This window comes from Falco rusticolus, chromosome 1, assembly GCF_015220075.1.
Source record: "Falco rusticolus isolate bFalRus1 chromosome 1, bFalRus1.pri, whole genome shotgun sequence".
NCBI classification, from domain to species: domain Eukaryota; kingdom Metazoa; phylum Chordata; class Aves; order Falconiformes; family Falconidae; genus Falco; species Falco rusticolus.
The window spans coordinates 21,410,789-21,546,716 of NC_051187.1; the positions used below are offsets into that span (position 1 = coordinate 21,410,789).

The 135,928-nt window shown below is 54.3% G+C and overlaps 8 protein-coding genes across 17 annotated transcripts in view; 5 read left to right on the forward strand and 3 right to left on the reverse strand.

Moving 5' to 3' along the window:
• The first annotated feature begins 1,321 nt into the window (after window positions 1-1,321).
• On the forward strand, window positions 1,322-9,415 carry RHBDD2 (rhomboid domain containing 2). Its single transcript, XM_037375004.1, has 4 exons — window positions 1,322-1,481; window positions 2,590-2,984; window positions 3,370-3,520; window positions 5,726-9,415. The coding sequence occupies exons 1-4, from the start codon at window positions 1,345-1,347 to the stop codon at window positions 6,156-6,158; spliced, it is 1,116 nt and encodes a 371-aa protein (XP_037230901.1). The 5' UTR covers window positions 1,322-1,344; the 3' UTR covers window positions 6,159-9,415.
• A 2,352-nt stretch (window positions 9,416-11,767) lies between these two features.
• Window positions 11,768-43,039, forward strand: LOC119142258 (NADPH--cytochrome P450 reductase). Of its 5 annotated transcripts, none has more exons than XM_037375006.1 (17): window positions 11,789-11,880; window positions 14,170-14,305; window positions 24,847-25,039; window positions 32,404-32,452; window positions 33,317-33,445; window positions 34,068-34,217; window positions 35,093-35,217; window positions 36,162-36,251; window positions 36,728-36,826; window positions 37,478-37,594; window positions 38,407-38,525; window positions 39,680-39,861; window positions 40,024-40,173; window positions 40,714-40,981; window positions 41,405-41,550; window positions 41,822-41,907; window positions 42,114-43,039. In XM_037375006.1, the coding sequence occupies exons 3-17, from the start codon at window positions 24,861-24,863 to the stop codon at window positions 42,256-42,258; spliced, it is 2,034 nt and encodes a 677-aa protein (XP_037230903.1). In that variant the 5' UTR covers window positions 11,789-11,880; window positions 14,170-14,305; window positions 24,847-24,860; the 3' UTR covers window positions 42,259-43,039. The 5 variants fall into 5 exon arrangements, with proteins under 5 accessions (XP_037230907.1, XP_037230903.1, XP_037230905.1 ...); XM_037375008.1 differs by having other exon boundaries at window positions 11,829-11,880; window positions 14,167-14,305; XM_037375010.1 differs by lacking the exon at window positions 14,170-14,305 and having other exon boundaries at window positions 11,768-11,880.
• Window positions 43,040-43,501: 462 nt separating this feature from the next.
• TMEM120A (transmembrane protein 120A) lies at window positions 43,502-52,152 on the reverse strand. The gene is made up of 12 exons (XM_037375011.1): window positions 52,020-52,152; window positions 49,510-49,628; window positions 48,877-48,993; window positions 48,314-48,373; window positions 47,487-47,582; window positions 47,093-47,182; window positions 46,615-46,680; window positions 46,177-46,238; window positions 45,827-45,919; window positions 45,043-45,107; window positions 44,363-44,431; window positions 43,502-44,275 (listed from the first exon to the last, which is right to left on the reverse strand). The coding sequence occupies exons 1-12, from the start codon at window positions 52,092-52,094 to the stop codon at window positions 44,162-44,164; spliced, it is 1,026 nt and encodes a 341-aa protein (XP_037230908.1). The 5' UTR covers window positions 52,095-52,152; the 3' UTR covers window positions 43,502-44,161.
• Window positions 52,153-52,263: 111 nt separating this feature from the next.
• STYXL1 (serine/threonine/tyrosine interacting like 1) lies at window positions 52,264-63,707 on the reverse strand. 4 transcript variants are annotated; one of them, XM_037375015.1, is made up of 9 exons: window positions 63,496-63,685; window positions 62,341-62,402; window positions 61,743-61,869; window positions 61,359-61,415; window positions 60,276-60,421; window positions 58,750-58,898; window positions 57,613-57,707; window positions 55,466-55,575; window positions 52,264-53,253 (listed from the first exon to the last, which is right to left on the reverse strand). In XM_037375015.1, exons 1-9 carry the CDS (start codon window positions 63,596-63,598, stop codon window positions 53,122-53,124), a joined length of 981 nt encoding a protein of 326 aa, XP_037230912.1. In that variant the 5' UTR covers window positions 63,599-63,685; the 3' UTR covers window positions 52,264-53,121. The 4 variants fall into 4 exon arrangements, with proteins under 4 accessions (XP_037230912.1, XP_037230913.1, XP_037230910.1 ...); XM_037375016.1 differs by having other exon boundaries at window positions 58,750-58,895; window positions 63,496-63,684; XM_037375013.1 differs by lacking the exons at window positions 52,264-53,253; window positions 55,466-55,575; window positions 57,613-57,707 and adding an exon at window positions 57,714-58,347 and having other exon boundaries at window positions 63,496-63,707.
• Window positions 63,708-63,782: 75 nt separating this feature from the next.
• MDH2 (malate dehydrogenase 2) lies at window positions 63,783-72,800 on the forward strand. The gene is made up of 9 exons (XM_037375012.1): window positions 63,783-63,915; window positions 65,540-65,708; window positions 66,485-66,568; window positions 67,541-67,650; window positions 68,169-68,294; window positions 68,963-69,040; window positions 70,797-70,896; window positions 71,323-71,474; window positions 72,490-72,800. The coding sequence occupies exons 1-9, from the start codon at window positions 63,853-63,855 to the stop codon at window positions 72,619-72,621; spliced, it is 1,014 nt and encodes a 337-aa protein (XP_037230909.1). The 5' UTR covers window positions 63,783-63,852; the 3' UTR covers window positions 72,622-72,800.
• Window positions 72,801-81,982: 9,182 nt separating this feature from the next.
• On the forward strand, window positions 81,983-110,882 carry SRRM3 (serine/arginine repetitive matrix 3). 2 transcript variants are annotated; one of them, XM_037375017.1, is made up of 15 exons: window positions 81,983-82,032; window positions 90,214-90,469; window positions 93,592-93,693; window positions 97,740-97,874; window positions 97,994-98,074; window positions 98,467-98,496; window positions 98,892-98,960; window positions 99,256-99,291; window positions 100,044-100,094; window positions 100,195-100,302; window positions 100,969-101,140; window positions 106,818-107,146; window positions 108,089-108,316; window positions 108,571-108,708; window positions 110,551-110,882. In XM_037375017.1, exons 2-15 carry the CDS (start codon window positions 90,246-90,248, stop codon window positions 110,765-110,767), a joined length of 1,920 nt encoding a protein of 639 aa, XP_037230914.1. In that variant the 5' UTR covers window positions 81,983-82,032; window positions 90,214-90,245; the 3' UTR covers window positions 110,768-110,882. The 2 variants fall into 2 exon arrangements, with proteins under 2 accessions (XP_037230914.1, XP_037230915.1); XM_037375018.1 differs by having other exon boundaries at window positions 100,198-100,302.
• A 4,022-nt stretch (window positions 110,883-114,904) lies between these two features.
• Window positions 114,905-116,984, forward strand: HSPB1 (heat shock protein family B (small) member 1). The gene is made up of 3 exons (XM_037375019.1): window positions 114,905-115,438; window positions 116,359-116,422; window positions 116,641-116,984. The coding sequence occupies exons 1-3, from the start codon at window positions 115,078-115,080 to the stop codon at window positions 116,798-116,800; spliced, it is 585 nt and encodes a 194-aa protein (XP_037230916.1). The 5' UTR covers window positions 114,905-115,077; the 3' UTR covers window positions 116,801-116,984.
• A 2,545-nt stretch (window positions 116,985-119,529) lies between these two features.
• YWHAG (tyrosine 3-monooxygenase/tryptophan 5-monooxygenase activation protein gamma) overlaps window positions 119,530-135,928 on the reverse strand; it is a 24,025-nt gene continuing 7,626 nt past the window's right edge. The window contains exons 2-3 of one of the 2 annotated variants that reach the window (XR_005102204.1): window positions 121,537-123,084; window positions 119,530-120,775 (exon numbers count right to left, since the gene is read on the reverse strand). Coding sequence is in view for 1 of the 2 variants with exons in the window: in XM_037375021.1 (XP_037230918.1) it covers window positions 122,428-123,084 (657 nt within the window). In the remaining variant the exon portion in view is untranslated. Of the gene's footprint in view, window positions 123,085-135,928 lie in introns of both variants that reach the window. The other variant, XM_037375021.1, reaches the window with a different exon arrangement.

Genomic DNA, 135,928 nt, shown 5'->3' on the forward strand with positions numbered 1-135,928 from the left:
ATTTCTGCTTGAAAAATGTCAACTCTTCCAGCTGCAACATCTTCTCCCGCACCATTAGCCTTCCCATGTCTGCAGCAAACTGGGACCTCTGACAAAGGCTGCCTTTGCAATGCGCAGTCAGGATTAGGGCGGATCCCAAACAATGCTCTGTAGGCCAGGGCAAGCAAGGTAGGGGTATCTTTTGCTGTGCATAGAGCCTCTCAGTGCCTTTACATTCCTCAGGGGTTGAAGGATCCTCATAAATGTAAAAAGGCATGAATTGACATAAAGAAACAAGCTCACATGTCTCTTTGCCCTCTGATAGATCTGTGCTGTGCTCTCCCATTGGTCCCAATCAAAAACTTTGAAGCTGGGATGGGAAAAAGATGTCAGCTCCTAAACCCTGTGCTCAGCCCCCTCAGCTGGAAGAGATCCCAGCTGCTTCAAAGTCTTTCCCCACTTTGTAAAATCAGAGGGAGTGTGGGAAGGTGTGCTGCTTCTGGTTCTTCCTGTGCAGATGAGACCTCATGGTTCTCTCATTAGATGTGAACCAGTGGCCAGCAACTGGGGTCTTGTCTGGAGGAGGAGCTGGTGGCAGGGTAGCTTTTCTGCCATGTTGCTGTTCCACTCGCTGCTGGGGGCCTCCCAAAATCCCACTGCCCTTGGAGCAAAGCCTCTTTTCTCCCTGCTTCTCGCTGCTTATCTGTATGTCCCTTTCCTCACACAGGGGTTTCTCAGGGTAAGGTGTTTCCATAGCAGAGCACTCCTCCATCTGCCACTTCCCTTCAGGCAGTGGTTCGTTCAGCCAGTGCATGCATGACACCGTAGACAAACAGCAGTTGATGCCATTTCAGCCGGTTTAGCCTGGTTTGTAACACACTGACATGGAGGAGGCCTGTCTTCGGGCAACCCCTCCATCTGCACCAGCGTGGGTGGGCAGACACAGCTCTGGCACGGGTGCTCCTCCCCACCTTCATCTGCCACACTTGAAGGGAAATTCTCGGCCCTTCCAAGCAGCCTAACACCGTGACATGGCAGCAGGGAGAGGACGGGGGGTACAGCTCGGCAGGGCCTCCCGTGCCCTGGGGAGGCTGTGCATGGCGGTGGGACGGCGGTAACCCAGCCTGGGGCAGGCTCCCAGCAATAGCTCACATCTCTCACCGGGGATAGATTTCCCTTCTGGAAAGGGAAACAATAAGAATAATTTAAAAAAAAATTTAAAAAGGAGCGGAATAAACCCCCAAACCCCGCCCGCCCGTCTCCATGGTACCGGGGGCGCCGCAGCGCCTCGCGTTGCCACGGCAACGGTCCAGGCCTTCCGCCGGCGGCCGGAAGTGGGGCTGCGCGCGGCAGCATGGCGGCGGGATGGGGGCGCCCGCCGGCTGCCACCGCTCTCACGCTGCTGCTCTCGCTCGGCGCCTCTGCGCCCGGGCTGCTGCGGGGAGCGCCTGCCGGCCGCCCCGCCGGCCCGCTGCGGCCTGCCGCTCTGCGTGCGGGGGAAGGTGAGCGGGCGCGGCCGGGGGGAGCAGCTGCGGCCTCCTCGGCCCTTCCGCCTCCCCGGCCCCTGGTGCCGCCGTCGGTCCCGCAGCCCAGGCCTCACCGAGCCTTGGTGGCTGCCTCTCCCGGCCTCCCCCTTGGCCTGCCCTGAACCCCTTGGACCCCCTGCTCTGCCCCCAGGTCTGGGCGCTTCCTCAAGTCCCTCACAGAGCCTGCTGCTTGGTCCGTGGCCCTCCTCTGCAGGCCTTCCCCGCGACCCGCACTGTGTGCTCTGCTCCCACTCCCTTGGCACTTCCCCCGGCTTGCGCTGAGCCTGCTGGGCGTCCACCTCAGCACCCCTCTACCAGGCTGCTCCTGCCTTGGCACCCATCTCTAGCCCTCGACACCATGCAGAGTGGGTGTACACTGCTGGGAGCTTGAGGGATTTGCTTTCCTCAGTCCTTCTGGTATTCCCAGAACGATTTTTATCACGCTTCTAATTCCCATTTTTCTGCTTTTGCCCTGTGCAGTGATTTCTTTTAGCAGGCAGATGCTCTAAGCGGGGCAGTCAGGCTGCACCGGGTTGTGCTCTCAACTGCTATTTTTCTGGCTGAGGACTGAGGGTGGTGGGAGGAAGGTGGATCATTTTGCCTCAGGCCTCACCAAGTGCCCAGGAGAACAGCTCACCAGAGGGCCTGGGAGCACCTCTGAGGTCTGAGAACCTCCAGGCATTTTTTTGTGAGAAAAGTCAGCTTTCTAGCAGTTCAAGAAGTGTTTCTCTTAAGCAAAATCATAGTTACCATAACAGTTAATTTTTGCGTCTCTTGCCTTCTCTTTTGATGAGACTGTGATTTACTACAGATACTGTTGCTTTTTCTAGGCAGCTTTCCAGGAAGCAGCAAGTCAGTCCATATGTCTGCGATACCCAGGATAGCGCTTGTTTTAACTCTGGTTATTTACGCCTAGTTTTAGAGGCCTCAAGTTCCTTCTCTCCTACACCAGGGTAGAAATGAAAGCTATTAATTAATCCTGTAGGCTTACTCTTTCTGTGCTCAAGCAGGTCACTGTAGTGGTTTAAAACAAATTCATTGCTGCCTTCCACCTTTCTGATGTGCTGGTGTGCTCAGTTCACAGGTTAGTTACCTACATCTTTGTCTATGAAGACCTGATATCCTTGACCTGTGGTGCCGTTCTCATCTGGTATTTTGCTGGCAGCTTTGAGAAGAATGTTGGCACTGTGAAGCACTGCTTCCTCACCATTGCATTTGCTGTCCTCTCTGGCCTCCTGTATCTCTTACTCGAGACTGTTGCCTCGAGGGTGTCAGAGGTAGAAGATGCCAAAGGATTCATGCCTGTAGCTTTTGCTACATTGGGTGTGTCCACCACTCGCTCACGGATGAAGAGGACTCTCTTTTTGGGGGTTAGAGTTCCAGTGGTGCTGGTGCCGTGGGTTATGCTCTCTGTAGCATGGTTTATACCCCACTCTTCTCTCTTGAGTAACCTGTGTGGGCTCCTAGCTGGGGAAGCCTGTATCCTTTCCAAGTGCAAAGCCCTGAACCAGAGTGGGATTGCTGGCCCGCAATGGGGAGGGTATGCTGTGGTTGTCATTGCCAAGATGCAGTGGCTTTATGGTGTTTCCTGGGCCCTTGCTCTCCTTTAAACTCTCACTGGCTTTGCTGGTCCTCATCACACCAGTTCTGCGTTTGTTTTTTACCTCAGACTTCTACTTACCCTGTGGCTTTAGTGTGCATAGAGAACACAGAGCTGAGGAGGGTGGTGGTCTGTAAAGGTGGTGCTGGTTAGAACTGGGAGAATTCTCCAGGGAAAATGATTTGACTGGAGCGGGGTTGTGTGTGGCTGCATGAAATGAATGTGTTTTGACTGCAGTTCTCCTTAACATGCTGCTGACTTCAGATGGTCTTGGCTACTGTGTCTGCTTGGATTTTCCAGAGTCAGTGGGTGCTAAGCTGGACCAAGTATTCCCTTTCAGTCTACTAAAGAGGATACCAGGGCTGAAATATATCCCAGGGTCCCTAGCAGAGAGAAGAGTCTTCAAAAGCAGCAAGTAAGTACAGGAGTTCGTGTGAAAGATCTTGTAGGGGAATTTTGAGGTGTAAGTGAAGGCATTACATCACATGTAAAAGCTATATTGTGCTTGTGGCTTCATATCCTGGGTGTCAGGGGGAACATACTGACCCGTTGATGTTACGCTAGTGACATTACTGTGACTAATACTTTATCACACATTAACTCAACCAGGTCTTCCAGTGAAAGCTAAATTGAGGTGAAAGACCTCTCATTTGCTGCAATGGCAGTGTGTACACATGCGAAGTATGACAGCTTAGCTGACATGAAAGTTAGTTTTGTGCAATTCTGCTCTAACATTAGGACTTAGGGCATTTGTTTCTGGCTGTGTGGCTCCCTGGGGCATGATCTTTATCTTTCTTTGCCCCACCTCACCTCCCAGGAATGCTGTGAAGTGAGTTGTGTCCAAATCTATGTAGGAGCAGAGCATTATAAATTAAAGATGTCACAAAGTTCAATGTAGACCCTTCAATACATGTTTTCAGTAAAGGCAAGATTGCTTTACCAAAAAGAAGCCTTGGGGCCCTTGGCTGACGTTCAGGAATAGTTTTAAGTTTGTGTGTATCACAAGCCGTGAGAACTCACTTGTATTCTAAAAAGCTTGGGAATGTAGGTCAAATTTTTCCCTATTCATTTCAGTTTCACAGAGGAAGGATAATTTTCTCTTAAGGGTTAAACCCTATGTATTGTTTAAGCCATCAGCTCACTGTAAAGCGTTCTTTGAAGTGGAAGCATTCCCAAGTGTTTGCATCTGCCCTCACCCATGAGGAAACCATAAAACAAACCCTTGCCTGCAGCAGGAGTGTGCCCCAGACCCATTAGGGCACTCAAACATGTGAGTGCTTGCCAGGGAGGCCAGGCAGATCCAGCAGCATTTGTGCTTTTACTCTCTCCCTTCTGTGCAAGTGCTGCTTTTGGGAGTAGGGACTGTCTCGCTGCATGCTGAACCTGTGTCTGCATCAGTCTAATGCTTCTGCTGATGACTGTTGCACACAGCGTCTCAGCTCTGTGTCTAAACCTGCTTTCTTTAGGTGAGGTGACGTAAATAGACTGTTCTGGCTCAAAGGTATTTACATAAACATTTGACTATCAATCAGGGTGTGGGAAGGTGTTTCTAGGATGTTTCCATTTCTGCAGTTAAATTTGCATGTCTCTGTGTCTTACACACAAGTTCTGTATGTGCTGCTGGGGCTTAATTTTTATTGTTTTGATTCTTATTCCCAACCAAGAGCTCTTGATGGTTTGGGTTTTCTTTATTTATTTTTTTCAAATTTTCATAAAATTTTCATAACATAAGGCGTCAACTTGCTACCGGACAGGAGACATTTCTAGAACATCCAGGCTTTGGTATCATGTTTGTGCCCACAAATAAAATAAAAAAAAATCCAAACCAAAACAAAAATCAAACCAAACAACAGACCCACACCCTGAATAAAAGAAAAAATCCAAGCCCAAAAACCCCAGCATGAGCCAGTTTCTTATTCTTGCTGGGGACCTGGCAGTTATGGTCTTCATGAATATTGTCTTGGTTCTCAGCGCTCATCTTAGGGTTGTGCGTGGGCTGAGCAGTACTCCTGAAGTCCCAGAGGCTTTGGCTTCTAGGCAGATTGCCTCTCTCTTGATGTGTTTCGGTGGGATGAGTCATGCCTTCTGTTGGCAAAGGCTGTTTCTAGACCTTGCTTCTGCATGTTTAATTTTACTTGTAACTTCCCTCCTTTCCCTTTTCACTCTACAACCTGGGCTCTTACTTACACCAAAGGCCTTTATGGCTTCTTAACAAATGACACTTGGCAGCTATGACTTCTCCTGATGAATAACTTAACAGATGTGTCATTCAGGGGAAGGCAGGGAGGATGCGTATGGAAATCAAAAAGCACATTGTCGCTTGGCTTGCGTATTCCTTGCACAAAGAGACCGGGGCCAAGAACCGCGTTTGTTCAGTTGGTGGGGAATTGGTGTGGGTTGGAAGAGTGGGAACATCTGTCCTGGGAGGCCAGTAAACCTATTTTTACTCAAGTGCTGCTTATATTAAGAGCTTCTCCTGCTGTAGTGAATCTCTCTGATGGATTGCAGTGACCTTTCTGAGCACTGGTCAGGAGGAAATCTACCCCCAGGGCACTTCCAGCCCTCATTAGAGGATGCCAGTTCTGAACACAGTGTAACCTTCTGTTCTCTTCCTGCCCAGGATTAACCCCACACCAGGCGCCTACCCCACTCAAAGCTACTACTGCTCTTCGCCTCCGACTCTTCCTACTTCCCAGATGCAGCACCCCAATGTGCAGAGCCAGGGGTTTCAACATATCTGCCCTCCAGGATATGGCCATGTTCTGGGGCACAAGGGATCTCAGCATGGCCATAGTGCAGGACACAGCCTCACTTCTTCCCCCCACCAAGCCGGAGGTGCCTTCGGAGAGCATTATGTGCAGACCCATGCTGGAACCTCGCCCGGACAGTGCTGCCAGCTGGGCATGTTCTCTCCCCCGCAGCATGTGTGCCCCACTGATCCACAGACGCCTGCAGGCGTGGGCCCCCTGGCTGGCATTCAGCAAGCATCAGGGTATCCAGCAGCCACAGCGCCTCCTGTTTCAGCTGAATTTTCAAGAGTGCAGGTGTACTGATCCTCCAGAAAGCAGCAGGACTCTCACATTGTGGCAGGATCACTGCGTGACGCTTACTCGTCAGTGCATTGCTGGCATCTTTGTTGTATCTGGGGTGACTAGAGGAATGGGTTGGTAGCTCCAGTGAAGCCATTCCACTGTTCCCTGCTACAGGCTGCTTTAACTGTATTTCATTTATAATTTTTATATATTTTTTTACTTTTTGATATTGCTGGGGGATGGGGACTGTATCACTTGTGTGCTTCTTGTCTTTTTGGGGTCTTTTTTCATTGCTGTATTTAGCAGCTGCCTTTTTCCACACTGTCACTGGAGTTACAGCGCATCAGCTCCCCAACTCAAGCTAGGAACCTAATTATCAAAACACTGGACTGATCTGGGGTTTAACTAGGGTGCAGCAGTAAGGACATGTCCCAGCTGCACTGAGGCTCTTAGCTCCTATCTTGTTTACAGGTGTGATGTAGCTAGGACACCAAATAGGCAGAAATTGTGGAAGCCTTAGTTTATAACTTAATATTTGAGTGGAGGAGGACAGATATCTTCTACTAGTGACCTCTCCACTAAGAGTGTGCCTTGAAGGGGGCTTGTTAAACCAGGGCTGGGGCAAGAGGACAGAATACAGAACACCCTTTTCTGCCCGCCAAAACGCAGCTCTAAAACGCTGAAGGTCCTTCTTAGCTGTAGTCTGTGCATGCATCAACATGTTGCCTTCGTTTTCTGCTAGCACGGTGCTAGCTCAGCCTGTGTTGCCAGTGCTTGTCGATAAGGCAACCTCAGATGCATGTGAAGTAGTGGGAGATGCTTCAGTAAGGGATTTTGGCCATTTGTGGAGCGAATGTATAGAGACCCAAGGAGCTGGGAGGGACCTTAACAGTGGGTTAGAAGAAATAACTGGAATGTAGCAATGCCATTGGGGGTGTTCGCACTGCTCAGCTTTAGATGTCTCACCCACCAATGTTAGCACAATCTCTCTCTGTTGTCTGCAGAGCTGGTGGAAAGGTGTGTGGGAGAGGGGAGTTTTCAGCAAGGGATTTAGAGCAGGATGCAGTGTTTGGTGCCTGTGGCAGTAACAAAGGAGTTTGGTTAAGTCGCTGGGACTTGAGCTTTATTTCCAGCTGTGTAGCTGCTTTACTGTGCCATGCCCCGGAGGAATCTGCTGTCTCTGTGTCTGTAAATCAGCCAGGATCTCAACTATCACCTTTGACTCTTTGCTTAGAGTTTTGTTGTGCTCCAAAAAAGTAGTGCTACATGAAGCAGAAAGTGCCATTTACTGCTCACAGAGATGTTCTTACAGCGCCTAACCTGTCCCCCAGAAACCGCGATATCCTCAGGGCTCTTTGATGCTATCAGTGAGTGGAGGTCATAGGCACCGTTCAGAGCTGCATGCACCAAAGCATGTACTTGCCTCTTTCTTTTTTTCCCTCTTCAGTGTCTGAAGAAGCCCCGTGTTGCCCTATAGCCACTTCCTTCTCCAGCAGCCCTTCTGGGATGGCTGCCACAGTTACGTGTGGCCTCGCAGGGGCTTGCTTTGGGGGAAGACCAAAGTGAATGCTGAGGACTTGGACCTCAGATGCACATTGGTAAGAAGCTCTGCTTGCAAAGGTCGGCACACCTGGGCAGGGGCTTTCTGCGGGAGGATGCAGCAGTTTGGGAAAACCAGCCTGGAGTTGGTGGCCCGCTCTGTCTCATCCCTGAGTGTTTTGCTCCTCCATGGGATCCCAAAAGGACTTGACTTCATGGTCCTTTTTTTCCTGCTGAAAGCAATTGCGTTGTTAGGTGGTTAGTGTGGAGCAAGAACAGAATAAGGTGCTTGTTTATAAAAAGTAAAAACTTAAAAGTGTGATTTTAATACCAAGAAAGAAATGCAAGAGATGACATTGAAATGTTGATACTCTACTCTCATTTGTGCCTTGATTTTCCTCCTTGTGAGAGCCTCACCTGTAAACCTAGGAATTTGTTCACTGTTTTCTCCAGAAATGTGCAGAATGGTGATGAAGACTAGTAGCAATTGCAGATGTTGTATACCTGCAAATTTTAAGCGTGAAAGACAAAGTACTAAGTCTCCAGGTTTGCTTTCAAGCTGGAGTGTGCTCCTTGGGATGGTGGGTTAGGCACTAGCTGTGGGGCAGGTTGGTGACAAAGGATGTGCACCGGGGATGAGTGGTACTGCACACTGGAAAATGCTTGTGGGGCTGGAATCTGGTTATTTTCCTTTCTGAATTTATCGGTTGATCTAGTAAGAGAACTACTCTCCCTGCAGAGCCTCTAAAGGGATGGCGTGTTTCCAGTGAGTAGTTTCATGGCTTTACAGTGATAAAGGAAGCCCTGGGCTGTAAGAGTCATTGTAGTGTGGCTGCTGGCAGCGAGACCAGCCCCAAGCCTGCCTGGTGTGGGGGGCAGACAGCCCACCTCTTTCCAGGAGGGGCTGTTTTGGCAGTGAGGGACATGCCCCTGTGCAAGGAGCAGGTACCAGCCACTAACCTTTCCACGCTGGGACAAGGCAACCGCCACAGCTTTCCAGGTGAGCCCTGGGGATGGGATGTGGCAGGATGGGCACAAACTCACAGTTTGGGTTTTTTTTCCTTCTGCTCCCAACTCTTTGGTGAGTTTATTGGTGACCTTGGCAGGTCAGTGGGTCTCTCTGACCTCTACAGCTTCCACCGTGTCGCCAGGGCTGTTCCAATCCCAGCTGCATGACTGCCTCGGCACCTGCCTGTCACTTGCAGCGTGTTGTACCAGTCTTCAGTGGCCTTCAGACAGGCGTTTGCAAAGATTTTTTTTTCCTAGTGAAATCTGTTCCCTGCCTTTCCTGTAGGCAGCTGTTTCACAGTGAAATGCTTTTGTATAAACCAGCTGAGGTCCTTCTGTGGAGTCCAAGCAAGTTCCCGTTCCCCAGGGTTTGTGGCAAACTGGGAACTCCTTGCCCAGGGAAGGGAAGTTGCTGGGAGGGAGGGAGGGAAGAAGTTGGGATGAGGCATTTGCAAACGTTGTGTCCAAGGCTGAAAAGAGGAATTACATTTGTAAGAGAGTGAGGTAAAAATCACCAGCTCATTGGGCTTTGGCATTTGCCTAACTAAGCTCACAGCAACATCACTGATCACCCGTTGCAGTACCAGATCATTTCCTTGGAGGGGAGATAGAGAATTAAAGTTCCTAAAGCGGGTAGGAGGGGAAAAAATAACAAAGAAAAAAATCCTTAACCAATAAACCCCCACTTCAGGCTGGGATGGCTTGCTCCTGGGGACCGTGCTGCCCCTGAAGGTTTGCTATTCTGTGCCTCTGGCGCATTCCCAGTAAAACTGCCACTTCTTTCAGCATCAGGATTGCATCTGCTCTGGAGGCAACGAGACAGGAAAGCCCCTTGGGTTGTCCCGTATCCTCAGGGGTCACTGCAGAGTGACAAGTGTCTGGGGACAAGCACTGGGAGCTGAGCCGGCTGTTCCCCCATGCTCGGGGTAGCGGTCGTGCTACGGGAAGGATGATTTGGGAGAACCCAGCTCCGTCCCCTCTTGTGCACCCCCCATGGTGCAAGGGAAAAAGAGTCGGGGGTGTGTGAGGAAAGCAGAACTGGCTTGAATCTGCATCACTGCTCCATCTGGGAGCAACAGGGTCCTGCAGCACGGGGAGACCTGGCAGGAGGCATTGATGCTGGAAGAAAACCAGGTCTGTGTTTCTTTGCTTTCCTGTCACTCATTTGTGGCAAAGCATGCGCTTGCAGCCGGGTACCCTGCGCTGGGGGCTGGGTTACCTGCACCAGGGCCAGGGTGCGGCCAAACATCACCTCCAGGTCCCACTGGGTCCCAGATTGTTTGCTGGCACTGTGGAGGCTCCACGGCCAAAAGCTCGGCCCTGGGGATGGAGGAGACTGGCCAGGGGTGAGCCCAACATGCCTGGTGGCAGGTGGGAGAGAGATGTGTAGAAACAGAGCACTGACTGGATGGGACCCTGCAGGCTGGCCAGGCTCTGCTTCCCCATCCCCCTGGGGTGTTCAGGTTGCATGTGATGAGATGCCACCCCCTTCCCTAACGGGAACAGCACGGGATGGGCTGTGCCACAATGCCTATCCCTGCTCCAGGCACCTGATGGGTTGAGGATGACCCCAAGCCATCAGCCAGCTCTGTTCTGCCGTCCCCTTGGGGCTGGTGTGGGTGCATCCCGGCCACTGCAATGTTTAACCTGTGGCCATTCACCCTGCGGGGGATGGTCACGGACTGGAGTCACCCTGAGGAGCCTCTACCCTGGGGAGCCCCTGCAGGGCTGGTCCCGGAGCCAATGTGGGTGACAGTGGTGCCTGGGTGGCCACGCACCCCTGAGCCCTTTGCTCAGATGCCGTTGTAAAAGGGGGTGTCCCCGCAGCCCTGGGCATTGCTGCCCCACAGTGGGTGCTTCTGGGGTCCGTGCCCCCTCTTGGACCCTTGGGTGCCTGCCCCTCAGCTGGCGCAGACTTTGCACCTTCCCCAAGGGTTTTATTGACTCTGAAGCCAGCGTCAATACGGCGATAGTGGCAGGACTGTGACCTCGGTTGTGCCAGCATATGCTCAGGCCGAGGGAGGGAACCAGCCCCTGGGTGACCCCAGCACGATGCCGGGGGCTGGGCCCTGGCAGTGGGGCTGCTCGGTGGGGTCAGGGCAAGCTGTGGCCAAGCTGGGCTCAGCAGAGTCATGACCCAGGTTCAGAAAGAAAGGTGAGGGGAAGGCACCGCTCCCTCCGTGCCACCGGGAGCCGGGGTGTGAAACGCTCTCCACCAGCATCACTGGGGATGTTTCTGGAGCTGCCTGTGCAATGCGGGGGTGGCAGCAGGGTGAGTGTTTAGAGAAAGGCACCCCAAAGCATCCGAACCCCCTTGCTGTGGGTAAATCAGGAGCATTTGCTTGCCCTGGCTGCAGGCTGGCCAGGCAGAGCAGCCCCTCAGCCCCCCAGGAGGGCTGGTGGTGACCCACCGATGGGTGCCAGCCTCTGCACAGGGACCCCCGTGGGCCCTGCTCCGGGCAGCAGGGGGCTGGGGTCCTGCGGTGCTGCTGAGGGCACCCAGGCACTGGGCACAGCTGCAGCTGGGGGGCCTGGGGGGCCTGGCCCAGACAGGGCCTGTGCCTAAGGCTGCTTCGCACCCTGACCCTGCTGTGACCCCTAACCTGACCCCAAAACTGACCCCAGCCTTGCCCTTGCTATAACCCCAAACCTGACCCCAGTCCTGACCCCAAACCCAGATGCCACCTTGACCCAATGCTGGCCCCAATCCTCACCACCCCCCCCCCCAGCTACAATGCCGGCCCTAACCCTGACCCCACACCTTGACCCCTGCCCCACTGTGACCTCTGACCCCTAGCCCTCTGAGCACTGACCCCTACCCTTGACCACACTGCACCCTAATGCTAACCGCCCCCGCACCCCCACCCTACCCTGCGTTCCGACCCCTGACAGCTCCCTGAGCCCGATCCCTGACACCCACCTTGACCTTTGACCCCAGCACCCCGACCCCTCGCCCTCCCCGCTGCTCCCTGTCCCTTTAAGACCCCCCTACACCTGGCGCCGTGGGGCCGTACCAACCGCGCCGCCGCGAAGGGGGGGATCCCTACCGGCTGGCGCGCCCGCAGCCCATTGGCGGGCGGGGGGGGGGCGGAGCGTTTCTCCCCCCGCTCCTGTGCCCGCGTGGTGCGGTCCTCCCTACGTGCCGGCCGCGCCGGGGCTGCGGGGCGCCGTTGCCGGGGTCGAACGGGCCGGGCCGGTGGGTGACGGGGCCGGGGCTCCCTGGGCTGGGGCCGTCGGGGCAGCGGGGCCCGGGGTGGGTCCCCTGTGGCGGGTCCCCTGTGGCGGGGGCGGCCGGGCCGGGACAGCGGGGCCCTTTCTGGCGGAGCGGAGAGGGCCGGCATCCCTCGGAGCGGGGCTGGATGGTGGGCCCCCGTTATGGGGGGGGCTGGTGTGACTGGGCCTCTGTTATGGGGGGGGCTGGTGTGACTGGGCCTCTGTTATGGGGGGGGCTGGTGTGACTGGGCCTCTGTTATGGGGGGGGCTGGTGTGACTGGGGTCCTGTGGTGGGGGAGATTGGGATGGTTAGGGTCTCTTGTATGGGGGATGGCGTGAGTGGGCCCCTTTAACTGGGGGGGACTGGTGTGACTAGGGTCACCTGCATGGGGGGGCTGGCCCCCCCCCTTACTGGGGGAACTGGTGTGGCTAGGGTTTCCTGGGGAGACTGGTGTGTCTAGGGTTTCCTGTATGGGGGGCTGGCATGGGTGGGCTTCTCCTTATTGGGGGGCTGGCGTGACTAGAGTCCCCTTTATGGGGGGCTGGCATGGGTGGGCCCCCTGTTATTGGGGGGACTGGTGTGACTAGAGTCCCCTTTATGGGGGGCTGGCATGGGTGGGCCCCCTGTTATTTGGGGGGTGGGGGTGCCCCTCTAATGCCTGGCTCCCTGGGTCTGTGGGGCAGGGGGCTAGCCAGCACCCAGGCGGCAGGGTCCCCTGCCTTGGGGCAGAGGAGGGGGTGTGAGGCAGGGTGGGCAGCTGGGGAAGGGGGTGCTCCAGGGTGCTGCCCCCCCTGCCTCGCTTCCACTGCACTCAGGGGCTGCTTGTGCTTACCCCATCCCAGGCTGCTGCTGGTTAAAACCTTTCAATTAACTTCTTTTTCTGGCACTTCTCTGCAGAACGTTTTTCACGGCATCTGACTGATGCCTTTGCTGCACGCTGGGCTGGTTTGCTGTTGTTCTGCCTCTTGCTCTTTATAAACCTCTGGGATGTTGAAAGACTGTTTGCCCCTGTCTTTTCCTGATGGTATTGCTTTGCAAAGTGAAATCGTTGCCTTAGGGAATGTCCCTGTTGAAGGAAATAATGGAAAACCCCCTCTCTTGGAATATTAAAGCTGGAGAGGGGGTGAATATACCTGGATCATGATGCTGGGAGTTAGTCATCGGTGTGGAATTGATTCTTAGGAAGTTGACTGACTTGCAGGAGTAAGCACAGCTGGTGCACCTTGGGGTGTGCTTTGGTCTGCCAGTGTTTAGACCATGGGTTAGCTCTCAGAGCGTGAGAAGGAATAGTAGTGCTTAGTGGAATGCATATAGAGCAGAAGGATTGCAGAGGTTTTCTGCCTGATCTGAGCAAGTCTGGAAAACTGGAATGAGTTTATACTTCTACAGCTTTTTTAAAAAGCAGAAACATGATATCCAGTTGAGAAGCACAGGGAAGGATCAGGTCTCTGTTTTTAAATCCTGAAAGTGAACCAGTGCTAGTGTTGGTGGGGGCATCCTTTCTTCCATACTGCTTTATCCTTTGTGTGGACTGTAGTGAGCGGCTGCATGATTTAATAATTTTTTTTTTGCCAGCTGGCAGAGCTGCGCTTAGTGGGGTGCGTTGATGCACACATCCCTTTTGCTAGATGAAGGGGAATGTGCTTTCTTCCAATGTTTTTGTAGCTCTGTGAGAAATCCTGATTTCTGTTGTGCACATGCAAAGCAAACTTGCAGATTAATCTGCTGCAGGTGAGGAAACTGGTGTTTTGTCACAGAAGGGCTGGTGAACCAGATCCCTCCTGGAAAACCTGATGTTGTCCCAGTACAGCTCTTGGTTTTCCTTTGGATGCATCTTGTGCTGGTTGATTGCCCTGAAACGGGCTGTGCATGGCACAGTGTGTGGGTTGAGAGAGTCCTCTGTGTTGCACGTGGATGCGATGGTGCACGAGAACTGTATTTGCAAAACACTTTTCTGTAAAGCAGGACAGAAACAGGGAGGTTACTGGTGCTACAGGGCAAAAAAACCCAACTGACGCAACTGAACACTTTCTCTTCATCTTCTAACAAGGAGAGTAAGATGAAGTGTGGGCAGGAAGGAGGAGTGTCACACCACTAACCCTCTGTTAATTAGTCCTGATCTAATTGTGACGGAGTAAAATCTCTTGCTTTGTCATCGCTTTGTAGGCGCCTCCTGTTCAGTCCATAATCTATCGGGTGGTGCCTTCTGGGTAGCCATGGTTGAGCAAGTAAGTGCCTTCAGCAACTTTTATTTTGTTTCTTCCAAAGCAGCTGGAGGAGTTTGACGGGGCCATACGACCAAAACTCCTTGTCTTGTTTTGAGGGAGGCTCTCCCCGTGGCTCGCCACCCTTTGTGCTGGAGCTCACAGGCCCCATCAGTGCTTGTTTGCAGAACCGTAGGTGCAAGGTAACCTCTTGAGCATCGCAGGTTGTGGAGCATCTGTGGGGGCAGCTGGGTTTGGGGAGGGTGGCTGGGAGCTGGGAGCAATGGTTTCTTTACCCAGTTCACCCACATTGAAAGCGGCATGTGGAACTGTGTCTGGAGTGAAATTCCATTTGATCTTTACTCTCTCCTTTGGCTGTTGCAACACAGCCAAAATACCATGTTCTCTCGATCCTGGAGGACTAGGGAAAAGGGTTCCCTGCTCACGTCTTTGATCCTGCTATCTCCTCCCCATCCCTCTGCTCTGGTATAAAAGAAAGCCACCCAGCCGTTACCTTTGCTGACACTGAACTTTGTTCTGTTTCGTGACATGGGCTCTCCTACCTCTAAAAACACAACCTGTAGAACTTGCATAAGTTGCTTTCCCAATGTGATCATTTGATCCGAGTGGTGAGATTACTTTATACTATTGTTGAGAGTGAGTCACAAGCCCTGCAGTGACAGGTGCACCTCTGCCAAGATTGGTTTTTTATAGAGTTTGAAGTTTCATATATCAGAACAAATAATTACAGGCTGCTTGTAATCTCTTGCTGCTTCTCCCGAAGTAAACATTCAAGTCAATTGTGTGCTGCTGATCATTTATGGAATCCAGAAAGAGCGGAAGAGGAGTGCTTGTATCTCTAGTGGCTTCTTTAGGGCCACAAGTCCCAAGAGTGGCCAAGTTTGATCTGCGGTGGCAGATTATTGTAGTGTTCTTGGTTAGTTATCAGCCACTTCTGGGCCTCTAGTTATTCTTTTGCGAGGAATGAGGTAGAGTTATTGACTAACTTTCCATTCTCCCTGTAAGGAGTAGGAGATGGGGAGGCTGGAGTTAAAGATGGGGTTGGATTTTTCTCCTTGGAAAATCTGGCTCAGCAGTGCATGGGCAATTCTGTAGGGAGTTGGTAGGTCTGTCTTTGTGGCACTGGCAAGTATGCTGGATCTTGCTGCATGGTTGCTTGTGAAATGCATCTATTGACTTGCTTTCACGGGTCATTGCTAGCATCTCTCTGTTCTAGCTAACTCCAAGCATTGGAGGAGCAAGCTGGTAAAAAGCCTGCAAGGATTGTGCAAGCCCTGGTTGTGAAACAGGGCTGTATGCATAACTGCTGGAGGTAAGAGGAGCAGCTTGTGCTCTGAAGGGGAAAAAAAAAATATCCCGTGTCAAGTACCTTCTGTTTATGTTGACCGTAGTGGGGTGGGAGTGCTGTTTTTGCAACTGGGGATCAGCCTTTCAGCCTGTGACCTTGCTTATTCCCTGCCTGACTTGTCTGTTGTCCTGTGGCCCGTGGCCCTTTTTGACATGGGGACACCTGCTTTGGGTATGGGATTGATTTCTGAGGTGTGCTGGTGCACGTGACTGTGTGTGGTTGCAGGGGGCTGGGCTGGGTAGTTGCCTGTATTTCACAAACGTTCGGTAACATGAAATAGAGCTCAGATAATCTTACCTGTAACAGCCTGGGAGGTTTGTAGGGTGACTTCACACACTCCTAACAGGGCAGCCAGATGTGAAACCTGGATCTGGGACCAGGAGGACAGATCCCTGGCTGAGTTCCCACGGGATGTAAGGATCATGCAGTAACACCTCCTTCCTGTACAGCAACATAGGAGACACGCTGAAGTCATGTCTGAAAAGCTCTTGCATCCTCAGAGGAAAGCTACCTTATAAATACAAAATGTCCTGGTTCCATCCAAACAGTGCTTGGTTTTCCTTAAAAAAATCCCCCAAACACTATTTTGACTGGAGGCCTTTACAGTTCTTAAACCTTTGCAAGATCTATTTAATCGTGTCCCTCTGATGCTCTTCCAGCTGTTGGTTTCAAAGGAAACCTCCCAAATGAGAACAGCCGTGAGTGGGTTTTTCTCTCCAAACTCCTCCTTGTGGAAGAGGTCAAAATCCGTGGCTACCAACCCTGTCCGCAGGGCTCCCCTCCCTGTAGTGCTGCAGGCAAAATCACAGCTTGTCACACCAACCCTCAACAAAAGCAGGCGGGGGTAAGCAAACAGCCTGTTTGGAGGAACTGAACTTTCAGCTGTGGCAGCGTTGGGTGCAACACTTGCAGAACAACACTTGCAGAAGAGGCTGCTGAAAAAAATACCATATTCCCCTCTTGATGTTAAAAAAACCCCATTTTCAGCAGGACCTGAACCATGCAAAATGCATGCCTGAATGGGTTGCTCCTAAGATTTTGCAGCATTGCCCTCTGAGCAGTTGATGTGACTGCATAGTGCCTGTGATAATTAGCGATGGGGTGGTCTACAACCCATACAGATTTGTCCTGGCTCCTGCATATGGGTGGTGTTGAGACCCCTGTTCCTCCATTCAAACGACGCTCTGAATTTGTTCCTCCCAGTCCCAGGGAGGAACAGTATTAGTTAGCAAGGGGGTTCGGTTTACCCATTGTTCTCAGGTTTTATTTATCCTGTTAATCCTGAAGTGCTTTTTTTTTCCTGTACTGGCTCATGTTAATCTGCGTGAAGGAAGGTGTTCGGGTGCCTAAGCTGGTGAGATGCCACACATCCTTGTTTAAAGTTTGAGAGATGGGCTTTTATCTGGTGAAAGGAAATGTGCAAATGTAGTTATTCTGGGTTGCTTTCTTTTCAGACAGCTCGGCAAGTTTGAATTCATTTTTGTGTTGGATAACTCCTTAAGTCCTTTTGATTTAGTGTACTGGGCTCCCTGCACAGCTCCCCCTGCCCCCCCCCCCCCCTTGGTATATCCATAGGGTAGAGTTGCTTTCTGCTTCAGTAAAACTGTTCCTCGGTTCTCTTCCTTGCTTTTACAACTGCGCTGCTGGCCTTGAATAAGACCCACTGACCAGGAAAAAAATCCAAGTGTGACAGTGAAAGTTCAAATATGCAGTATTTCAAGCTTCAGACTGACTGATGCATGCTCAGCATCTGCCTCGTGCCTAAAATAGATGTTCTGCCAATGTCTGAGCTGGTGTGTCAAGGCCTGGTTAGAAGAGACCTTGCAAGAGTAATTTGTTCTGTTTCACAAAAAAAACAGCTTCTGTGTTTCTTACCCCTGCTTGAGGTGCTGCTGCAGCCGAGTTCTGTGTTCACGTGGGGATTTCTGAGCTGGTGGAAGCATTGGAGGCCCATGGAGAGGCAACTTTTCTAGTGTTCAAGAGAGACTGCTGCTTTCCACCCTTCTTCATTGAGCTGGGGGTGGTGGTTAATGGGAAGTTGTGGTGGGAATACTTGTTTTTTAAATATGTGGGAAGAAAGTGATGCAGAAGTGCTAGGCATGGTGAGCTGTCATGTGTAGTGAAAGCTGAACCTCGCTGTTGCAGGCACTGGTGGAAGTCAGTCCTGGATCACTGCTCACTGTTGCCCTGGCGAGGAAGGCACACCTTTGGCCCTCGCTGGGTGCAGTCGCTGCCCTGTTTCACAGCGAGCACCAACTTGGGGGGTTAAAACAAGGCTGATGGGGCGAGGAAGCCATGAGGCTTCCCCCCCCACTTTCCTTCCCCAGGAGCCCACCTGCAGGATGAGCCCCCCGCCCCCCCCCCCCCCCCGGAGCAGGGAGCCCAGGCATGGCCACTTGTCTGGTTGGATCAAAAGCTTCTTGTTGATGGGAAATGCAATCTGTGCAGAGAAAAGGCTAATCCGAGGGCTGCTGAAGGGGTAATGTTAAATAACCTGGATCTGAGTGCCTGTGTTGATGGTCTGCTTTTGTTTTGGAAAGGACCACTTTTCTTGCCAGGTCTCCTTTTACTATAAAGGAAAGGAAAAAGCTAATTTGAGGCTTGCTGAGACTGGCACAGGCTGATGTAAACAGAATTTCTTATTCTAATCGGTTGCATTCATACCCAAAGAGGAATGAGAGGCCATCTGGTTTTGCCCCAAGGGTCTCCTGGCCTAATACCACACACTAGCACATCAGAAAGCCCTCGCTGCGGTGGGATTCTGCGGTGGGATTCGTAAGAGACCGGGCAGAAATGTCATCTCCACCACAGCCCTGCTTTCCTTCTGCAGTTGCCTCTCCTCCTTCCTTGTGGGCTTCTGTCTGTGGGGCTTCTCTTCCTGACACATGCTGGTAACCCTCCTGTCTTGTATCTTTAGTGGGTGAAAGAAGGAAACCCTTTGCTGGTCACAAGACTGCATTCCTCTTTGTAAGCAAGTCTTTTCCTTCTCCTGCACTGCCACTGCTGTGTGGAGCAACAGGGGCTCGCTTCAGCTTCCTTCTGGTGCTGCCGTCTGTGTGAGCTCTCGACCAGCTTTGCAGATGCCATGGGAATAGGGTCCTGCGAGAAGGTTGCTGAGTGGTTTTTTGTGGTTTTTTTTTTTTTTTTTGTTCCTCCTAGGTGTTTCAGTTAAGTTAGCTTCTATTCAGTCTTCCCATTTTGCTGTTGTTTCTAAAGCTCAGGCTGCAGCTTGGTGCTGTACAAAGAGAAGGAGCTTCCCTTTGCTCTGGCTGCTCATCTCTGTTGTGTGTCTCCCCTCTATCCTGAAGCTGTCTTCTGGGGCTGTGCCATGATGCCAGTGGAAATAATTGATCTCAGCTTTAAAACCGGGCTTTTTGAAGGCTTCTTCTGGAAGCCAGTCGTGCCCCTGATTTGTGCTGTGCCGTGGTCCTGTGCAAGAATGGTCAGCACAGGAAAGGGGGATGCCTAGGGCAGGCAAGGCATGTGGTGGGAAGGGTGGTCTAGTCATGCGCACCCACCTGCACCTAGGGACTCCGGCTCTGGCACACCTCGTGGTAACGCTGACGTCCCCAGCCACGCAGGGCTTCCAGCACTAGAAATCGTGACAGCTGTGGTTCCGCTTTGTTCACTAATGCAATGCATGTGCTGAGTCAGTGGCATGAGGGTCATCATCATGTGGCTGCCGAGAGCAAGAAGAGTGCTCTGCCAAGTCAGCTCTACCAGTCCTGTCCCCTTCCCCAGTGGGGCTTTTACTGGGAGTCTGGAGTGATCCAGTCTGAAAGAACCGGTGGCTTTTTGAGTGTGCGTCGCGTTTAGATGCGGTGGTGACTTGTGTGGATTCCTGTTGACAAGAAACTGGAAAGCCGTCCTTTGGTGAGTGTTGTTAGTGGAGATCGGTTAGTGGAGAGGGGCTGGGCACTGCAGGGCTTGTGCTGGCAGTGGGAGGGTACGGCCGAGGCACAAGGCAAGCTCTTGCTGCGGGCACGGTTTGACTTCAGCCACCTGACGTCCCTGCTAGCATTCCGCTGAGACAGCCTGGACCTTGCTGCGGGCTGGGGAAGGCTTGGCTGCCTGCGCCCTGCTGAGCTCCCTTTGAATGGTGCCTGGCACTGGTGTGGGTGCTGGGCAGAGGGTGACTAATGGCACTGTGTGCATTTATGTCACTCAGTTCCTCCTTTGACTCTGGTCGTCACAGATTTATTTTGCACGTACTGCAAAATAGAGCTGCTGCTGGCAGCTCCCGAGTTTATCTGCAGGTGTCCAAAGGGTGCTGATGCTGCTCAGTTCCCATTGGGAAAACTGTTTCAGTAATCTCTGGGGCACAGGAGATGGGGGTGCAGCCTCTGTGCTGCCCCGTGCCAGGGCACGCAGCGCACGTAGGGCACAGCAGGACTCGTGCCTATCACCACACGGGTGTGCAGGGATTGTGGGGAGCCCTCTCTGCTGTCTTCAGTTGAACACGGGGGCTTCTTGGTACTACTGGCTGTGATCAGCTGGCCGGCTGGAGCCCGGGGATCGGTTACTGGAGGTGGGAGCAGTGAGCAGCCCCGAGCTGCGCTTGGTCAGCAGCCTTCCTTCTCCTTTCCCTTTCACGTGAGCAGGGCTGATGCTGTGGGTCACGGCATGCTTGTGATGGCACAGGCCAGAGGAGAGTCAAGCACAGAGCTTGGTCACTTGTTTTTGGGGCAAGAGTTGCAGGCTGCAGTCCTGGTCTGGGACCGGGAAGTCAAATTGTCCTGAGACACTTGAAACACATCACAGACGTTACACAAAAAAAATCCACCTCCTTCAAGCTCACAAAGAGCCAAATTCCTGCCCAAATCACCAACTTGGCTTCAGAGCCAAGGCTTTTTGGTCATACTAGAAGATAGTACAATGTGACTTGCAGAAACATCCCTATATTTGCAGAAAGGGAGACCTCCCAGCCACATTTCATGACCGTGGTGTTGTGTTCCAGCCTGCTTTCAGGGGCATCTGCTGCATCATCTGTTGATGCGGTCAGCTGTGTGCAAGAGAGGGGGAGGAATAGATCTTTTGGGTCTCGTGCTGACTACATGGCTTTTAGGGCACTCCCTGTGCTGTCATGTCTGTTCTAATACTATTTTTATTTATATTTTAGTATTTGTAACCGTGTGACCTGATAGCACTTTTAGGCTATATGGAAATCATGGGGGATTTGAGGATGCCTGGTACTAGCTCCCAGTTCTTTGCTTCAAAGATGGGCATGAAAATTAGGAATACAATTTTTCTTTTTTTTACTCTAAGAAGGAAGTGCATCTGTTGGGTAGCATGGAGATGTGCAGCGAGGATCCCCGGTGACTGACTGATTGTGAGCTGCCATGTATCAAATAAATTCACCTGTTTAGAAGCTGCATTCAGAGGCTGGAAAGCTGTGCTAAAGTACAGCATTGCTTGATTGCAATCTTTCAAATTGTTGTGACTTTTCTGTGTGACGTAGATGCCTCACATCTCAGCTGAGACTGAATGCTTTACACCAGATACAGTGTGCATAAGCAAGGATCTAGGAACTGGAGCCATGATTAAAAAGAAAAAAAGGTGTGTGTGTGGAAATGGAAGTCTGTCTTACCTTGATTTGAAGATATAATAAACATTTGGGATAAAATAACTAACCTTGAAACTGGTGTCGGGGGAAATTCTGCATCCAATTTCTTTTCCCCTTTAAAAGTCTGGCCTGATTCTATTGGTGTCCTTCCAGAGACCGCAGGATTTCCAGGATAACTAAGTTCCAAGTAAGAGTCAGGTTTATTTTCACTGGATGTTAGGACAGGACATGTATTTGAAAATGAATTGCTGTAAACTTCTGGGAAATAATAGTTATGACCAAAGAGTGAGATTGAGGAACAATCTTCCTGTGCTAGGTGGAGTTAAATAAAGTTTCTGAGTTATGACAGCCCTTTATGTAAAGAAGCGTGAGGTCTAATTCCACATCTTTGCCTTTCTCTTGCTACACCTAAGCAAACCTTTTCCTGAGGGTGGGGATGGTGAAGGGAAAGCAAAAAGAAAGCCCTGTAGCTAGGATATAGGACTTGAGTCTAAATGTCCAGGACCAGATAGAGCCCAACATCAAAATTAAAGCAGTTCTTGAGTCGTAGGTTCCATTGCTAGAGAATGACTGTTTCCTTCCAGGATTAGAGGTCAGTATATAGCCTTTATGCTATGGAGAGTTGTGAATGAAGAGAGGAGACCAAACCAGGATTCTGGTCCATGCACCAGATGCGTAAGCCTCCAGAAATAACTCTTCCCTCTGGCTGTGGGGAGTGAGCGGGTGGTCTGGCAGCAGCTGTAGGTTCCCCTTTGAAGTGCTGGAGAGCTGCAGTGTGGTGAAGGCCAGGAGATGGTATGGCTTCCTCCCCCGTGTCTGTCCACGCGGCGTTCCTGGGAGCTTCCTTCCTGAGGGTGCCTCTCTCCAAGGCATTGCTACCTGCGAGAGCAGACCGCCTCGGGAGGCTTGAAAAAGCAAAACCCATCGTGGCTGCTGCTTGTCCCCTCCGCTCTGTGTGGCCAGAAGCTGTGCTGTTTTGGGCACAGCGATGGATTTCTGCTGGCCCTCGCCTTGCTGATGAGCTCATGAACTCATTCTCTTGCCTTGTGTAAGGGCAGCTGGCTGATATCCCTGTCTGAGCTATCTGGAGCTGGGAGGGGAATTGCTGTGGGGCCAGGTGCATGCAGCTTGTACGCATTCCACCCCAGGCTGGTGGCCGCTCACCAGAGACGTGCCTGGCTTTGAAACTCCTCTCCCTGTGCGCTTTGTTACAAGGGATGCTGCTGTGCTCTGTGCAAGGAGGCTTTCTTAGGGCTCAGCTGCTGCAAGTGCTGGATTTGGTGCTCGGATGGGAAAGGGTGCAGCTCCTGCCCAAAAATCAGCTTAGCATGGTCTCTATGAGCCTTGGATTTTGGCGTTTGTTTTTTTTCTTCCCCATGGTTTGTCATAGCCTTATGTGCCATAGGAAAGTGCTTGTCAAGGAAAGTGAGTGAAAGACAAGCTGAGGATAAACTTAGTGATGTGACCATTCCCTGGCTACCTTCATGTAATTTGGGCAATGGAAGCTGGCACTGAAAAAAAAACAAAAAACAAACCCAACAAACCAGCACCTTGCAGTGTTGGAGGTGTTGATCCCGGCCACCTATTGCCTGTGTTTGGGCACTGCTGCCTCCATCTCTTTGCAGAAGAGTTGGGGCTGTGCTGTGCGTGAGGGGAAGCATTGCGCAGCAGCCCTCGGGTTCTTTGCCCTGCCACGTAACGAGCAATTCAAATGATGAGCAAGACTACGAGAACCAAAACTGCGTGAGGGAATGGGTTGCCTGGCAGTTTCTGACTGGGATCTTCCTACAGATGAGGTGCATTGGCTGTGAGGGGAAGAGCTTGCAATTAAAACTTCTGGGGTTTCATCAGGAATGAAGACAATAAACCAGCAGCATTTTTCCTCCCACCAGTGCCTGCCCTTGGGCTCAGCTGCCAGACCACCTCCTCGGTGATTTACTGGAACCCAGTAAGGAGGAGGAGAGAGCCCCTGCCAGCAGCTTTGCCTTGTTGGCAAATAAGCTCCAGTTGTGGAAGCTTTAACTAACAGTTTAGTCTACAGTTAGACAGAAATAACACCCAGCTCTTGCTTGGCTCTGAGATCTAGTGATGGAAAGCCTGTCTGCAAGGAGTGAGGACAGGGTGACCTGCCTGATGGAAAGGAATGGGCAGGTTGCTTGCCTGCAGTCACACCACTCATGTTTTTCTTCCAGCTCCTCACTTAGTGTCATCTCGGGGAACCTTGTGGGAAGCTTTGCAGTACAGTCACTTGCCAAGTTCTCCACCGAATTAAACTTTTTGTGGGGTTGAGAACCTGCTGGGTTGCAAAAGTACCCAGGAGCTCACCCATGATTGCTGCCAGGTGGCTGTGGACTTCTCCCTATGCTCTGCAGGGCTGCCTTTTGTAGCTGGTGGTCTCTGGCAGAGTACTTCATGTTCTCCCAAGCTGTGCTTTTCCTTTGTAGGGGTAACGACAAGGAGTTCTTTGCTGAAGACCATACCTGGTCACCCTTGTTAGTGCTCCCTGACCATCACCTCCCCTTTTCTTCCCAGCTCCTGAATGTGTTAGCATAACCTTAAACTTTAGTCAGTTTTATTTCTCAGCCCAGGTGCAGCCTGGAGTTTGCAGCTTCTCTTCCAGCCCCCTGGAAAGCTGTCTGGGGGCTTTTCTCTGGCAGGCACAGGTTTGCTGAACAGATTAACTCTCCCCTCACAGCTCAGCCATGGGACATGTCCTTTCTCTCCGGTGGCACCCTCACGGCTCTGAGTCACTTTTCTGTGTGCAAGTTCAAATGTTCCTGGCCTCTTGGTTTGGCAGGATGCCCAAGTACAAGAAGAGAGTCACTTTGCCCTTACAAATCAAGTTTTCAGTTAATTATCTGTTTACTTGGATGGAGCGTGTCCTTGTGTGTTGGGAAGATAATCTTGTGATGTGGACTAGGGTCAGAGGAGTTCGGAGCTTTGGCAGAGCAGCAGGAGGGAGGGAGTGATGGGTGGCTCCCCAGGGGAAGGACAGGGGACGTACGGCTAGTCGGGTGCTTGAAGACTGGGTGCTCATCCTTGAGCTACCGTGGACTGTGGGTATGGCCGTGGGCAAGTCACAAGTCACTTAAACTCTGCCTTGGCAAGTGGAAAGGAGTAATTCAAGAAGGTGGAAGTTAAACCAGGGAGGATAGCGGAGGGGACTGGGAAGCTAGAGGCCTGAAAAGGGGTGAATAGTAAATCCAATCTGCACGTGGAGGTGGGCAGTAAATCAGAGCATTCAGCATTTGTGTTGTAACGACCTGAGGGATGCTCACGGAAGTACCATGCCACAGTCCTGCCCTGTGGTTTATAAGCACAGCAGTAGGTCTGGGGCATTGTATCATCCTGTGGAAAGGAGGGAGAAAGCCCCAGATGTGTGGGGTGATTGAGAGAGTGAGGTCTTTCCCCACTAATGGCTGTGTGGTGAGTAAGGGCTTTAGTAAAGGCTGGCCATGAGTCCCTGGTGAATTTCTCTGGGCTGTTAGTAGGAGCCAGGTTGGGCTCCCTGGCTGGAACGTGGGGCTGCTCCAATAGTGCTGGCAGAGGGAGAGCAGAAATCACCGCTGATGATGGATCAGCGTGGATGCAATGGGAATGGAAAAGCTTGGTGGGCCAGTGAGATACCTCAGGATGCAAAAGGATCTCACATTATTGTGATGCAAAGCCTCTGTTTCCAAAGAGTTGTTGGGCTGCCTTGTGCTTGTAAGACTAAATGCATAGTGAAAAAGCATAGTCTGGACGGCTCTTAATGCTCTTTGGTCTTCTGTGGCACTGTGTGACTGCTGGTGTTCATTTTTCTTTGCTTACAGTGCCTCTGACCATCATGGGGGGTGCTGGCATGGAACAAAACATCTCCCCTGCCAACAGCCCTGCGCAGCAAGACTCGCTCTTCAGCATGATGGACGTGTTTCTCATCTCGCTCATCACCGGGCTTTTTACGTACTGGTTCTTCTTCCGCAAGAAAAAAGAGGAAGTCCCAGACCTCCCCAAAATGCAATCAGTGTAAGTAACAACTCTCAGGCAGCACGGGGTGAGTGTAGCTTTGTGTCTTGCTTACGGTAGGTCCTTGGAGGTTTTGCAGGAGGCTCAGTCGGATTGTAGGAGGTCTGCAGGCGAGGGGACTTGGTCCCAAAGTGCATTTCCCTCCCCTCACGTTTCTCGTGAGCTGTGTGTTCACTTCACAATGCAGAAATCCCCATGGAAGATCCAGGCTGCAGTTCTGCCTTATCCCACGGTGTGGCCCAAATCAGCAATTTGGAGTTTCCCAAGCGAGGCAGAAAAGCCTCTGGCTGTACTTCAAAACTCTTAAGGATTGCTTTGGCTGTTCTATGTGTTTTCTGATAAAAGTCATATTTAGATAAATCTGAGGAAAGGTGGACTTGCTTCTAAGCAGATTTCTTATCACAAATCTTACCTACTTTTAGCTATGAAGAAAAGAAATAGTTTTGGGGAGCTGGGAGGTAGTTCCTGGGCATGAGCTGCGTGGCAGCTCTTGTGAGACTTGCTTGGCTTTGATGCCAGGTTACTGCAGCAGCAGCAGACTAGGTTTGGAGAGGGAGAAGTCCTTCTTCCACCCTGTCTTCTGCAGAGGGTTTAGGGCCAGGAGCGAGCCCTGTTGGTGGAGATCTGTGTGCATTTAGTTCCTTATCTCTGTCACATACCAAACTTAACGTCAGTTTTCTGCTGGACTTTTTAGCTCATTCTTTGTTTCCTCTGGGGCATTGGTAAGAACACTAAACAGAGGTCTGAAACCCACTGCAGCAGAGAACTGGTGGGAATTGGTGTTGTGCAGCACCTTTCCCTTCAGTCTCCTGGGATCTGATCCCTGTGTGGGTACGGTTTGCCCTTGGGAGAAAGCCAGCCTTAGCCCAGCTCTGTGTTTTCCGTTCCTTTGCAGAAGGTAACCACACAACAAAGGTCAGCCCTCTGGGATTTAATGCTGGCTGCAAATTCACTGTAGAGCCCCCCAGTCCTGAGCGGATGGTTCTTGAGGCCATGCCATGAGGATGGGGAAAGCAATGTCTGGCTGCTTGCGGTAGGTTCCAGATTTAATGCATACAGTTGCACCAGCACGGTGTCCTGTGAGGTGGGTCTCTCCCTGTGGCACTTAGTGGGTGCTGCTCTGGCAGGAGATACGTCTCAGTCCTTCATTTCAAGTGTTACAGCCCATTGTGGAAAGAAGCTGTGGCAGGACCTGTCTGTAGGCTGCTCAGATGAGGATGTTTGGTGATAAGCCAAGGCATATCAGCAGGGAATTGATGCTTCTGTTACCCTGTGTGTGAAAGCTAAATCAAACGCAGCAAGCCATTGTAGGTCTGTTATTTCTACCTTTGTGGGTAACGCTGCTTCCAGTTTTCAGGGCTTGTCATCCAGTGTTTGTGGTGTAATTCAGGTCATAACTGAAAAGGAGCAGGTTCAGCCTCATCATTGCTGCTTTGGTCAGATCATGACCCTCTCCTCTGGTGGCAGAACCCTCTGCTTGAAGGCAAGCCTGGGATGCCAGGTCTGTTGTGAAATCCCTGGGTAATGGGAGGAGTAGCACACAGCTGAGAGCAAACTCGCAGGCAGGCTGCATGCACTGGTGTTGCGGGAGGGTGGAAAGTACGTTTCCTGGCTGGGAGAGTTTCAAAAGGAAGAAGTGTCCCTGGCTGTGGTACCTTGTGCAGACGGGTGCACATGTGGCTGGTACAGCCTGGCTTTCTGTGCCTCCTTGGCTTTACCTTGGGAATTTTTTTTATTGGATCAGTCGGATACTTTCCCCCTTGTGCCTGCAGGATGTTGTGCATATCAGTGCCTGCAGTTGCGTTTGGAAATCGTAACGAGAACGGCTGCGCTGCGCTGAGAGCTAAGCCAGCTGGAGAAATGGCACTATCAATCTGAAATTAGATCCCAACATGGCACAGACTGACTCGGAGAGCTCCCGTGCTCGCTGTCCTTGTGACTGTTTCCACCCATCACGTGCAGCTCTTCCAGAGGCTGTCGTGACCTTGCGGAGAAGCCGCGCTGCGGAGAAGCTTTCAGACTCCCCCCGGGTGTGTGTTCCCACCGTGTCCTGCTGCAGGACCTCAGCATGTGCGCTTCCCTCTGAGCGTGGCTGGAGGTTTTGGCTTTGAGCTGACTCACAGACATTCTGCCTGTGGGGTCTGTGCTGCCTTCTCCACCTGCGTGGGAGACTGCTGGCGAGGAGCACTGTGCAACTGCTCCCTGCCAGAGCTGTGGTAGAGCAGCACCTCCTGTCACTGATAACCAGGGCAGAGGGACAAGGTTGCTCCAGACCTTGTCTGACACAACTGCATTTTGGAAAAGTGACAGCCAGGCAGGTGAAGAGTGAGAATTTTTCCCCATACGTTTAGCCTGACCCTGTTGCAGCCCTGCTGTGGTCGTTGTGGCAAGCTGGTCTTGCCACAAAATTCAGGTGCCGTACCGGAAAAGATTTCCTGTATCCTTCCCAAGATGTAGCTGTTACCAACACTTAACAACATCAGATGTTTTTCTTCTGTAGCCAGTGAGATTTTCAGTTTTCAAAGTCAGCAATGAATTCTAAGGATGTCCAGGAGCTGAGATCTGCACCCGGCGTTGTGGATGTGTGGTGCGGTGTGGATGCAGTGTGGACCCATAAGCCAAGGCTGTGGTTGGTGGCACATCCATCCTCCGGGACAGAGACGGCAACTTCCTGCAGCTTTTGTTGTTTTCTGGGATACTTGGCACCAGGAGGGAAATGGGTGGGGAAAACAAGCTTGTTCAGCCTCGGATTTCCTTTCCCTCCTGTCATCCTTGAGTCTGGGGTGGAATTTCCTTTGTGATAAACAAGCAAATCTGTAAGATACAGGATCGTGCTGTCAGCCACTGCCTGTGGCTAGCTGGATATAGCAAGGTGGCCCGTGGGCAAGCCTGTCTGCAGGCAGGGAAGCTGTCCCAGACCCATAAAGGCAGAGAGCCCTCGGCAGGGCTGTCTGCAGCTGAAGTGGAGAGCCTTGACCTTCAGAGGCATCACTTTTTTTCTTCAGTATGCTCTTCGCAGCTCTGCCTTGACTTGCCAAACTGTCCTGAACTGCTTTATCGGATGGTGTTGGGTGATGATTTCTGTTGTGTCACTTTGGCTCCCAACTTCAGCCTTGGAAGACTGGAGGAGGGAAATGCTGAACAGCAATTCAGACATCACGATGGCTGCTGCTTTAATGGGTTTGCTTGCAACGTGGCAGAGTGCAAGCAGCGTCGCTGACCTGAATGCAGCGTCCAGCACCTTGGTGACCCTCCTGGGGTTTTTGGGAGCTGCTGCTGAGCAGCACGTCTTGATCAAACCACATCGGCACAGCAGGGTCTGCAAAGGAAATGCTGCTGCTGCAGCTGCCCGTGGTTGTGGAAGAACAGTTGCATGGTCCAGGTACCTTGTTCTGGATGGCACCTGGGCTGGGTTCACCCTACGTGGCTCCACCAGTCTGCATGGCTCGGGAAACGTCACGATCTTGCCCTGACGATGCATCTCTGGGTTCAGACATGGTTCAGGCGCTTGCTGACCCCTCACCCTTACAGCCAAGTGGAGCTGGTTTCCTGCCTGAAGCCCCCAGAGAAGGAGCAGAGTCCAGCACATGCAGAGGTTGCCCACGTACAAGATGTCCTGTACCTGTGTTGTGTAACACATGCGTGCGTGGGGCAGGCCAGGATACCGCCGACTGAGGGTCGCCTGCATTTTGACCATTTTTAGACTTAATTGAAACCACCAGACCAGCCTTCCCGCAGCCTGCCCTGCAGATGTCATTAGGGAGAATGGCTCTCGATTGCCATGCAGCCGTGGCCACCACGCTTCCTCGCAGGGGTGTTGCTGGGGAAGGCACTAATTTATTTTTATTCTTCACCTGTACCTCCTCTGCCTGTTGCTCAATCACAGATTTCTTTCCTTTCTCATGTACCCGCTCCAGAGTTGTGCAGAATGTTGCCCCGGGGAGATGCAGGCGAGACGGCAATTGGTATGCTGGGTGTCACCCCCTCCCTTGTCCCCCCGTCTTTAACATTGTCTGGGGCAGAAATTGGCTTATCTCTGTTCTTCAGCTATAGAGAAATCCGTTCCCTGGTGCTTGTAGGGCTTCCTGTGGCAGGAATTGCTCCAGCTCCTTAGGCTGATTAGCTCTTTGCTGCCTGCGTGTGTGTTAGAGACAGAGAGACCATCTCTAATTTAATTTAATAGGATCCTGAAGAGAACAAACTCCTTTGAGCTGCCTGCGTAATGGCACTGCCATAGTTACCCGTAGCGTTGCTCACGCAGTGTCTGGAATCATTTCATTCAGCTACAGCATTGACTGTTGTGTTTTTTTGTTTTGTTTTTGTTTTTTAAAAAAGAATATATATAAAAGCAGCTGTGATATAAACAGTTTCCAAGGTAACAAGGCTGGGGGAGGGTTTTGTGTCCCATCACGGATGGGAGAGGGACGTGTGCTGCGGAGGATCCTGGGAGGTTTCATTCTCCACTCCTAATTCCTTTCTGCCACTGCTGCCAGATGTTGCAGTTTCTCAGGACTGTGCGGATCCACTTGGTAACTTCCAAAGCCCCGCCACCAGGATCCGAGCGAACAGGACCATTCCTGCTATGACCTGCGCCGGGACCTTTTGTGCTGGCTCCCTTCTCTTTAACAAAAGGCTGACGCTTGGCTTTAATGCCCAGGAGGAGCAGAATGGAAAGGGCAGTGTGTGTGTTGCTCCAGAGCTAAGTTAGATCCGTCCCCCCCACACCTCCCCTCGCCGACAGACACGGCTGCCCTGCAATTCTTTGTCTGCCTCTTCCCTGCCCCGGCCATGGGCTGCGTGTACTCAGCCCCCGCAGAAGAGGCGGCTGCGGCGAGGTGAGTTAATCTGCCCGGTGGGCAGGTGGGGTTGCTCTGACTCAGAGGGGCTCTCCTGCTGCCCCAAAGCTGGGTGAAATGGGGCGCCTCTCCCTTCTGGGGCAGGAGGAGAAGGAAAGGGAGATGCTCTCCTTGGAGGCAGGCTGCTCCAGAGGAGATCCTGCCGGCGGCGCTCGGTTTCTCTGCAGCCTCCAGGCTGCGTTCTCAGTCCTGGATGTACCTGTACTTTTGGAAGGAAAGCCACGGGCATGGGAGCTTTCTGAAGGAGAGGTGTTCAGCTGAGATGGGGACTTTGACATTGTTGCTGAGCTGTTGGGAAATCCCTTCCCTCTCCTTTCTCCTGAAGTCAAAGTGACAGAGAGCCCTGGGAGTTGCTTGGGCTGCAGGCTCTTACCAAGGGTGGGCAAACTGTATGAGCTAAAGACTTACTCCAACAAGGGAGCTAATCCCCTTTCCTCCAGCCATCGCTTCTTCTAACTCTCTTAGTCGCTACCCTGAGCTATTGAAGGTGTAAGAGCAGTCGTTGCTGAAAACGCACTTTCTTTTCTGAGTTTTTTTGGTGGAGCAGTGAAAATGAGTGTCGTTTCTGTCTTTGACATCTGTGCATTTTTGCGGCTTGGATTCTCAAGCCACCCTGATGAAGCAATTTCGGGGAGTTGTGTAGCCTTTTTTCAAAAGCCAGACTCATTATTTCTTCTGTGTCTGAGCCACAGACTGTTCTCTGCCACAACACTTCAGTGCAGGGTTGCCTCCTTTGAAAATGGATGAGCTCCATGTGCTGCACCCTTTTCTCTTCCAAAGGGAGCTTGCTGAAAGGATCTAAATTTTTTTTCTTCCTCCTTTTAAAAGAAGCGTTTTGTTTAGCGCTTGACCCAACAGTTATTTTAATTGGATCTCATTTACAGAGGGCAGTAAACCAAAGAGGTTCACCAGGGAGCCAAAAGCGAAGTGAGAGCTGAGCCTTGTGAGCAGGCTGGGGGGGCAGCTCTCCTGAGCCCCTGTCCTGGCAGTAGCGTGGGCAAGCCTGGGGCGGCTCTCTTAAGATGCTTGCGATATCCCTGGTCCCAACAGGGGACAAATGACAACATGGGGAGACTGTTAGCTGCTGAGAGAGCAAGGTCAGGGGTGTGAAGCAAGTCTCTCCTGGGAGCACAGCTGCCTTGGGTAGGGTTTGCTCATCTTCCCTGCGTGCTGTATGAAACTGTTGGTGCTTGGAGCTGTCAGGCACCGTTACGGAGCATCTTGATACTTTTGGGTAGAAAGGCGTGCTTAAAAACATGCTTTACGGCATGTCCCCCACCCTGCTCTCCGTGTGTGCTCTGCAAAGGCTCCAGCACATCCACAGAGATCCCTCCCTCTGGGCTGCAGAGTTTAGGAAACTGTTAGTGAGCTCTGCACATTCTCATGTGGGCTGGAGCCAAAACCATTTTTTTTTTTTTTTTTTTTTTGTTGCCTGGAGGCTTCTGTCTTCCCACAGGAGACCCAGCCTTGCATTCTTCCATTGTGAAAGAGAAATGGGAACGGGTCCCACGTCCCTCCTCCCTGCTACCAAAGCCCCAGTGGGGAAGACAGCGAGTGAGCTCCTGGCACTTGTCCTCCTGCCTTCAGAAGCCCCAGCACCTAATCTGACTGTAGCTAGAGCCGCCTCTGCTTGTGAGGCTCCCAGGGTCCCCAGGGCTGGGTGGCTTTCACGCAGTGACACCAAAAGCCTTAGGTGTGCTTAGGATAGCAGAGCTCTTCTGGCTGTTATCCTATATAGCTATAGCGTGCATCTCCGCCTTGATGTTCTGACGCTGCTGTGGTTTGCTGCTCTTCTGAGCTAGAGAAATCCTCCGTGCAATAATGCAAGCGCTTTTTGTGCTGGAGATGGAAACCCTGGTGTGGGAAGGAGCCCGGTGGGAGCTCGGCAGGCAGCGGTTGTCTCGCTGGAGGCTCTGTGGGTCTGATCAGCTGCGTCTGTCTGCTCTGCAGGGCTCTCTAGCTCTGGGACTTGTGTCTAGCACGCTGTTTTGAGGTCAAAAGAGCTGGTTTTTAGCCCCATCTGATTTCAGGCTTGGGGAATCTGCCCTGGGGAATCTGATCCTCTGCCTGTCCGCTGTGGTGGGGGAAGCAGGGAGCTCTTAGTTCCCTTCTCTCCCACCCTGCTTGGCCCCTGCCATTTATCCTGAGACCTGCTCTTGGATCGTAGCTCTGTGAGATCCTTGTAACGTGCTCAGCTGTGAAACCTCTCAGAGCAGTTGATAAAGGTTTCCTGACACCTGGGGCTGAGTGCCTGGGCTTTGCCTGGGGGAGGATTTACTGAGGGAGGTAGATCTTTTTCCCTCTGCTCTGTGGTGGTGTGCAGAGAAGCCCTGCAGCTGAGCGACCGGCATCCCTGGCACAGGGTCGATAAGGGTGGTCGATGGGCACTCTCACCGCTTTGGGCAGCCTCCCTGAGATCTGGGAGCCACTTTCCCCCCCCCACTTGCTTATTCCTGACCTTAAAGAACGAACGTGCTCATCTGAAAGGAGGTTCCTCCTGTCTTTCAGAGCAGCTCCAGTGAGAGACAGCAGCTTCATTGAGAAGATGAAGAAGACGGTAAGCTCCTCGCTTTGGCTGTGCGGGGTGCTGGGAAGGTGGGGGAGCTCCCGTCCTTCCCAGTTTCCTCTGGTGACTGTCTAGCTGTCAGCAGGGGGGACTGGTTTGGATACAGACACGTCTGCTGCGAAGAGCATCAAGAGGAAGGCTGCGTGGGCAGGCAGGAATAGCTCTTTCAGTCTATGCCTCAGAGTTGTTCTTAAGAGAAAAAATTGAAGTGAAAATTTGTGCAAAAAGAAAAAAATAATATGAGATCAAAGTCAGGGGGGGAAATGGCAGAGGCTTTAAAGTCATTGGCTGGCAGTTGTTTATCTGCGTGGTTGATTCCCAAACTGACTCGCTCTGAAGTGGGAATTGTCGTACGCAGAACTAGCAGCTTTTGACTCTGCTGGACTGAACTCAAGAGGAAGCAGAGGAAGAAGCAAGGGCTGGCTATATTTTCTGGTTTACTTCAAAGTAGCTGGCTGGTGGCGGAGTGGGAGCTGCAGTGCTTAGGCACTTTCCCAAAGCTTAGGCAAGTTTGCTTTCTCATCCAGGGAGTTCCCTGTTCCCAGGAGTCACAATGCAGCCTTAAGGTTGAGAATAAATCTTGAGGCTTTATTCCTTGCTTTGGGTTTTTGTCTGACCTGAGTCACCCCTCTTGAGACTGACAAGAGTCATGTTCTTATTAACAGCTTAGCCTCGAGTTTTCTGCCACGCATCCAGCGTGGAGCCCCGTACAAGTGCAGACTCCTAGTTGCCTTTAGGTTGCAGGCCAGGGCTCCTGATCCGAGGCGTTTCCTTTGTCTCTGACAAGATGTGCTTTGTCTGTGCGTTTACCAAAGAAGTAATCACCATTTAACAGGGATTTCTCTTTCTCCCCAGGGGCGAAACATAGTGGTTTTCTACGGTTCCCAGACAGGTACAGCAGAGGAGTTTGCCAATCGTCTCGCCAAAGATGCTCATCGCTATGGCCTCAGGGGCATGGCAGCGGATCCAGAGGAGTATGACTTGGTAATTTATCCATGAACGGCTGCAGGATAGATAACATCCTTTTAACGTCCCCTAAAAAAACCCAGAAAGAAAGATGCTGGAGAAGGAACAGTTGCCCTTTTAGTAGCGTCAGTTAGTGGAGAAAAGATCAGCTTGAAAGATGCAGAGACAGGCTTGGTCCTTGCCATTCTACAGATATGGAGCAAACACTGCAACATGACTGAAAGAGGAGGGTAGTCTGGAGTCTTGGGAGTTGCGAGTCATCCACAGGCAGCATGAAGCTTGCTCCATATTCCTTCTGAAGTCAGCATTGGTCCCATACTGCTGTGGTCTTGGACAGAGGCACTGGCATTGTGTTCTCCAGAGTGAACAACGATCCTGGTCCCTCAAAGCCTTGTACAGAAAATCTTACCACTTTTCAGGTGGGGTAGAAACATTGAATTGCAGTCCAGTGAGGGTGGTTAGCTATATTTCCCCTGCCATTTCGGGTGGGTTTGGCCTTTCCCAACCCCTTTTGTAATCAGCTGTTTGACATTGCGTGTGCTCTGTTCTGCCCACCAGAGGTAGCAGCATTGTAGAAACAGGTTTGCTCTATAACTACGTTGTGGGATCCTTGACGGTTTATTCTTTCCTTTGGTTGCAGTCGGACCTGAGTCGCCTCTCTGAGATCGACAAGTCCTTAGCTGTGTTCTGCATGGCCACTTACGGCGAGGGTGACCCCACAGACAACGCCCAAGACTTCTATGACTGGCTGCAGGAGGCTGATGCTGACCTGTCAGGTCTCCGATTTGCAGTAAGTGCCTCAATTCCAGTCTGCTGCATTTGAGCAGGAAAGTCACAAGCCCTCCAGTGTTCCTGCACAGGGCTTGGGTAAAGGCACAACGTGATGCCTATGCCTTGTGCGCCTGTGTCAGATGTGGTCCCTATTGTCTTCCTCCCCGGGCTTCATGGACACTTGCAAACGCATATCTGGGGGCTTTAAATGCGAATGTCTGAGTACTCTCTCCACTCTCTAAATCACAAGGGTTTGCTGGTAATGTCTTGCCACAAACAGCCCAGCAGGCATTGAATGTGAGGTCTGTAAATGAGTTACAGGCGGCTGCTGCTGTTCAGAAGCTAATTGAGCAGCCCTGGGCCAGATCTACTCCCGCAAATTAAATCACTTGGAGGAGCGTATAGCTCTTTTCCTGTGCTGAGCTGAATAATTGGCTGAGATACAGCCACCTCACCTAAACGCCGGCCAAATTCCTTAGGCAGCATAATAATTGCAAATGAGGAGAAAATCCACTGCTGGAGATGTTAAGCTGCTCTGTATAAAAGCAGTGAGCAAACATTTGCCGAGTGGTTTGTGGGAGGCAAGGGACAGCAACTGGTCTGCAGGCAGCCCAGGCTTTTACTGGTCCCTGGAGGGGATGGTGTGGGCAGCTCTTGTGTGTGCATCCTCGTGATGTGCCCGGGATGGCTCGGCGGAGTTGGTGGTGCCTGCTGACCAGGCGTTCTCCAGTGGTAGATACTTACTCAAGGTCCACAAAGAGCTGGTGAGGAGCTGGGCTAGGTCTTGCTGTCTGTCTTCAGCATCCTTTGCTGGGTGATACTGGCCAGAGAGTGCCAACTGGATGGGAAAAGTCCAGCCTCTGCTTCTCCATGCTCATTGGTGTTCCCTTCCAGGTCTTCGGGCTGGGGAACAAGACTTATGAGCACTTCAATGCCATGGGGAAGTATGTGGACAAGAGGCTGGAGGAACTTGGAGCCCAGCGCATCTTTGAACTCGGGCTGGGAGATGACGATGGCAAGTAAGTGGCTTGGCTTGAAGGGCTGGTCAGAGCAGGCTAAAGCATTGTGCAAAGGAACTGGGCATGGAGTTGGCTCTACTACTAGGACAGAAATAAACCCCACAGGCTGGCTGTGGGATCTGACATGTCTTCAAGTGTGTGTGTCTGTCTGCTCTCACCCACAATCGGATCCCTGTACACCTAAGACTATCCTAGGGGATCTTGTGTCTGGGAAATCCCACGTTAGTTTTAAATGACCATAGTTATTACTTGAGGAAGTTTTGCAGCCTCCTCTGCCTTTACTCCTGCTGCTGGAGCTCCGTTGTTAACCTAACCTGCATGGATAAACCCACCCATCCTTGTGGAGGGGGCAAACTCTGTCTCCTTGTGAACTGTTGGTTTTATGGTGGAAGGCAGCAATTTTCCGACTTGGACGATGTTTGGTTGGTTTTTTATGGGGTTTTTTTGGACCTTTGCTCACCTGAGCACCCTGTGGGTAGCACGTTTAGCACGTGGGAAATTACATCGGCCTGTGGCTTTGCTTCTAAAGGGCTGCAAGATCTGATGAGAGGGATGTGCTGTATGTGGGAGGCTCTGAGCCCAGAAAAATAAGCATTGCCGTGGTGGAATCTGCCTTTTAGGAAGGTGACCTGAAGCCAGGAGTGGGCAAGGGGCAAGTGGGTTGGTTAAAGACAGAGCCTGAATAACAAAGCCTTCCTTGGCAGACCTGGTGAAGGAAGGAGTGGCTGGTATAGCAACAGTTCCCTCCCACCCACTTAGTGCTCTGAAGATGCTCTCATGATCTGTGGGGATGTGGAGGTACCCAGACCACCTGGGTCCAAAGGCAGATGCCTTTTCCCACCGTGAAGGGAGGAGTCTGTAGGGATCTCAGGTGGCTCCTCAGGGAATGCCCCTTTGTTCCCAGCTGGGGCCAGGTTATTGAATCTTTCTGTTGCCCTGGTTAGCCTGGAAGAAGACTTCATCACCTGGAGGGAGCAGTTCTGGCCAGCAGTGTGTGAGCACTTCGGGGTGGAGGCTACAGGAGAAGAGTCCAGGTGAGTACGGCAGCAAATTCTTTAGGTGCCAGAGAGGCTGCCCACCTCTGGTGGCTGTGCCATCAGCCCTGAGCTGCTGTCCCCTGTCCCGTGTGCTGCCTCCCCTTCCGGACCTGGGAGGGCGTGTGTGAAGTAGAGCAGTGAGCCGGGCTGTTCGGACTGAGCCCATCCTGGTGCGGGTTTGGACCTAGCTCTGGATTTCTGTTCTGAGTGGGGATGTGATGGGTTTGGTTCCTTCGTGGGTGGCTTTGCTGGGTTGCGATGCTCCCCGTGAAGCTGAGGTTTCCTTTTCATTTGGGCTTCCTGCACGGTCTGCCTGATCCCTCGTGTCTCCAGAGGGGCAAATGGATGGAAGATGCATTTGTTCTTGAACTGCAGCAAGTCCAGCAAAGCAGATGATGGTTCCAGGTGTACCGTGTGATTTCCAGTTTGACTTTATCTTTTTTTTTTTTTTTTTTTCCCCTCTCCTCCCCCAGCATCCGCCAGTATGAGCTGGTGGTGCACACCGATGTTAACATGAACAAAGTCTACACCGGTGAGATGGGCCGCCTCAAGAGCTATGAGAACCAGAAGCCGTAAGTGCCGAACCACCCTGGGCAGGGTACACGTGGGCCAGGCTTTGGCTGATGGATCCTGGATGTTTCTAACGCCCCCGGCTATGCAGGCAGTGTCATTTCTGCAGTGCAGCCATGTGGCCGGCCTCTGCCCAAGAGAGACGGGCTCCAGTCCCCATTGGGACTCTCTGAGATTCCCCGGTTACTGAAGCAGCGAGGAGATGGCTGTGTTTGTGTGTGCCCTTTGGCGGGTACATTTGCAGCAGCTGTCCTGAGGTCACTCAAAGCCTTTCCTTGCCCGGGGTGGGGTAGCTAATGCATGATGGTCACTTGCAGTATTGCTGTGGGATGATTAGCTGTATAAATTAATTCCAACCTGAAATATTTCGCTGGGATGTGATAGTCCCTCCGATCTACTTTTGAGTCATGTATTCTTAATGGGACAGAAGCTGTTGACTGCTGAGCTCTGCTTAGAAGGAGATTTGTTTTCTGTGCCAATGTGGCAGCAGCATAATCATAATTTGGTTCCTGCTGTAGTGTGCTTTGAAAGAGAAAGAGGACAGCCCTCTGCTCAAATCCTGGGAACTGGCTCTGGAGACAGAGGGAGCACACCTGGATACAGCTGTGAGCCTGCAGGAGAGTAACCCAGAGGGTCCTTGTCTTTCCTTCCAGACCATTTGATGCCAAGAACCCCTTCCTGGCCCAGGTTACAGAGAACCGCAAGCTGAATGAGGGTGGAGAGCGACACCTTATGCACCTGGAGCTGGATATCTCTAATTCCAAAATCAGGTAGCTTGCCATGGGAGACTGCTTCTCTGTTTTCACAGGAGCAGTCTGCATCAGGAGCAAAGAACAAGGATGTGGCACTGGCCTCATCCCACCCTTCAGAAGGGGACCTTGTTCTCATAATTACTTAATACTGCCCCTCTGGACTTCTGTACCACATACCAGGACTTTCTCCCAGCTCTTGTGCTGTGCCTGGCCATGCCAGCTGGCTGCTTTGGGTCACTCCAGAGCTGGCTGCACGCACCCATCCTACCTGAGCAGTCCCAGCTGCAAGAATTCTCTAGGAGGCATTCAAAAAACGAGGGGGCAGACAAACTGGAGAGAGGGGAGAGCTGGGGATGACTCGTGCCTGGGTTTGCCTGGCTTAGTTGTGCAAGCATGGGGGGAATAAAACCCTGTTCTTAAAAACCTTCTTGCTGGCTCACATTCCTCTATGTCTGCTTGTGAGAAAGCCATGAGTCTAGGTGGTTTAACATATAACAAAAATCGGCAGAGGTTTTGAGCAGCTTTGCTCCTTGTCTGCCAGGGAGTTGTCCCATCTTTCCTTGCTGGAAGTCTGGCTTTGTCAAAGTCTTGGCAAAACTGCTATTATCTCGGAAGGCCCTTGTAAAAAAACCAACTGGTTCTTAAAGGACCGTTGTGGAATAATGTTCTGCTGTTACTGCCAGCTGTTTGGCATCCCTGGTTGTGCAGGCACTGTGTAGCAGCTCAGATCTCAGTGTTGTCCTTGCACCAGCCCACTGAGCAGCTCAGGCTTGGGGTGGACAAGGAGCAGTGCTGGTGTTTTATCTGCTCTCCTCTTGCTCTCGTGCCAGGTATGAGTCTGGGGACCATGTGGCGGTGTATCCAGCCAACGACTCTTCTCTGGTGAATCAGATCGGTGAGATCCTGGGCACGGATCTGGACACGATCATGTCCCTGAACAATTTGGATGGTGAGTATGAATCACTCCTGAGCATCATCAGTTCTCCTTCAGCTATGGTCTCTGTCCTTCCCACCAGAGCAGGAGTCGGATCACCTTCGGGTCCCATAGGGTACCTCCAGGCAAACGGAGATGTCCCGTGGCCACTCCAAATGCCATGCCGTTTTAGCAGTGGCATGGAGCCTGCTTGCTGAGAGCCAGTTGAAGTGGGTCAGTTGCGAAATGTACTTAGTGTGCCCATTCAACAACAAATTATGTAACAGCACACTCCTAATTAGGGAGCATCAGCTCGCCAGAGCATCCTTCTGCCGCAGCAGCCCCGGAGCTCAGCAGGGGTCTTAGTGTCTGAGATGCTGTTGTTCAGCCCTTGGAGGAGGCACAGGCTGGGGGACCGAACTGCCAGGAGGGAGCACTTGTGCTGATACAAAGAGCTCTTCTGGGGCAGCGTTCCCAGCAGAGCTGGCCTCTGGCAGGAGGAAGGTGGCAGCTGCTGCCTGTCTTAACCCTGAAGCAGTGCAGCCTGACCTGGGGCATCAGATGCAAGTGGCTTTAACGTACTGCCGGAGTCTGCAGCCCCCTAGTGTGACGTCCTGTGTTGTCTGGCCTCATGCTGTCATTCCTGTCCCTTTCAGACCTCTTAATTTGCCGAACTGAATGGCTCCAGCTGTGATTGCTGGTGCTTACCTTTCCCAAGGGGGGTCTGAGCACAGCTGTCCGTGGCTGAAGGAGACTAAGGACGCTTTTGAGGCCAGCTCTGAAGGAGATGTGAAGCCAGATTAGCCATGGAGAGCAGCCCTTCTGCTTGGTCTGGGAATCTGCAGGGTGCTTGTGTGCATGGATATCTCGGGGCAGAGGGCCCCATTGGGAAGCAGGGGGGTTTTTTTTTTTGCTAATAAGCTCTCAGGCAGCATCTGTGCAACACAAAATGGGCTTCTGGGAGAGGGAGCTGCCTGGGAAGGGAGCAGCCCTGCGCTGGAGCTGCTTCAGTGTGGGCTTGGGGCTTTGGCCAACAGGCTGATTCAGCCCCAGGGCTGCTCTCCTCCCTCAAGCCCCTTCCCCTGCCTTGTCTCAAGCTCCCATACACTGATGTAGCTGCTGGAACGAAATCTGGCATAACGGCATGCAGTTGCTGATTTTTTAATATTTTTTTTTTTCCTCTTCCCCAGAGGAATCCAATAAGAAACATCCCTTCCCCTGCCCCACGTCCTACCGTACAGCCCTGATGTACTACCTGGACATCACCAACCCGCCCCGCACCAACGTCCTCTACGAGCTGGCACAGTACGCCACGGACGCCGGCGAGCAGGAGCGCCTCCGCAAAATGGCATCGTCTGCTGCCGAGGGGAAGGTGGGAGCTGTGGCCTTCCCAGCAAAGCCGCTGGGTTGAACTGGGTGCTGGGGGATCCCTGAAAGGGATCCAGGACTGGTGGGCACCGTGTGCGGAGAGCTTGAGGGAGTGTTAGCCAGCTGTGTAGGGAAGTTGTCACACGTGTGCCCTCTTTGCCCGCAGGCTCTCTACCTCAGCTGGGTGGTGGAGGCCCGGAGGAACATCCTTGCCATCCTGCAGGACATGCCCTCGCTGCGCCCCCCCATTGATCACTTGTGCGAGCTCCTGCCCCGCCTGCAGGCCCGCTACTACTCCATTGCCTCCTCGTCCAAGGTGAGTGTACTTCCAGCGGGGACGGAGGCTGTGAGGGACTGCTGCCCCTTCTCAGCTGGGGCCTGGACATGGGGAACCTGCCCAGGTGACCCTTTCTGTGAGAGGGGCAGCTTTTGTTATCTCTGTGCATGAGAAAAGGGGATTATTCCAGCCTCCACAGGGTCTGCAGGGGGTCCTGTGCCGCAGCCAGCTGCGCCCCAATACCACCACCCTCCCCGCAGCCCTGCTCCTCTTCGTGCTTCCAGGGCTTTGGAAGCAAGGTGGCGTTTTAGGGGGTGGTCAAAATTCACTCCTCATTTTGTGCCTGAAGCTGTGAGGTTGTTGGCAATACTGAAGGGAGCTCAGCGGTCCTGTGATGAGTCAGGCACAAGACAGAAGACCCATGTGGGGCATACTGGGAGCCTTGATCTGTCGGGGGAGGAAGAGTTGTCCCAACATTAACATTAGGTTAAACTTCCCCCCATCCCTGAGCACAAGGGACTGAGCTGTGGGGTCGCTGGGGCTCCCTCTCGGCCTGGTGCTGACATCCCTTCCCTGCAGGTTCACCCCAACGCCATCCACATCTGTGCCGTGACGGTGGAGTACGAGACCAAGACGGGACGCTTGAACAAAGGGGTGGCCACCAACTGGCTCAAGAACAAGGTGCCCAACGAGAATGGGAGCAACTCCCTGGTGCCCATGTACGTCAGGAAGTCACAGTTCCGCCTGCCCTTCAAACCCAGCACGCCCGTCATCATGATCGGACCGGGAACTGGCATAGCCCCCTTCATCGGCTTCATTCAGGAGCGGGCCTGGCTGAAGCAGCAAGGTGAGTGCCCAGAACCAGCCCTGGGGACTGGAGCTGCTGCAGGATGGTGCCTCTGAGGTGCAGCTTGTGCTGCTCACACTGCTGATGGCTCTAGCGAAGAGCAGAGGTGGTGGAGCAGGGTGAACAGCAAAGTGGTTTTGCCCAGCGTGAGGATGCTTTGTCCTCCTCTTGGCCGCAGAGGATGTTTGGGGGGGGTGGAGAGACCCGAGTCAGTTCTCTGACCGCTGCCACCGTGTCTCCAAATAACCACAGTCAAGTCACTTAGACTCATTCCAAAGCACGTGGGTACTTGGAGCTTCCCCTGACGAACAGAAGCAGTGGTGCAGCTCTGCCTCCCCCGGGCTGGCAGGATGAGGGGGGGTGGGGAGGCCAGGGTTGGGGGCTGCAGGGGGGGCAGCTGATGGCTGCTGTGTGACCCCGCAGGCAAAGAGGTGGGCGAGACGGTGCTTTACTACGGCTGCCGCCGTGAGCGGGAGGACTACCTGTACCGCGAGGAGCTGGCCCGCTTCCATCAGGAGGGAGTCCTCACCCAACTCAATGTGGCCTTTTCCAGGGACCAGGCTGAGAAGGTACTGCTGTGGTCCCCCAGCTGCTCGTCCCTGCTGCCCCTCATCATGCCCCGGCTGTGGCAGCGAGGGACGAAAAGGCCCTGAGGGCTGGAGCCTCCCAGCCTCGAGCCTGGCGGCTGGGGAGGGCTGGTGGCATCTGAGGAGCACCCAGCAGCTCCACTCTCTTGTGGAGCCACGAGCACAGGCTTGGCTTCCCCGCCCCCACCATGGCCCACGGGCTGGGGGCTCGGCTGGGCTCTTCTCTTCTCACATCCACCTTGTTCCCTGCCAGGTTTATGTTCAGCACTTACTGAAGAAGAACAAGGAAAACATCTGGAAGCTGATTAATGAGGGGAATGCTCATATCTACGTGTGCGGGTAGGTCCCGTGGCCGGGAAGGGTGATGCGGTTCCTCACCTTGTGTGTTACAAGCCCTGGGGGGGTTACGCTGTCCTTGTCCCGGGGGAGGGCGAGCGGCAGGTGGGCTGGGGTGAGCAAACTGTCCGCGTTTGGGTGTTGAGAGGCCACCAGGGCTCTGCTGCTTTGCTGTGTTACTGCCTCGCTCATGGTCCCCTTGTTTCCAGCGATGCTCGCAACATGGCCCGGGATGTGCAGAACACCTTCTATGAGATCGTGGCCGAGTTCGGGAACATGGGCCAGCCCCAGGCCGTGGACTATGTAAAGAAACTGATGACGAAGGGCCGGTACTCTCTGGATGTCTGGAGCTAAGAGCGGGGTTGGTGGGGCCGGGGATAGAACAGGTCCCCAGGTGTGGGCCCACAGGAGGTGCAAAGTGCCTGCTGACCCACTGCTGCTGTGGGTGACAGCGTTGGCCGCAGCCCACAGCTACCCCAGTGTCACTCCCAACCCCTCCGGGCCCACAGCAGCCCCTCGGGGCAGGCTGTGTACCCCGGGGGTGGCAGGGGTTGAGAGGGGCAGGGGGGTAGCTCAGGCTGCTGTCCAGGAGCCGTGGTCCCCCCAGCACCCCAGGGAGCACCTCACAGCACCAGCGTTCGTCTTGAGGTGAGGGACATGGCTGACATGGGGCAGGAGGGACGGGCGGTGCGGGGGGAGCTCTGGGGTCCTTCCCTGAACGCGAGGTGTTGCCTTATCCCCTGGGGCTGGAGACCACCCTGGGGAGGACAGAGGTGGAGGAGCTTGCAGCCCCCTGCGCTGTGGGTTTGGTGTGAGGGCATGGCCTGGGGCGGCGATCTGCCCTCGCCCCCCTCCCACCCTCTCGGGCCAGCTTTGGGCACAGAGACCCCACAGGCCCCTGCTCCTTACCCCTGCTCCCCCCTCCCCTCCAGCACACAGCGGGGAGGGGGGTGCTCCTCTCCCTTCTGGAAGAGACATGCTTTTTTTTTTGGGGGGGGGGGGGGGGGGGCGGCTGCTTCCTTCCTGGGGTCCAGCAACTCCCCTGTGCTCAGCCCCTCCCTCATGCTGTGTATGGTCATTTTTTAGATACTGTCTTTATTTTAACATCTTTGTGATTTAAATCATGGGGAAAAAAAGAAAAAAAAAAAAAAACAACCAAAACCAACTTTCAGGCTGTCCAATGACTGTAAATTATTTAAATACATTTGCCCTTGGAATAAAAATACTGTTTCTGTAGTTTGCTTCCTGCCCTCTCTCTGCTCCACCAGAGGGAAGAGGGAGGCAGGAGCAATGGCTGATAACCAGCAGGAAACCTGGGGACTGGGTGGCCGCTCTGGAGCTGGGGCCAGCCCCTGCCTGGGGGTGCTGAGCCCTGGTCTGGCGGTGGGGATGGACTGGGGGGCTTCAGCCCAAGGTACAGCTGTGCTAGACCTGCTCTTTCCTTCCCACCACTCCAGGGGGTCCCAGGGGTAGTACAGGGCTTCCCCCAGTCTGTAGGGATGCTGATGTCCTGCGGGGCTTGTTGGGTGGCCACAGCTCACAGTGCTGCACCCTGGGCTGGGGTGGGGGCACGGGGAGGTGACCAGAGCAGAGTATGCAAGCTGTTCAGAGACCGCCCCGGCAACCCGAGGCAGCACCTTCCCTTTATTTTTACACGTGCATCCTCCAGAGATGCGAGACCAGCGTGCTGTTTGCACAGCTCTGGCGTGCAGCCTGGATCCGGCTCAGGGTGCTCCCACACCACCGGTGCGACGGTAGAGGAGCGGGGTCCCACAGAGCCTGGGAGCCAGCACTGTGCACAGCCTCCAGCTGCCTCTGGAAGCAGAGAGGGTGCGGGGCAGTGGCTGCAGGCGATGTGAGAAGGGGGAGAGCCCCAACCACCCCAGGGAGCTGGGTAAGAGGCAGCTGGCAGTCCTGCACCCTGCCTTGCCCACGCTGGGCACCCTGCACTGCCCCTGCCCACAGCCAGAGGAGCTGGGCTTGATCCCTGGGAACCATCCCAGCAAATGTCTTCAGGGCAGAGGGAAGGGAGCAGCTCTCTCGGGTACCCTGCTCTCCTGGAGGAGGAAGGCAGGCAGGACGTTCCCGGATCCAGCACCGTGGTGAACGCGCGGTCCATTTGTGAGCAGGTGCCAAGCTCTGTCCCACGCCCAGGCTTCCAAGGGATGGGGTCAGACACCAGAGTCCGGACGGCATCGAGGGGATGGGAGCTGGAGCTGGTGGGGAGAAACAGTCCTGGCCCCCACGCTGCCCCCCTTCAATTCCGCTTTGTGTCTTTGTTCTTGTTCTGAAACTTCTGGTGGACCACACGGAGGGTGGTGAAGAAGTTCCCCAGGAAAAGGATGAAGAAGGGGAGGCCGCACATGAGGACCTGCAGGAGCCACAGAGGCACAAGTCAGCAGGAGGGATTGCCTGGGGCATCCCCCTCCCCAGGGCAGCTGCCTGGGAGCCCCCTTACCTGCCACTCCTTGCACTCGGGGTGCTGGAGCATGCGGAAGAGGGTGATGGCGTTGTAGAGCTGCCAGAACTGCAGGAGAGAGGAGATTTAGAGGAGTTTCTGCTTTCAGACACTCAAGCCCACGCAGATGCTCATCCAGCTGCTTCCTCTGGGCACAACCCCCCCGCAGACCTCATGTGAGGCCAGCCTGCCCCAGCGCGCAGTGAGACCCCATCCCAGTTTGGGGGCAGAGGACCCCAGTTCGGACATCTCCCCCTTCCTTGCCACCCTCTAGAGCCCAGCGGTCGGGAGGAACCCTCACACCAGCCTGCTGCTTTCAGCCAGCAGCCTGACTGACCAAGGAAGAACTGGCCCGTCAGCCGCAGCAGCTCAGAGGGGTTTTGGAAGGGCTCTCTGCACCAGCCCCTCTGCTGTACTTTGCACATCACTTAAGAACTTGGCAAAACTTCCCCAGGTCCTCCCCACCTCACCAGCTGAGTCACGGAGGTGGTGGGTGCCTTGGAAGAAAACAAAAAGCTCAGTATTTGTGGAAAGTATTTCCCTGGCATCAGTATCACGTGGCTGCAGCAGCCTGCGGGGACCCGTGTGGTGTCCAGGCTGCCAAGTGCGATACGGCACGATCCATTCCCCCCTGAGGCTCCGGCCTCTTGAGGTCCCTGCAAGGAACAGTGCACACTCACCTGCCCGAAGAAGAGGAAGGGAAGCAGGAACGTGAGGCCTCTCCACATCCAGGACTGGAAGCCCTCTGCAAAGGATGGAGGGTTGCATGAGGACCCCAGAACACGCTGCACGGGGGAACGGATGGAGCCCAGCTCCTGGGGCCATGGGCCGGGAGGTTCAGTGGCCACCCCATGCCTGGCTGAGAAGGTCCTGCCAGGCTAACGCAGCCTCACCGTGGGCACTTGTACTTGCAGGGATTCCTAGTGCTAATCCAACGGGGGCTCTGGAGGAAGCTGCTCCGGTAGAGCTGCCCTCCCTGTGGCTGCTGTCCCTCAGCCTGAGCACTCGGTGTCACAGGGGCCAGGCAGGTGGCAGCCCACAAGTACGTGGGGTGCTGGAGGGACGTTTCACATCTGTAGGTGGTTCCTGGGGAAAGCTCGGATGCCAGGAGCCACAGCCACTGCTACCTCACCTCCTGAGGGAGCCAGCCCTGGGCTGGTGGCCCCAGGAGAGGAGGAGGAGGATAACATCCAGCCTACAGGATGCTGCCAGCCCCAGGAGATGCTGCTCTCACAGCTTTGGCTTTACTTGTAGCTTTTACCATTTCTGCCCCTGGTAAACCGCAGTCCAACTAGCCTCAAAACAAAAATAACTGTCACCCATCACCTTCAATGGAAACCACAGCTCCCAGTTAGCCAAGCACCAGTCCGGTGGTGGGAGGGAGGCTGCTAGCAGCCACAGGCCCTGTGGCAACAGCAGGTCCAGTTGAACTGGGACAACCAGTGAGGAAAAATCCCTGCTTACCCACAGTCAGATCCATGTTGTGCCTCTCGCCCAGCGCTCGCAGCCGGTACAAGCACCCACTCTGATAGTAGTACTGGAGGAACTGCACGAAGCCTGCAAGGAGAGCGTGGCTGCGGTCAGCAGGTGCCCAGGCACCAGCTCTCAGCCCAGCAGCAGCCGGGCTCCGCGCTGACCCTGTACACAAAGACCATCCCCGGCGCCAGGGCAGTGGCAGGCAGGAGAGAGGCCCAGGGAAAACCCAGGGGAGGGGGGAGCTGTGAGCAGCCACAGCTGGGTCTCTGTGTGTCGCAGGGCCAGGCAGGCATGCTCAGCACCCCAGGCCAGCCCCCTGCCCACGTGGCAGCACTTACTCTGGTACATGGAGAAGGAAAGAAACTGGTTCCTGAACATCTGGTACATGAGCCCGTCTGGCCTGCGGAGAGACGGTGCTGGCTGGGGGACGTGGGGCCGAGAGGGGACGCAGCCACCCCTGCCTGCCCCACAGCCAGGGTAAGGGCACCGCTGCCTCGCCCCGGCTCCCACCGAAACTGGGGGACACCCCAGCTCAGGCACAGCGTCACAGCACCTCATGTGCCCCAGCCCAGGGACCCTGCCTGCCACACAGAGGTGCCGATGGCTGCTTCATTTAGGGCGCTTGGGCCCGGCAAGGAACGTGTGGAGTCAACTGTTGGACCACAACGTGCACGGAGCAGGACTATGGCCATGGGTTAAGGCAGCAAAGGCCCCTTCACCTGAGCTGGCCACAGCCCGAGCCAGCCCCCCACGGGCCGGGGGGGATGCACACTTACCACGTTAGCATGACACCTGAGAGGAAGGTGGAGACATAGTGATGGAAAACCCACCAGCCTTTGATTCTGGAAGGCAGACACAGAGAAGCAGTGGTGTCAGGTCTGGAGCATGAAGCGGGACCCAAACGCACCCCGGGACAGTGAAGCCAGCCCAGCGCCACCCCCCAGCTCCCAGGGCAAGGCAAGGAGCAGGTTATGAAACAGCTGTGCACGGAGCAGGACCCAGCGCCTCCAGTTTAGGCAGCACCTGGGGACTGGGTCTCTTTCAACCGCTGCTCCACCCTCCCGCACGCCTCTGCACGGGGAGTTCCTCCCACCCTGCTCACACAGCTCATTACTGGGGTTTGCTACACACCCCAAGTAGGAGGGAGCTGCTCCCTTGGGAAGCACAGAGCTATGCAATGGGTCCCAACATCTCAGCCTTGCAGAGAAGGACCAACTCGCCACACGTCCCCCTCCCGGAACCCAAGGGACTCACTTGGATCCGTTGTTGATCAAGATGCTCTCCCGAATGGTGAGGGTGCAGTAGTACCACACCAGGAGGAAGTTAAAGACAGCATCTGTCACCCTGGTGTCAAACAAAGCAAGGTGTAAAGGTGGCAGAAGTGGCAGCACCCACACGCTGGGGGCATGGGCACAGAGGCAGCCACCCTGTGGGATGCCCACCTACCCTGCGGCCAGGGAGACCCGCTTCTCCACCACCCACCATGGCCACTGTGCGATCACAGCAGCCACAAGAGCCACCCCACTTCCAGGGCAGCGGCCAGATACTTTTTCAGGGTCTCCTGTTCAGCTCTGGGGCTTTTAGGATGGGAGAGGAGGACACGGGGCCCTGGGAGGAGATCTCTGCCCAGCATCCAAGCCAGACTCACCTGGAGTTGAGGAGGAAGCGACAGGAGAAAGAGACTATGAGTAAGATGATGGTGAGGTAGAGCTTGAACTTCTCGTACTCATCTTTATATGCAAACCTGCAGGGAAGCATAAGGAAGGCTTGGAGCAAGGTGGCTGCTGGAAGTCTGTGTCCTCACCTGGGCGGACAAAAGTGTTCTGCTGGGAACCTCTGGGGCATGCTCAGGAAAAGCCCTGTCTCCTGCGTATTTCTGAGAGGAGAGCACACCAGGCTGCTTTCACACGGGTGAGGCACCTTCCAGACCCTCCAAACCATGCCAGCCTGGCGGGTGGCCAGGACAACTTGGGAAGCTGGGCAGACTGGGGTCCGTGCAGCTCTCCAAGGGGAGGCCTGGGGAACAGGGGGAGGAGGACACGGGCTCCTGGCTGGGCACCTCTGGCATTAGTGTCCCAGCATGGAGGGGGGCTCTCATGGGCCAAAACTGGCCGTTGGCGTTTCCCCAAGGGGAGAGGTGGTAGCTTGCCAGTAGCTGCACAAGTCTGACTCTCCTGGAAGCCCTTAACACAGGGGAAACCTGGAGAGGGGTTCAGTGAAGGATCCTATTGAGCGTGTCAGAGCTAACGGTCTGTCCCAGCCCAGTGGCAGAAGCGTCAGGGGGAGTCGAGGACCCGGCTGATTCCAGGAAAGGAAGCAGGGGACAGCCCGGGACGGGAATCTGCACCGGGTGAGCCAAGCCAGCCACGTGTCTGCTGCACATGCGGCAGCTCAGCCCGGGAGCTGCTGTTTCCCAGTGACAAGGGGATCCCAAGGCAGGCAAAGCACACGGCAGCAGTGACGCGAGAGCCGTACTTGGCCTGCTTGCTGAGCAGCGTGACGTTCACGTTCCCGAGCACCAGACTCAGGTACAACCTGGGGAGAGAGCAGACGGGGAGTTAGGACGGGTGCCTGCCCGGGAGCTGGCAGCGCTGCCGCGGGGGTGAGGCAGAGCTGTCCCCTCTCGTGCAGCCGCGGGGCTGAGAACCCCCAGCTGTTTTCCACTCGGAGCTGCCAAGCAGCGTGACTGGCACAAACACTCTGGCATCTCCTCCCAAGGGCAGGGGGACGGGTGGCTGAGCACACCCCCCACCTCCTGTGGGCACTGGGGTGCTTGCCGGGGCTCGCCCCCGCGCACGGCTGCCGTTCAAGGGCAGGTGAAGGCCACGAGCAGGCAGAGGAGTGAGGGGGACGAGGGCAGCGCTGCAGAGGCTCAGGCTGGCTCCTGCCCAGGTGTCCTCCGGGGAGCCGAAGCGGAGCAGCCCAGCTGGGACACTGCTGGGAGCAGGGTGACAGCAGGTTTGTGCCTTGCAGCATTCCAGCCACAGGGACGTGGAGGGAGGAATTGGTGTTTCACCCAGGGACGAGAGGCCTCTTACCCGTTCTTCTTTGGTAGATAGGCCTCCATCTCAAAGAAAACATTCTGCCTCTCTTTTATTAGGCTCTGGGTCTCCTGGATGGACTCCTCCTGTTCGGGACTCACGTGGGCTTTGCATCTGGGGGGGGAAACACAGGTGCTGGCATCAGGATAGCCTCTGTAACACAAGCAGCACGTGCTGGCACTTGATACATGACTGTCTCAGACAAGGACAACCCAAGGACAGGGAAGATGGACTAGAGGCAAGTCCATGACTATTGGCAGGGCAAGCTGCTCTGGCTAGCTGGGATGTTGCTAAAGGAAAGGAAGCAGGAATGAGAGTGAGTGAGGCCAGGTGATCTTCTCACCCTCGAGGAAGGATGGAGAGAGCGAGCTTTGTGCAGGAGAGGGCAGTTCAAGTTACCTGCAAAGCCCTTGCAAGCCCCAAGTTGCAAACAAGGCACAAACCGGGGCAGAGAAAAGGGAAGCTGAGGAAGGAAGGTCTGCCTGGGTGAGTCCAGACCTCCACAGCACGTTGCTACCAGGGAAGCTGCAGCGAGGTCTGAATTGGACACAGGGCCATGAGCTGAGTTCAACAGCCCTGTCCTTGCTGCTTTCCCATCCTGTCCCACCCTGTCCCAGGATGCCAACTTACTTTTTGAGGGAGAACGACAGCTCCTTCAGTCGCTTCTTTTGTCGTGCGATGGAGCTGGAGATCCCGTCCTGGAGCTTGGTTAGCTCCTCAAGTTTCTGCTTGTACAGCTTGTGATTATCCTGGGAAAGAGAGACCAGCATGCGTTACAGCTGCCTGCCCAGCCATCCCTGTCCTCGGACCTTCTGTGGGGGCATCTGTTAAAAGCCGTCTTTAACTTCACCTGCAGAGCAGCTGGGTAAGACAAGAGGTGGTTGTAGAGGCCAGGCACGTTTGGGGCCAGCCTGCAGCCATCCTGACTCCTGTGGGGGCAGGAGCAGCTGCTGGGGATGCCCACCCCCAATCCCAAGGAAGTTATCTACAGGTGCAGGCACATCCGCATGGTACAGCCTGCTCTGGCCCTCGCACGTGGCTTGTGTCCGACCCGGCTCCAGCTGCGGCCTGTGCAAGTCCAGCCAGCAATCCTGCTCTGGGGATGCTCCCGTAGTTGGGAAACCATTGACTGCTGCACCGGGGATGGGAAAGACTCGGGGGAGGAAAAAAATGCTGCTGGGGCCAGGGCTACGGCTGAGGGCAGCAGCCACCCAGCAGTGGTGGCTTTGGCTGCTGGGGCAGGACAAGCGTCTCTCTCTGCCTGGAGGTTCGTGCAGCACCTGACTCATGGCTCTGGGGCTCCATCCCATGCACCCCCAGGAAGCTGGAAGGAGCCCGTCAATGAGCCAGACAAAGGACGGAGTGGCAGCAGGGCTGCAGCCAAGCGCCTGGCTCCTCGTGCGGCGGTAACCCAACCACACCTGGGTAAGGCTAGATGCCATTCTTTGCTATATTTAGAAAGGAAAGGAGAGAGCATGGCTGGATCTATGCTGCTTCTTGTCCAGGTCAGCTGGAAAACAGCCTCACTTCGACCACGGGCAGCCTGAATGCCACCTCCACTAGGGAATTAAATGCTGCTCGTAACAACCCTTGGACTAGACCTTGATGCACAAGTTTTAGCCTCTGTAGCTCTTATCAAGCACTTTATCAGCAGATCTCAAAGCTGCAAGGAGAAAGGTGAAACAGAGAGGGAAACAACTTGTTCTCCCTCTGGTGACAAGCAGTGGCAGGGTGGGAACGGATCCCAGATAGTGCTGGCTCCCCCTGCAGTGATTTATGTCCCTGATCTCTCACGAGACATTTGCTGCTCGGCTATCAAGCTTTCCTGCTCCCATCTGGAGTCACCTCCTTCTCTTGCTCTGGAGTCAACTGAGAAAAAGCAGCTTTTGTGACAACTCCCTTAGTCGTGCCAGCATCCCAGCACAATGTCTGGAGACAGCCTGGACCAGGAGCCACCCCAGGAGAAGGTTTCCAAAGGAAAGGGCTGCCACAGCACGGCTGCATGCAGGGTTCAAAGCGGGCAACCCAGGACATCCACACAACCCCTATGGAGCAAGAGGAGGTTTCTCAAAGCCTCCCTTGCCCCAGATCTGGGCACAGCTGCGACGTGCCCGAAACAACATCCGCTTCACCCCGCTCCCAGGGGGGAAGGAGGGGGAAAGGGAACTGGTGCAGCTGCAGATCTGAAGCACAGCAGAAGATGGTTAACCAACCTTTTCCTTGGGTGACCCCTGTCTGAGCTGAACCCTGCCCACTCCTTCCCCAGGCAACAAGCACCCTGGGGATTACACAAAGCAGGTGGAAACAGCTCTGATACCAGTCACCTTCTTGGCACAGAGCCCTGGTGGGTACCGGGGCACCCAAGGGTGGGTGCCCGGGTTTGAGGGAGGCAGGCTATCCGTTCCAGGTGCCTGGCTGTGGTGTGACCATTCCTGGCTACCTCTGCTCCCCTGCGAGGCCGGCTTTGGGCTTGCCAGAGCCAGGACGAGAGGAGCCATAAGGAGCGTGGAGCGGCAACTGCGCACCTTCTTCCCGGCCGTGCCGTGCCAGGCAGCGCCGCTCCCCGCTCCTGGCCTTTAAAAATCCGGAGATCTTGCGTCTTGACGCCACGTCCATGGCAGGCTGGACAAGGAGACCGGCCAGCCCTGGAAGGCCACGGCTCTGGCCAAAGGCCGGTGCCCGGGCAAGGCTCCGTGGTGGGGACCCGGCCCAGCCCTGCACCCCCTGCCCTGCTCCAAAACCCTTTCCCAGAAGCACAAGGACTCACGACCGAGGGTCGCGGCAGGGCCACAGGGGTAACAAGGGACCGCAATCCGAGGATGGAGACGCCGGCACCCGTTAGGGATGCTGTGGGGGCACCCCCCACCCCCACGGAGGAGCCCTCCCCCGCGGTGCCGGTAACCCCGGGACGAGGGGGTCCCTCGCCCCGCCGTTGCCCCGGCAAAGGGTAACGAACCGCCCCGCGGTACCCCGGGGTCGAAGCGAGCCCTGACACCACCGCAGACGCCACCCAGCCGCCACCGGTGCTCGCCCACCCGCCGGCTGAGGCCACCGCCCGCCGGGCCGGGGTCTCCGGGGGGCAGCGGGCGGTGCCGGGGCCGGCAGCCGGCGGGGTGCGGGCAGCCGGCGGGGTGCGGTACCTGGATGCGCTGGTAGCCGTCCTGCAGCTCCTCCCACTCCCGCAGGCACTCGGCGGCCGAGGCGCCGCAGGCCATGGCGGCGATGGCGGCGGGCGAGCGGCCCCGGCCCGCGGCGCTGGGCTGCGCTGGGCGGCCGCGCCCCCCGCCGCTTCCGGGCACGCCCAGGGGGCGGGGCGGGGGCGGGGCATCGCCGCGCTCCTGGAGCCTCGTAAACAGCAGCCCGCAATAAGGAGGAATAGGTAAATAAATGAAGAACTGGCAGATTTTTCCCGGGAATTGGGAGCTGGAGGGGCCGGCCCACCGCCAGCACAGGCGGTTCACGGTGGGAAGCCACCAGCAGCACGTGGGGGGCTGGCTGGCCCCGTCCCTGACCCATAGGGGACGATGGAAAATGAACACCCCCCCCAGTCAATCCCTAGCACAGAGGGCAAGGAAAGCCCGGGAGCATTTTCTGTAACATTTCATTTTCTGACGTCAATGCGAAGAGTTCACAGCGTGGTAAGAGAGCAGACAGCACTGAATTGAGCTGTCACGTAACGGATCGATGCTTCAAAATGCCCAGCCACGCCAAGAGGTCTGCTTGTTGTATCAGAAGGTGGTGAGTGCCAGGCGAGGTCTTGCTAGATCCGTGGCCGTGCCTGAAGGTCGCTGAGAAAGGCACATGCAGGGTGGAGGGACATTTGCAATGGGGAAACTGTCATCACCTCGCTGTGCTGGAAGCGGGCACGGTCAAACTCTAAATTGACTGTCCCAGGCTATGGATCAACGAACCTTTTCAGAGATAACCCTAATGACTGCCCCGTACCTGGGGTAAAAAGCTCAATAATGTGGTTACGATCCCCTCTGCTTACAAAAGAGACAAGCAGTGTGTAATGGGTCACATCCTGCAGGACTTGCTTTCCCCAAACTTCCACCTTCTACAGCACAGATGAGTTCCCCAAATGACTCCAAAACTTAACCTGAAATAACATGGAGCTAAAGAGGAAAACCTGTCCATTACGCTAAGTTCTTTTTTTCAAACAGCGTTCAAGTAACTTTCTACCGTCACAGTGGTATGGACAGGGAAGCCCCTCTCCCTGCTGGGTGTTCTCTTTGCTACCTGTCAGTAATTTGGTTCAGAGATGTCTGTGATGGTGGTCCCATAGATTTGGGTCTCCCAGTCTGAGAGCTGTTTCACAAAGCCCCGGTGTGGTCTCATGTTCGTTTTGCATTGCAGAACGTAGTCCCAAGCTCTCTGTAAACAGCAAGAAAGCAAATAAATGTTAGGAACTTGAACTGAATCTCAGGTATTTACACAAAGCAGCTACACTTGTAGATGACACAGCTTTGTATTTACTCCCTGTGTTGGACAGCAAGAACCTGGAGATAAGACCTTGGCTACCAAAGCTGAGACCGACTGGATCCAGATGTGAATCTCAGAGAAGACTGTCACCTTTACACTCTGCTCTGAGGGATACAAGGCCAGCTCAGGCTGCTTTCACTACCTGGCAGGTATCTTGCGTTATTTTACACTGACGGAGCAATGCAGTCCCGGATTTTCTACCCTAAAATGCTATTTCTCCTATGGATGATAAGCAAAGCAGTGAAGATCAGCTATTCACAGGTACGCAACAAAGGTTATCGTGTCTCTGGATTGGTGTGACCTGATATGGCAGAGCAGCTATGACACTCCAGTTATCCCACTGCATTAACGACGGCCACCTTAATTATTTCGTAGTTTCAAGGAATCAGCTAGGAACTCTGCTACACACAGGGCAGCTCTGCTAGCACTACAGTGCTTTACTCCAGCTGCATCCTTAGGTTTATCCAGTCGTGCTCATCGTCCTGCTTTTAAAATAGACTGCGCCCCACACTTGGAGGATTGCTTAAGCATAATGAGACCAAAGGTTAGAAGATAGTGCTCCATGGGTTTGTTTTTCTAATCTCAGTGATTCTGCATGTTCCGAGGCTGATCTTCCAATATTTATTCCTCTGGGCCCACAGCGTGAGTGTCTGTAGTTTCCCTGAACTCCACAAATCTACTCACATATTGATTACTAATAGGATAGGGGGGCTCCCATCCCAAATCTGCCTTTCTTTTGCAATATCCGCGTCTTTGGAAGCTTTCAAAAATCTTTGCCTAGATTGGCTGAAGGATCACATGGGAATCTGTTGCATTGCTTTGGTCTGCAAGAAACAAACTTGTCTGCCAGGGTAATCCTCTGGGAAAGCTTTGCCCAGCCAACAGTGGGCAAGCACCACCCAGGCCAGCCACAGCACACCACTGCTGTGTCAACCTTTTCTCCTGGGTTTTTTTTTGGGCACTTCATAAAATGCTGAGACCAAACTGTTGAGACCAACTGAGAGAAACTGCAAGGATCAGCCTTTGACTTTTGCACTGCCACTGCAAGCACCTCCAGTAATGTAGTGTGCAAGTGAATGATTATCAGTGTGCAGGAGCAATCACACCCAGCATTAGTAGAAGAGACAAAATAGTATCTGCAGCCCTGTTGGCACGCTCAACCTGAAATTACCCATTGGCACACAGCGACAGTAAGAGATTTCCTCTTATGTTGCAAATGTTTGCACAAAATCAATTAAATGATTAGATACAAGCCCAGCTTCAGTGAAGCTTGGATCAATCCTTTCAAGCTCTCAAACGAAGACACACTTTCCCAACAAGGACAAGATTTTTAAGGAGGATCCTTTCAGTCCCCATGGGAGCTAGCCTGCTCTGTGTTAAGCAGGCACCATGAGACACTGCCTACAGCAGCATGATGCCCATGTGTTGTATGCAAAGGAAAAAGGGGCCTGGCACCAGGGGAGAGGCCACCGGGCTACTGCTCAGCCAGGTCATTCTCAGCTGTCATTCATTATTTTTCACACATTATTCAGAGCTATGGAACAGCATGTATGGCCATCTAACCTGTACATCCCTCCTGGGCTAGTATTATCCCTTTCCAGATATCTCTACAGTAGTACCTGTGGGAGGGGATTGCTTCTGGGGAAATAAAATAGGATTTTGGAAGAAGTCGGTGTTGCTGATGAAGTCAGTGGTGAATCAGAGCCCTGCAAGCACTGGGTTCCAAATTTCCCTGTAACCCCATGGTATTAAGGGATGGGATTTACTTCAGTAGCTTCCAAATACTCTCTCACATCCAGCAGAACAGAAATACTAAGTCCTGTAACCACAGCTTTATTTTTATAGCCCTGTAGTTAAGGAGGGAAATGCAAGAATGGCATGAGTGCCAGAGTAAGGACTCACTGATCCAAAATCTCACCTAAGCCACCTCCTTTAACAGTATAAAGAAGGTGCAATCTCATATAATATAATCTGTTACATTATCAAGTGGATAGTCTGTATGAAAGCCCAGATGTCTTTTTCATTACTATAGTAATGAGGTTTCAGGAACAGAAATAAACTGCAGACCCAGCCAGTATCTTTGGGAAATATGACAGTGACATACCTTCAGGGAAAACTGGCAGGAATTCATAAGATAGGCCATGGTTGCTGTGCTGCTCCGGCTTATCCCCAGGCTGGAGAACACCAGCACTGCTCCATGATCCAGCTGAGCATCTGAGTAAAGAAATGCCAATCACAAATTAGTGGTCTGGGAAATCAAGCTTCCAGTTGTACAGTCAAGCACTAATTCAGTGATAGCTGACAAGCTAGCAGCCTGAGCGACAGGAACCCTCGTGAACCTTGACAGCAGCAGATGGGCACTGCCAGCTCCCATTTCTGTAAGCATTTGCCTTTCTTAAAAATCCAGAGTTAAAACGTGACTATGAAGACCAGAACCAAATGACAATGAGCAATCAATGTTTTATTACAGATCAGTGTCACCTTTACATCAGATAACTGGTCTACCATGACCAATCAGCTGTAATCAGCATCACATCATCTACTCAAACTCTCCAGAAAGGTTTAAAGGTATTGAAATTTCTGATGAACTCAGGTCTACGTGTTCTCCACTCAAGCTGGAGGAATCAGCTCTCAGACTGGAGGGAACTTAAGACTTCAAATCCCTTACCTCTCTGGGGGGATCAACAGCAGAAAGCATGTACATGCCAGCTAGGGCGCTGATTTTATGATGGTTTTATGATGGATACTTGGCAGTGACAATTGCCAAGATGAGCAAACTCGTTCCCTACAAAAGCTAAGCCCAAAGATGCTGTCAGTTGCTCCTAACCACATTAAGCCCGTTATCTATGCCTAGAAGGTTCCATATTTTATTAATAACCTTTTGAATTCTTTCCCTCCCTCTCCAGAGCAGACAGCATGACATGTTTTTAGAATATCAGCAACCAAACGCTCAAATTCATAGGGCAAAGCTCCTTCTTTTACTGTTGTTGAGAGGTTGTGGGGTTTGTTGGGTTTTGATTTTTTTTTAAGCACTAAAACAGCGTTTTCTAACTTATTTCTATCGTGAGATACTAGTTCTGTTCTAAGACCTGAACAGAAATAACCTCACTCAAATACATACCTGGCATGAGGATATCCACACTCCTCTCAAAGTACGTGGAGAGCTTTAGTCTAGTGTTCACCCATAACCATTCCAGTTTAAGTAATCTACTCTAGACTGTCAAGTAAACAGTATGCACTTCCACAACTGCTACAGCCAATAAACTTTTACAGTTCATTTTGGAGAATTCCACAAACTGAGGTGAGAAAGAAACTTTCTTCTGAAATACTACTGGGAAAAAAACCTGGGGCAAAATGAAAGGCCAGTAAGTGGAGTTCAGTATTTGAGTTTCAATGCATGCAGATCATGAAATTCAGTTCAGGACTACAAAATTATCTCCTCAAATATTGTTTCCTTCTTTCTTTCTTTCTTTGTGTCCAGTTGTCATTTCTTATATTGTACTTGGATTATAAGGTCTGTGGGGACAGGGTGGTCTTTCGCTTCTGCATTTGTACAACACTCAGCAGGGCCTTAGTCTGTGGCAGGTGTTAGTTCCTAAGTGTAATAAAAGATAACGACACAGTTGGACACCATCACAGCATGGAGCTGCGGGAGCTATGTCTGCTATGCTGCTGCAGGCACGGAGCTGAAGACTATGTTTTTTCTTGTCCTCTCTGATGTAATCAGCTGAAGGCAGGTTTATGCTGTCCAACCTGAAAGTCTTCCTAGGCCCTACGGTGGGTCTGCACTGCAAATCACAAAGATTAGCAGCATCTTGTGGTGAGTTCTCTAATGTGTCACACTCTTGTTCAAATAAAGCTCTGGTGGTGGAAGATTTGGGCTGGTAAGAGTCAAAGGGTTGTATTTAAGAACAAAGGAATAGGAGGGAATCCTATGAGGCCCTAGCAGACATCCTGCAGCAAAGCCTTTTCAGATCGTGTAGAAAGCTCACTATTATCAGAGTGAGATATTCCTTACGGTAAGTAGGAACATCAGAGTCAGATGCCCTGTAAAATCTCCTCTCTGTCCAACAGGCTGGCTAGTAAGACAGCTGTGGTATCCATTAGGGTGTGGGCTTTCTTGGGAGTATACTGATTTTGAAAGATACGACCCTCCTGTCTAAGCTTCCTGTTCACGTGAATTGCAGTCACTCCCATCTAATATTCTAGAGTGAGCAAGGTCTCAGGAATTCCAGATCAGGAACAACTCACCTATGAAATGACAAATGGTGGCAAAGGAAGAAAAAAGATCTGCTTCGAGCGAATCTGGAACAGGTATATGGAGGTATTTGCCGCCTTCTGCAAACCTGGAAAAAGAGCACACTGTGACATGGACCAGAGAAGCATGTGTTTGTTGGAGGCAAGCTGATAACTTTGTTTGCTGTTGCATGTGTGAGTTTTTCATCATCATCATCATTAACATTATGATAAGGGATTTGTTATGGTAAGACACCGAGATGCTTGTAATGCAGAACCAGTTTCATTACTGATTTTTCCATTCCACATGGTATCAGCACTGATGGTCTTGTCTTAACCTACAGCTTCCTTTATCTGAGAACTAGATGAAGACAGATGAACTGAAAGCAAAGGTGCCTTCATGGCGTGCATGTCAGCAGTTTTGTGGACATAGCCCCCCAGTTCACTTCATGTGGTTTTCTATGACGGCACCCTCCTCCTTCCACAGTCAGAGAACTAATGGAGCAAAACACTGGTGAGGAATTTCCAAAATGTGAAAGCATGTCATTTAGAGGGCATTGGAAGATTACCCACGGTGCAGAGACCTTTGATGTTTTCCTCTGGAGCCAAAGGCATGAGAAATGTCTGCTGATACACGTCCTGGGGTAGCTAACTGCATTTGTTACTTTGTTTTGGTCATTACCTTGAGAAATGCCACTGGATTTCTCACTGTGTGCAATGGCATTTCCAGATTGAGCTGAATGGTCATGGCTGTAGGTAAGGAAGGAAGACCAACAATGTGAACCATCCATGATTTAGCTTTTACATTGATGTGTTTGTAAGATTTTGCTCTGAAAGCTATTCAGAGATTTTGGCTCTTCCCAAAGGATGGTGGTATGCAATCAACTCAAAATTCCAAAAGCATCTCAATCCTCCCCTCACCCAATCCACCCATGGCATGGTCAAGGGCTGCAGGACCGCATGGCTGCTGTGCTAACTCTGGAGTAGAGATCGGAAAAACGAGCATGAAATAGCACCCAAATCCGCAGTGAAACACAGAGGTTTCCTTGGAAGTTCACAGGCACTCTGCACATGGGCTCTGGTGCTGTGCCAGCTCACTTTTTTCAAAGACACAAACACCAGTGAGGGTAAACCTTGAACTATTTAACTTACAGTGTCGCAGGCTGTTCAGAGATGTTGACTTGTGCTTTGATCTTCAGATTTCTCTGAATTTGTTGGTCACAGGCCTGCTTGAAATTGCCCATATATAACTTTTCAGGCAGTATTTCTACAGGGTATGGCTGGAAATTGTCTAGTTCCTGCTGGAGAGAAACCATAGGCTCAGTTTAGAGTGTATGTTTACTCCTGTTAACTTGGCAAGTTCTTAAACAAAAGTCATGTGAAGAATTGAACACACACTTAGTCAACAGCTCATGACACATTCTAGCGTAATGATTCATTCAATCACCTGGACTTTCTGTATATTGAAGTTCGCTAGATTTACTGAGAATAATTAACAGCATTGCCATCATTGTAGCATTACTTGAAACAAATCCTAACTAAACAGGAGGCGGCATGTATTATTTTCATTGTCTGGAGGGACTGCAGCATAACTGATTCATTTGATGTTTTCTCCGGTTACTGTTTGCAAGGCTAAATGAAATCATGTGTCACTTGCTGGGCTGCAGGTGCCATGTAAGTGGCACAACATAAATCCACAGCTGCTTCCGGTGTCTGCAGCGTGAAGGTTGAAAATAAAAATATACAGGTAACCGACAGTGCCTCTACATTACTGGCTGAGATTTGGCTAACGTTACAGCAGAACAAAGCAACAGCCTAACAATTTAAAGCAACAGAGAACAACAGCTTAAACTTAGAGGCAAGGAGCTACTCTGTGTCCAACTGAATTTGATGGGGAAGTTCAGCAGTTTGCCACCCTTCATGAAGAAGCACAAAGTGATCTGATTGTTTCTCCTGTGCTGTAGCATCCCACAGGTTAGCACCTTGTCGTGGGCTATTTCATGTGAACCAGAAGTGAATAGGAACAATGGAAACAAAAGACAGGTTGCAATGACATGCTCTCTGCTGTCCAGCACCCTCTAAGTCTGCCCTGCCTCAGGTCCTAGATGTCAAAAAAAGGTAATTATTTCTCATGAGCTAAATAGATCAACGTTTGCATGTGAAACCAAACAATTAGGATACCAGTGCTCTAGTTTTTTATGGGTCTGTGGAAAAAACGCGCCAGCACTTGCTTTGTGACCCTTCCGGATGAAAAGCTTTATAGACACGGAACACAGCGCTTGATAGGAATTGTACTTCTGTCTGAAAACATTTACTGTGTACCATCCCAGATAACCACGTGTGAGAGAGGAACCTGCTTCTTTTCGTCATTTGCTATTGTTTGTTTAGTTATCTCTACTCTCCAGTAGGCCAGTTTCAGGGTTATTGGAGAAACCTTCCCAGGTTGTTTTCATGAGCTTTCTTTCACGCAATAGAAGAGGAAAAAAAGGCCGAGTGTGGCTGTAAAAGAATTAGCGGTGAGGCTCAGGGCATGCACAGTAACTCAAATTACATTTAATTCCTTTGTTTGAAATTACTATGGTATCAGCTTTACAACACCATTTAACTTGAATTCATTAGCCATCATCAGTTGAACATGAATGCTAATGTCTTCTACTTGCAAAGTAGTCTCATCTCACCTGAGGCATCCACAGTATCTTCTGAGTCCTCAGAAAATGATAGCAAGCTGAAAAACGCTTGTATCCTCCCCTCAGGATGAGCACAGGATGGCGGGTGAACTGCTCTAAGGCTCTGGCATGCTGGATGGCACTTCCTTCCTCAGCATCTGAGATGAAAAAGCGATTTGCCAGGGCAGGTTTAGAGTGCCTGCATCAGCACTGGGGATTACATTTGTCCCACTGACACCGACAGCAAATTCCTTTTCATTTCATCTAATGGTCTGTAGAAAGCCTTGTTAAAAGCTATTTACTCTTTTAACTCTTGCTGCAGGTCAGTAACAGGGCATGCTGCTTTTCACCTCTTGTCCTGATCTTTTATTTCTCTCCTGGTTTCTTTTGTAGGTCTAGATAAAGTTCCCCCCCTCCCCCAATTATTCTTTGGGAAATGCTTGTAACAAGTTCCCATAATAGAGAAGTATTATTAATTTAAATCTAATAACCTTAATTTTATGGAGGCTTTTTTTAGTTAGTCTGCTTTAGGCAAAGGGGGAAAGAAGGAGGTATCTTGAATAAATTTTCACAAGTGTTTTAAACACTCCCCTCAGTGAAGTAAATTACCTGAGGTGGCTGCTCCCCCTCCTTCTGCCAAGGGATCCAGCCTGCTCGCCTCTAGCTCTGTCTGTTTTAGAAACAGATCAGCACAATAGAAACTCACTTCTGATTCTTCATACCTTCCCTTGCTACTGTCTCATCACGGAGCATTTACAAACGTGCTGGCTTTATTCATTCCCCTTATATTCCCAGATATTTTTTTAATAAAATTATGTAAATCTTTCCTAAAACTATAGTAGCCTTTATAAAGGTAATACAAGCTGAGCAAATACACTGAAGTGGTTCTGCACACAGCAGAACTCCTTGCCAAAGGATGCGTGAAAGCTAAAAATTTCCATGGTTCAAGGAACGCTGAACAATTACATGGAAAAGTTTCCAGCTCTTCACATTTCTTGGTGAACTCCATCAAATCACCACCCCCATTAAAGCTAAGTCTTTTTAAATATGATATTGTGAAAGCCTTTTATAACCCTCAAAGAAGGAAGTACTCACTCTGGGAACATACGGAACTTGAGTCAGTGTTTTCAGTCTCCAAAGAAGGACTGCTCCCTACAAAGCAATTGTTGGACAAGCCAAATCTCAGTGAAATGCGGGAAAAAAAAGAACCCATTCCTCACAGAAGACAAGGAGCTTCAAAGGGATCAGTTCACAGATAGGAAACCAAGTCTGCCAGGACACTTTGAAATAATATGTAGATTTTTGAAGCCTAAGAACATATGCAAGAGAGTGAAAAACCAGAGGCGTAGCACAGATGTTCATTTTTCAAATACAACTGGGTAAATTTGCATCTCTCCCAATAAGCTCATAAAATTAAATGAGGAAGGGGAAGAATGAATATCTGGCAGTGAGGTCTTGACTGCCATGGGTCATATATACCTTTTTCTTTCTCCTCTTCCTCACAGTCACAGCAATCCAAAGAGCTGGTCTCACAGTCATACACCACGCAATATCTGACACACCGCAGCTCCTCTGAATCCGGTACCAGATACTCCCCCGTGGGACTCTATCAGAAATCGCAGAGGAATTCTATCAAAAGCACAGCTCCACCCTTTTCATGTGGCATCAACGCTACCACCAGCATCTTGCAAGTCACTATTGCACAGCTATGGGATGGGTTTGGGGCTACGTCTGCACTTGACACTGAAAGACGCAGTTAGAATTCAGAAATGATGCAAACTACGCCGGATTGCTTCATCAGCTGCGGCGGTAAAAACGCCAGCACTGTCCTTTGTGAGACAAGGCTATAATATGTTAGTTCTTGTGCAATATTTTTCCTGATACACAGCTCCTATTTGCCAGTCCTTTGGGCTACTGAAGCCACCTTTGCTTTTACATCCCCCCAGTGGCAGAAATGGAATGTGGCTGACACAGACAGGGGAGAGGCTGAGACAGTTCCCGCGGGTTATAGACCAATTTTGGCTTCCTGCTAATCGCTAAATCCCGAGATTGTTTACACAAACAGTAATCCCCTCACCTGTTCAATCCTGCGTGCTGTAATAATATGGCTCTCGTTGTATTCATGCTGAGTACGGGCATCTGAAAAAACCAACCAAGACAGAGCAACTGGCTTATTTAAAGGCACTGACATCAACCAGACAAAGAGATTCTGGTTTTTCAGATGAGACTTTCTGATGCAGATGTAATGAATGCCACTACTGATATGAGTCTGTGTGTAACACCAAGTGATGCCAGCAGCTTCAGTCCTGCGTACAGTACTACCAAGTGTGGTACTGCAGTGTTCACAGCGCCAGTCCCATGCTCTGTTCTGCTCTGCCCTGTGGTGTATCCTGGCCCCCATGCACTGCGCCTTCTCTGACCTCCCAGTATCCAGCACCTCTGCCTCTGTGCTGCCCCAGAGACAGAGAAAGGAGCACCAGAGAGACCCCAATCCCACTCCCAAACTGGCTGACTCCCTTGCCAAAACATTTAATAATATTGCAGTATCAGGCACCCTGTTGGGGGGTATTTGCACTATGCAAGATGCAAATGCTTATCAGCAATCTTTGTGCGATCATCAAGAAATCTTGTCCACCTATAAATCCTTTGGGAGCAGCAGGGTAGAGTGTGTATCCCTGGGATGGATCAGAGCAGGAAGAGGTGGACATGATGACAGTCCTGGGTCATGGCACCTAGAATAGGATGGGAAAAATGCCCCAGTGGCAAGGCCCCAGTAATTACAAGAAGCAATGTGTGCTCTTCCCCATTCACCAGAGACCACAAACCCTATTTCCTCAGGAAGCCTGCCCAGGCCAGAGCATGGTGCCTAGCTGCAGGCAGGGCCAGGCAGCACGCAAGGCCAGAGCCAGGTAGTAGGCTGGGCCTGGTAGCAGGCAGGGCCAGGCAGCAGGCAGGGCCAGGGCCAGGCAGCAGGCAGAGCCAGGGCCAGGCAAGAAAGCAGGGCCTAGCAGCAGGGAGGGCCAGAGCCAGGCAAGCAGGCAGGGCCTAGCAGCAGGGAGGGCCAGAGGCAGGTAGCAGGCAGGGCCTAGCAGCAGGCAGGGCCCGGGCCCGGCAGCAGGCAGGCCCGGGCCCGGCAGCAGGCAGGCCCGGGCCCGGCAGCAGGCAGCAGGCAGCAGGCAGCAGGCAGCAGGCAAGCCCAGGCCCGGCAGCAGGCCTCCCGCTACGGGCTCACCCAGCAGGCACAGGTAGTTGGCCTCCGCCAGCCGGGACACCCGCCGCTTCTGGCTGACGATGTTGTAGAGGCAGTGGGGCTCGCAGAGAGCGATTCCCGCCATCTCGCACCAACACGCGACCGGGTGACTGTCGCCGACTGTCGTTTCAGCCGCCTCACCCCATCACCTTGGCGACGGCAGCGCGCGGCCCGCCCGGTTGCTAGGGAGCGACGCCGCTGCGGGTGACGTTATCCCCAGATCTCGCGAGACTTTCCCCCCCCCCCCCCCCCGCCGCAAGAAGTCTCGCGAGAGCGGCGGGCGGTCCCGCGCAAGCGCCGCGCCGTGGAGGTCGTTGGAGTCACCGGAGCTGCCGCGCCATGCTGTCCCGCCTCGCCCGTCCCGCCGCGGCCCTCCGCCGGGGCCTCGCCACCACCGCCCAGGTACACCCCGCCGGCGCAGGGCCCGCACCCCCTCGGGGCCGGGGTCGAGCCCAGGCCCTCCGCTGTGAGGGGGCGGCCTCGGCCCCGCGGCGTGCGGCGGGGAGCTGTGTGGGGGGGGGGGGGGCAGCTGTGAGGGGGGGGGCCAGCTGTGAGGGGGGGCCCAGGCGCCGTGGTGGCCGGTGCGGGCTTCAGCCTTCCTCCTGCCTTCCTCCAGACCAGGCCTGACCTGGCTGGCCAGGTTTGTTGGTCCTAGACAAATCTGGCTTTCTGGTGGTATGTAATAGGTGATGCGCAAATTTGTTGCTCCTTTCCTCTGACAAAAATGTATCCCTGCTTTCAAAATACATTAAGAATTCAATCTGGCACCTGGGGGTTTAACGCTAATCCTTAATATGCTGAAATCCATTGCGTGTGATTCTTGATACCAGGAGAGGACTGCTGCTGTGTGGTATGTAGAGACCAGCCTCTCTTCTAACCTAAACAGCACCCAGTGGCATATGAGAGAACAGTTATATCTACAAAGGTATGCTCTACAAGACAGGCTTCTGTAATTATTTTGATAGGAATTGTATTTATTAGCAGTGAGGTTTTGACCTCATGGTATCAGACTCAGTCATAAATACAGGGCATAGCAGTGATTTGAATGGTAGACTTCGCGTCCCCTTGGAGAATTTTATGCTAAATTACGTTTCTTGCAATAGCAAGAAAACTGAGCTGAGGTTAGGCTGATCTAGCTCCTGGGTAGATTATTTGTTGTCATAGCATAATAATTAAGCTGTTCATGTGGGGACTTGGGGCTATTATGGCTTTATCTGGTAAGACAGTGTGATAGAGAATGCCCTCATCAGCAGTAATTGTATTGCCTCATTACATCTCTGCAGTAGCCTCTGGTTCTCCATCACTTTGGCAAAACATTGCATTTTAAGATTGTTCTGGACTCTGAGATTAGCTTTCCTCTCACCTAGTGACACTTGCCTAAACAGGAGCACGGGCATTTTCAAGAGAAATAGCTTAATTCCACTGAGCATGTTAAATTGGTTCACCAGGGCAACAGAGTTGATTTTGCTTGCTTCTCAGCCCCTTTTGATCAAAGCTGGAAATTACAGTCACTTAATGTTCTCAGGCCTCAGTCTGGAGTCAGCTGCAGGCACTATTTTGAATTTATTTCAGGCATACGCATTTTCTTCACATACGTACAATGGCTATTATGTTTATTGTAGTCCATTAAATGTATTGATTTCAAATGGGAAGGCATGTTTTTTGATACTGGCAATGAAAACTAAAAAAAATGCAAACCGGATTTTGCTTTAGCTCAGACCTAGGTCCCCAGGGTAGCAGGTATTAGTGTCCTGCAGACATTTCTATTTGAGCTTCAGATCACAAAATAACATTTTCCTCTAACTTACAATACAGTAATAAACCTGAAGGATCTTTGGGAGGCTGTTGTGATGATCGCTTTCTGTGGGCTTAGGCAATCAAGTTTGCATAGTGCTTGATAAAAAAATTGAGAAATAGAGCTAAAAGTAAAGAAAGTGTGGTGAAATTCCCAAGGTCACTGCTGCACTAACTACCAGCACATCTCTATAACGTGTCTTTTCTTCTTCTTTTTCCTTTTTTCCCTCAGAACAATGCCAAGGTAGCAGTGCTGGGGGCCTCGGGAGGCATTGGCCAGCCTCTCTCCCTTCTCCTGAAGAACAGCCCACTGGTGAGCAGGCTCAGCCTTTATGATATCGCTCACACTCCAGGCGTTGCAGCTGACCTCAGCCACATTGAGACAAGAGCAAATGTTAAAGGTACTGTGAGCTGCTGGAAATTGTGTTCTGAAGGGATCCTCTTGGGTGTCTCTGGCACCTGGCGATGCTCATTGCTTGTGAAAGGGAATCTTTACATCATCCTGAAGCCTAGTATCAGTTTTAAGTAGCTTTTTGTCAAGTGATGTATGACTAATTAAGATTGATCTGATTAGATTGATATGTATGGAGATGAAAATGGTCTGTGGTTGCACTGTTGAAGGGGATTTCCTAATAACTGGCAGGAAGTGTTCAGTAGAACAGTCTTGGAAAAAAGCCTGAGCATTGACTTTGAAAGTTTGACTACAAATAGACTTAACACTGTCTGGGTGTCTACCTGAATTCTGTGTGCTGCTTTTTTAAAGGGACAGCTGTCAAGTTTTGATCAAATCAAAACTTAAATCTGCTGAACTTTGTTTTATCTGAAGATCACCAAGAGGCTGCGTTTTACCTGAATTTGCCTATCTGCAGTTCTTTGGGGGTACTGACTGTAGTGCCAATCTAGGGTTTTTGGAGAGTCAATCCACATAGCAGGAGAAACTGTTGGGTTTTGAAACAGGTGAATGTGAGACTCTCACCATTCTTGTTCTGTAGGTTTTGAAACAAGGATAAAATATAAAATAGGATCCATCCATAAGGTATTTCTTTGCTTTTCTGCATAAGTCTGAGTCGAAAGCTAAATGACAAAAGGAATTGGTGCCTATGGGTGTAATTTTGTAGTTTGAAGTGTCAAATACGTAACTGGCAAAAACATGTTTTCTGTGTGTCTTCTATTTCAGGCTTCCTGGGACCTGAGCAGTTGCCAGAATGTCTCAAGGGCTGTAATGTTGTAGTTATTCCTGCAGGAGTCCCTAGAAAACCAGGTGTGTTCTTTTTGTTAAAAAGCCCCACAGCTTCATTGAAACGTGTCTGTGCAGTACCGTTACTCAAATGGAGCTGTATCTGGTGCTTCGTGGTATTGTTGGCTTGGGATGTTAATGACACTGACCTAGAGCTTGTTGTAGTATCAGGCAACTCATTCAGCCTCTTAGATTGTCACTTGTAAAATGGGAAGAACTGATTTCTGGAGGAGGCCCAGTGTAGGGGTGAGGTGCAAAGACTTTTCATGCAGGTGATCCTGACTCTCCCTTAGTGTTCCTTGCCCAGAGCAATGCTCTAGTAAAAAAAGCAAAATAGTTCTTTGTTTCATTTCTCAGCAGAATAGAATTAATCCATTTGTTTTGCATTAATTGTATGATAACTTCTCAGGGTGTCTTTGAATGAATGCTGTTAAGCCTTCCTAGAATGTCTGTGACGTGCTCCATTTCTACTCTGCTTTTCAGTATTCTGTTAGCAATGTAAAAAATTCTAGACTTCAATACTTAGCTCTTCCTAATTCTTAATTTTTCATGGTTAAAGTAGTTGCTGCATCAGAAATGAGGTGGCACTATACACAACTAGCAGTAGTTTACACAGCAGTTGGTGTTCAGACTGTAGCTGTGGAGAATATTTCAGAGGGGGAAGAGAATTCGTCTTAGGAACAATTATGCTGCTCCGAGCACCACTGGTATACTGGTGTGGGTCCCTATGGTCAGGCTGCCTAGGTAAAAAACGTTCTGACAGCTGATAGCTGGGCTGGTTGCTCCTGGAAAGGGCAGATCTATCTAGAAGGGCAATAATAATTTGTTAGTGAAAGGAGTTAATTTAGTACTGCAACTGGAGTGTTTTCTCTTGATACATGAAACCAGAAGCTGATGTGTATCTGTCCAGAGCAGAATATTGGTTTTGGTTGGGTTGCTTGCCCATTAACGAGTATACTCTGGGTAACTTAAAATATTTTACTTGATGTGGTTTAGGTATGACCCGTGATGACCTGTTCAACACCAATGCTAGCATTGTTGCTACTTTGACAACGGCCTGTGCAAAGCACTGTCCGGAAGCCATGATCTGTATTATTTCTAACCCGGTAAGCATTTTCTGGAGACCTTGAAAATGTAGAGGGGAAAAACCAACATCAATGCTGAGAATACCAGAGTAAACTCAGTTCCTGTTAGTTTTGACCAGTATCTTTAAGATCTGCAGTGTATTCGCAGAAATGAACTGTAAGCCTGGTTCTACTAATCCATTTTTCTTGGCTATATTTAAGTCAGAAAACTTGGATGTAAGTGCTTAATATCACACACCTCTGTGACTATGGTTATAATACATGCTGGTGTGTTAGCTGGAATAGAAATCACTAAGGGAGGAGGAACCTTTGTAACTTGAATCAACAAATTTATTATCTTAATGGTTATTTAAAATGTGTGGGTTTTATTCCAGCCTGACTGTAAATTGCTCTTCAGTTTAGGAATTAAAGTAATTGGCTGCAGTTGACTTGAAGCTGGAAATAAATATACTTTGTGTTGTTTACTGGCCTGTTCAGTTCATGCATTGGCTTCATTATTATACCGATTTTAATGAATGCTTGCCTGTTCTTGCTTATAGGTAAATTCAACCATCCCAATAACTTCAGAAGTCTTCAAGAAGCATGGTGTGTATAATCCAAACAGAATCTTTGGTGTTACAACGCTGGACATTGTCAGAGCAAATACTTTTGTGGCTGAACTAAAGGTAGGTCATAGTAACAGATGCTGGGGGAGGAATACTGCCTGCTTCAGTCATCAGATCTGTCAAAAATGCTTTTAAAATCGCTGCAGAGCGCCAAAGGAGCTCAGGTTTCTGTGGAGCTAGAGGCGAAGGCAACGATTCCCTGTTTCCATTCTCTAGAGGAGCCTGGGGATAGGGTTTCTTGCAAAATGTGGTTCAAGAGACTCTGACCTTTCCTTTTCACAGCTGTCCCCTGTGAGCAAGCTACATGTTTGCTTTAGTTCTGTTGGCACTTTCAACCCTGCTGGTGCAAGCAGAGGGTTGAATTGTAGTATGTATTTGCAAGTCAAACTGTCTGTGCTGCATATTACAGGATGTTCTGCAATGTATCAGGAAGTGTAACAGGCCACTGCTCGTAGTAGCCCTGGTGGATTTTGTCCTTGTGCTGTTATTTATCTGAACTTGCATTAATAATACCTTGTGACTGGCTAAAGTTATCAGAGTAACCTGGCGTTTAACTGTTTAGATCTGGCTTTGTCCCTGGAGTATAGCTGTCTCTGAAACTCCTGCTCTGTGGAGCACTGGGTTATAGATTTGGCCAGATACCCAGGGCAGGAAATGAAGCGTGTTGTTTTTAAATGTTTTTCTTGTCCATGTGCTTCAGAAGCTGGAAAGTTTCATGTTTCTCTTAGGGCTTAGATCCAGCTCGAGTAAGTGTTCCAGTTGTTGGTGGCCATGCTGGGAAGACTATCATCCCTCTGATCTCTCAGGTAAGTCATAGTTACTGCTGTCTGTGGCCATAACACTCAACAGTGCCTTAGAGTTGACGTAGAATGCCTTTATGATGGTGTGTAATGTGCTAAGATACAGCAGAGACAGTCTCCCCTGCTCTTGTGGCTGCTTTCATCCTGAGATGAGGTACAGAGTACTGGAAGGCAATGAGCTAAATCTGAACTCCTCTGGGTGATTTAAATAGTTCCAGCCTTTCTCCTCTAAAGGAGTTTGGGATCGGAACTTTGTAGTGTGGTGTGGGTTTTCAGATGTCTTGAACACTGTGTTTTTGGGTTTGTTTGTGGTTTGTTTTTTTTTTTTTTTCTATGGCAGGTATTTCATGATATGAATACCTTGCTTCAACAGGAAATTGGATTTGATTTTTGCTGTGGTGGACTAGAAACACCACTTCAACATGCAGCATTGAAATGAAGAGGCATAACTCAAGCTGTGTGGGGCGGCCTGCTTCAGTAATGGCTGGTAGTCAGGGAGAGGCTCCCTTCATGCGGCTAAGCCAGAATGAAATGCACTTCTAAAGCAGGCTGCAGCTTCCCCCTGTGCTCGGCACTGGTGAGGCCACACCTTGAATACTATGTTTGGTTTTGGGCCCCTCGCTACAAGAAAAACATTGAGGTGCTGGAGCGTGTCCAGAGATGGGCAACCGAGCTGGTGAAGGGTCTGGAGCACCAGTCTTTGAGGAGCGGCTGGGGAAACTGGGGATGTTTAGCCTGGAGAAAAGGAGGCCCAGGGGGACCATATCACCCTCTACAACTACTTGAAAGGAGGTTGCAGACAGGTGGGTGTCGGTCCCTTCTCCCAGATAACAAGAGATGGGACAAGAGGAAATGGCCTCAAGTTGTGCCAGGGGAAATTTAGGTTGGATATTAGGAAAAATTTCTTCACTGAAAGGGTGGCCAAGCATTGGAACAGGCTGCCTAGGGACGTGGTGGAATCGCTGTCCCTGGAGGCATTTAAAAAACATGTAGAAGCGGAGCTTAGCGACATGGTTTGGTGATAGACTTGGCAGTCCTGGGTTAACGGTTGGACTTGATGATCTTAAAGGTCTTTTCCAACCTCAGTGATTCTATGACTCATGAGGGAGATGGCTAAGATATGGCCGAGGAGTGATCTGCGAGAAAGGAGGGGGAGAAGGCTTTCCTTTAAGTGGGGAGTAAAGTGTCCTTCTCTGAAGGTCTTAGGGAATAAGAGCAAGGACTTTGGAGCAGCTGAATGCTGAGAAGGTGCTTTTGTTAAGCAGTCGGTCAGGACACACATAGCTGTGCTTAATGTATGTGCGTAGCTGTAGCTGAAGGTTCTGTAACTTCCTAAATACTGCTGGCAGACTGGGTCCTTCATAATACTCTCCACTTCCATAATGCCACAGTGACCCAGATATTTATAAGGTGGCTCTTTGAAATGCCTAAGGCCTGTTATGTGCTTGGAGGGCATCCGGCTAGTGCAGAAGACTACACAGTAGCGTGTAACCATGGCAAGCCCTGGTTTTGCTATCAAGCTGCAGTTTGTTCTTGGCCAAGCCAGGCCTAGCTATGCTCCTGTTACAGTCCACGCAGTAGCCAGCAGCCTTGGTGGATGTTTGCAGCTGGTCAGTGTCACAATCTGTGAGCTGGGGTTAACTGATTTTCCCAGTTGAGAGCTGTAACAACTGTAATGGCTCACAAAGCGTCGTCTGGGTGGCTTTATGCTAAATCTGGAGAGGTCCTGGTATTTGATAGTAACTTCTTTTTTCTAATCTAGTGCACACCAAAAGTGGACTTTCCTCAGGATCAACTGGAGAAGCTTACAGGGAGAATTCAGGAGGCTGGCACTGAAGTTGTTAAAGCTAAAGCAGGAGCAGGTTGGTTCTTGACTGCAGTTTGGCTGGCTGAATGGGTGCAGTCCTCTTCAGTTTAATCTTACTTAAACTGCAGTGCAGAATTACGAACTGCTGATTACAAATCTAGCTGCTTTGCCATGCCAGCAGCTGCCTGAACTGTGATACCAGAAGCAGCTCAGTATGTAGGTAAGACTAAACGTTAACTGATCCCATGCCATGTCTGGCTTTAAAAAGAATCCTTTTCTGTCAAATTAAGCTGTTTCTTCCTATAAATGGTCAACCAAATAGCATGTATCTGGCCAGAAGCTGCTGCTTTATCCGACTGGCTGTGAGCTTGAAGTCAATGACACTGCAGCTCTGTAAACGTATCAGTATGGAAGCCTTTGATGCTAAAGTATGTACCAAATTTCAACGTGATCTGTTCTAAAAGTGATGTAACTTTTACAGGATCTGCCACCTTGTCTATGGCCTATGCTGGTGCTCGATTTGTGTTCTCTCTGGTGGATGCGATGAATGGAAAGGAAGGGGTTATTGAATGTGCCTTTGTTCGATCGGAAGAGACCGAGAGCCCGTACTTCTCTACGCCTCTGCTACTGGGAGTATGTACTTTAAATGATGGGGCTTATAAACAGCAGCTACTGATTTAGTTTTGTGGTTTGTACTCGGTGATTTCAATTTAGTCTGATGCTAGGAATCACTGAAGGTAACAGCTGAGCGTACCTCTTAGACTTCTTGAATGTTTTTGGGTATGGTACTTCAGCATATACCTCATGCTTGACAGGGATGCTGCTGCTTTTATCTGCTCTTAGCCTGTGGGTCACTGAGTAACCAGAGATTCAGGCTTGGCTTAAGAGATCACGCTTGCCTCAAGTCGGTGCCTGTTTATGAAGGGCTTTCATATGATTAACCAGAGTCGGCAATCCTGTCCCCTCGGCTTGATCTGCTGCAAGTAAATCCCTCAGAAATTGAGGCACATCGGGAACTGTAGCATGGATTAGGATTAATAGATTGCTTTCAAGACCTCTATTGAACTTTGAAAGAAGTGTTCCTTTTGTCACCCTTCCCCTGCGGGTGGAGTGAAAAACAAGGATGCTGCAGCCCTGTTGTAGCTGCTGGGGTGCGAAGGGTGGTGTATGCTGTCTGAGGTGCTGGTTGGTGAGGGAATGGAAGGAGAGGGGGTATGAAGGGGGAGCAGTTTAGATGTAGGCACGAGGTCTTGAAAACCTAGGAGTGCAATCTGAAGCAGTTTCAGATTGCAAGCCAAGGGTTTACGCCGGGGGAGAGATTCTCTTGCCAAATGGTGGGTTTGAAGATAGGGAGAGGCATGAAGAAGCAGTTGATATCAATCTCCTCTTGAAGGAGCCGATGGGCTAGCTTCGGGTTTCACACTTGTGAACAGTGAATGAGAAGTTTGTGAAGGCTGTAGAAGTTGCTGCAGGTAATAATGAGGCTCTTTAGCCTTGCTGGGAAGCACAGCGCAGGGTTAGCAGGCTAGAGATGACAGAGGTGCCAGGCAGGGTCTCCATCTCAGCTGGATAATACTTAATCAGAGCTGTTAAGTTACTCTCCAGGTCGTTCAATGAATGGTTAATCCTTAAATCCTCTTTCCCTCAGAAAAATGGAATTGAGAAGAACCTAGGTATTGGCAAGATCTCCCCCTTTGAAGAGAAGATGGTTGCTGAGGCCATGTCTGAGCTGAAGGCTTCTATTAAGAAAGGAGAGGAATTTGCGAAGAACTTCAAGTGAAGAGTTGATGACTGAGAGGAATTAACAACTTCCTTAATTTATTAAGGCATCATGTCACTTTATGACTTCTGATTCAGAGCTCATGCTTTGATTGAAGTCTGTCTGTACTAGCTTAATGATTGTTGCCAGCGCAGAGTCTAATCATTAATAAAATGACCTCATTTTTTCAGTGTACCATCTGGAATTGTCCTGATGTGCTTGTCTTTTGAAGGTAGATGCCGTAGGTCTCTGAACGGTTGTCTGTTTCTGTAGGGCTGAAAGCGCCTCTTAAAAGTGGGCGAACCGATTACTCTCAGCTCTGCTGCTGTTTGGGTCTTGGCTTGGGCTACTTGTTCGGTGCAGCAGCTGGGAAACCAGCCATGATCAAATTAGATCAAGATGAAGTGATCCAAGAGGGGTTTTTGCAGGAGGTGGTGTTACCTTGTGTTGCATTTAATCTCTTACGTAATCTCTTTTCAAAAGAGTTAGTACAAGAGCGCAGTGGTTGAAACATCAGTCCTGCTCTAAAGAAGATAATTAAAATGCAGAGAGTGACTTCTTTCTAGTTAGGAACAAAAGCCTTGATTTAGCATCTACATAAATTTCTTTTACATTCATCCTCTTGTGAATATAAAAATAAATGTCTGCGAGAAAATGGTGATGTGACGAGTTCTGTTGCTGACTTCTTTGAAGGTAAGCTTTAATGAAGGAAGCTATTAATTCACTCTTCCTCCGTGCTCTGTGCGCTTCTTGCACTATCGCTTTGAATTTCTGTAATCCATGTGGGTTGAATTCTTAAGCTGAGCAGATTTTATTTTGATTAGATGAAGGAAATGCCAAAGCCCAGCACCTCCGGAGGATCTGCGGGGAGTGTTGGGTTGAGCAAGAGAACCCGGTGTAGAAGCTTCTCATAAGGAAGGTACCTAAAGATCGTAGGTGCTGTTTGTCACTGTGTTTTTTCTTCCTCCTGCTTCTTGTATTTGAACTCTCTTCTATGTGAACTTTAAACATATTTTTTTTCATCGTTTATTTTTTTAGTTCATCATTCTGAACCAGGTTGCATAGTTGTGGCACTGTTGAAGATACGTTGAGAATAAAGTGCTTGGCTCTTTCCCTGCCCTGTGGAACATGTAGGAAGAGAGGATGGCAAGCACTGTTCTTGTCACTCCTCTCCGCAGATATTCAGTGTATTAAAGCTTGCTTTCTTTACAGGAATAGTAATGTAATAGAAGTGTCAGCAGTCATTACTCAGCAGGCTTGGAACAAAATAATTATTAGGTGTTATTAATAGACTTGAAGATTAAGGAAACAAAGATCATGTTGGAGGGGCCCAGGGAGGATGGCAGAAACGGAGGATGCTGAGAGGAGGAGTGACTGGCCAGACCTAGTAAATATGATGTGTTCAAAGCAGTAAGCGGAGGGTGCGGGGCAGACTGCTCTAAAGCAGGTCGCTGGAGTTAGGGGTCTTGCAGCCTGTCAGCAACTTTGCATCTAGAAATAGGCAGCACAGGTTGTTTAGAAAGAGTGTGTCCCTCTGCCAGAGCTGGTGGTCTGCACGCCAGCGTGTATGTCCAGGTGGTCCTGGGGAGCTGTGGCATAAAGCTGCTGAGCTAATGGCTGCAGGGGAAGCTTTCCTTGCCTTGCAACCCAGAGGAAGATAACATACGCTTGTTCTAGTCCTGCTGGTTTTATTACAGCAGATAGAGCAGATTTCTGAGGCTTGGAGGTTTTTCAGAACCAGAGGTTCATAGTGTGGCTTAGGTTATTCTGTCTTTTTCTTGTGTCAGCAGTCCAAATCCAGTGCAGCCTGGGGAGCTGCGTGGACAAGCAGAAAGCTTCTCTTATACCAGCAGGGACTCGGGGACAGCCTGGGTTAAGTGGAGCTGGTGGAGGAGGATTATTTCCCAGCACCTGCTGACTTGTGGATTCTTCAGGGTCTCCTTCAAAATCCCCTTAATGTTAATAATGTCCCTTCCCTTTCTGCACTGTTTAGTTTTTGGGTCTGTGGTCTGTCCCCCCTCCCCAAATCCCATGCCTCGTGCTTGGAGTTGCAGCTATTCCCCGTGCCTGGAAATCAGCTCTCCTTTTGGGAAGGAAAATGAGGCACGCTTGTGGGTTTCTGCAGTGAAGGCAGAGACCAGAAGGGCGTTGGGTGAAGGTGAGAAATGAACCTGTTGAGCTCTTCTCTGCTTGGTCAAATGTGCTGTCCCCCCAGCTGAACACTGCTGTGGTGGGTAACTTAATCTACGAAGACTGAAGATGGTTTGCAGAGGGACATCCCACCCCTTCTCTCTAAACGGATTCCCCAGAGGAGGAAAGGAACCAGGGTGTACCCCTCCTGGAGAAGCAGGAATTAACTGGGTGTACCTAGATAAGCCAGTGCTGCGCCCTGGAAGCTGTTTCCTGATGCTGAGGCACGCGACCTTCATCCTCTGTCCTGTAAGCTGGCGCAGGGTGGCCGCCTTGCTGAGTCACAAGCTGGCAGCCTTTGGTTCTTACCTCCTGTGGAGGTGAGTGACTGGGGCTGGAGGAGGTGAAAAACCAGCCCTGCTCAGAGCTCTTGGGTTTCATCCTGTTTACTGGGCAGGCTTTTTTCTTGATGGTCTTGGAGCATCTGACATCTTCCATTGCAGCATCATTTATGTGCACAGAGCTGTCGCCACCTCAGGCAGAGACCAGCTCCGTGCTGGAGCCCAGATGTCAAGATACAGAGTAGATGTGTATTAAGAGTAATAAATACACTCCAGATGGCCAGATGTCAGGTCACTTGATCCCACCTGCCACTCCTGTGCTGCTGGGGCAACGTGATGAAGTGCAGGAAAGGATAGAACAAGGAGAAAAGCAAATGGTGAATGTTATGGCTTGAGTCTTTCATCCTGATTGACCCTGGTGTCCCGGAGGGCTTCAGGTGGGATGACTGCAGGAGCAAGGTGCAGGCTGGCAGCCCGGTGTCCCTCATTCCTGGGAAGACTCTTCCCTTCCTGGCTCTAAGAGCTGGTGCTTTGGGATGTGGTACAGAGCTGTCACCCCTGAGCCCCATCTCACCCCGGGAGGGCTCCAGGTGGTGGGAGCCGGGAGATGGCAGCAGCAGCTTGCCTTTGGGTAAGGCTAGTAAGCCTGCAGCAGGCCTGTTGGGGCCTGGGGACGATTGCTGGCATTTCGGTGATATTTAGGAGAAGAAGCAGAGGAAACAACAACAGGAAGACAGTTGGGTGCAGCATCTGCCTTGGCAAAGCTGGCTGTCTTCCCAGCTCCGGGAAAGGAGCAAAACTGGAGGGGATGTGGAGGTACCTAGCAAAGATGCTGGTTGTCCCCCTGTCACTGCTGCTCAGCCTCAATTTACTGGGGCTGGTGGTTCATGGCAGGCTTTGTATGGCTGATCCCCTTTTGGAGGCTTCATGCTTTGCTCAGCGGCCACAGCGAGCTCCTCACCGGCTGCCAGAGCCAGGTCCCACCTGGTTTCGCCGGGGCAGGTCCACTCCGGTGCACCAGGCACTTAAGGGGTAGGGGGTAGAACCCCCCTGTGGTGAAGCAGCCTGGGCTGGACTCTGTGCTTTGCACGCAGCATCCCCTGCCCAGGGAGGTAGGTGGTGGACTGGGAGAGGAGAGGGGGAAGTACACCCCGAGGTGGGTTGAGCACAGCTGGGGCGCAGGCAGATCTCCCCTGCAGCCAGCTCAGCTTCCCCTCTCTCTCACAGGGCAATAATGAGAGGCTTTAATGTGGGCAGGAGGATCAGAAACCCTCTGATCTGCGGGTTTGGCTTTGCAGCAGTCTTTCCCTTCCCCTGGCTCTCCTGCCTGGCCACAGGCAGCATAAAATCACCACCTTTGCGTTTGCTGCTCTTGATTTACTAAAATGCCCACGAGCTCTCGATTCCTTTGTGGGTGCCTCAAAGCAGCTCTGGAGCGTGGCGCCGAGACGGGAGGGTTTGTTTGCATTTGCAGGGAAACCTGTTAATAAAGGAGACCAAAGGGACTGCTCTTTTCCTGGCTGCGGGAACAGATGGCTGGATAACGCAGTGCAATTAATATGCAGGGACTCCTGCCGGGGTGAGGATTTGATTGCCTGTTAGGAGAGGTTAGCACGCTCGAGCTGCGCTCTGCCACTGCTCTGCCTGTCCCTGGCACCTGCTGCCTGCAGGGGGTCCCTGGGGACTCTGGGATGGATCGGATGGTGTCATAGTAGCTGCAGGAGCTGGTCATGGGGAAAGATGCAGCAGGAGAGTCGTGGCCAGTAGCGGGTCTCTGCTTCTACGTGCGCTGGGTGATGCTCTGGGTGAGCTGCCCTTTGGGTTTGTAAAAGCAAAGGCTGTCTCCGGTAATGGATGACTGCTTGAAGGCCTTTTCAGGCTGGAAGGGGAGCGGTGGCTCATTTTTTTCCTCCCGTACTTGTTTCTCTGAGTCAGGAGGTACCAAAGGAAAGCAGCAAGTGGCAGCTCCTGCATGAGCCAAGGGAGGTGGGCACAGGGGTCTCCTCTCTGCAGCAGAACGTGGATGCAAAATGTTTCCCAGGGCTTCGGAGGGTGGCTGGACAAATCCCCAGGGAAGAAAAATCCCTGCCATGGGCTAGGAGGCTTAGGGGAGCCCTGGGGGAACCGGAGACCCAGCCAACCCACCCCACCAGCAAGCAGGGCCACGTGGCCACAGGGTCGAGCCCAAATCAATGGGAGCCTCCAGCTGCTGGGCCACGATCGAATGGGCCAAGGTCACCCTGGGCGCATACGGGGCTGTTCAGACGCCTGGTCCCTGTCACACCCTGGGCTCTCAGGGGAGAGTGGTGCCCCCCAGCCCCTTTCCCTTCGTGCCTTTGCTTTGCTCCCCCTATTTGTAGGCATTTCCTTCCTCCCCGCTTCCTTGCTGCCTCACGCGGGATTGCTGAGCATCAAGAAAGTCAGCGCTGGGCTTTGATCAGGGGCTACTGCCTGTGCTGTGCTGGCAGCACGGACGCTCCCTGTGCCGCAGCCGCTCCCGGCCGCCCTTTCTTCTGCATCAGGAGGCGGCTGGTGGAGATGTTGAACCTCAGTACGAAGCCTTGCAATTAGGCCTGTTCTGCTGCCTGCCTCGTTTGATCTCCTTTAATTATTTATCGCCTTTCCCACCCCCACAGCCCCCACACCCCCCCCTCCTTCCTGAAGCCTCGCTTTCTTTCAAGTGATTATTTTCTTCCTGTCCCCCCAGCTGCGGGTGGCTCTGCCTGTTTGCTTGCAATTACCGTCCATTCTCCGGGTCCTGCCATCTCTCCCCTTTTGTTCTCCACCAGATCATCCCTTCGTGCTGCTCTCCCGGTTGCACCCCCCAGCTCTCTGCCTGCCTGACAGCTTTTTCTTGCCGCTTTTCTCCCTTTTTCTCACCCGGATACCTATTGCCTTTCTCCATTCCATTCTAGGCATGATTCTGGCTGTATTTACTGCCAGTGCCAGCTCTCCAGCTGGGATCCTGCACCCTGGGCTACACTAGATCTCCCACTGCCATTCTCCCAGGCTACTGGCCAAAGCCCCATGCGGCCCCGCTGCGAAGCCCTGGCTCCTGGCAGCACCCAGGGAGTCCCATGGGGCTGCGGCCCCCCCATGCCAGGGTCTCCCCAAGCTGCTTTTGGTGCCGGGGGGGAGCCTGGCCACATCCCCCCCATCTTCTTTGTTTCCCAGGGCCTGATGCATTATTCAGTGCTGTGGACTCTGTGGGTGTTGGAAAGACAGCAGTGCTGCAAAGGGCGCAGGCTCACCCGGAGGATGCTGGATTTTCCCATCATGGGCTGTTTTCTCCCTCCAGCATTAAACCAGGAGAGGCTGTGACCACACAGGAGATTTCTCCTAGGAGGTGGCATCTATTCTTGCCCCAAAGGCACATGGCAGGGGCAAAGGCAGGAGCAGGGGGAGGCAGCAGCAGCCCTGGGGATGCTCAGGGGGCTGCACTGCAGCTCCCACAAGCAGCCCTGCTGCTTGGCTAGAGTTTAATAGAACTGGTCCAACACGTGGCCAAGCCCCTTGTTTATGTAGTCCCTACAATAACAGCCTGGCAAGGCTGCAGCCCATTCTCAGCCCCTCTCCCACCCCAAACGACCCTTCCCAGCTCCTGTGGCTGTTTTAGGTAGGGCTGGGGCAGGCTGCCCTGGAGCAGGGGGGGAACAGCGTGTGGGGGCTGCAATAGTGTGTGTCTGTGTGCATGTGCGTGCGTGTGCATGTGTGAGCACCCAGGCAGCCCTGGCACGGGAGGACACCGACACCTTGCACCCCATGGGTGGCTGCAGGCGGTGCACAGCTGGCGTTGGCATGGCACAGCTCTCTGGGAAGGCTCCATGTCCCCCGGGCTGCTCGTGGGTGTCCCCACTCTCCCACACTGCTGTGGCTTTGCAACTGCCCACCCTCAGCCAGGCTCCCACCCATGGCTTTGACCCACCTGCTGCTTTGATCCACTCATGCCCCTCTGGGCAGGCTGCGCGGGTCAGGGGAGGGATGCTGGGGAATTGCAGGATCTCTGGGCACCTGTACCCGCTCCCTGTCCCCACTGCGTTTGCGGGGGTCTGGGCCAGCCCCTCCTCATGCAGCAGATGGGGAGTTTGCCTACCCTCGTACCGATGAGTTTAGCTACGGGAGAGGGTGGTGGATAACGGATGTGGGATGCAGGTTTTGCAGAGCAGCTGGTAGGAGACAACCCCAAAAGAGTGGTTAATCCTCGTGGGATGAGGATGTTTGTGCCCTCCACCCTGTTTGCAGGTGAGCACTGTCCCCCCACAGCTGGACCCCTCCCCATGGCCTGCTGCCACCTGGACCCACAGGGATCCCTGTGCACAGAGATGGGGAGGTAGGTGAGGTCAGTGGCTCTGGCTGTGGTGATGGATTTGGGCTGGCGCTGGTGAGCAGTGCTGCTGGGACCAGCTTGGTCCCTGGTCCAGTTCTCCCCAGAGCATCTTGGGAGGGAAAAGCATCACCCAGCTGTGGGGACATCCCCCCCCAGACAGGGCTCTCCAGCCTGGGCTAACCCCCAAGAGCTCCCCTTAGACCCCAGCTCTGGCTCCCCATTGCTGTCCCTGCTGAAGCTCCCTCCCCAGATCCCCTCCCCTGAGGCCAAATCCACAATGGAGGGACACCCGGGTGCCCTTAGCTCCCTGCTTGGGAAGGAGCAGCCAGATTAAGGAGGGGGCTTCATCTGCAGGGGGTGCCCTGCCTGTGCGGTGCAGGGGAAACTGAGGCACAGGGTGGGGGGCACTGGGGGACAGGCGTCCCCAGCCAGGTGCACGCGGTGTCCCTGCCTGGGGCCCTGGCAGAGCAGCCAGGGTGGTTTCAGGGTGGGTTGGGCAGCTAAACCCTCGCCATGACCACACTGGGCAGTTTTGGGGTGGTTTGGGTACCCCGTCCTTTGCCATGAGCATGGTGGGAGGTTTCAGGGTGGTTTGGGGGAGGTCTGAGTACCCTGTCCCCTACCAGGATGCCACAGTACAGGGAGATTTGGGGGGGCTGAGGGTGGCCCCAAGCAGCACAAGGCTGGTTCAGCACTGCTGCAGGGGCTGCCTCTCTTTTTGGTCCTTTTGGGGGATTTTCAAGGCACTTTCTCTTTTTGCAGCCACCCCACTCCCTCCTTGCTGCACCCTGAGCCCTCCTCCTCTGGCTGGGTCCTGCCACACTGCTGCTCACTACAAGGCTAATTGGACCAGACTGGTGGCACTGGTTTGTACTGGGAGCTTCTCCCCCTCAAAGTTTCACCGCTTCCTGGCCCATAAGGAGGGCAAGTGCTCAGCATCACCGAAAGAAATGAGAATTAATTACGGACTCATCACTTGTGCTGCAGCGCTGGGCAACATCTCCGGAGGGGACCTGGCATGTCCCATGTCACCCTGGCCCCCCTGCCAGCCTGAATCCACCCGCAGCCACCAGGGTGGGGGTGCCCCAGTTGGTCCCAGTCAGTGCCAGCAGCTGGGAGAGGGTGGGCAGGGCTGGGCTGGCACTGGGGTGAGGTGGGGCATCAGGGCAAGAGGGTAGGGCATGGGATAGGATATGGGGTGAGGTGGGATACAGCAGAGGATATGCAATGGGGTAGGATACAGGGTGGAGTGAGATACAGGGTGGGACATGGGATGGGATGGGCTGAGATGGAATGGGCTAGGATACAGGGTGGGATACAGGCTGGGACAAGACAGGTTACAAGATGGGATGTGATTCAGGGTGGGATATGGGATGGGAAGAGATGGGATTTGGGGTGGGATGGGATGGCATACAGGGTGGGGTACGGGAGGGGGGGGGTTCTGGCCATTGCACCCCTCAGGCACAAGCAGCTTGGCAGGGGCAGGTGCTGCGGTGGCTGGTGTTTGGTGCTATACCCCAGGGTGCAGCTTTGGGGACTGTGGTGGGGTGGGGTGGGCTTCTGGGGGGATTTGGGGGTGCAGGTGGGAGGTAAGATGTGGGGACGAAGGTGGGGGAGAGCACTGGGGAGAGTTGTGAGGTGCAGGGGGATGCAGGGCAGAGGGCTGTATGATAAGTGGGGGGGTGTAGGTGGCTATTGTGCCCTGGGGGGATGTTGGGGGGCTCTGGGGAAGGGGGTTCTGTGGAAGAGGGGCTCTGGTGAAGGATGGGGGGCTCTGTGGAAGGGGGCACTCTGGTGAAGGATAGAGGCTCTGTGGAAGAATGGGGGGCTTAGGGGAAGGGGGCACTCTGGTGAAGGATGGTGGGTTTGTGGAAGGGGAGTGCTCTGTGGAAGGATGGGGGGGCTCAGGGGAAGGGGGACTGTAGTGAAGGATGGGGCTCTAGGGAAGAGGGTCTCTGGGGAAGGATGGGGTCTCTGGGAAGGGATGAGGTATCTGGGAAGGGATGGTCTGGGAAAGGATGGGGTCTCTGGGGATGAATGCTCTGGGGAAGCATGAGATCTCTGGGGAAGGACGGGGTCTCTGGGGTGGGATGGGTGCTCTGGGGAAGGACGGAGTCTGTGGGGAAGAAGGGGAGTCTGGGGAAGGGGAGTCTGGGGAAGGATGGGTGCTCTGGGGAAGGATGGGGTCCCTGGGAAAGGATGAGGTGTCTGGAGAAGGGATGGTCTAGGGAAGGATGGGGTCTCTGGGGAAGGATGTGGTCTATGGGGAAGGGGTGGTCTGGGGAAGGACGAGGTCTCTGGGGAAAGATGGGTGCTGTGGGGAAGGGGGGACTGGGGAAGGGGGGAGCTCTGGGGTGTGCGGGTGGGTGCGCGGGTGCTGCGCGCCCTCCGTCCGGCAGGCGGCGCTGTGCGGTAGCGGCGGCGCGCTGGCGCGGCGGGCGGCTCTGTGGCGCGGAGCTGTCCAGCACTTCAGGAGGGGCCGCGCTCGCCGCGCCGGGAGCCGGGAGCCGGAGCCGGAGCCGGGAGGGGCCGGGCCGGGCCGGGCCGGGCCGAGCGGGGCCGGGCCCAGCGGGGCGGCGCAGGCGGCGGCGGCGGCTCCGGGCCGGGCCGGGCCCGGCGGGGCGGCGGGGTGAGGTGAGGCGCGGCGCGGCCGGGCCCGGGCCTGGCTGGCGGGCCGGCACCGGGCCGGGGGGGGGGGCGGGTAGGGCCCGGGGCGGGAGGGGAGAGCGGGGCGGGGGAGCAGCGGGACCCCACCGGCACGGGGCGGGGGGCTGAGAGGTGCGGGGGGCTGGGGACCCCCGAGGGATAGGGGCGGGGGGGGGCTGAGGAGCCGGTGGGGATGGGATGGGGGGGTCGCGCTGCCTCTCGGGGGGCCGGGTGTTGGGGTCCCTGGAGGGGCGCGGGCGGAAGGGCTGGGCAAGGGGTGCAGCGTTCCGTGGGTGCTGGGACGGCTGGGGACCCCGCGGGCAGGCGGGCGGTGGGGGAGGTCCCTGGGGTTTGATGCTTTTGGGGGTACGGGATGGGGCGAGAAGCCTGGGGGTGCGATGCCCCCCTGGGGCGCAGGGGGACCCCAAAGGGACGTGGATGTGCCAAGGGCTCCGCGGTGCAGGGGGGCCTGGCGGGGGGCACCCCACATCCGTCCCCGTGCTGCAGGGGGGCCTGGCGGGCCGGTGGCAGCGCTGACCCCCCGGCACCGGGATTTTGTCTGCACCGCGGGCTGGGAAGGACGGGATGGTGATGAGCCCCCCCGAGGTTCCAGCACTTTGTGGGGTGCCAGTGGGAGACAAGGCCGGGATAACGGCCCTGAAGCCCCTCTCTCTGCTGTGCCGACCCCCTGGCTGTGCTGGGGAGGGGGCCCTGCAGCGCTGGGTCTGGCTGGTGAGATTTCAAACCCTGCGGGTGTTGCGCGGGGGAAGGAGAGGGGCAAGGCTTGGCAGCCGGGGAGCTGAGTGGCGGCTCAATGGCTCGTCATTTGGGAGCGTTTTTGCTTCTCCTTCCCAGGTTTGGCCCCAGGGATGGCCAGGCTGTGCCATGCGGGGGGCTGGTGGCGAGGGGTCGGGCCCAGCTCGGGGGGAGCAGGTGGCTTTCGGGGGAAGTGCGTTCATTCATTCTCTCCGGAGCCGAAATTTCAGCCTGTGGATGTTTCTTGGCTTGCCTGCGCTTCTGCTGCTGCAGGGGCTCGTGTGGGGGCTGCTGGCATTTGGGGGTGCCTCAGGTTGGTGGTAAAGGCTGAGGACCATCTCACAGGGTGCAGGTGCTCGTGTCCTGTCTGCTCTCCCTGCCCTGGCATGTGGGTTTGTCCTGGCAGGGGACAAAATCTCCCACTGGGGGAGATTTTGGGGACAGGAGCGTGTGGTGCTTATGTCCCAACACACAACATCCTTGCTCCATCCCCCTCTGCCAGCATGGCCTTGTGCGATGCCACCCCCTGCCTCCCACCTGGCTCCCCCTGCCCCAGGGACTCATCCTGGCAACACGTGCAGGGAGAGGCAGGGGCTTTTGGAGCCAGAAGCTGGGCAGCTTTTAGCTTTTAGGGGAGCTTTCTGTCCTTGGTTGCTGCTGGGGATGGTGAGCGGGGGTTTTGCCAGGCAGGCGGAGGGGTGCAGGGCACTTGGCTGGTTTTGTCCCCGGTGCCAAGGAAATGGTGCTTTCCCCCCAGGCAGAGGGTCTCCTGCCCTGGGGGCCAGATCTGGCTGTGGGTGGATGTGTGACCGTGGGTCCTGGGTGTTGCTGGAGGGGGGGCAGAGTGTGCCCACCCCACATCTCTAGGCAGGGGGTGTCTGTGGGGTGTGGGTCGTCACCCCATGGGTTTAGTGCTGGCTGCTGGGGGCCTGCTGGCTGTGGGGGGCCCTGATCCCCAAATCCCTTCCTCCTCCTCTTCCCGACTGTCTCCCAGCTCCCGTTTTCCCCGGCCAGGTGGCCTGTGGCTTATATAATGTGCTCAAACCCTGGAATAGCTCCTCCCGTTACACAACCACCCAGCCAGTCGGGGGGGTGGGGGTGGGGGGGATCCCCGGCTGGACGATCCCCCTGCACTGGCCATGACCCACCCCCCCACCCCCCCATGCCACAGTGCTCAGCCCTGGGGGTCATTTTCTGGGATTGTGTCCCCATCAGGAAAGGTGACCCCGTTGTGACAGTCATCCCCCTGCTCCTCTGGGAGCTCAATAATTGCTTTTATTGTTGTTATTCCCCCCATCCTCCGAAGTGGTGATGGGCCATGGGGCTACCTCTGCTTCCTGACTCCTTGCCCAGCAAAGCAAATGGCCCCAGCAGTGCAATACCAGGGGGGCTGGGTATTCCCCCACTCTGTCCTTACCCATTATTTAAGCACCTCCTGGTTGTAGAAGGTCTGGCAGGGCAGCGAGCACCTGAGCCCTGCCTGCTGGGGCTGCCTGCTGGTCTCTTGGCCACCAGTGAGCAGCTGCTGGTGGCTGTGGTGGCCCCAGGGGGCTGAGTAGAATGTGGCCGGGGGGACACAGGGCTGCAGGGTCCTATAGGGGATACCCATCACCTGGACCTGCTGCCTCTCCGCTCAGCACAGAGGGGTTTGCTGCTGTCATTTGGATGTGTTTCTCCTCTTGTCCCTCATCCCTGGCTCAGGAATGGGATCACTGTGGGAGTCCCAGGGTCCCCTGGGGCTGGTCCCCATCGTGGTGTGACCCCCTTTCCACCAGCTCTCCCCCAGCCCATGCTGAGAGCAGGGCTCACAGAGCCTGCCCCCGCAGCCCAAGGGGTTCAGGCTGGGGGAGCTTCAGCTGCAGCGTTTTGGGGACAGGAGCAAAGCCTGGCTCCTTGCCCTCCATCAGGCCCTTTTCTCTGGAACATCTCCCAGGGGAGCTGATGGGTCTCCTCTGCCCACACCCTTGTGTGGTGCCCGTCCAGTGGGGAGGACTGGTCCCCACCCCTGGTTCCCCCATCCCTACATCCCCAAGTCAGGAAGAAGCCCGGTTGCTTAGCAACTGTTTAGCTTCTCCACCAGCCTCCTCATCTATTTAAAAAAAAAAAATTATATATATATGCACAGACGTAGGTATGCACAAGCAGCAGCAAGCCCTCGCCCAGCTCGTGACCCCCCCCCCCCCCCCCAGCCAGCATCCATATATTCTTTATTAATTGCATTAAAGTCTGTGAGGCATCAAATTTTGGTTAGGGAAAGGATGCTCTGGCTGGGGAAAATAAGGATGAAGGGGCTGGGATGGCTATAACCAACCCTCTCCTGCTATCCCTTCCGACGGGCAGGATCTCTGCCGGCTTGGGGCTGGGAGGCAGAGCTAACGAACCCCAGACCGGCTACGTTTAAAGCCAGATTTGTCTTTCTTTTTTCTCATTCTGGGAGGTCTGACTCATGGTTTTTGGCACTCGGGGGCTAGCGGAAGGCAGCTCTGGAGAAGGTCAGCCCAATTAATGGCAGCAACCCCAGACTTTTCCTCCTGGTAATTCTGACCAGGTGTTTAAAGGAGGCCGGCTGCCTTCCCGTGATATTCTGGCATTTTGTGAGTGACAAAAAGAAGCCCCCTTCTGCCAGCTGTCCCCACAGCACGGCCAGGGAGCAGCCTAGCGTGGGGCTGTAAATGCTTCAGACACAAGGCGGTGACTTCGGTAGGTGCTGGTGTGCCCTGATGAGACCACAGAGGGCAGGGCAACCATGGGGGCTGCTCCTGTCACCCTCTCTGATGGGGCTGGAGGGTCCTCGCCTCGGCTGGGTTGTCCCCTGCGTGTTGGGACTGAGCTCTGGCACGCTCAGTGCACCAGTGATCCAGGGAGCCGCCGTCCCAGGCTCGCTGCCTGCATCCCGTGCCTGCATCCCTGGCACACGGGCGCTCGCCATCACCCTGGCTGGTGCAGCTGGATGTGGCGAGAATTAATCGAGCACCGGCCAGAGGCGGCTTTAATTAGCACCGAAGCGGGGAGGGGGAGGATGCCCAGGCACCGCTGCTGCCTTTCCCTGCCGAGGGGGAGATGCCGGGAGAGCATCCAGGCATTGCCAACACCTCGCTGCCATCCCCGCTCCCACTGGGAAAGCGGTTTCATCCGCATTACGGCGCGGCAGGGCCCTGCAACGGCAGCGGCCAGGAGTGACGGGCAGCTGCCTCCAGCACAGCCCCATGCCCGGGGTGCCGTGGGCATGGCCAGGGAGCAGAGCAGCACCCGGGGGGGCGGGGGGATTTGGGCAGAATCAGCTGGGAAGGGATTTGTTTTTCTGGGCTGGAAAATAAAAGGGCAAAAGCAGTTTGGTGAAATAACACTTTCTTTTGCTCATTTCCCTTGTTTTCTTCTTTTGCTTCGGGCTGGAGCTCCTGAATCCCTGAGTCTCCCTTCAAAGCCCAGGCTGGACAGCCCCCAGGGCTGGGACACAGGGATGGCCACATCCTGGGGCCACCCCACCAGATGCCCAGGGGTCCCAGCCCACAGGGAGGGAGCTCAGTTTAGAGCTCGGCTGGAAACCAGTAGCTCCAAAGCGTGGCAGGATGGTCCTGGCACCCCCATGCTGGCTGTGTGTCAGGGGCACAGCGCAGTGTGTCTGGCCGTCTGTCTGTCCCCACCTCCACTGGGCTGGCAGCACGGGTGCTGGGTCCTCCCCACCATGGGTGCCACTCAGCGTGGCTGGGAAGGGAGGGAGAGAACCGGTGTGCTGGGCTGGTCCCTGTGCTTGGAGTAAGGCGTGGGATGGAGATGGAGGATGATGAGGAGGATGGAGGACAGGGATGAGGATGGAGATGAGTATGGAAGCTGGAGAAGGAGGGTGCGTATACAGATGAAGGATGGATATGGAGGATGGGGATGAGAATGAAGATGAGGATGAAGGATGAGGATGAGCTCTGAACATTTCCAAAAGCTCTAATCCAGGCAGCAGAAAGCACCTGCGAGATGAAAAGCTGTTTTGACCTCCCCAGGTCCCAGGGTGGCATGGGGAGTGCCGGGGGAGAGATCGGGACCCTGAAACGTGGGCGAATGGCTCAGCAAAATGGGAAGAGAGAGATTTGCTCTGGAGATTCCCCAGCAGCTCCAGCCTGTGGTGCCAGGGGGTTGAGCCCTCCTGGGTGGCACTCAGGGGATTTGGGTGGTGGGGACGGATGCCAGCGGCTGTCCCCAGCCGCACCCTGCAGCCTTTAAGAGTCCATGGGGACACGGCGCAGCGCTTGCCCCATGACGCCTCCTCTCCCTCTCGGCAAGGCGGCCGGGCAGCAGGCTGCCAGAGCTTGATGATTTGTGGGTAATTACTGCAGATAATGAAATATTTAACCATCGTCTTTATTATCGGGGGTAGCGCTGAGCCAGGCGGGAAGCCGCTGCCACTTGGGCAGGGCTGTGCTGCCTTCACAGACAGGTTTGGTGCCAGCGTGAGCTGGTGGAGTCGGGTGGTCCCCACGTGGTGGCCGATGGATGGAGGTTGTGGTGGTGACGGCCACCCTGTGTACCTGAGCTGTCGTCCCCTGCGGGTGCAGGGTGTCAATGGGGGGTCTCCTTTGGGGACAGGGAGGGCACAGGCCCAGCCTGGGGGATGTGGGCTTCTTCTGCCCTGGTGACTTGTCCCCATTGTCACCAGAGGTGTAGGACTGGCTCTGTTTTCCACCCAGGGCTTTTGCCTGTGGCCTGGCTTTGCTATTGACAGCTGGAGGGGGGTTGCGAGTGGTTTTTCTCTTCCTTTGTTTTCCTGCCGGTGCTGTGGCTGAGGCAGGGTGGCTGGTGTCACCTCTCAGGGTAGCTATGGCTCACGGCTGAGGGGACACCGGGATGCAGCGCAGTGTCCATCCCCAGGCTGGCTCCACCTGGCCCCTGGTGCAGGAGTGATACAGAATTGTAGAATGATAAAATTTCCCCTTATCATATCTCTAGCTGCATTCTTTTTACGGAGATGGGGAAAGTTTCCTGGTGGGATCTGCATGCCTCCCCCACTGTGCAGCCCTTTCCCGCAGGTACCCATCCAGCTGCTGGTTTATCTCACATGCTCCTTCATCTACCTGCCCGGCTGTATATCCCACACGCTTTCAAGGTTTCACAGCAATGAATTCACCCACTGCCAGGCTCAGGATAAAATTAATTCCCGCTGGGGAAAAAAAAGCAGAGGCTGCTGTGGAAAGCATCCTCTCCTTCCCCCTCTCTTTCCTTGAGTGCCTCAGTGGGGGAAGGTTTCCCAGCAAGGAGCTTCCCCCATTCCCAAATTTCCTTCCCGGTTTTTGGCTTCACGCCTTGATGGGAGAAAGAGGAAGAGGAGCCCCCAGGCCAGGTTTTTCTGCAGCAGCTCTCCCATCTCTGGCCTGGGGCCACCCTGGGACATGGAGGGGGCTGGGGTCAGGGGTCCCTCCTGGGCAGGGAGAGCTGGGGGGGTAGATCCTTGCTGTGGGGTGTCATGGGGCTTGAAATGTGGGTGCTGCCCTGCCTGCTGCAGGCAAGAGGGGATGAAGGGACACTCCAGTTTCTCTGACAGGGCCAAGCATCCAGAGGGTGCAGAGCCCTGTCCGGCTCCAGCTTCTCTGGCAGCATCTCCTGCTGCCTGCTCCTCCACGCCTCTGCGGCAATAAAGGCTGCTGGCTCCTCTCTGTGTGGTAATAATGGGGAAAAATGGAGGGGGAAAAAAAAGCTTTGTAATTAAGCAGTCAGCTGCCATCCTCCCCGGGCAGGCTTGTCAGGAGATAAATGAGTGCGTGGGGCAGCCAGTGGCAGCGGGAAAGCCGGGGATGTCCTCTGGGGATGCCGCAGGGTGGGAGATGCCTTCCTGCTGGGCTGGGACCCCCACCACCCTGGGGAGAGCTCTGAGGCTTTTCCTCTCCTCAGACAGCAGAGAAATGTCCTTGAAGCTTCTCAGGGGCAATCTGTGTTCCCACCCTGGCTCTGTCCCACCTGGCATGGCCATGGAAAGCTCCGAACAACCTGGCATCCCACTGGAACAGCACAGCGGGAACAGCAAGCCCTCCCTGGGCTCAGAACAGTGTGGATCAGTCCGTGATCTGTCTATCCTGCCTTCACACCCACGCTGGGCTGAGGGTTCCCTCCTTTCCCAGGACAGTGTTTGGCCCCATCCTCCTTGGACGGCATGTGTCAGACACCACGGGCATCACAGGCAAGGGCTGGCTGCTTCCCACGTAGGCAATGATGTTCTCTGAAGAGCCTCTGCAGCAGGTAGAAACACCCCAGAGAAGTAGCTGCTGTCAAAAGCTGTGTCTCCGAGCCCAAAGCCAGCTTGGAGAGTGAGGGAGGGTGCTCTGCCTTTGTCCTTGACCATTTCTCTTTGTGCAGGACCTTCCAGGAGAAGCGTTTGTGGGAACAGCCCCCAGTAAAGTCCAGGCGGTGCCTCTGCAGCCTGGCTGCTGCTGGTAATGGAGGCAGAGGATCTCCAGTGGGAGCATCCCATGCTGGGAAGAGGGCCGGTGCTTTGGGTGGGGGAGCTGGGGCATCGCAGGACAGCGAGACTGAGGAATGGGTGCTCAGCCATGTGCCGATGGCCCGAGGTTGCTGAGACAGGGTTGTGTCTGTCGGGTTGATTCAGGAGATTTGGGAGCATCTCCTCCCCCAGGCTCAGGGAGCATCAGCCAGAGCCTCAGTGCAGCAGTGCTGCTCGGGAGCAGTTGTCCTCTTCCAAGGGGTTATTTTTGGAGCCAAGTGAGGACACGTTGACTGTGGTGGCGGAAGAAGGAGGCAGGGACACGTGAAGGTGAAAGAGCAGGGAGAAGGCAGGCAGGCAGCAGCTGGTGGGGAGCCTCACCTCCTCTCCTGGCCAGCACCAGGCCATTGCCGGACTGTGCCAGACATCAGGATGTCCCATGGCTGCATCCTCGCTGGCCAGTGCAGCTGGGGGATGCAAGGGGGATACCTGAGGTCTTTAGGGCATCCCCTTGCTGGATGGGGACAGTGCCTGGGACTGTCCCCAGAGGGTGTGAGGATGGATGCCCTTCCCTGTTCCAAACAAGAAGCAGCTGGCAGCGGGGCCTGTGGGGTTCAGAGGGATGCCTGGCCACCTGTCCCACTGCTACCGTATGGCTCCAGGTGACACAGATGCAGGCTTTGCCAGGCTTTCCCTGGTAAGAGGCTGGTGCAGAACATCCTCCTCTCTCTCCCATGAGCCAGCCCTCATGGCCTGGTGATGGGAAGAGCCCCAGCCTCGCTTTGCAGATGGAGAAACTGAGGCAAGGGGCAGGAAGGGTGCTGGCAGAAGACCCAGATCTCTCAGTCACCGTCCCCATCAACCTGCTGTGCCTGCATCTCTCTTGAGACAAATTTTCCCGGCAGGTCCTGGCAGGTTCCCGTGACCATCGCACGGTGAGAGTGAAACCAGGGCAGGGACTGACCCCCAAGTCTTCCTCTCCCTCCCAGGTGCTGCTAGCAGCGAGGCTGCCCATGCCAGCATGGCTCTCTACAACAACGGGGCCGATGTGCCTTCCCCTCAGGAAGCCTCCAATGGCTTCTCACAGCCCAGCGCCTCAGGTACGTGGCACAAGGGCGAGGAGGAGGTGCGTCTGGTGGAGCCCAGCTTGGTGAAGAAGGCTCACCGGGAAATCCTGGACCACGAGCGCAAGCGGCGGGTGGAGTTGAAGTGCATGGAGCTGCAGGAGATGATGGAGGAGCAGGGGTGAGTAGTGGGGCATCAGGGCTGGGATGGAGATGGACCCCATGGCTTGGGATCCTTTTGACCGGTTTGCACCTTGTTCTCCCCCTTTTTCCTCTCTAAAAAAACACCTTGATGTGGCAAACGTCCCCAGTTGGAAGTAAATCCACTTTAGGATGAATCAGACAGCTTTGGGGTAGACTGGTGGGTTGGTTTGCAAAGCTAAATGCCTCCAAGAAACACAGACAGAGGACTGCATCCACACACATGTTGGAGGCTTGCCCTGGCCCCTCCGGTTGGAAAGCTGGGCTCCCAGCTCATAGTGCTGGGAAAGCCGAGACAGGAAGGAGGAATGAGTTGCTCATGGTCATGCAAGCCATCAATGCCACCCAGCCCGTGCCCCGCATGCCCGGGAGATGAAGGACAGCTGGGGTTTAGTCCCAGGTGAGGCTGTTCTGGTGCTTCAGTTTGTCCTGCCTTCCTTCTCTCCCCCTGGTTTTGGAGTGGAAGGAGCCCCTCCATCCTGTGACCCTGGCTGGGCACCGTGAGCTGCTCCCCAGCCTCTGCTCTCCCCTTGGGAAGCAAAGGGCTGGGGAAAAACCTGAGGGACTGGAGAGCATCCCTGCCCGGGTGGGCAGGAGGGGCTGGGGGGCCAGCAAGGAGACCCCCATTCCCACCAGATCCATGGTCATCTTGCCAGCTACCCCATAGCTCCGGCAGCCGTGGAACAGCCTGATCCCACTGACAGCTCACTAAAACCTGATGGATGGAGCAAATTCTTCAGCACACATGGGTAGACGGGGACTGGTATCAGCTGGGGAGAAGGAAAATGGATTGAGGGAAGGCTTCGCCAAGGCTTTCATTAAGAGTGCAAGCGTGACCTAGAATTAAATTGTCTCACACAGACTGGAATAATGATTGTGCCTAATTTGTCGTTATGGAAATAAATAAGGCTGACCTGGTGCTTTGGGGAGCCCAGAGACTCCTGTCGGGTTCCCGCGCCCTACTAGGGATCTTACTACTAGTAGTATCATTATTGCGATGGGTAATAGCAATATTGCAACCGGTATTGTTGTTATTGCTGTAATTGCCTCTGCTATTATTAAGGCTATTAATAACGATGATGACGGTGATACACTGAAATGATAATATAATTACAGTAATAATCTTGGTCAACCTGGTTAATCCTCCGCCTGCTGTTTCCCTCCTCGCAGGGGCTCTCCGGGGGGGTTATATGGGAACCGCTTTGCACCCCTGAGGTTTCTGCCTGGGCCGGGGACCGCAGCCTGGCCATGGCCTCGGGCGAGATATTGGCAAGGGCAGGGCCCCCAGGATGAGCAGGTGTGACAGCAGAAGAGGTTTTGTGGGGATTTAAGCTCTCCCTTGTTTCCTGAAACGCGGATGGCTCCTCCTGCCTGCGCTGGATCTGGCTGCTGCTTGCTCTGGGCTGCCTGCGCCGTTATTCCCAGCCTGCAGGCTGGATTTCTTGTCTGGAAAAGAAGTGTCAGCAATTTTTCTGTCTTTCTCAAATCCATTCTATGTGTTAAGTGCAAAACCCCAAATCCCTCCAATGGGGTTATAAGCAGCGCCGACGGGTGGAGGAGGGAAAGGGCCTGGTGAGGTGCTCCTGCCTCCATCACAGGATCCCTGGATGCAGGGCGGGGGGGTTCCTCGGCCTGGCCTTGCCCCCTGCAGATTTGCTAACAGCCCAGCCGCGGTGGCCCATCTGTCACCTCTTGTTTGGCCTCATGTCCCCTCTCTGAGAACATCAGCCGCGTTCATAATATGCTGCAGCAAATGCTCATCTTCTCGGGCGGACATCTTCCTGCTGCTGCCGGCTGGCGGCTGGCCGTGGATGGCCGGGGCTGGCAGCTCCATCCTTGTGCTGGGTGCACCGCCACCGAGGGTACCGAGCAAAGCAGCATCGGGGGATGGGTTTGGCCCTGGTGTTGGGGCCCCCTGCACCCAGGCAGGGTGCAAGGCGAGGCGAAGCAGCTGGGTTGCCTTCCTGTGTCCTCCTGCGGGAGTCCTGGCCAGCTGGGGAATTAATGAGAGCCTTTCAGGGCAAATGAGCTTGTTAATATTAATTCCCCTCTCCTTCCTGTTCCCCTTCATCGGCACCACAGTGGGTGGGGGTGGGTGCTGCCACGTGCCCCTCTGCACCCAGGGGCACCCACTCTGAGTGGTATCACTGTCCCCAGCACAGGCTCTGCGAGGTGCCAGCCTTGGGGACTGCAGGGCTTGGCCAGGCTGTGACACCCAGTTTTCTGGGCTCCTTAGTGGTGATGCTGATGGGGTGTGACAGCGAGGATGGGATGCAAGCAGGCTCTATAGACAATGTGGGTGAGGACAGGGGGACACACCTGACCTCTTCCCTCTCAGGGTGGCAGCATGGTGGTGACATGGGGTCCCTGTCCCTTTGCCCTGTCCCCAGGGACAATGCTGAGAGCACTGCAGGTCCCTCCACCACATCCCTTCATTTGGATGTTTTGGTCGAGGGGGATGCTCGGGTGCTCTTGTGCAGCTGAGGGATGCGGCACAAAACTGCCTGCCCAGGGCTGTCACCTGTCCCTCCTCGGGGACACCTCAGGGACTGCTGGAGCGCTGTGGTTTGCTGCGGCTGTTCTCAGATGCCAGGGACAAAGTGATTAGTGTCTCTCGTTAATAACCCTGCAGTGGCCTGAGTCAGCGTTTGGCATTAGCGCAGAGCTGGCTTGGCTGCCGGGGCCCTGGCACAGCATGGGGATGAGGGAGGGAGGCTCACCGTGGGACGGAGGTGCCAGGCTCAAACCCCAGCGTCACCAGCTATGATGCTGGCACTGCTGGGGGCGTTTGGCAGTGCCAAAACCCGGGGCAATGGCAGGGAATGGCAACCTCATGGTCATCCTCTTCTTTTACCCCTTCCCTGATATCCCTTCCTCTGCCAAGCACTGCTGGGAGGGGCAGGCAGGAGAGAGGAGGACATGGAGGGTGGTGGTAGGGGACCAAGCTCTCCTTCAAGCCCTGGTGACTGTCACCATGCCACTTCTCCTTCTGACCAGGCCCTTGGGCCACATGTCACTCCAGAAGTTATGGGGTCCTCAGCAGGTCCCTGGGGAGCCCACGCTCCGGCCACAGCAGCTCTGACTGCATCTTTGCCCATCCAGGTACTCCGAAGAGGAGATCCGGCAGAAAGTGGGGACCTTTCGGCAAATGCTGATGGAGAAGGAAGGTGTGCTCACCAGGGAGGATCAGCATGGGCGCCAAATGTAAGTGAGGCATCTCCGAGTTGGCCTGTCTGTGTCCTGCTCACCTCTCATCCCAGAGAGGCACATCCCAGATTGCCTTCAAGTATCAGTGGGTGGGTGGATGGATTGATAGGGAGAGGGTATCTATAGGGATGGTTGGGTAGATGGATGGATATAGAGAGGGTATATAGGGTTGGATAGATGGATATAGAGGATATATAGGGTTGGTTTTGGATGGATGGATGGATATAGGGATGGATGGATGGTTGGATGGATGGATGGATGATATAGGGATGGATGGATGGATGGATGGATGGATGGATATAGGGATAGATGGATGGTTGGATAGATGGATGGATATAGAGAGGGTATATAGGGTTGGATGGATGGTTGGATAGATGGATGGATATAGAGAGGGTATATAGGGTTGGATGGATGGATGGATGGATGGGTGGGTGGTTGAATGGATGGATGGATGGATGGTTGGATGGATGGATGGATGGATGGATGGATGGATGGATGGTCAGTTGGCTGGAGGCAGGGATTGCCTCTCTGAGGCAGTATCCTACCTCTGGAGAGGTTAGAGTTTCTCCTGCACTGGTTCTTTTGGAGACCTCAGGGTGCTGTACAGAGAGGCCAGCACTGCAATACTGCTGTCCCAGGTGATGAAACCAAAGTGCAGAAGGTCTTGATGCTTGGCTCAGCCCACCAGGCAGTGGCAGAGACCAAGCTGCAGGTTTGCTGTGCCTCACCGCTGCCTGCTCCTGCCTCTTTGGGTCACTTCTCTGCTCTCCCCAGGGCTGAAATCTCAGCCTCTGCCTCCAGCCAGGCAAGGGCACTGGTTTCCAGTCCTTGCTCTTAATTCCATAACAGGATAGTCTGCCTGCCTCCAGGTGTGAAGCTGGGGCAACTCAGCTAGGCTGGTGATGGTTCAGCAGGCTGGTTGCTGTTCTGTAACCCTAGAAATATTAGTGTTAGCAATAATAATTATTAATAACAGTAATAATAATTTCTGTTGCAAGGAGTGCAGGCTGGATAGGCAGGACTTGAGCCTGCTTCTCGTCTGGGTAGACCAGAGCCTGTGTCTCCGTGAGGCTGCTGTGACCTCAAGGAGCCCCATGGATGGAGCTTCTCCAAGGATTTCCTGCCCTGTGCCTCTGCCTCCTAATCACTCCTTATGATGCCTGGTCCCTGGGGGCTACTTATGCCCCAGGGAGCTTGCGGCTCAGGTTAGGTATCCAAAGCAGCCTAGCTCCTGCTGGGAATGTGGCGCTTGCTCCTCCTGCCCTGCACAGGACTGTCCCCAGCCTCGTGAGGATCCATCCTGGCTCGATGATGATTTATCTGTGCAATACTTAATGGCCCAGGCAGCGTGGCTGGCCCGGCGCGCACCATCCATCAGCCTGGAAACCAGGTCACTTGGGACAGGAATAGATGCTGCAGGTTCACTGAATATTAATGCTTCATTAGGGTCAGGAAATCAGGGCAAGGGGGGAGGCAGGGAAGCCGTGGCGGGGAGGGGAGAGCCTTCCTCCCATTGCTCTGCCAGCACCCAGGCAGGGAGGGACACCGCTCCAGGAGGGACACTCGGCTGTGCACAGCCTGGGATGGGGCGCATGGCCCTGGGGCAGCACAAAGGGTCCTCCTCCAGGCAGGAAAAAAACAAGCCACAGGGAAAACCAACCTGCGCAGGTCATAGAGCATCAAACCTGACTTGTTAACAAGTGGCCTTTGCCCATGGGGGCATGAGTCATCTCCAGGGCATCTTTCGGGGGCAGGCTCGTTAGGGCTGGCACCTTAACGAGCCCGTAGGGAAGCCAAAGGTGCCTTAAGGTTGTCCAGGCAGCCCTAGCTGTCACCTTTGAGGGCTTGCATTTGCGAAACAAAGGGTAATCATTAAAGATTAGCCCAGGGGCTATAAATAATAGTGCTGAGCTGGAAGGAGCCGTCTCAAAGCAAAGGATTGCTCGGAGGAGAGCAGAGCCGAGCCTGAGGCGCTTGGAGGAGGCTGGCATGAGCCAGGTCCAAAGGAGGTGGCTCTTCAGGCAGTGGGGACCTGAGCTGCTGAAGTCACTACCAAAGGATGTCCTGGGTGCAAAAGGGCTATGCTGGTTGAAGAGGCTGGACAAGGGAGTTAAACTTCAAATAAAGAGCCCCAGCCCTTGCAGTGGCTGGGAGAGAACTCAACAAAGCACCTCATGGGCCGGTCCTGCTCCAGCACCTCTCTGGACTTTTACAGCTGGGTTTTTGGCTGCTGGGACTATGAGTCTGAACCAGCTGGTCTCATTTCAAAGCAAATGCGAAAAGCTCAGCATCATCTGCAATACTCCCCAGGGGAAACTGAGGCACTGAGCAGAGCCGTGACCACCTGAGTCCCTGGCTTGCTCTCTGCGCTCCTCCAGCTCCTGTCTCTATGTGTGCACAGCCTGGCGATACAGCCCGCTCCCCAAGGAGTAACTGCTTGATGGACAGGCTGGTGGGACTGAAAACAAACGTGAGAGTGTGCCGGGCAGGGAGGGATAATTGGGGCAGCACAAGCCCGTCTTGAGCCACTGAGCACAGCTAATGGGTGAGATGCTGGCAGCAGGCTCTGGCATGGAGCACTGCCCGCTCATGGAGCAGACAGTCCAACAGGGAATTATCCCCTCTCTCTCCTCTCTTTTCCTCTTTACTCCCCTTCCCACGCTCGGGTGGGTGGTTGAAAGGCCGTTCCTGCCCTTGGGGCATGGCCAAAGCGGGAATCACTTGGAGAGGACTCAGAAAACCATGGCTGCGGTGCAGAAGGGAGTCCGAGACCCGCTTGAGCGATTGTCCATGATCAGGAGGAGGCTGCCTCGCTTGTAGTTTTGGTCCAAACCTTTTTTAATTGGGTTAAACAGCCCAGAGCCTGCCTGTGGCCAGGAACGCCAACACGTGCTACTCTCGGATCTGCCATCTGAGGCTGGGAGCATCCCTTCATTCAGCCGGAGGTGCTGGCTGGGCTGCCAAGGGACTGGTGCCATGGGGGCTGCGCTTCTCCACCAGCATCCCCGGCTGCACAGCTGTGGGCTGGGAAGGGCGGAGGAGCCCACATCCAGTTTCTGAGGGCAAATTTCCCTTAGGAAGCAAGCGCCTGGGCTGGTGTGATGCTGGGCATCCTCCAGGTGTGGACCCATCTGCTACAGTTCCCTCCAGAGCACCTATATGGCCATATCCCTCCAGGGCAAGATGTCCTACATTCCCCAAGAGCAAACTCCCAGCAGGATTTGATGCTGCTTCTGGGGCTGATGGCAGAGGAGGGCTGGGGAGGTGGGGGGTGGCAGGGAGAGCCTGGGCAGGAACTCCTGGGTCCCTCCTGCCTGCCTGGTCCAGCTGCCAGACCTCTGTCAAGCCCTGCCTGCAGCCCCGGTAGTCAGTGGCAACCTCCCACTGGTTTCCATGGCAGCAGGAAAAAATTAATGCTGACAAAGTCACTCAGGAGAGAGAGGAGTCCCTGATGGCTCCAGGCCTGATGGTCACCCACCCTCTCACACCTGACCCAGGGGGCACATCACCCATCACCTGCCTGAAGCTAGGGTGCCAAGCCAGCGGCACACAGGGGTGCTGGCCTCAAAGCCCGGATCATCCTGGGCAGCTCCCGCCAGCAGGCGGATAATCGCCCGAATCCCCTGACCCTCCTGCTGGCTCCTCTCACCCTAATCTGGCCCTGCCGTCTACCTGGACTGACCCCAGCCTCCTGCTCAGCTCCAGCACTTGGGCAATGCCCAAAGGGGCTCCAAATGATGCCAAAGCTGGACCCTGCAGGGGGATGGTGGCCTGAGCCCCGCGGTGTCCCTGTGCCAGCCCAGCAGGGATTCCTGCAGGGACAAAAGCCCCAGGAAGACCCCAAGAACACCACCACCATGGGTCTTTGCTGCATGTGGACCTCTAGGGATGTGACCAAGGTCCCCTGGGGGTGTTGTGGCAGAGGGGATGTCCCCCAGCTCCTGTAGCTGCACTGGGGCTGCTCTGGGTTTCCTCCCAGCCTGTCCAGTGGGAGATAGGGAGTGGGGAGCCCCTAATTAATCCTGTGCTTCCTCCTTTGGCAGCGTGATAGAAAACCACCACGGGATGGATGGGGAGGAGTACACGGTGGAGTACCCCGACTATGGCGAGGGCTGCCTGCTGCAGTGCGACTGCTCGGCTGAGTGCTACCGTGAGGACAGCAGCCACCGCGAGTACAGGTCCAGCCAGACCCACAGTGGGATTTTGAGGAGTGGGTGTGCAGGGGGTCCCCGTTGGGGGACACAGAGGCCAAGGGGCCCTCCCTTTTTCCCCCAACACTGTCTGCTTTTTCCCGCAGGCTGAAAAGACGCTCAAGCAGCTCCACCTCTCCTCCACCCAAGAAGAAAAAGAAAAAGAAATCGGGTCACCGCCGGAGCCGGTGAGTCCCCAGCTGTCCCTGTGCTGTCCCCTCTCCTGGAGGGCATCTCTCCTGCCAGCACAGCCCTTCCCCAGGCTCTGGTGGAGCAAGTCCCCCCACGTTGGAGGTGCAATGCATCCTCATGCATCGATGGTGCAACACGCACACGCACGTGCACGCAGGCACAGCACTGTGGGACGCACCGCGAGCCCACCCAGCTGCATGCACTGGTGGCACCTTGCCTGGTCCATGCTGGGAAGGAGCCAGCTGCCACAGGGCACAGCACCGGGCAGGATTTGACTGCCTGAAGGGTCTGGCTCTGTTTACCTGCTGGTCCCTCCCTGGTTAGTGGTGGCCACCTGGGCAGGATGCTGTCCCTAATGTCCCTTTCTTCTCTGCCTTCCCCATGGCAGCAAAAAGAGGAAACCTGGCTCGGAGCGCAGGTGAGTGCCCGCTGGGCTGGGTGAGCTGCAGGGTCCCTGCTGGGTGTGCAAGGCCACTGGGCATGGGCTGGCCTCCACCATCCACTGTTCCCCTCTGAAATCCCAGTGGGAACTGGGCCAGCCTCCTGCTGGAGGCTACGGGGCCCACAAGGTGGCAATGGGACACAGTGGGATTCAGGCGCTCCGGCACTAAAAGCAGCCAGAGCCCTGCCAAAAGCCCTTCTCTATCCCCCACCCCAAATACCCTGAGGAAATAACTTCCATGTGATGTTCCTGCATCCCGTGGGTGGTCCAGGGCAAGCGGGGGGCAGTGGGATGGGACTCCTCTGGGCCATGAGGGCTGGGGAGTCCCTTGCTCCTCCCTCAAGGGCACCCATTTTCCCCCCCTCCCCCAGCTGTGACAGCTCTTCACCCATCCGCAAGGAAAAGAAAAAGAAGACTGGAAAGAAACACAGACGTGACAGGTAGGATGGACACTATGTCACCTTGGGGATGACGGGGCTGGCTGGGGAAAGCAGGGCTGGTCGGTGGCTGCCCAGGCCCTTGGGCTGGGGCGGGATGAAGGCATGGACAGGGATGAGTACTGATGGCTTTTCATGGGACCATCACCCCACAGCAGCTATCACCTGGCCCATCCAGTAGCCCACCACAGGGCCACCCCCCTGTCCTTGTCCCCATCCCCTGAGGCCACCCAGCCTTCACTCCATGCTGCCTGGATCAGTGTGTCTCCTTCATCTCTGCCTCCTCTTCATCCCTCAGGTCTGAGTCGGGGTCACGGAAGAAGAGAAGACACAGGTGAGAGTGACGGCTGCTGGGAGCCACCCTGCTGCCACCAGCGCTGGCTGCCAGCTTCCCCCATCAGGGGTTCCCCCTCCCCTGCCCTCCCGCTGTCCCCATCCCCTTTGCCCATGGGGATGGACCCATCGGGCGCGGTGTGGGGTGAACGTGGGCTGTCATCACCCGCCGTCTGTCCACCTGTCCCTCGCCTGGTGAGTGTCCCCCTCACCCCACATCCAGACACCGCTGAGCATCCCCCACCCTTGGAGGTGGCACTGGGCCACTCTGGGTGACTGCAGGGTCCCACACGGCCCTGTATGTCCCCCGGGGGAGAAGAGGTGATGCAGGGCAGCTGTGGTCAGGGCAAACCCCGATGCCCTCTGCAGGCACCGTTATTTTAGGGTGAAAAATTAAAAAACAGGCAAAGGGTGCCTGGGTGGGCAGAGGGGCTCAGAGTGGGCTGGCACAGGGCAAAGCAAGCAGGGGGGTGACAACGGGCCTGAGCCCTGTGGATGCTGAGCAGAGCTGGTTCCCCCTTGCCACTACCACCCCCTCCTAGCCAGCCTTGCCAACCAGCATGTGGCCCCCTCAGTCCCCCAAAGCCAGCTGGGATCCCCACTGCAGCTTGAAGCTTGGTGGAGCCCAACTCCAGACCGGGCAGGTCCCCTCCATCACTCCTCCCGCAGCCTCGGTGGCTCTGGGGGGGCCAGGGAAGCCCCTCTGGGTGCTGCCCCCGCTCCTGTCTCTGCAGCTTTTGGTTCTTCCCGCAGGTCCCGAAGCCCCAAGAACAAACGGAAGGAGAAAAACAAAGAGCGCAAGAGGTGAGGGGCCGGGACAGTGGGGAGAGCGGGGTGCTGTGTCCCCCTGTGTACCCCCCACAGCGGCTCAGCCTGCCCCTTGGCCCCCCGGCCTCCCTCTCAGCAGGTCCCGCAGCGAGTCCTCAGCTTGGCGCTCACACCGGCGCAGCTCCTGCAGCTCCCACAGCGCCTCGCTCTCCTCTGACGACAGCGGCTCCAAATCCCCCAGCAGGTAGGGGCAGCCCGGGACCCCTGCCCCATCACCAGCAGCCCCCCCAGCCTCTGTGACGGGATCGCTTCTGGGGTAGAGGGCAGGGAGGCAGGTGGCAGAGAGGTCCCTGTGATGGGGACCCTCATGTGATGGAGGGCAGGGAGGCAGGTGGCAGAGGTGTCCCTGTGATGGGGACCCTTTGGGATGGAGGGCAGGGAGGCAGGTGGCAGAGGTGTCCCTGTGATGGGGACCCTTTGGGATGGAGGGCAGGGAGGCAGGTGGCAGAGGTGTCCCTGGGATGGGCACCCTTTGGGATGGAGGGCAGGGAGGCAGGTGGCAGAGGTGTCCCTGTGATGGGCACCCTTCGGGATGGAGGGCAAGGAGGCAGATGGCAGAGGTGTCCCCGGGATGGGGACCCTTGGTGTGATGGAGGGGAGTGGGATGGTGCTGCAGCACCTTGAGGGGGGTGTGTGTTGGGACCACGGTGCCCAGATGGGGGTTTCAATTTTGAACTCGAAAAAACACAAAACACCGATTTTCACCTTGTTTCTTGCTTTGGCAAAGCCTGCCCCACCATCTCAGCCCCAGCACGCAGCCGGCAGCTCTGCCGGAGCCAGGCGAAGGGCGATGGCGCGCTGGGCTCGGGGCAGGAGGGATGCCAGCGGCTGACGGTGCGGTGCCCCGCAGGCTGAGCCCCAAGCGCCGGCAGGACGGCCCCAAGGGCAGCAGCGCCCGCTCCAGCCGCAGCCCATCCTCCCCCTCGCCCCGCCGCTCGGCCTCGCCACACCAGAACGGGCACAAGGGCAGCGCCCAGAACGGCCGCCACAGCCACGGTGCCCCGCTGCCGGAGCCCTCGGATGTACGTAGGCTTTTCTTGGATCACCGTTCTCTTCCCTCCCCTCCTCCCTCTGCAGGACCCCCCACCCCAGCTCTCCTCTCCTTTCCTTCCCTGCTCACTCGGCTCCCCCCTCGCCCAGCCCAGGGCACGCGGGGGAGCTGCGGGGTGCAGGATGTACCCACCCGGCACCCATCGACCTTCCGCTGGGTGCGCAGTCTCCCTGGAGGAGCCAGCCCATCACCTCAGGGCAGGTATCGGGGCAGCCAACCCCTTCCCCAAAGCCACGCATCACTCTGTGGATGTCACCCCCCAGGGACGATGGCTTGGCAGGCCAGTGTCACCTGCCAGGGTCACCACCAGGCTCAGCACCTCCCTGGGAGGGGATTGAGCCCAGAGAGCCAAGGAATGGGTAAAGCTGGAAAATTCTTATTTCCCCACTAGCCCCACCACTCCCCAGAGCCAAGGCGCCAGCACCAGCACTGAGGACCCCCGCATCCGATCTGGGGATGGGCGTTAGGCCAGGGTAGGATTTGGAGGGGGTTTGGTGCTGGGTGCTCAGATTTTAGGAACTCAGGCTCCCCGTGCCAGGTGACTTTGGAGCCAAGTGCCCCCCAGCTCTGCTTCAGCTCCCCGGGGGTCCTGATGAAGCCTGTGGGGGCTGCTTCTGCACTGAGTGGGGCAAAGCCCTAACCCGGCAGGATCTGGGGGGCCAGCCCCAGTTTAATCAGTGCTGGGCTGGTGAGGAGCTTGCTTTGGCTAGTGGGGGGCTGGAGGCAGGGCTGCACAAAGGCAGCGTGCTGGGGGACCCCACTAATGGGGGGCACACAGGTCCCCGCTCACCCCGGGACACTTTATTCCCATAGGTGAGGTTCTGCAGGGATGCTCCCAGGCTGGCAGCACCCAACGCTGACACCCCAACACCTGTGGGGCCAGGGGGACCCTGGAAAATGGGGCCAGGAGCCCCCCACCCCATGTTCATGTCCCCTGCGGCCTCCCCAGCCCCAGCCCAGCACCCCCCAGCAGCACCCAGCACCTTGCCCACCTCTTGGGGCACCTCTCTGCTTTCTTCTTTCCTGTGGTTTCAGCTGGGGCATGGAGGGGGTTTGGGTGCCCACCCAGGCGCCCGGCTCACCCGCTCTCCCCCTGCCCACCACCCCCAGCACCCAGCATCGCCCAGGCCGCCGAGCTCCCTTGGCTCCCCGGCACCAGCGGGACTTCTCTCCGACAACTTTCTCTCTCTTTCTCTCTCTCTCTCTCTCTTCTTTCTCTCTGGTTTCTATTTTTTATTTTTTTTTTCTTTTTAATCCCATCTGTGTTTTTCTTTAGCCTCCCATTTGAAAAAAACCCAAACGGTAATATACACTTCCATTTCTTGCTCAGCAGAAGCAGGGACGAGGGGGAGGGAAGGGCAATGAAACGTGCTTTTTTCCCCCCCCTTGTTTTAGTTTCCTTTCTCATGGTTTCTTTTCTTTTCCCTTGTGATGTACAGAAATGCAAACGATATATATCTCTCTTATTTTTCTCCCACCCTTGTCGTCGTCATGTTGTTCTAGAACTTTTTGCTTTTGTGTGTGTTAATGTGGAGAAGAAAAAAAAAAAAGCAGATGTGTTTTCTAAATATTTACGACCGCTGAACATTGTATTTCATTTTCTATATTTTGAACAAGGAATTTAAAAGGGAAGAGAACCGAGCAGCTCTTCACCTCAAAGGTAGCGGGCTGGCTTCAATATCGTGGAGCAAATTGCCCTTTGCCTCCTTGAATTGGCTACTGGTGGCCAGATCCTGCTGCCACGGGGCTGGTTTTCCTCCACAGTTGCAGGATGAGGCTGTTGGGTGCTGGGTTATCCACCCCCGCCCCGAGCAAAGCACCCTGCGGCCATCCCACACCTGGGCATCCACATCCTGTATCCTGGCAGGACGGGTGCTGAGCATCCTTGGTACCTTCCCTCCTCCAGCCTCCTGCAGACCCCCCCAAAACTCTGGACTCAGCCGTGCCCCCCCAGCACCCCCAGAGCCGCCGGAGGAAGGGCTGCCCTGGGGTGCTGCATGGTGTTGCCTTCCCTTTTAAATACCCAGTCCCGTCTCCATCCATCCCTGCTGCCTTCCCCAGCCTTCCTCCCGGGTCTCTCCTCCTCCTCCTCACCCACACGCACCCTCCGGCCCCTCTTTCTCTCCAGTTTTCTTTGGGCCAACACAACCCAACAACCCTTGCCATGTCCCACCTCCATCCGTCGCCTTCCCTGCATGTTATCTGGGACTTTGCCATGTGATATAGCGACTTTTAAAGACTGAAACGCAGCCGGGTTACAGACACCAGCCAGCAAACCCCCTGCGGCCACCCCGCTAAAACAAAACAAAACAAAACAAAACAAAACAAAACAAAACAAAACAAAAAGCTAATGAGACCAATTTAAAAAATAATTTCAAATATTCTAAGCAAAGCAAACGGGATTAGCCGAGGGGTCTGGATCGCCGTACTAAAGAGTCCTTGTCTTTTTCCCATTCTGCCCTCCAAATGTGGAGATTATTGTTTTCTTTTTTTATTATCGCATTCCTGTCACTGCCAATTGCAAAGGTAGGTATTTTGTCCACCTCTGCACGTTCACTTCTGCAGATGAGCCTGTTGAAAAGCACCGTAGCTTGATTTAATGTTATTTTCTCTTTCTTTCTGACTTTCTCTTTCTTTCTCGCTCTCCTTCTCTGTCTCTCTTTCATTTTGTCTCTTTTTGGTGGCTATATATAATTTTTTTTATTATTATTATTTGTATGGTTTTCCCCAGTTAGCTGCAAAGCCATGCTCTTCTCTTACGTTCTTTATTTATATTTTTCGCCCTGTCCACGTAACATTTTTTTCTTTCTTCCCCCCTTTTCTCTTCCCCGTCTCCTCGTGCTGTCGGTAGAATGCATTTCTGTGTCTTTCAGCCCTCCGAATTTGTGTTCGTTTCCATCCAGGGGCCGAGCACGGCTACTCCATTTGAGTCCCCCCTTAGGGGCTGGGTAACGAAGGCAAATATAATTAGTGAGGAATAAGGGCAGCAGCCAGAGCCCAGGGGTGGGAGCCGCAGCACGTCCTGGGCACAGGGGGTTTTGGGGTGGATGGATGGGGCAAGAAATGAGAAACTGGGGGAGATGTGTGGGTTTAGCCCCTCCTCGGGCCATGACGGAATAAACCACCCCAACCCAGGGAAAATATCGGGGGGCTGAAACGGGGAAAGGTTGAAATCTCGCTCCGTGGAGAGAGACAGGTCCCCAAGGGCAGGGGACAGTGTCCCAGCCCTGGCCACCCCATCCCCACAAGCCCCAGTGTGCGTTTTCCCTTTTGCCGATTTGGATTTATTTGGGATGCTTTTACCTTCGTTGCCTTCCCGCACGCCCGGGCAGGAGACCCCCTCCACTCCCACTCCGGGGTTCAGGTGGGAACCCCTCGCCCTGCAGCCCCAGCCCACGGCGTGGCCAGCCAGCACCGAAACGCCGCCCTGGGAAAGAGGAACCCCTTCTCTTTCTCTCTTCATCCTTCTCTTCATCTTCATCTTCTCTGCTTTTATTTTTCCCTGCCCAGATGCGGGGCTGGGCATGGGCTCAGCCGAATCCCCACTCCCAGGGCTGCTGCACCCCTTTGGATGGGGTCCGTGTCCCCTCGCTTGCGGGGCAGTTTGTGGTTTGTGGGGCCTTTGCAACAGCAACAAGATTTTTGAAAAAAACCCAACCAAGCAAACCAAACAGCCCCCCCCCAAATCCCCACATTTTGGCTCCAGCTTGCTGGCCTGCGGCTGGAGGTGTTGGCTTATTCGTGGGGACAGGGAGGTGATGCAGGACATGGAGTGGCTTGTGTGACCCCCCCAACCCTAGGATGCTGGGGGACGTGGTGGCCTCATCTCCCTTCTGCAGCATCTTTGCAGTGGTCCCCAGGCTTCCACCCAGCATTTTGGGGGAGAAAAGCGGCATTTAGGACATGGCAGGGTGGGTGGAGAGAACCTTGTCCTTAAGGATTGACTGACCAGGCATGTCTGGGACAAGGGACCAGTGGGGAATTGGGGTCCCTGTCCCCAGCTCAGCCCCGGGCACGGTGACACAATCCTGGCTATACTCCAATCTCCTGAACCCTGTTAGATACCCTTGACTGCGCTCAGCACCACCCCGTGCAGGATTGACCCCTCCAGGGATGCTCAGGGACCCTAAGCCGGGCTGCAGCTGGGGAGGAGGAGACCCCCAAAGCCCCCCATGCTGGGGTTTGCCGCCTCGGTTGGGGCTGGCAGTGCAGGAGCTGTTTCCACCCATCTTTTTGGTCTGGTGGTGTTGCAAAGATGGGGAATCCCGCCCCCCCCCCCCCCAGGCAGCGGCTGCGCTCGGGGGGAGCTCAGAGATGTGGGAATTGCTGCGTGCTGGATCCTGGGGCTGGGCAAAACCCCTCAAGAGCCCGGCACGGGGCTTGGCCGCGGTGGTGGCCCAGGATTCCCCCCCCTTCCCGTAGGAGAAGTGAGTTGGTTTGTTTTATTTCTCCTCTCTCTGGCTCTGTCTCTGTCTCTCCTCTCGCTCTTTCTTTCTCTCTTGCATTTTTGTGAATCTAATGATGCACTTATATTGCCCCGCTTTTCCCTTCTCTTCATACCTTACCTACTAAAGGAGGAAATGCCACTTTTTTGGTAAGTGGATGTTAACCAAGAGGGACTTAAAAAAAAAAAAAAGCATATAATGGAAAAAAAAAAAAAAAAAGGAAGCAGAAAGCAAAGTCTGTGTTGAGTGCTGATGAGAACTTAGCAGTTCCCTGCAGAGTCACAGCTAACAGCTCAATGCGTGTCCCAGGAAGAGCTCAGAGACATTCGTTTATCTCAGTAACGAGGACATTTGTGAAGTTTTGCTTTGTTCTTTTAATTTGATTTGATTTGATTTGGATGGTTTTTTTCTTCTTTCTTTTTTTTTTTTTTTTGGTTTCTTTTTGCCTTCTTGCCCCTGGCCCCCCGCCCCCCTGCCTTGCCCTCCATTGTCGCTCTGTGCCGTCCTCCTCGTTTCTTGATTTGTTTTAAGCTGAAAGCCGTACTATATAGAAACGACACATATCTGAACATATATCTCTCTATATATGTGCATGCCTCTGTGTGAGCAGACCCCCCATCACCTCCAGCCCTCTTTGGTTCGACCCCTTCCCCTCGGCTCAGTCTGATTTACTCTACCCCACCTCCCCACCTTCCCTTCTCTCATCTTTTCTTTTCTCCCCCCGTTTTCCTCCCTTCGTTTGGGTTTTACCCCCCTTTTCCCTTCCCCTTTCTTGGTTGGGGTGGGTGGGCACCAGGGTTTGCTTTATCCCCGCTCCAGGTGTTTTTTGGGGGGTGGGGGGTATTTCTTTCCCTTCGAGCTCTCCCTCCCTGACGACTTGGGGGTTTCTTGGATTTTCTTTTTTTTTATTTTCTTTTTTTTTTTCTCCCATCCCACCCCTTCCTTTGGGTTTTAAAAAAATTTTATTTGAATTATTTTTTTTGGCGTTTTGCATGCGGAGGTTTGCATGACCCACGTTGTTGAGGGCGAGAGGAAGGTGCAGAGTAGCGTCTGTGTAGCCTGCCTTATGCGATGTGCGTTGACGTTGTGAACCGCGCCCCCAGCCCGGCACCCCCCATTAAAATCCCCTTTCTCCTTCTTTCTTCTCTTCTTCCTCCCCTCCCTGCCTTTCCTCCCTTCTCTCTCTCTCTCCCCCCTTGGCAGAGGCCGGCCTCGGCGTCCCCCTCTCCACGGGCTCATGGCAGGACGGAGCCGCCATCCCCCCATGCCCGGGGGGGACGACACGGTGTCCGTAGCCCCCGGTCGCCCACATCGGAGCGAGCCAAGCATGGCCACCGGCATCGCTCCCGCAGCGCCTCGCCGCCGCCCCGCCACCGCGGCCAGAGCAAGGGACGGCCACCGGCCCCCCGGGACCCCCCGCCGCCGCCGCTCAGCCCTGCCGGCTACAGCAGCGACTCAGAGGGCTCGGCAGGCTCCCACCCCTACGACCCACCGCTCGGCCCCGACAGGAACCACGGCGCCCATGCCAAGAAGTAAGGGGGGCTCTGGGATGGGGTCATGCTATTCCTGCCGGGACATGGGAGCTGCTCTCTGGTATTTGGGGTGCAGCCCCATGCGGGCATCCCGGTTCTGTCTGGGCAGAGCTCTGGGGGCCAAGCTGGGGACCAGGGCAGGGCTGGGATGCTCAAGGGATGGGGACAGGGATGGGAATGGGGACAGGGATGAGGATGGAGATAGGGATGGGGACTGGGATGAGAATGGTGACAGGGATGGGGATGGGGATGAAGAAGAGGATGGGGACAGGGATGGGAATGGGGATGAGGATGGGGATGGGGATGGAGATTGAGGGAGGGATGGGGATGGGGACAGGGATGGAGATGGGGATGGAGATGAGGATGAGGTTGGGGATGAGGATGGGGATGGGGTGGGGATGGGGATGGAGATGAGGATGAGGTTGGGGATGAGGATGGGGATGGGGTGGGGATGGGGACAAGGATGGGTGGCGATGGGGATGGGGATGAGGATGCGGATGAGGATGGTGATGGGGATGGGGACAAGGATGGGTGGCAACGGGGATGAGGATGAGGATGGGGATGAGGACAGGGATGGGGATAGGGATGAGGATGGGGATGGGGATGAGGATGAGGATGAGGGTGGGGATAGGGACAGGGAAGAGCCACAGTGGGTCAATGCCAGCACATCACAGGAAAGGTCATACCCACAAGGGATTGTTCCAGCACAAAGGGCAGTGGCTGGATGGCTGCATGGCATTACAGCATCCCACAGGGTGCAGGATCCCAAGCAAGCCAGCACCCCATGCTTTATAATCAGGGGTGCAGCCCAGCCAAAAGCTGGGGCCATGTAGGTGCTCCCGCTGCTCCCCCATGGGAACTGGGGGTCCCCGGCTCCCATGGGGACAGCCTGCAGGCCACAGCGGGAGAGATACGAGTAGCGGCTGGGGTCTGCCTTCGCAGGGTGAAGGAGAGGCACCACCGGGGCCGGCCCAACAGCAGCTCGGAGTCATCAGCCAAGCACTCCCGGCACGCCTCGGAGCGGCGGAAGAGCCCATCGCCCAGCCCTGGCCAGCGCAGCAGCTCCTGGAGCTCCAGCGGCTCCCTCTCCAAATCCCGCTCCCGCTCCCGGGAGAAAAGAGCAGGACGCAGCCGCTCCCGCTCACCCTCACCAAAAAAACCTGCCAGCAGGTCAGCCCCCGGGGAGACTTGGGCATGGGGGTACCAGCAACGGGCTCAGAAAGCATCCCTGGCTCAGGGTGGACCCAGCCAGCCCGGGGCTCAGTGAGGGGGCTACAGGCCATTGCTGGCCCTGGTGGCACTGGAAGCGCCAGCCCCAGGTGGGGTGTCACCCCTGTGGGGAGCTGCTGGGGGTGGGCTGTCCCTGCATCCCACCTGGATCCCAGCCCACACCCCTGATGCCCCTCATCCTCCTCGTGGTGTAGAGAGAAGGACAACGAGCCCCGAACACGTCACGGTGACCCCGATCCCACCCGCGCCCGGCGCCGCTCCAGGAGCTACTCCCCCATCAGGAAGAGGAGACGTGACTCCCCCAGCTTCATGGAGCCCAGGAGGATCACCAGGTGGGTCTGGGCACACGGTGAAGCCTCTACCACAGCCTCTGGCATGGCCCAGGGCTGAGCTCTGCCACCAGCCAGCCCCGAAGGACGTGTGGGTGGGTGGGTGGGTGGGCAGACGGATGGATAGACGGACAGATAGATGGATGAATGGATGGAGGGGTGGATGGACAGCCAAATGGGTGAACAGCTCTCTGGATGGATCGATAACCCTGAGGACGACCAGCTGGGTGAATCAGCTGGCCCAGCCAGATGGATAAGCAGGCTGCCTCCAATATTACACCTTTCTGATGTCTCCCCATTTCGAGACATGCAAATAGGAATTCACCTTAATCTGCATGCGCATATTCCTGCAAGACCTATGGCCTCAAGCGTGTCTCTCCCCTGCCCTCCAAAAGCTGGTTTCTCCTCCTTGAGATCCTATTGACTCAGGAGCCCAGGCTGTAAGACAGGCAATATTTAGTGCCAGACGAAACACTGTGTGCATATATAGTACCTCGTTAACATGCAGCGCTGGCGGCGGTACTGGTGGCGAGCTGAGATTACCTCGTTCCTGACCTATTTGTCTCTCCTGCTATCAGCTGGGAGATCGGGACCGTGGGGTGGAGGGGCTGGATTTTCAGAAATCAGCTCTGCCTCGCTGTGGGAGGGTTTTTATTTTGCCTGGGCTGGATTGAAGTTGTAAGGAGGGAGGACAGGAGAAATACTGCTCAGCTGGTGGATTCGAGCTCCCCACAGCCCTCCCTGATGGATGCCCTTAAAGGACACAGGCTGGGAAAGCTGCTCCCAGTCCAGATGAAGGTTTTTCAGCCTGGGTACCACTGGTTTTGCATCCCTCCTGCTCCATCCCCGAGCTGGGATTTGCTGGGGCGTCCCCAGGAAGGCCGCAGGGCTTGGCCGGAGGACACAGCCCACGGTCCCTGCAGGGACCATCCCCCCAGTCCTGTCACCCATCCTTGGGACGGATGGGGATGGCAGACCCAGCTCTGTTTGTGGTTCAGGAGGAGCAGAGCCTGTGAGGCTGGGAGGATGCTGTGGGGAGGGGGCAGCCAGGGGGACACCCCTAGCCCCCCTCACCTGCCCTTTAGCCCAGCCAGAAGCCCCAGGGCTTTTCCTTGCCCTCCTGCCCTGTTCCTGGTCCCTGTCACTCCCCACCACCCCAGGGTCCAGCACCGTGTGGTCCTGCCTCAGTGATACCAACTTCTCCTTTTCCATTTCATCCCAAGGTCCCTCTTGGAGAGCATCGCCGCCAGCCTGGCTCCCAGGGTAACCTCTCCGCTTCCTCCTCCTCCTCTTCCTCCTCCTCTTCCTCTTCTGTGTCTCCTCATACCATAGGATGCCCTCGGCCCCCAGCCGCCTCCGGGTCTCTCCTTGGTCCCACTAACACCGGGCCGGGAGAAGGGGGCAGGAGGCCGGCTCCTGTTACCGGCTCCAGATGTCACTGGCCCCCATGTCCCCCCATGTCCCCTCATCCCCATTGCCCCCCTGTTCCCCACGTCCCTCCTCATCCTCAGGCGCCAGCGGGCCACAGCTCGCCTCTCGCTAATCCTGAACGTCTCTTTTTCAGCAGCTTTCAGTCTTTGGTGTCTGGGAAACACAAAGGCCACATTAACCTGCTCACTTTCTGCCCTCGCCGCTGCCTAATCCAGGACTAACACCCCGGGGGGGCTGGGGAGGAGGAAGGGGATGGAGGGGGGAGTGATGCTGGATGGCCGCATCCTGACACCCCGCAGCCAGTCTGAGCCTGACCACCCTGCAGGGATGCTCAGCCGTGCCGGGGTCCCAGTGCCGATCCCCTCCCCGAGCTGCTGCCGGGGGCCTGACTCAGTTTCCCTTTTCCATTTGCAGCGCTCGCAAGCGTCCCATCCCCTACTACCGCCCCAGCCCCTCGTCCTCCAGCTCACTGAGCACCTACTCCTACAGCCGCAGCCGCAGCCGCAGCTACGACAGCTACAGCACCAGCCGCAGCCGCAGCCGGACTCGCAGCCCCCCCAGCCGCTCCCGCAGCCCCAGCCGCAGCCCCAGCTACAACAGCCACAGCAGCTCGGAGAGCGCCGGCTTCTGAGCCCCCCAGCACCCGGCCGCAGCCCCTCACCATCCCGGCTGTGCACCCCCCGCCAATGCCACCTGTGCCCCCAGAGATGGGGACCACCGGGGAGGTGGAAAAGAGCCGGGGGCTGCTAAGGATGGACCTGGCAGCAGGGGAAAGCAGGGGCCTAAAACGCAAATGGGTCCTTGCATCGCCCTGGGAGGGGGTGATCCCCCCCTCTGCCCGGGGGGTTAGGGGGGTCGGGGTGGGGGAGGGGGAGGATATCTTCTTATTTCTGCCAGCGCTGGGGTGGGGTGGGGTGGGCGAGCACAGAGCGAGGGAACAAATAGCTCAGCAGAGACCTTGAGGTGAGCAGGCGGGGGTGGCTGGGGACCCCCGAGAAACACCCCCTGTGCTTTTTGGGTTGGTTTGACATTTTTAGCACAAATGTGTCCTTGGGGGGGGGGGGGGGGGGGGGGGGGGGCGCAGGCAGGAGGGGGCTTCTTCAGTCCAGGCTTGGCTGGAGGGTGTGATGCCAGCTAGACACAAGCTCCCACTTTCCCCTGGCAGAGTCATCACCGTTTCCCCATGGTGTCCCGGGGGACAGGGGCACCACCAACCATTTTGCGCCCCCCCTAGACCCAAGCACACGCCGAGCCATGGACGAACAAAAGCTGGCAGCACCCGCAAGTCTCTTCCCAAGTGGGGAGGTCCGGGGGGGGGCACTCCTGCAGGATAACACAGCTTGTCCTGGCTCAGGAGCCGGCCCTGGCACCCATCCATCCATCTCAGTTTTAGGAGGACCGAGCCATCACCCCCAGGAGGAGGGAGCTGTGGGGATGAAGGCTGGGCTGGGGATTTTCCACCCCTGGGGCTGCATCCAGGCATCCTCCGGCTTCGGCATGTGGTACCCCACCTTTGGGCTCGCAGCCCCCAGCCACCTCTGGCTCCCGGGCCTCGTGGTGGCTTTTTAAACTTAATTATTGAAAGAGAGAGGCAGGAGGGTCCCGGGCTTTGCCGGCAGCCCTGCTTTTGCAGGACGTTGCTGATTTTCCAAAAGAAAAAAAATCGCTTCCCAAGCACTGAGGACAGTCCTGGCCCCCCGGGGCCGTTGGTGTTTAATCCCCGCGGGCCCCGGATTTTCCAGCCGGCTGGAGCAGGACGATGGGGATGAGCCTCCCTGGGTGGGAGGGCAGCTGCCCGGATTAACCCGCTGCCCTGGATGAAAAGCCGGGCTTTGGCATCCCGCTTGCCGCTGGTTTGCAGCCAGCCGGGATCGGGGGGGATCCTTTGGACTCCAGCTCAGCTGGTAATGCGACAGCCTCGTTAACTGGCGGGCTGATGAACCAGAGGTCCTGGCAGGGCAGAGATGTGAGCAGAGGGGCACTCCAGCATCGTCTCCCAAAGCCGGCACGTTGAGGAACAAGGCTCAGCCACTGGCTGAGGATTCACCAGCCCTTGGAGAAACATCTCCAGGTGCTGGGTCGTGCCAGGTGCCCACCCCTGGGTATCCCACCCACCCCCTGCTCCGCTGGCAAAGCTGCAGGTCACCCTCTGCGGTGCCCAGACAAGTGGAGCCATTAGAAATGGAGTGACCAGGTAAGGAAGGGACACACTCGTGGCTTTCCATGGCTCAGCTTGTCCCCATGTGCCAGCCCCGGGCAGTGCAGCAGCTCTGGATGCAACTGTGGCAGGAGGAGGAGGTGAAGGGTCCTGCTCCCTCCGAACCTGGGGAGATGACGGGCATGAGTGTCCCAGCATCCCTACAAACTCCTGAGCCACACACTCTGAAAACCATCCCACCCCTCTCCAGCTCCGGGCACCCCGTAGTCCCCATCCCACTCATTATCCCACAGGGAAGCTCAGACTGGCCACAGGAGCCCCAAAACCCTGCTGGGAGTTGGGGGTGGGGGTGTGTCCCCTCTGAAAACATCTGAATTCAAGCCACTGGTGGTGGTGGTGGGGTATTTTGCCAGTGGCTGCAGCCCCCAGCCCTGCAGCCCCCTGTGGCTCCTGAAAGCCCAAGACCCAACTGCAGCGCCGGCGCGGACAAGCCAGCACATCAGGGAAAATTTCCAGTCTTCCTCTTTTACAGTCTCTTGTCTCCTGCCGCGGAGGGAGCTAACTGGAACAAATACTCTGTAGAAATACTTCAGTATTTTCCTCTTGCGCGTGCGCTCTCTCTTTTTTTCTGGGTTGTGAGTACAGCTGTAGATTCAGTGAGCTGGTTCAATTATAATAAAATATACAGTATATATTGTAAATGACTCTGCTGGGCACGGAGCAGTTTCTTCACAGGGGACAGCACGGCAGGGGTGACCGGCTCCATCCATGCAGGCTTGGTCTTATCCAGCTGCCCACGGACCCTGCTGCTCTCCCTCGCCAGCTGCCCAGGGCTCGATCTCCCCCCCGGTGCATCAGCCTCTGGCTCTGTGCAGAGCGGCGCTGGGCACCAGTTGTGTCTGATCCCCCAGAGCATCCTGCTACGGGGTGGGGGAAACCCTCTGGGGAGGCCCCGTTGCTGGGGCAGATGTGTCCACCTGCACCCTTCCCATCTCCTTGCAGCCCTCCTGACTCCCTGCATCCTTCTCTGCATTCCCTCCCGTTTGTCTGCAACTCTCCCATCCATCCCGTGCCTCCTGCAGCCCTCCCAGCATCCCCCTTGCATCCCTCCCATCCCTCCCAGCATCCCTCCCTGCATCCTTCTCTGCATCCCTCCCTTTTCCCTGCATCCCTTCCTGCATCCTGCTCTGCACCCCTCCAGCACCCCTCCCTGAATCCCTCCCATTTCCCTGCATCCCTCCCTGCATCCCTCCCATTTCCCGCATCCCTCCCATTTTTCTGCATCCCTCCCTGCATCCTTCTCTGCATCCCTCCCATTTCCCACATCCCTCCCACCCGCTCACCCCCACAGTCCCTGCAGCGCCTCATCCCCCCTCCTCCCCCCGGCTCCCCTCCAGCCTGCGGCAGCCCCGCAGGATGTGGCCCCGCACCTCCAGCCCCACACGGCTCAGCTGCCTTCAGCCCTTTCCCCCAGCCCTTCAGAGGCACTGCTGGGCTCTGCCCCACACAAAGGGGTTGATGGGGCGGTGGGTGCACTGGGACACCCCAAAAATCCTCTGCTGCAGCACCCCCCCTCCTCCCTGCATCCCCATCTATGTCATGAGTGTGTCAGGTCTCAGCTACTGCCTGTCTCCTGGTGCTGGTCACGCGCTTCTTCAAAGTGCAGCAGCCAGAGCTCAGCCCCAGCAGGCACATCCCACCACGGTGCCTCTGTCCCCCCAGAACTGGCCGGTCCCACCCCACAGGGCTGGGGGGAAGGGGGGATGGGGCAGAGGTGACTGGGTCCCGGGGATGCCAGGCTTGCTGGGCTGGGAAAACAAGCCCTTCCCTGGGACTGGGGGCCTGGAGCTTGGCCCCCAGTGGGAATCCCTTCCCAGGTGCCAAGTGGCATCACTGGAGGCGCGTTTGGACGTCAGCGCAACAGGCTAAGGGAAGGAGCCACCCTCCCCAACCTGAGAGGGTGCTGCCCCCCCGCCCCCCTCCAGCACCCTTGGTCCCATCAGCGCTATCAGCTCCACTGGCCCCCACCAGCCCCCATTTGCCTCCACTGGCCTCCATCAGCCCCTCCTGGTCCCACTGGCCCCCATCAACCCACACTGGTCCCACTAACTTCTATCAACTCCTCCTGGTCCCACTGGCCCCCATCAGTCCCTCCTGGTCTCATTGGCCCCCATCAACCCACACTGGTCCCACTGGCCCCCATCAGCCCCACGGGTCCCCCCCAGGGGGCTGGAGCAGCCTCACCCCAACCTGGCGCTGGGGATTTCCCACTGTGCTGTCGAACCCTGAAGCCACAGGGGTGCCAGGGTTCTGGGGGGCTCCAGAAGCTTCTGGCTGGTGGGTGACGCAGCGGGTACAGGGCTGTGCACAGGCTCTTCCACTGACTCATCCCCCTGCAGGTGCTGGCCGAGCCCCATCCCCCTCCCCACGCTGCCCTGCATCCCTGGGATGGTTTTACGGGCAGCAAAGGCAGGCAGGCGGGGGCAAGGCTGGGAGCAGCTCCAAGGACCATCCATCACTCCCAAGCAGACACAACCTCCCGCGGCAAGAGGCAGGCGGATGTTTCCCTGGCGGGAGGGACCTGGGGGGCTGCCAGCCCCGGCCCCCTGCTACCCATCCAATGCGGCTGCGTGTGGCCGCCCCAGCGCCGGCAAAGTTTCTCGTCCCTTCCTTGGGCCCTGCTGAAATTTCCATTAATAGCCAGCTGAGCTGCCCGGCTAAAAATAACCGCCAGGCCTCTTCATAAGCCACCGCTGGCCACCCCCCCGGCAGCCCCACGCACCATGGCCGAGCGCCGCGTCCCCTTCACCTTCCTGCGCAGCCCCAGCTGGGAGCCCTTCCATGACTGGTGCCGTGGCAGCCGCCTCTTCGACCAGTCCTTTGGGATGCCCCATATCCCCGAGGATTGGTACAAGTGGCCGAGCGGCAGCGCCTGGCCGGGATATTTCCGTCTGCTCCCCCGGGAAAGCGCGCTGCTGCCGTCCCCCGGCTCGCCCTACGGGCAGGCGCTGAGCCGCCAGCTCAGCAGCGGCATCTCCGAGATCCGCCAGACCGCCGACAGTTGGAAAGTCACCTTGGATGTCAACCACTTCGCACCCGAGGAGCTGGTGGTCAAGACCAAGGATAATATCGTGGAGATAACTGGTGGGTACTGGGGATGGGGGGCTGTGGGGTCCCCCACCAGGCAGTGGGCTTGGGCAGCTGCCCCAGCTCTTGCTGCGGGGAAAAAGGGTGGAAGGGCAAAATAGAGCGGAATAAGTGATGGGACACAAAGAAAGGAAAATCAAAAGGTGGAGGCAGAGGGGGCAGGAGAGGGAAAAGGGGAAGATCAAGGCTGAAAGGAAGACCCAGCATTACAAGCTCAGTCTCGGGGCACATTCACGCTGCAGATGTTGCACAGGGTGAAGAGACCCCTCCAGCCCTCTTTATTGTCCCCTTGCTGCTGTCCCAGCCAGGACATGGGGCGGGACCCCCCGGCTGTGAGCCACAGAGGGACTTGGGGGTGACAGGGGGGTGTCACGTGCCCTGCGCCCCCCCCCGTTCCCCCCGGCACCCTGGGCAGCTCAGCCAGGGATGCCGTGACGAAGCCCAGGCCCCGCAGCACGAGGCCAGTGCATGCTTTGTGCTTGGCGAAGGGGAGTCCGCAGGGGGTGGGGGCAATTCCCCAGCCAGCTGGATTCGGGGGTGCAGTCCCAGGGTGCTCAGTCTCCAGCCCCCCTTGCCAGGGACCCAAAATGAGGGCTGTGGGGCCAGCTGGCAGCGGTTGGGTCTCCTTGGCCACCACCAGCTCCTGGCACCACACTTTGCTCCCTGGGACTTTGGGGGATGCTCCTGGAGAGGCCCCACTGCCCCTGGTCCTGTCCCGTCCCCCAGTTACTCCAGACTGATATTAAGTCAAAGAAAACCAGGAGAGGCAGAATCATCCCCTCCCTGATGCTGGATGATGCTGGGATGTGGCGGTCGGGGCAAGGAAGGGGCACCCCGGGCACAGAGACCCTCCCAGCTCGCTGCCCACCCAGCCTGGCCCCTTCCAACCACCCCAGGATTATTTTCTTTCCTGCCAGGCAAACACGAGGAGAAGCAGGATGAGCATGGCTTCATCTCCAGGTGCTTCACCCGAAAATACACGTAAGTACCAGGGAGGAGGGGAGGTGGGATCCTGGCAGCCGCCTGCGTGTGTTTGCCCACTCACCCATCCCCTCAGTGCCCACTGGCCAAACTGGGGATGCTGTTCACCCAAACTGGGAGCAGAGGCAGGTGGCAATTCAGGGCTGAGCATCGCATCCCCCGGGATCAGGGTGGGGTGGTGGGTGCTGCAGCCCTGACCCCCCCCTCTCCTCCTGCAGCCTCCCCCCCGGCGTTGAAGCCACAGCCGTACGGTCCTCGCTGTCACCCGATGGCATGCTCACGGTGGAGGCCCCCCTGCCCAAGCCGGCCATCCAGTCTGCCGAAATCACCATCCCCGTCACTGTCGAGAGCCAAGCCAAGGAGCCGGCCAAGAAGTAGGCAGAAGCCAGGAGGAGGAGGAGGAGAAGCTGCCGCTGCCCCCCACCCAAAGCTGCAACCTCACACCCACCCCCCTCGCAGCCCCCTTTTTACTGGTTATTTTGTACTCGCCCAGTCACCGAGTGCCTTGAATAAATGTGAAGGAACCGGTAGAATCAGCTGGAATAAAAAGCAGTGAAAGAAACGTGTCCCCATGCCCTGTGTCTGTCCCCTGGGACCACCGGCACCGGCTCCCTGCCCTGGCAGGGCTGGACCAGAGCACTGGGCTGGGGCTGGCTGGGGCCAGCGTGGCCACCAGGAGGGCTACCGAGCCCTGCGCCAACAGCCTGGGGTCAGCATCCTGCAGCTCCACATCCCAGGTTCAACATTCTGGGTCTTCACATCCTGAGTCTCCCTGTCCTGGATGTCCCACATCGCAGGTCTCCTGTATCTCAGCTCTCCACATCCCAGCCTCCAGCATCCCATGTCTTGACATCCTGGATCTCCAAAATCTCTGGTCTCCCCACCCCAGGTCTCCAATACCCCAGGCTCATCATCCCAGTTTTCCACATCCTGGGTCTCTGACATCCAGGTCTTCAAAATTCTGGGCCTCAACATCCATCCCAGGTCTCCTATATTTCAGGTCTCCAAACCCCAGGTCTCCAGCATCCCATGCATCTCTGACATGCCCGATCTCTGAAATTCTGGGTCTCCCACATCCCAGATCTCAGCATCCTGGGTCCCACCATCCGTGGTCTCCAAATCTCTGGGTCTCAACATCCCGGACTGCAACATTTTGGGTCCCAACACCCCGGTCTCTTCATCCTGGGTCTCACCATCCCTGAAACACAAGCACACACACATACACCCCCTGGGGTCGCAGGGACCCCCGGGCAAACAAGGGCTTCACGGGCAGAAGCTCTGGCCAGGAAACAGCCCCATCCCTGGGGGGCCATCCCCCACCCCAGCGGTGCCGCCGCAGCGTGCCCCCTCCCTTTCACCCCCCTGCGATGAGCTGGGCAGGCGAGGGGGGCTCAGCTCAGGGGCTGCAGCCATGCTGGGGGGCTGCAGGCGGCAGGGGGGGTCATGGTCCTGCTGCCTCTCGGCCCCAGCTGGCCCCGTGCCCCCCGTGCCCCCGTGCCCCTGGGCAGGACCAGCCCTACATGGCCAAGGCCAGGCCCAGGGCTGCGATGTTCCCGATGTTCCCACTCCGACAAATCCCACTAATCCCCCCTGAGTCATCCCGCAGGCAGACAGTGACCTGGGAGGAATCCTGCAGCTGCAAGGTCCCTCTCCGAGCCCGTGGGGGGTGGGGGGTGGGGGGGTGGGGGCTCTGTGCACCCCCCAAGCCCCTTCCCCAAGCCCTCTGCCCCAGCAGTCTCAGGTGCAATGAGTTTGGCAGGTCTCAGGCACGATGCCCAAGGTGGGGCTGGGGTGGGCTCCTGCTACCAGGGTCACACGTGAGCTTCGTGCCCCGCCCCCCCCATGTGTGTGTGTGTGTGTGTGTCATTTTGGGGATGGGTGGCCACGGCAACCAGAGCGATGGAGATGGTTGCCATAGTGAGCAGCAGCTGCCAGCAGCCCAGCCTGAGTGGGGGGGTGAGCACCAGCCCCCCTGCCCGGCCCTGCAGCACCTGGAGGGCGGGCGGTGGGATGAGTTTGGCAGGTCTCGTGCCTCCTGGGAGGCCCCGCTGTCAGGGCCCAGCTTTGGGGTGGGGGCAAGCGGGATGTCCCCGCAGCCCCCCTTGCCTGCAGGAAAGGGAAAGGGCTGGGGGTACAGCCAGGGGCTGTCCCCCCTCCCCAGCCCCTCTGCCTGTGTCTGCGGACACCTAACAACCTGTCTTAGGGTTAAATCCTGCCCGGTCAGTGGGGGGCAGACCCCTGCCCGCTGGCTCACCTCTCTGCCCCCCTACCTTATGTCTGGGAGGGACGGTGACCCACCAGGGCAGGATCCATTTCCCATCCAGGTGGGGAAACTGAGGCCCCACCAGCCAGGGGAGGAGGGGGCCAGGGTGGCGGAGATGTGGGGCTGATCAGGGCATGGGAGGGTGCTGGGCCAGGCTCAGCTTCCACAATACCCCCGGGACCCCAGTGCGCATCAACCAGATGCCTCAGCCCAGGCATGTCTCCAAGGGACGAAGCCCCCCAAGGGGCATCCCCAGCCCCCTCCCCCCCCCCGAAACCCACCCCAGCCTTCATGAGGACGCCATCAGTGTGCAGCGGTGCTGAGCCATGGTGCTGCTGGTGGCATGTCCCCTCCAGGCTGGGGGTGCTCCGCGAGCCCCTGGCCCTTCTTCACCATCCCAAGGGGGTTTTTCTGTCCCTATCCCGGGGTGGTGGTGTCTGTCCCCCACCCCCCAGCCCCTTGCAGGGTGTGTGAGCCAAGGCGTGTTTTCGGTTTATGGTTTCCAAGGGAGGGGAGTATTTTTACAGCGTGAGTCACCACACGCAGCTTCGAGTGGAAAAACCATTGGGGAGGGAGGAAGGGAGGGAGGGAGGCAGGGGGGGAAGCAGCCCCCCACTCCCCCAGAGCATCCGGGACCCTCCCCACGGTTGGCCTCTGCCCCAGGATGGCCAGGAGCTGGGTGAACCATGAACCCATAGGGATGCTGAGCACGGTACCCTGGTTTCCCCCTGCCCCTGGGGAGCAGAAGCAAGGCTGTTCACTGCCACCCCCTGAGCCCCACGGTGAGGGGGAGCCCCCTCCCACCCCACCCAGCCCCCCAGAAACTCCACACAGGCGATAACAATTAAGCAGCGCTGACGTCAGATCTGTAAGTTTATTTGCTCAATGTACGACGGCTACATAATGACTCACATTCATGATATTCCATCACTGAGGAAAAACTGCTAAGAATGGTCCGTGTGTGAAATAATTCCTTACAGAAACACGGAGTTGGAAAAATAATCACTGATTAGACCTTAAAAATAGTTCACTGCATAACATGACAAAAAGCACAAACAAAGGCTCATTCAAAGAACACAGTCATTGTTCTCCTACACTGTAATAGTTATAATTTCACCATGACGAACACCAGACATTAAGATTAAGCTAACACTGGTGTTTTCTTTTGCTTTTTTTTCCTTTTTAAAAACAAAATCATATATAATTGCATGTCACTATAGCAACATCCATAACAGATCAGTTTGTTACGATCACTATTTGGTAGAGCAAACTTTACCCCCAAAAGAAAAAAAAATAAATTAAAAAACTTTAAAAAATTTTTGAAGACTATTTTGTCATAGGAATACATAACATCTACAGTATAAGTTAATAAATTTCAAGCTACTGTATAGAAATACGACACTAGCATGCACAATATTGTATCAATAGAGTAATGGAGCAGTAATCATTTCACTGGAGAGACAGTATCATAGGCAAGTGCACCTCTTAAAAAACAAAAGAAACCATTCAAGCTGCTTAAAAATCAAGTCCCTGACCCCCACTCTGTTTTTAGCCCTCTTGTGCCATCTCTCCTGCAAAGTTTCCTAAAGCAGCCAGAGCAAAAGCCAAAAAGAAAAAAAAGAAGGGAAAAAAAAAAAAAAAAAAAAAGCTAGGTTTTGTAATTCCAGTAAATTCACTTCCAAATTATACAGCTGGGACAACACTGCTCAGGGGACACGAGGGTCAATCAAAGGAAGGTAAGAAGCCTAAAGCGATCTTCCAGTCCACGGCACGTACCGGCACCGCGAGCATCTCGCCACGGGACGCTGCACACCGTCCACCCGGCGGCTGCGCTTGCTCGCTCGCCACCGGCGAGGCTGGGCAAGACTTTGCGTGCGAAGGCATCCCGGTCAAAACCCAACAGCTTTGCCAGCAACGCCAGGGCAATACCCGGAGGCCGAGCACCGGCCTCGGCTCCGCTGCTCCCTGAGGAGATAGGATAGAGCTGGAGACGTCTCTCCATGCAACCCACCAGCAGGAGCGGCTATACCGTGTGTGCAACGCCACGACGCGCTGTTCGCGGACTGACTCTCAAAAGGGACAATGAAAGCCTGTTTTCCAAAAAAAAAAAAAAAAAAAAGCACAAGTGCGATTTTTCCTTACTGTGCAGCTTTAGGTGAAAAAGCTACGTGGCACAGCACTCCGCGAGCCAGAGAACAGCAGTGAACTTCCAACAACGATGTAAAAATAGAAATTAAAAAATAAATTTACTCAAAATGGGGTAAGTATTACCTGCTAAGCAACTCAGATGCCCCATCTCCCACCCCCTGCCAGATCAGATGGACTTGGAAAGGATTTTGCCAAGAAGAGAACTAAGTTCCTGGGCTCCCGATGGTTGATAGAAATGTCTATGATTGTAGCTCTTCCCTTGAGGATTTCTCTACCAAATTAGTTTCTAAGCTCCTGAAGTTCACTCATTACACCACAAGCTTCCCCAGGAGAAAGGAAAATGCACCTGGCTTCCCTGGTGACAAACAAGGGAGCCTGGGTGCCGGAGATCTGCTGACAAACCTCATGGTACAGTGGGAGAAAGTCAGGCAGAGTGAAATGGCAGTGCAATCCCTGAGGAAGCAGCTGTGGCACCTTAAATCAGGATGGTCTTTTGAAATACCAAACACAGTACATGACATACAGACCTGAATGCTCTTTTTTTTTTATTATTATTATTATTTATTTTATTTTTTTTATTTTTTTTTTATTATTTATTTAAGTGGCATTTTAAGTTGAAACACTTCCCCCTTGTCTAATTAATGAAGTTCTTAAACCTTTTGCTGTGGACTTAAAATAGTTGAAACAGCCGCTAGCCAAGCACCTGTTAAGCTGTTGACCAAAAAACTAGAGCAGCTTTGATGTTCCTCGGGCGGGCGGTCTTCTTGCCTTGGGCGACACAGAATAGCTAAAGCCAGTCCACAGGCGAGGACTGATCAGGAAGGCAAGCCAAAAGAACTAGCAAAGGAAAAAAAACAAAAAACAGACAATCAAAGGCTTGATGTCATATGGCTGTAATGTAGAAATACTGTAAACTGCAATTTAGTGTTAATACTGTAAGCTACCCTAATAAATATCTTAATCAAAAGAGGAAAAAAAAAGAAAAAAAAAAAAAAAAGAAGATTGGATGGCCTAAATCCCGGGGCTTTGCAAGCCCCAAATTCTTTAGGTTGTGGTTTGGTTGGTTGGTTTTTTTTTTTAATTCCTTCTAAATTTGGGGATTTTAAGCTATGCCCTGCCAGGCAGAGCGCTGCAGAGAGACGCCCCGCGACGTGGTATGGACACACGGCACTTGGACTGAAGAAACAAACGCACGAAGCCTTACTGGAACCACAGAACTCCCTTTTTTTTTTTTTTTGCGTTGCTTTCCTTAAAAACGAGGGCCATTCCATCCACGCGAATTCATCTTAAAACCCTTTTATTTCTAGCAATAAAGTTAAATTAAAGACAGCTCCACTTGTATTAATAATCTACAGAACAGTCCATATGCCAGTGAGGCTGCTATTCCATACCAGCACAGCCAGCCTGACTTCCACTAGTGGTGTTTTGGCAAAAATGTCAACGAGGCAATCAAAGACAGGTTGTGGGGGGCCTCCCTGGGAAGGTGTCCCCTCCCTTTCCCTCCCCCACCCCTGACCCCCCCCCCACTCGTGGGAAAAAAATAAAGACTGCAGTAGTTAGCATCAGCGTGCGGCTGCCAGTCCATCGGGGGGGTCTAGTTGTTGCCTTCTCCGCCGTCGTCATCTTGCTGATCGCTCGTCCAGAGCGTTAGGTTGTCGCGGAGGAGCTGCATGATGAGCGTTGAGTCCTTGTAGGAGTCCTCGTTGAGGGTGTCCAGCTCGGCAATGGCGTCGTCGAAGGCCGTCTTGGCCAGGTGGCAGGCCTGCTCCGGCGCGTTCTGGATCTCGTAGTAGAAAACCGAGTAGTTAAGCGCCAGCCCGAGCCGGATGGGGTGGGTCGGCTGCATGTGCTCCTTGCTGATCTCATGGGCTTCGCTATAGGCTTTCTCCGAAGACTCCACCACGGTCGCCCTCTTCTCACCGGTGGCCACTTCGGCCAGGTAGCGGTAATAGTCCCCTTTCATCTTCAGGTAGAAGACTTTGCTCTCGTACTGCGTCTCGCTGCAGTTCTTGATCAGGTAGTTGTCCAGCAGGCTCAGCACATCCTGGCACACCGCTTCCAACTCCTTCTCGATCTTCTCACGGTAGGCCCGGACCATTTCTATCTTCTTCTCGTTCCCATCGGCAGAGGTCTTCTGCTCGATGCTGCTAATTACTCGCCAAGAGGAGCGCCGAGCCCCCACCACATTTTTGTAGGCGACAGACAACAGGTTCCTCTCTTCATTGGACAGAGGCTCGTTCAGCTCCGTCACCTGCATTGAGAGAGGGAGAGAGAAGAGACACACTTGGGTTAAGCCCCAGCCATCCGACGTTCCCATCACGTGGTCGGGTGCTCCCGTGCATCTCTAGCGAGAGGCAGGAAAGGGCAGCTGGCTCGCAAAGTCCTGCTCCATCATCCAGCATCTGCTCCCATCCCAGAGCGACCCAGCTGGGAACGCAGGCCGTGGTCCAGTCCCCCAGCACGAGGGGTGCACTGGGTTTTACTCCAGGTATTCTCCATCTCTTAGAAGATTAGTGTTTTCCAGAATCAGAAAAATCTTCTAGGAAAGAGAAAGCTTTCACCTGCGGGATGAGAGTCTGATTGTGCCAGAGGTGAGAGGGACAGCCAAAGCAAGAGGGTGGCGATGGGCTAGGGTTACGAGCTAGCTGTGTGGATTAACACCGCCACAGCTACCGGGTGTTCATCTTTTCCGTCTCCTATAAGCACAGGGCACGCTTCTGAGATGCCTAAATACGACAGAATTTTTTTTTATGCACAGATAAGGCCTTCAAAGCTCACACAGCAAGAGTACGTTCTTCCCACCCAGGATTTTCTTCATTGAGGACAGCAGCATTAACGTACAGCATCGCTTCACCTGCCTGACGCACCGCGGCAACGTAGGGATTAAGGAGATGACGGAGCACAGAGTCATCTCAAGTGGGCTGAACACCACCTCGGCCGGTTCAGTTACTGGGAAGCATCACACCTGATCCTGCAGTGACTTTATTCCAGCTCCTGCAACCCCCATCGCTGGCTGAAGCCAGCTGGGCAGCACCTCCAGCCACAGCCAGGCAGCCACCCATCCGCTGCAGCAGCTGCCCTGCCTTACGGGCAGCTTGGGAAGGGCTTGTGCCACCCTTGACTCCATGCCGTGCCCCATACAAGGGGCTCTGTGCCCCTGGGGCAGGTACAGCAGCTCAAAACGCTGTAGCAGCCGGGCTGCTCCGTGCAGCCCCTCGGCTGGGGTAGTTGCAGCTGTCAAGTGGCACTTTGAGCCTGGGAATCGCTGCTGTCCCCTTCCCCGGGGGCACACCGCCCCGCCACATACACACCCCGGGGCTGGCTGCCTGGGAAGCATGCCAGCAGGGCAGGAACCTCTAAGCCTCTTCTCTGCAGCCACTTCTCACAAGGATTAGGTAATGGTTTGGATGTGAAAGGCTTCTGCAAATACCGCGTCGTTTTCACAAGCCTCTGTAAGAACAAGGTTTATTCCAGGCCTAGATAACCACATTTTATGGCCCGGTGATCAGGAGGCCAAGGGTGCATGCTGGAAGGTGTACGATGGTCCAGCTCAGGACCTCATTTGAGTGGCCTGGAATGACTCACGGTTGCTTCTACAATATAGACCTGCTCATTCCAGCAACACCCACTCCTGCCTGCAGCTCTCCTCGCAGCTGTTCAGCCATGGTCTGGCTCATGCCTTCTCCCAAAACCAAGCTCCAGCCATGCAGCACGCAGAGTACTCTGGTCTTTGACCCAGACCCTCTCTGCTCCTTTCCTCAAGGAAGAGGCAGCAAGAGCAGCCCCCCCTTCCCACCTCCTGCCACTGTGCGGACCTGTGCTGCTCCACGAGATGCTCTACAGCTTGGCAGGGGAACCAGCGAACAGCAGATCTCCACGCAGAAGCAGGTCTTACGGCACAACCCAGGCACAACTGCCTCCTGTGAGCAGGGGAACGGGCATCACATTGAAGAGGGCAAAATCTCCTGTGACTTACAAGCAGTCGCCACCGATACGGGCCAAGGTGCACGGGGCAGCATGCCAACGCAGCTCCCAGCTTTCAAGTGCCAAAGCAAGCAGGCTGTGTGACGCCTGGGCCTTCCAGCAGCTCCTGGTGCCAGGAGACTAACCAACATCCCACCTCTCCCAGCCAGGCTGACGGCGGCTGTTTAACCACACGGCCCTGGGTTGTGTCTGATATGCTGCTTCCTGCAGAGGGGCCAGGGCAGAGGCTCAGCCCTGCATGCAGCCTGACTGCAATGTGCTGAAGTACCCCTGGCAAGTTGCTTCTATGCTGCTTCCAACCTGCCTTGTGCTCTCCGGTTCAGAGGTCTCTAGTTGTCTCTATTTTGACAAGACTTCACAACTTTGAAATGACTCCACTCATTCTTCCCTCCAAGTGACACCTGCACAAATATAAATTAAAGATACTGCGAGGTTAAACCCATCTTTGAAAGACAGTGGAACACAAGGAAGGTGTCCCCCTGCCCTAGAGCTTTATGGATTGTCTGTCCTCGGAAATACTCAAAACTCCATCAGGTTACTCAGGGTCTTGTCCCATCTAAGCTACCCTGCTTTCCATAAGGGAACTGGGACCAGAAACATCCAGAAGTCCCAGCCAGACTTATTCTCTTACCTCCCAGCTGTAAATGGAGTATCCAACATAGATATAAGAGACTCGCCGACTCCAACGGTCTCCTGCCCTGACACTGGTGTGAAGGTTGATAACCACATAAGGTTATCATAACCATATCACAAGGTCTTGCTTTTAGCGAGACGCTCTCTGAGCAGAAATACCAATTTCAAGTGTGGACCAAGCAGGTGACTCTAAAGCTGCCCCACAGCCGAGTCTGCAGATATTTATCACTGCAGAAAGAAGTAGATTTACCTCCTCTCACCAGAAGAGCCTTGCTGGAGCACAGATTTATTCTAACTACGGGGAGTTTCATAGGATTAGCTTTGCCGTGAACATTTTTAAATTCGAAGCTATTAAGGATTACAGAAGAAAGTCGCCTGTCAAAATCCTTTCAACAAACTTGCTAACAGATGGAAGGTACACCTGTGGAGAAAGCAGATTCCTCCAGGGAGCTTGCAGGGGACTTATCACAACAGAAAGGGATCCTCGTTAACCATGTAACCACTTTCTAGCAGTACCCAGGCTCCCAGTAAGGTAGAACACTGAAGAGAAACAGCAGAGGTGTAACACGGCCAGCGACAGGGATCGCATCCCTCGGCACTAGGAGAGGGAAGGGAAGAGGCTGCAGTCCTACACGTATTTCAGCTTGCAACTGAGCTGTGAGAGGAAGAAAGGAAAACCATCTGGCACTTGCATTCCCAGCAGGAAGAAAATTCAAGATGCCCAGGACACCAGATACTGCACAGCAAGGGTACACTTCGCTGCCTCAATCACAGAGTCACTGGAAGGCAGAAAAGACGTATCCCAGGTTACGCTGCCTTTGAGAACTGCCATCATCGCTGCCCCTTGGTCTGCCCAGAACCTGCCTGCCACGTCTCGGCACCACACTGCGATGCTGCTGCCTGCTCGCCTGCCCCACCGCACTGCTAAAAGCTGCACGACACACTCTGTCCTCGTGGGAGCACGACAGTCACCGTCATGCGGCTTTTGCCAGCAGCGCTGTAGGGGTGAACATCTCCAACCGCAGGCCATCCCGAACCCGCTGCAGCAACCTGCCACGAGAACGCAGGGCTGCGTCTTCACCGCAAGCCTGTGCTGGCCAGCCAAAGGCTGGTTTTTCCTGACCCTGCAGGATACCGACACAAAGCAAGTGCAATCAAGCCAGAGGCTAAACAGCAAGCTCTGATATACTTAAAAGCATTGCACTGAATGCCTTTGATGTAACATTAATAAGGCAATATCCTGCATCAGGCCTGGAATAGATTGCAGTGGTCATGTCGCAAGCCCTTGCAGAGAATTTTTCCTAATGTTTGTTTCCAGCATCCAGATTCATATTACCAGAACCCTCCACCTTCTTAACTGAGACCCTGGAGGTCTCAGTTTTTAATTAAGAAGGGCAGCACCCTCACATACAGACCAACCCAGCGAGTGTTAGGTCACCTGATGCCCTTCCCAGCACTGCTACGTGGGGTTAGATATCCAAATCTATCAAATATCCAAAGAAGAAAATCTCAATTTGGCATTAAGAGAGCTTGGCAGGAACACAAAGCCATCAGCCTCTGGCTGGAAGCCTACCTGCTCCCTGGGAAGCTCAGTCATTGTGGAGTTTACTTCCCTGGTTGACAGCAGAGAAAAGCAGAACTTGCACCACAAATCTCAGCCAACTGTCAAGCCTTGTTTCACCCTGGTGCCCCCGTAGACCAGGAGGGGAGGGTGGGCAGATGCATGCGGCTGAAATGGAGTCAAGGTCTTGCATGTGGCACGAACAGCCAAGCACAAAGAGCGAGCCCACACGCTCACGTGGCTTGATAGATGCAAGTCTTTTTGCTGTTCTGAGGAGGAGGTGGGGGGGAAACACAAACCCAAACGACCTTTTTCACCTTCCTTTCTGCTTCTTCCCTTCCAACCAGCCCAGCCACAAGACTGGCTCGTTACTGATGCAGAGCAGCAGGGAACCTCAGCTGTGGCGCCTCTCGTTTCACTGCCAGCCCGCAGGCAATGGTCCTACTTGCAAGAGCTCCCCCCACGCCTCACAGCAGGTGACACCAGGTGACACGTGTGCCAGGAGCCAGACCCCTCGCAGGCTGCAGGCAGCCCGGTGCTGGGCAGGAGCCTTGCCTAAGGGGCAGAAGCAGAGAAGACACCCAGTTGGGGAGCGCAGGTCTGCACTGGGCTTGGCACGGAGCATCTACAGGGACAAGCTTTGGCCTGGAGGCACGCTCCATCACCGAGCTCCAGGACGCTGCCAAGTTCCAGTCTCACCAGTTCCTGCAGCCTTTGAGGGTGCAGCGTCTGCACCACCAAGGCTCAAAGTGCCCTAAAGCCACAGGGCGACAGTCCAGCAGATCCTGTTGGACAAAAACTACTGGAAGTTTAGGGTTTCTACTGCTGGAGTCCCAAGGTTTGTGCAAATCAAAGCCCTCCGATTTGCAACAAAGCTCTTCAGAGGCAGCACAATCTCGGAGAAGGTTCTGCCCGTTTCTCTACCACAGCTGCGAGCTCTGACTCAGCACTCTGTCCAAACCCTGGCATGCCCCTGGCACGTCCACGTGTCACGCTGCACCAGGGGAAGGTTCAGCCTCACGTGGAGAAGCCAGGGTGCGTGCCAAACTTTACCTGCCCCTAACGGCAAGGTCCAGAGCTCTCCAAAAACCCAGCCGTTGGTCCTACTGCACCTTCCTTCCAGAAGCATCCTAATCAGCAGGCTGTTTTGAGCCCCGCAGGGGAGGTTTGCTCTCAGACAGCAGCAGGTTAGTTTGCTTATGGGGTTTATTCCAGGACTCTTACCCTCCACTTCTCACCTTGCATCAGTAGGTCTGAAGTTATTATTTCTGAGTACATCACAAAATAATATTTTTTGGGGACCCTTCAGTAGCTGCAATGGAGATCCATCACAGGATTTAGTGTTACCCGTTTACCCTTATATGCTTTTCATTTAGTTTTATAACCAAGTGCCCACCCGTTTATGGCTCCTACCTAGCTTTGATGTCTTATCTTAAAAGCATGCAGCACAGCAAGCTGAGCAGACCCAGATATTCTTCCCTGGGGAATACCATCAACATTTGACAGTTTAATCCATGTTATAAACCCCAACTCTTTGGCTTTTCTGATCGCCTAGAAGGAATCCTGAGTCCCTGCAGACATCAGACATCTACAAAGGAGCCAAGCTTTCCTGGAGAGAGACAAGACAACCAGGAGAACCTCAAAGTGTCTGCTGAGAACGGCTTTTCAACATCACCAGAGCTCCTCTTCCACCAGGATACACAACAGCCATCTCCTCAGCACTTGTATTTCCTCTGTTCTGTCTACAGCTCCTGCACCATGTAATTAAGCATGTTATCTCTCAACAGAAACCCTGGCAATGGCCTTGTTTTCCTTCACATGCAGCTTGTTAGTCATGCTGAGGTCTGGCCTGAAGGTCCCCTTTTCTGTTTCTTTTTTTTTTTTTTTTAATGACAAACGTGCTTTTGTAACAGCGTTCTGGCCAGAAGTCCCACCACTGAAATTCTTACGTGTTCTGAAGCCACCGGTGAGTGGAGCAACCAGCACACAACCCCTTCAGGCTCAAACAGCCGATAAATGTTCCCGACTACCTGCAGCCAGGCCATTAGCCACTGTCTCACGGTGGGACCCCATCACCCACCTGCAAGCACCAGGCAGCCCTCAGCAGCCCCAGTGCTGTCATTTTGGAGGTGACATGCCAGGCAGACTGCTGGGGTTCTTCTACCCCCATCTCGTTCTGGGGTTTCAGCTGGGATAGAATTAATGTTCTTCCTAGTAGCTGGTACAGTGCTGCGTTTTGGATTTGGTGTGGGAATAATATTAGTAACATACTGATGCTTTTAGTTGTTGCTAAGCAATATTTATATTAAGTCAAGGAGTTTTCAGCTTCTCAGGCCCTGCCAGTGAGAAGGCTGAGGGGGGGGGGGGGGGGCACAAGAAATTGGGAGGGGGGACAGCCAGGACAGCTGACCCGAACTAGCCAAAAGGTTATTCTATACCATAGAACGTTGTGCTCAGTACAAAAAGCTGGGGGAAGAAGGAAGGACAGACATTGGGAGTGATGGTGTTTGTCTTCCCAAGTCACCGTTATGCATGATGGAGCCCTGTTTTCCTGGAGATGGCCGAGTACCTGCCTGCTGATGGGAGGTGGTGAAGGAATTCCTTGCTGTGCTTGCGTACGTGGGTTTTGCTTTCCCTATTAAACGAATTCTCTTACTTTTACTCTTCCTACTCTCTCCCCCATCCCACCACAGAGGAAGCGAGCGGGAGGCTGTGTGGGGCTTAGTTGCCAGCCGGGGTTAAACCACAATACATCTCGCCCTACATCTCGCTTCTGAAGAAACTGCTGCCCTCAAGTACGTTAAATTATCACCATTACCCGGTGGTTTGACTACCGTCACGACTAGATGTCACACAGCCCAGTCAAGAACAGTTTCTCCTTGTGCCCTCCAGAGCAAGCTGCGCTACGACACCATCGCAGCAGTCGCAAAGATGCTTTTCTTAAGCACTGTCCTACTTCGACACAAAGCAGGTGCGTGTTAAACTCTACCTAAATCTCAAATCTCACCAGATTTCGCTGGTTTGGGTCTTTCCCCTGCCCTGCACTCTTGCCTTCTCCCCCATGTCATACTTCTGAAGTGGAAGTCACACCACAGCTACTCCTCTCCTTGCTGGCCCCCTCCGCTGTCCTCTCTGTGTTTTATCTCAGCACAGCCAGGGGATTTTCAGCTGCAGGTCGAGCCCTTCCTCTCATCTCAGCGAAGACCAGAAAAGCACAAGCAGACAGTGGGTAGAAGTTACTTCCCCACTACTGTCTCCTTTGGCTGTTTCAGTATGAATAATCATATGCTAGTTCCCATTTTTTAAGCTGGCGGGGGCAGCTCTCGTCACAGGGCAGTGGCTGAAGCCACATGGGATGGCGCTGCCATTAAGTTTCAAATTACTTGTTTATTGCTTGTAGCATAACTGGATCTCAGAGGCTACTTAGGCACAGATTAGGATTTCTGCATGCTCCTGCAGTTAGCAGCTTCCATCCCAACCTGCAGCCTTCCTTACTTAAGGTGACTTTGAACCACCCAAGACAAAGTCTTTAAATTGGGAGGGAGACGTGAAAACCAAGAGCTCACACCAGCCTCTGTAGCTTAACAACTACTTAAGCCAAAGGGAATTTCATCATGCTACATGCAGGTTTGATTGGTCCGTGGAGCCTGCAGATCTCCTCCAGTTTTAGTCTGGCCCTGATGGGTTTCGGCTACAGAAAATGCAGGTTTCAACTACTGTGGTCATTCCTGCACAGAAAAGGTCGTAAGGGAGCCAAGGCAAGAAAGCCAGTGACAACAGCAGAGCTCGGAGCTGCTCCTGTTCTGCATTTGGTAGTGGCCTTCCACGTACCACCCCTTATCTGCAGCACTGCAGTCCCAGCGTTTGGTCTAACGGCTCAAATTTTACCGCCTGCAAAACACTCGGATGCCATCGATTTGCCTCACCAGCTTCTTCTGCAGCTTCTGAGATAAGGCAAGCGCAAGTGAGCGTCTGCCTGCCTTCCATACACGGCTTCCAGGCACGTTCTCAAGACCTTGGCTATTGAGTTGACAGAGGGCAACCCAGACACAGCGCAATAACCAGCTGGGAGGAACAACTCCAGCTTCCCAACACGGGCATCGCGTTTGTTCTTCAAGTGCATCAGCTTAGAGCTACAAACCATTTCGGAATTAGCATTGCACAGCCATGTAGTATCTGCTTTTTGAGCCATTAAGGAATGACGCCCAAGTTCTTGTTTTCCTTATTAACACCCCGATCCCCGTCGCCCTGACTGAAAGGCTGTTAAACGAGATGAAAACTGGTCATAGGACAACTTGTTTCACTGTCTTGCTGCCACTAGCTACCTCCTACCTATTAAAAACTCTAGGGAAAAAATCATCTCTGTTGATCTAGTGCCTTCCTGCCACCAGATGGAGAAAGCAGCAAGTCGAACCACATCAGTCCCAGCACTTAACAGGGCTGTCACTCAGGGCTCAGCACACCAGCTCCAGCAGATGGGATACCAGCACCTTTGCTTGCTAACTACAAAGCGACAGAAGGGATGCCAAGCTATTCCTTCCCCAAGATATGGCAGGCTGGCAAGCATCATCTGCCCACTTCCGCGTTTCTGCAAGCACCTTAGCAGCAGCCCAAGATCCTTCTCCATCACCCAACCGCCTGGAGAGCTCTCCTGCCTCGGATTATCCAGTCTGTTCCCCGCTGATACAGGCCTTCTCTCCAGGCTTTCTGCAAAGGGTGTGGAAGAACAGTGCCACAGCACACCACTGCCGTGGCAGCTCAGACGTGCTCCTGGAGCACAGTGAACGTTTTAGGAGCTCCTTTTGAGAGGAGATTGACAGTTCAGTGATTTCTGTAGGCTCTTCTGGGCCGCATTAAACTTCTCCAGGTATAAGCTGAAAAGCCCTTGAAGAGTAACTGCAGCTCTTTCCTCAACAGCACTTCTGTACAAAAGACCTTAGGGTGGGTTTGGTTTTTTTTTTTCCCATTCAGGCATTATTCTTCAGAAAAGTCCATCCACTCACAGGCTTTTTAGCTGAAGCAGCCATCCGTGGGACAACCACTGGGCATTTCTGGAGTCTTAAGGCTTGGTCAACATTGGGGAAGACTGACTATTTTTTCTTCCCCTCCAATTTACGGCAAAACAAACCCAGGCTAGACAGACATCAGGGCCACCAGCACATAAGCAGGGACACGCTATATAAATTAATCAAGTTTCATGTGGGGAGGGTGTTTAGTGCTGCTGGGAGCATTAGCTGCTTAAAGACTTACCTCACAGCTTCTCAGAGTACTAATCTGGCTCAGATATTAGTGCTTTCCTGCTCACCTCCAGCCCCACTGCCAGGCGCTAAGCACCCTGCCACCAGATCATCAAATCCTCCCCGGAGCTTCAAGTGCCAGGGCTTGTCCTTAATCAGGGGCTCAAAAAAATGGCAGCATTATGCCATACCCATGACCTCTACCCAGCTGAACCAAGCAGAGAGGGAAGAGACAACGTGCCATGGGCAGGACACCCAGGGAAAGGTTGAGAGCAAGTTCTGGCCGCTGAGCAAGCCTGCTCCCAGGTCTGCTGGAGCAGGTTGAACTGGGTAATCCCTGGCTGCTGGCATGGCTTCCTCCTGCATGGTAGAGCCGTGGCTGTCACGATAGCTGGCAAGCTGCTGCTCCAGCAGGATGAAACGGGAGAAGCTGCAACCATGCAAACAACTCCCTGCAGCCAGCGCGTAAGTTTTTAACCACTCTGTGTCATTACCCCAAACACATTGGGAAAGTCTGCTCCGTTGCACATCAAGGTAAGCTTCTGGAAATATTTTTTTTAAAAAAATACCAACCACCAAAAAATAAAAGACCCAAGATTTTTGCTCTAGGTCTTTTGGTCTGCAGAACCAGCAGTTCCCTGCAGTGTCTGAAACGTGTTTTACCAGATTAAGCAAGAGACTTTCCAGAACACCCAGGTGGACCTCCAGCACGCCAGCTCCATGATAGCTTTAATTTACGCATCAGCAAGTAAGGTGATTACCCCCCCAGATGTACTTTACCCTCCCACTGCTTCAGGGTTTTCAGGCTTGATCTTACACTCCTCTAGCAAAGACAATTTAATTTCTTAAATGAACCTGCAGAACAGAAAGTCAAGTTTTTGCTCTGGCAGCTTTCTGGAGCACTGCGGCTAATTTTACATTATGTGGAGGATCAGTTTACTATTCTAGATCTGACTCTGGACTTGACTACCTTCGCCTGGCTCTGGCTATCTCCTCCCAGCCCTCTTTTGAAGCCCAAGGGACTACTCCCACAGACTTGATCTCAGTCCATTACAGGTGACAAAGCCTCTCAGGTGCCGACATCTCGACACCACCAAATGCAAGAAGCCAAGCTCCAAACTTCAAGGTAATGAAATATTCACCCCACATAACTAAGCCCAACAGCATAAACAGGCAAAGCTCCGATGCCTTCCTCAGCGAGTGCAAATCAAAGGCTGTTAATCTTCCCCAAGTTCTCATTCACTGCTGAATACTAAGCATTAGTCTTTTACAAGTGCAGATCTCCTACAGCAGTTCTCCAGCATATCTGTTAGCATACAGCACAGCAACAGCTTCTCCCAACTACTATTAATAAACTTTGCGCTGCGGAGCACCACAACTGTCCAAACAACATGTTCATCAGCAACCTTAACACTGAAGCTGAGACTTCTCGCTGGTGTTTTCCAACAGCCTTGCTGAAACCATCTTAGAGAGGAACCAGAAGCATACTGACATGCCAAGTGGCTTTGCCTGGTACGTAAGCAAAGATACACCCCAAGCAAGCCAACCCATCCAGTAAGATCAGAGGGAATTTGCAAACAATTAAAGAACGGTTTGTACTTTGAGTCCCCGCAGATTTGTGTTCGTCCAAGTGCAGCTGCCTCAAACACCCATAGACTGACTCAATTCTAACATCTCCTTTATAGAACAAAAGCATTAAGTACTCTAATCCCTAATCTGGGGATCACTTTAAGGGAATCTCATGCCATCATCAGTGACATGTTCTCAAGTTACTCTCCTACTGCTATTAACTAATGCACTGCCTTTGGTCACTAGATCACTAGTTTCGGGCCAAAAAATCAGGTTTGTTTAATACCTAACGGAGCATGTGCTGGATCATTCCTGAGATGTGATGAAATCTGGATTAGCACAGAAAAACCTGAGATTGGGGAAGTTTGTACTTAAACAGGCAAAGGCTTTTGTTTCACCAGCTCCACAAAGGCACAGCTTCTGGCAGACAGTCTCATCAGTTTCCTGCAGCCCAAGGATTGCTGTGTCATCATTTCAGTTCTATTTTCCAGAATTTACCATTTCTGGGCATTTCCAGACCTTACCAGGCAAAGTGTCACTGCAAACCATGGTGAGACTCCTGGGTGAACATCAAGCCCTGTGCTCCACCAGCCCCAGCACCTGCTGGGGCTCTGGCGCACTGGAGAGGCTGGAGAGATGCGGCAGCTTGGGCTCACCATCATTGTGCCCTCGGAGAAGCTGGACAAAGCCATCCCGCTGCCGAGCTCCTCCCCAAGGCAGGCTTCCCACAAGGGCCATGGGGAGGAATCCAGCATCCCTGACACCTGGACTCTGGAGAAAGGAAACAGGCCTCTTACTTAAATAAAATAAAAAATTCAAAGAGCAGAATGAAAGCCCTTTTGTCACCATTTTCCTTCATTTTATGGCGGGAGGATGGACTTTGCTCATCAGATCGAGCAGCCAGGGGAACGAAAAGAGAAAGCTGGCTCTAACAGCCCTGGCCGTGCCCAGCCAAGGAGATGACACACCACCAAGTTACACAAACCCCACAGCCGGCTGGTCACAGATCCGCATCCTTCCCCTTTCCTACTTGCTCCAGACCAAATGCAAATGTGTGAAGTCCCCCTGCAGCTGCTCAAAGCTTGCTCTGCTTTGGCGGGGGTGGGGTGGGGGGAAGGCAGAAGCAGAGACCAGTTAAGACCGCAGCAATGCCAGCGCACTGCCCAAATCCTGCACAGGAGCGCACTGCCACGCTCCCTCGCAGCCTCACTCATCTTGCAGGGTCCTCCACCGCTCACCTGCGTTCAGGCAGCACTGTGCGAGTTGTGGGCTGGGTTCCCACAAAGCCATTTTGATTCCACGGGGAAAAACCAAGAGTTTCCCCATCTGCAAAGGCTGAAAGCTGCATCGGCGGGAGCACAGGCAGGGCCTGCCAGCCAGCAGCCATGGCAAAGCGTTTTATCTAACTGCCACCAGCGTGAAACTGGCTCCAGCTAATTATCGGAACAGTATCCAGAAGTCAAGCCAAAGGTTTCAGAGGTCGAAAGACAAACCCACCATATCTTCACCAGTACAGTACAGCAATAAATTCACAGCTCCTTCCCCTTCGTTTCAGCAGGTGCTAAAATGGGTTTCCAAGGTACCTCTTTCCAGCAGTGACCATTGCTTGCAGAACCAAACTGAATAAATACTTGTGACCGTTTTCATTAAATTTCTGCTTTCCAGACATCAGGTTGCCATTTGCCTCCAGTCATGTGAATCTAATAGGAAGGAGGAAGACTTCAGCCAAGGGCAAGCTAGGTTAGCTACCTGTCCGGTAAAGAGCAGAAGCTGGTTAAGGCTTTCAGCCTTCCAGAAAGAAGTGATGAAGGCCTGGACAGCAAAGGAAAGAAGGTCTAAGCTGGCTCCAAACCAGTTAGCACAAAAAGCTATCTTGAGTTGCAGAGCACTGAAGCGTAGAAGGATGCCTAGAAGCATCAAGGGTGCGTCAGCTACCCAAAGACAACTGATGCCCTGCATCACAGCTTTGCCATGGTGAAGCGGAAGACGATGCCTGTATCCCATCAAGGCTGCCAATGGAGAAACGCTTGGGAAGCCAGGCAAAACCTGTTTTGCTGTGCTTTGTACTGCAGTTATTCCAGTACGCATTCATGTTTCACTGTCAGTCACAG

Excerpts from the sequence above, each read along its gene's own strand:
- RHBDD2 (XM_037375004.1), top strand. The coding sequence starts at position 1,345 with ATGGGGGCGCCCGCCGGCTGCCACCGCTCTCACGCTGCTGCTCTCGCT. Across the intron at positions 1,482-2,589 it reads CGCTCTGCGTGCGGGGGAAG|GTTAGTTACCTACATCTTTG; the intron begins GTGAGCGGGCGC and ends CTCAGTTCACAG. Across the intron at positions 2,985-3,369 it reads GCTCCTAGCTGGGGAAGCCT|ATGGTCTTGGCTACTGTGTC; the intron begins GTATCCTTTCCA and ends TGCTGACTTCAG.
- LOC119142258 (XM_037375005.1), top strand. Across the intron at positions 25,040-32,403 it reads CTCCCCAAAATGCAATCAGT|AGCAGCTCCAGTGAGAGACA; the intron begins GTAAGTAACAAC and ends CCTGTCTTTCAG. Across the intron at positions 40,174-40,713 it reads CCATTGCCTCCTCGTCCAAG|GTTCACCCCAACGCCATCCA; the intron begins GTGAGTGTACTT and ends CCTTCCCTGCAG.
- TMEM120A (XM_037375011.1), bottom strand. The coding sequence starts at position 52,094 with ATGGCCTGCGGCGCCTCGGCCGCCGAGTGCCTGCGGGAGTGGGAGGAG. Across the intron at positions 48,374-48,876 it reads TATCTACCAAAGAAGAACGG|GTTGTACCTGAGTCTGGTGC; the intron begins GTAAGAGGCCTC and ends CTCTCTCCCCAG. Across the intron at positions 44,432-45,042 it reads CCTTCCTCTTCTTCGGGCAG|TTCTGGCAGCTCTACAACGC; the intron begins GTGAGTGTGCAC and ends TCTCTCCTGCAG.
- STYXL1 (XM_037375013.1), bottom strand. The coding sequence starts at position 63,598 with ATGGCGGGAATCGCTCTCTGCGAGCCCCACTGCCTCTACAACATCGTC. Across the intron at positions 61,870-62,340 it reads CAGCACGCAGGATTGAACAG|AGTCCCACGGGGGAGTATCT; the intron begins GTGAGGGGATTA and ends GATTTCTGATAG. Across the intron at positions 61,416-61,742 it reads GGAAGAGGAGAAAGAAAAAG|GGAGCAGTCCTTCTTTGGAG; the intron begins GTATATATGACC and ends ATTGCTTTGTAG.
- MDH2 (XM_037375012.1), top strand. The coding sequence starts at position 63,853 with ATGCTGTCCCGCCTCGCCCGTCCCGCCGCGGCCCTCCGCCGGGGCCTC. Across the intron at positions 68,295-68,962 it reads CTTTTGTGGCTGAACTAAAG|GGCTTAGATCCAGCTCGAGT; the intron begins GTAGGTCATAGT and ends TGTTTCTCTTAG. Across the intron at positions 71,475-72,489 it reads CTACGCCTCTGCTACTGGGA|AAAAATGGAATTGAGAAGAA; the intron begins GTATGTACTTTA and ends TCTTTCCCTCAG.
- SRRM3 (XM_037375017.1), top strand. The coding sequence starts at position 90,246 with ATGGCTCTCTACAACAACGGGGCCGATGTGCCTTCCCCTCAGGAAGCC. Across the intron at positions 98,497-98,891 it reads AAACCTGGCTCGGAGCGCAG|CTGTGACAGCTCTTCACCCA; the intron begins GTGAGTGCCCGC and ends CCCCTCCCCCAG. Across the intron at positions 100,303-100,968 it reads GGCTCCAAATCCCCCAGCAG|GCTGAGCCCCAAGCGCCGGC; the intron begins GTAGGGGCAGCC and ends GGTGCCCCGCAG.
- HSPB1 (XM_037375019.1), top strand. The coding sequence starts at position 115,078 with ATGGCCGAGCGCCGCGTCCCCTTCACCTTCCTGCGCAGCCCCAGCTGG. Across the intron at positions 115,439-116,358 it reads TAATATCGTGGAGATAACTG|GCAAACACGAGGAGAAGCAG; the intron begins GTGGGTACTGGG and ends CTTTCCTGCCAG. Across the intron at positions 116,423-116,640 it reads TGCTTCACCCGAAAATACAC|CCTCCCCCCCGGCGTTGAAG; the intron begins GTAAGTACCAGG and ends CTCCTCCTGCAG.